The sequence below is a fragment of the Adiantum capillus-veneris genome, chromosome 5 (genome assembly GCF_014529385.1).
Source record: "Adiantum capillus-veneris isolate H3 chromosome 5, ASM1452938v2, whole genome shotgun sequence".
NCBI lineage: Eukaryota > Viridiplantae > Streptophyta > Polypodiopsida > Polypodiales > Pteridaceae > Adiantum > Adiantum capillus-veneris.
In genome coordinates, this window is record NC_140935.1 from 109,319,241 (window position 1) to 109,463,419 (window position 144,179).

The following is a 144,179-nucleotide window of genomic DNA, read 5'->3' on the forward strand; positions in this document are numbered from 1 at the left end:
CATAATTTCTAGCAATCCTAGTCACCGATTGGCTTCCTATATGGCTTGATCCTTCTTCACATCATACACTTCCTTTGACAGGAGGTGGAGCTCCACTACCTCCTCGGCATTCTTGAATCTACCTTGAAAAATGGAAACATGGTGTTCTTCAAGCTTGAACTATGAAATATACCCCTTCTTTGCTACCTTGATGGATATTTTTTCCAATCAGCAAGTTGTAAGCTCTTGGAGTCTTTGCTTCAAAGTATTCTTCTTTTGAGCTAGCCTTGGTGATGTCTGCATTATACCTGTAAGTTGTAAACATAATTTTTCTTGTTACGTACACTTCATAGTGGACATATCTTTGCAACTTCTCATGTGAAGCTTGGAATTGCCAATTTTTGTTCTGGTGCTTAAATACTATTTTTTATGTTAACATGATGTAACTCAAAAAATGTTTGTTATCATGTATGTGATAATGATGTGTGTGAACACACTTAGGATCATCATGGCATTTTTCCTTTACTAGGAGGTTTTTTTCCCTCGTGCATTACACATACACCCATCACTCTAAGATAACTTATCTTTCTATTGTGCACAAACCAATACACTCTCTATTGTGTTCCTTAAGCTTCTTCACCTTCTCCAAGCTTTGTGTGTTTCCATGCAACCCTAATTCCAACAATTGGTATAAAAGGAGGTCATGTCCTTCCGGGTATAGTTTTTAGCCTCGCAAGCACTCGCTTGCTCACTTTCTTTGATTTGGATGAGCTTTGATGAGTGTCAATAGGTCAAAAAAATCTTTGGGAAGGCTCGTCGAGCTTGGTGTGCTCAAAAGTTTGATTCAAGCTTATTTGGGCCTCCGTTCATATTGCACCACAGGTGCAATATGTTTATGATATTCATTGTGGATATACCAACTACCATACAAGGGGAGAACTCGTTATGGGTGTTTGTAGATCAACGGTCAATCAAGTTGGTTGATCACAACCATATAGATTATATGGATTCCACCACATTCTTGTCAGTAATTGTGAACCCATGTTTACTAGTCTTTTTTCTTGGGTAAACGGTTGGGGAGATAAAGCAATACATACTACCACTCATCTAGAGATGGATGGGCCGGTAAGTATGAATGTAGTGCTAAAGGATATTGTAAGAGCATACGTTAGCAAGAAGCGACACAACTGGTATACGATTACCTTTCTAGGCTAGAGTTTGTTTCTCATTATGCAAAGCAAGTTGCGACTAGTTTTAGTCCCTGCATGATATTTTCAGGTTGTCAACCTTGATCATCAGTTTTGATGAGGTTGCTCACTGATGGGAAATGACATCAAGTTGGAAAGTACTTTGTCATTGTTGTTGAGCTAGATAAGCATGCTACTTTTATGGAAAGTTGCAAAGAGGTATTCTTGCATGCTCCCGTACCTTCAAAAAGTTTGAAACCAGGTTATGCATTTAGACATATCTTAATTGTGGTGACTCATTTAAAGTACTCAAGTAGGTTATAAATAGAGTCTACACACTATCATATTTATCTAGTTTTGGATACAAGTGGTTACAAAGGGACAAAAATGTCAAAAATCAAGATGTTTCTCTTGGTTTCATTGAACCTCTTCTTGCACCATGTATCAGTAAAATTGACATTTGGCCCAAGAAAGGTTCTTCTCCAAGGGGGGATGAATGCCAGGCCAAGGGCCAAGAAAAGATGCGGTCAAGGGGTGCTATATTTAGATGGCTACGAGCCTATATATGGCATAGTTGGATGGAGAGTTGCATGGTCCAGTCCCCCGTGGTCTCATACTCTTGAGTTCCACTACAATGCGAGTCCTCTGCAATATGTCACCAAATTTGAAGCATTGTGTGAGCTCGAATGGTTGTTGAGGGCTCTCTGGGTGAATTTATATTTGCTCGTCTGTATGCCCTTCGACTTGCCATTGTTTGCTGAAGCTTTGTTTTTATCTCTGAAGATAAGAGTTTCTTTTGACAAGAATGACTAAAATCCATAGCTGTTGCCCCAATGCATTGAGGGATGATTTGGATAGCCATTTCCTTATTGTTGATGTAGAAGGAATATATACAAGAAGACAGTGATGAGTGTTTCTAGATTAGGGTCTGAAACTTGGATTACCAAAGGTAAAACACCGGGGGGGGGCTCCTTTGGTATACTCTCTTATTGGAATTGAGCAGTTGGACTTGAAGTACCTGTTCATGCAAGGTGAGTGCTTGGGAGAAACAAAGGAAGAGTGTCAAATGCGAGTGTCAATTATGGGACACCCTATATGCATATGAGAAAATTTTCAAACAAAAGCATGTAGTGTGAAAGATAGAGTTGAATGGTGTTTCAAGGAACAAGTGTAGCACGTGTGACATCAAATGATGTCACAATAGCTTCCACATTTCCAAGATGGAATTTTTATGTAGAAGCTTCTCCACTCATACCTCATGGTTCCCAGTGTGTGAGTGTCTTATGGACTTCCTCCTTCACTTTGCCAAACATAAAATATGTAGACTTTGATTCTCATACTCATCTATACCAGCATGAGCGACTCAACACAAATATGTACAACAGTTATAGCTTGAGTAGTACCTAGAATAGCTAAGATGCTTAGACCACAGAGAATATTACTCGAAGCTTTGGGACTAATGCCTCGCTCATTTAGTGTCTTAGGTGTCCTTTTATGCCATGCATGTTTTATGGAAACTTGGACGTACCTGTTCAAGACCAAAAACCCAATTCCATAAGTTCTTGGAGATTTAGGCCTCTTTCATTGTGCTGGTCTATGGATGCCACCATTTTGTCAAGTAGGTGGACATATGCTGGCTCCTCTTGTTTTGTTTGTCAAATGGCGATGCTACATTGTGAAACAGGTCCTACAATTGTAGTAGGGACTGATGGAGCCTGTGTTAAGTATGGAGCCTGATTTACCCTTGTAATTTTCTGTGGTAAAAGAGCACATTTGTAAGGCCCCCATTATGAGGAGAAGCCATCGTGCGTGAAGGAAAATCACTCATCGAAAACCAAAATTTTCACGGACAAGAATATTCTTTTTCGCCGGAATATTATGGCGGGACGGCGGCCGGAAAGTGGTCGGAAAACAATCGGTCGGTTGGCCGATGGCCGGTAGTCAATGGCCGATGGCCGGTGGTCGGAAGTCAATGGCCGGTGGCCGGTGGCCGAATTCAATGGCCGGTGGCCGAATTCAATGACCGGTGGCCGAATTCAAAAGCGGACTTGTCTTCTCAAGGGCGGCCACACATGGGCGGATTGGAGGGTCCGATTTGGACTTATTCGCACAAGGGCGGCTACACATGGTTGTCTCTCATAAGAGAGGGCAGCCCTTTTGGCCTATAAAAGGAGGCCATTTCTACACACATTTCATGGTGTGAAGTTGATGCAACAAGGTGAGTGTGAGGTGGTGAGAGTGAAGCAAGGCGGGAGCTCCATTAAGGGTATAATCCCTTTGTAAACTACTTCTTGTTTTGAAGTACTAAAGCCATTGAGTGGCTGCTTTCCCGTGGACGTAGCCCACATTGGGTGAACCACGTATATCGTGTGTACTCTCTCTCTCTCTCTACTCTATAATCTCGTGTATGTAAATCTGTCTCTCTCCATTAAATAATCCACTCAATTATCTATTTAGCTACGTCTTATTTCCTAACAACTGGTATCAGAGCAAGGTTTGCTTGTAGCTAAATTATCTCAAGGAAAGGATTCCTTGAATTGAGTGGGAGTTATGGCGGAGGAAGGGAAGCTCAAGATTGAGAAGTTCAACGGCAAAAACTACCAACATTGGAAGATGCAGATTGAAGACTATCTCTACCAGAAGGACCTCTATTTGCCACTAGGCGGTCTTGCGAAGAAGCCCGCAACAATGGCAGATGAAGCATGGATTTTCCTTGATCGAAAGGCACTGGGAACAATCCGGTTAAGCTTGGCGTCAACGGTGGCCTTCAATGTTTCGGAGATGAAGACCACGGAGGACTTGATGAAGTCACTTGACAACTTCTACGAGAAACCATCGGCATCCAATAAGGTATTTCTTATGAAGCGCTTGTTCAATCTAAAGATGGCAGAGAATGGTTCAGTTGCAGAACACCTAAATGACTTTGACACAAACATAAGTCAACTTCGGTCAGTGAAAATCAATTTCGATGACGAAGTGCGAGCTCTCCTTATACTATCATCTCTACCAGATAGTTGGGACAGCCTTGTGATGGCTGTAAGCAATTCTATCTCTGGCACAAATACTCTTAAGTTTGATGATGTTGTGGGTGTTCTCCTAAGTGAGGAAATGTGAAGGAGAAGCACAGGAGAATCATCAAGTGCTGCACTATCAGTGGAAACAAGAGGAAGGCTTAAGGAGAGGTTCAAAAACCAAAAGGGTCGTGATCGCTCAAGGCGGAGCAAGTCACACACAAAGCCAGTTCTTGAATGTTGGAACTGCGGCAAGAAGGGCCACGTCAAGAAGGATTGCTGGTCCAAGAAGAAGAAGGAGACAGAGTCTCAAGACAACAAGCCAACATCGGAGGCCAATGTGGCAGGTAAAGTAGAGCAAGATGCTCTAATTCTCTCATTAGACAATGTGTCTAATTCCTGGATAGTAGATTCTGGGGCTTCATTCCATGCGACACCACACAAGCAACATTTCCAAGACTACACCAAAGGTAATTTTGGGTATGTATACTTGGGAGATGATGAAGCTTGTGAGATTGTTGGCAAAGGTACAGTTTCTGTCAAAACTGCTAACGGAAATGAATGGAAGCTTAAAGATGTTAGGCATGTTCCTTCTCTTCGCAAAAATTTGATCTCTACAGGACAATTAGACGATGAAGGTCACAACATTGCATTCGGAAACAAACGGTGGAAGATCTCAAAGGGATCTTTGGTCGTTGCCAAGGGTGAAAAAGTCGGTACACTTTACTTGTGTACCGTTAACACGCAACCTTCAGCTTGTGCAGCAACTACAGAAGTTGACAGTGCGGTGTGGCACTACCGACTTGGGCATATGAGTGCCAAAGGAATGCAAATCCTTCAAACAAAGAAGCTTCTACCAGGTTTGAAAGAAGTGGACTTAGAGTTCTGTGAAGATTGTGTTTATGGTAAACAAAAGAGGGTAAAATTTCAAAAATCAAAAAATGAAAGAAAAAATAAAAAACTTGAGTTGGTTCATTCTGACGTTTGGGGTCCTGCAAGTACACCATCACTTGGTGGCTCATTGTACTATGTAACATTCATAGACGATGAGACTAGAAAAACATGGGTTTATGTCATGAAGAATAAATCCGATGTATTTTCCATATTTCAAAGGTGGAAAGCCTTTGTGGAGAATGAAACAGGTACCAAGGTTAAATGCCTCAGATCCGACAATGGAGGCGAATATTGCAGCCAAGCTTTTGAAAGCTTTTGTGCTAGCAATGGAATTCGGAGGCAAAGGACAACCCCAAGGACACCTCAACAAAATGGGATTTCGGAAAGGATGAACAGGACAATCATGGAACGAGCACGAAGCATGCGGCTACATGCAGGCCTACCGCTTGAGCTTTGGGCGGAAGCTGTAAGTACGTCTGTGTACTTAATCAATCGGTCACCCTCAACGGCATTGGATGGGGGAGTTCCAGAAGAGGCATGGACAGGTAAACCGGTGAATTATGCATTTCTCAAAGTGTTTGGGTGTGAGGCTTTCATGCACATAGATAGAAGCCTAAGATCAAAGTTAGATGCAAAGTCCAAAAAGTGTTTCTTCATTGGCTATGGAGAAGGAGACTTTGGGTATCGCCTATGGAATCCTGAAGATGGTAAAATCTTAAGGAGTAGGGATGTAATTTTTAACGAACAAAATATGTACAAAGATTACTTGGAAAGAAAACAAACAAAAGAAACAGGTGATGAGTACGTGGAGCTTGAGGACGGTGAAGACTCAAGGACTACAAACGGTGACAATGTACAACAACGTCAACCAAATGAGGAGCCTCAACCTATTCCCCGAAGATCTACAAGAGCAAGTAGACCTCCAGAAAGGTTTGTTCCTTCCTTCAACCATCTCTTGATCTCAGATTCTGGAGAGCCGGAATCATATGAAGAAGCTATGCAACATGAATCCAAAGAAGAATGGACGAAGAGCATGCAAGTGGAGATGGACTCACTACATCGCAACCAAACATGGGAGTTGGTTGAGTTGCCTAAAGGTAAGCGGGCACTTCAAAACAAATGGGTGTACAAGCTAAAGGAAGAAGAAGGTGGGAAGAAAAGGTACAAGTCTAGGCTTGTGGTAAAAGGTTTTTCTCAAAAGAAAGGTATTGACTTCAATGAAATATTTTCTCCTGTTGTAAAAATGAACTCAATTAGGCTTGTCTTAAGCCTTGTGGCTGCTCATGATCTAAATCTCGAGCAAATGGATGTAAATACGGCATTCCCTCACGGTGACTTGGAGGAGGAAATCTACATGCTTCAACCAAAGGGGTATGAAGTAAAAGGTAAGGAGAAAATGGTTTGCAGATTAAAGAAGATCTTGTATGGTTTAAAGCAAGCATCAAGACAATGGTACTTGAAGTTTGATCGATGGATGTTGGATCATGGATTCACAAGATGCAACTCGGATCACTGCGTCTACACGGAGAATTTGGGAGATGGGAAATTCATCATCCTAATGTTGTATGTTGATGACATGTTGATTGCAAGTGCTAACATGCAGGACATCAAAGACCTAAAAGAGGAGCTGTCCAAATCTTTTTCAATGAAAGATTTAGGTGCTGCAAAGAGGATACTTGGTATGAAAATATCAAGGGACAGGACGAAGAAGACAATAAATCTATCTCAAGAAGATTACATCGAGAAGGTACTAGAAAGGTTTGCAATGCAAAATGCAAAACCAGTTTCTACACCTTTGGCTGGTCATTTTAAACTAACGAAGGATATGTGTCCAAAGACACAAGAGGAGATAGCCTATATGTCTAAAGTTCCATATGCTGCAGCAGTAGGTTCTCTAATGTATGCTATGGTCTGGACAAGGCCAGACATTGCACATGCAGTGGGAGTTGTGAGTAGGTTCATGGACAACCCAGGTAAAGAGCATTGGCAAGCTGTGAAGTGGATACTTAGGTATCTAAAAGGGACAACAAGAAATGCTTTGTATTTTGGAGGAACTGATATTTTTCTAGAAGGGTATGCTGATGCAGATATGGCAGGTGACAAAGATACTCGAAGGAGCACTACTGGCTATGCGTTCACGGTTGGAGGCACAGCAGTAAGCTGGGCTTCAAAGCTGCAGAAAGTGGTTTCACTTTCTACCATGGAAGCAGAGTATGTAGCAATGACGGAGGCAAGCAAAGAAATTCTGTGGCTTCACAGATTCTTAGAAGAGCTTGGATTCAAACAAGACAATTGTGTCTTGTACAGTGATAGCCAAAGCGCTATCCATCTTGCGAAGAACTCAGCCTTTCATTCAAGGACAAAGCACATTGAGGTGAGATATCACTTCATACCCACTCTTTTGAAAGAGGGACAACTAAAGCTAGGAAAGGTGCATACAAGTGAAAATCATGCAGACATGTTTACAAAGGTGGTCAACAAGGAGAAGTTGAGCTTTTGCTCATCTTCAATCGGCATTTAAGGATAAGAAGCCAGAATGGAAAGCAGTCACATGTTTGGTTTGGAGATCAGTCTCCAAGTGGGAGATTGTTAAGTATGGAGCCTGATTTACCCTTGTAATTTTCTGTGGTAAAAGCGCACATTTGTAAGGCCCCCATTATGAGGAGAAGCCATCGTGCGTGAAGGAAAATCACTCACCGGAAACCAAAATTTTCACGGACAAGAATATTCTTTTTCGCCGGAATATTATGGCTGGACGGCGGCCGGAAAGTGGTCGGAAAACAATCGGTCGGTTGGCCGATGGCCGGTAGTCAATGGCCGATGGCCGGTGGTCGGAAGTCAATGGCCGGTGGCCGGTGGTCGGAAGTCAATGGCCAGTGGCCGGTGGCCGAATTCAATGATCGGTGGCCGAATTCAAAAGCGGACTTGTCTTCTCAAGGGCGGCCACACATGGGCGGATTGGAGGGTCCGATTTGGACTTATTCGCACAAGGGCGGCTACACATGGTTCTCTCTCATAAGAGAGGGCAGCCCTTTTGGCCTATAAAAGGAGGCCATTTCTACACACATTTCATAGTGTGAAGTTGATGCAACAAGGTGAGTGTGAGGCGTGGTGAGAGTGAAGCAAGGCGGGAGCTCCATTAAGGGTATAATCCCTTTGTAAACTACTTCTTGTTTTGAAGTACTAAAGCCATTGAGTGGCTGCTTTCCCGTGGACGTAGCCCACATTGGGTGAACCACGTATATCGTGTGTACTCTCTCTCTCTCTACTCTATAATCTTGTGTATGTAAATCTGTCTCTCTCCATTAAATAATCCACTCAATTATCTATTTAGCTACGTCTTATTTCCTAACAGCCTGCGCTTTGAGAAGCGGTTGTAGATGTGTGTAGGTTCTTTGTGATTGAGTTTCTACTAGGAAACTACGGAATCCACCTTTTCTTTGGTCCCCATGTGACCATCCTTTGCATTTGATCCATTTGCTTGATGACTTGATGGACACTAGGTTTTGTTATCTAGACCTCATGATTATTGTTTTAAAAGACTTTCGTTTGTAGTCGATGACAAAGTATCCATTTAGATGTGGTTGCACCCTCAACTGTGGCTGGCTTCTATTGGCTCTTCATGTGATGCTTTCTTTTGGGTCAAGTTGTGTGCTACATGACTGATTTTCCTTATTCCAGGTTGAACTAATACTTTTGGTAACCATATTCAAGTGTTACCTTTGTAGAACCCATGTACTTCAAGTAGCTTGACTTGAATCATCTATTGTTGCACCTATCTTTGTTGGGTAGCTTGGTTGAAGTATGACTTTAACACCCAGACTTGTCGCATTGCTTGCTTCTTTGAAGGTCTTCGTTTTTGCCTCTTGTGGTTGTTCTTTCCCCTAGTTGAGGTGTTCTTTTGTTGGGGTTCAAAACAACACATAAACCTCTCTCACACACATGCTCTCAAACAGAGAATAAACACTCACTCCATGGTCAGCTCAATAAAAGTCACAGTCAGATAACTTCAGAGTCAGAAAACATAACATAGAGAAAAGATCAAACAGATCAAAGAACACAATGGCTAAAGTTTCTCTCTTTCATTTCCATATTCAAAACTCATTCAAATACAAGTACCAAATGATGGTTATAACTATCCAAGCCAAAAATGTTCTTGGCATAAAATATCAGATTCAGCAAAATCCAACCTAGCAAAAATCCGACTCAACAAAATGACCCAACAATGTTCACCAAATAATCCGACTCAACAAAACCAGACTCAACATTTGATTCAACAGTATTTGTCACAGCATAATCTGACTCAGCAAAAATTTGACTCGGCAGAAATCTGATAGCAGAAATTCGACCTAGTAATATTCAGAGCTAGCAATATTGAGAGTCAGTAATATTCAGAGTTAGCAATATTGAGAGTCGTAATATTTAGAGTTAGCATTCCAACTTTAGACCCAACAATATTCAGACTCAACAATAATCTGATTGACCAAATATCACACTCAACAAAAATTAGAGTCAGCAAATGATCAGACTTAGCAAATATTTAACTCATCAGTATCTCAGTTAACACATGGCATGCTGGAATGGGGGAAATGGGAGCACACACAGTACACAAACTAGATGCCTCTCTATAGCCCAACAGATATCCAGCACCCCAGCCCTCCTCTTCTTTTTTTGGTCCTTGGCATGCATCCCTCTCCCCCTTCTGTCGATGGTATCTCCCATCCTATCACCCAAGTACACACAACACCCCCGGGCCTACTGCAGCAGCGATGCCACCTCTCTGCATGCCATGGCGCTCATTGTTTTTTTCTATTTTAATGTAGTCTTTAGTTCCAACTTTACCTTTTTTCCTTAAAAAATCAAGCTTGGCCTCGTATCACACCTTGAATTGCTCGATGAACTCCATGCATCTAATGAAAAACCTCCACATACTCGAACGCACTCTAAGAAGAGCGGAACTACTACAAGTGTTGGCACCTTCAAATCGCATCTGATTGAGTTGCTGCTAACCATTAGGCTTCATGCATCCACAGAGTTTCAAAATTGCATGAGTAGTGAAAGCATTCAACATAGTACATATCATAGCTCTCGCTGACGATTACACCCAACCAACCTTTGACACTTCTAGGTATCCGGCCCAGTAATTTGAGCTCGAAAACCACCTTCGGTCTACCAAAATCCACATTTTACATACATTGTCCGACAATGTCGGCCACAACTCGCATCAAGCAATTGTACAAGAATTGTATTGCCCACTTGCCATCTTCCATGTACATGCTTCGGGCTTTCTTTCAGGGTCAAGAGTGTTTGCCTGTACCATCATTGCCCAACCCCTTGTTGAGCATTCATGCTCAACCATAGCATTATTTTGGTAAAATAGGACCGTATAGAGAGAATGATATAACATAGAGCTATGGACTGCATAAAGAAAAATGATAGTGGCTATAGAAATAGGATAGAGATAGAGAGAAAATCATCTGTTGCTGTACCACCCTCTAGGGTCAAATGGAAACATTAGGAAAAATATGAACCCTCTAGGGGCCCTTTGGGATTAAGGTTAATTAGAGGCCAGCCAATGAGAAGAGGGTGGTGGACACACTCTATGCCCTCAAAAATGTAGGGGGACAAAGTAGTCTTACACTTTTTAAATGGGCTCTTACCTAGTGAGAAGGGGGGGGGGGGGGGCATATGGAACCTCCAACTTCCCTCCTTTTTGATCCGGTTTTGAAAAAATCCCAAAAATTTGAAATTTTTTAAAAATTTCAAAACTCAAATTTCATCTTCTGAAAACCCCCCTAAAACTATTTTATGGTCAAAAAAGCATTTTTTGATCTCAAAAAGTCAAAACGTGCATCCAAAAACCCTAAAATTCAAAATTTTTAAAAAACTTTTAAAAAATCTTTTTTTGCTATCCAGAGCTCCCCCAAAATTAGTTATTAGGCAAAAAGGAATTTTCTCTCTCTAGAACCCCTTTTCCAACCCCTCCTTGGTTGCAACCATCACACTCATCCTCTACTCCAACACTCTCTCTCTTTACACCATCTCCATTGCTGCAGCAAGGAAGCTCCTCTCTCCTCCCCTACCACCTTCCATTGCCACACCAAGCAAGGCTTATCCACCTTCTCCTCCCAGTGCCACACCAAGCAAGGGTTGTCCACCTTCTCCTCCCATTGCCACAAGGGTTGACCATTTTCTCATATCACTTTATCACACCTACATTGTAGCAACAAGCAAGGTTCTTCTCCTCCTCCTAGTTTGCTTTGCTCAACCATGGCCAACTCTACTTCACAAAGGCGACCAAAGGATGAGGTCACAGCACTTGCATGCCACAACACTAGAGGTGTAGATGATGAGTGGGTTCCACAAGAGTTCACCAAAGGTGCTTGGGTATACATGCAACCATCTGCTGTTGGCCCTCATCGTGTGCGGAATCGTGCAAACTTGGATCTTCATTGGAAAGGAAAGCTCCTTGGCTTCAAGAACCGCAAAGACAAGGGGACCATAGCCATTGTGCAACATGTTTTCTCAATGTCAACCATGCACTTGCAACAACAACCTCGATTTCCAACACATTGTAAGTACATGTTTTGAGAATACAAAGCTAGGTGTGAAATCACAGTGTAATGTTATTATGGATTCATACTTAACATTTGTCATGCATTTATAGTCATATTTCCATCCACGTTGGTGGAGGAGCAGCCACTACATAGTCTCTCCGGCACATTCAATGCTATACATGCGGATATTGGAGCAATAATGTTCCCGCATCTTTGCCCAACCAAACTGGTTCAATGAAGGATTTTCTTCTATTCTCACTCCTATATTGTCCCTACTTCTACACAAGCATTTGGAACGCTTGAACCCATCAAAGTAACTTCCTTATTAAGTATGGAGTGGCCGGTCCCAGATTTGTGGTCGGTAGCATCTTTCAAGCAAAAGATGATAATGGATGTCCAAAACTCTTTGAAATACTCTAAAGCTTCTAGGTCTGTGGGCTTGAGATGGTGTTTGTCTATTCATTGTTTTGTGCACATTTTTAAAGAGTTTGGATTTGTGGAGACTACGACAATGCTTGTATGTAAAGATGCGCATTACGAGGAATTAGGAAGGCTTTTAGAAGAGGACTGGGGTTTTGTGGAGGGCATGCACAACGGGGACCGGTACCGTTGTAAGGTTGGAGCTTCAGGTATTGGAATGCGCTATTTGAAATCCTGCACCTCCTTGTACATACGATTTCACTATGATCGTTGGATGTGCAAGCTTGGAGTGTGGACTCCCTTACAAAGTGTAGACGGCACTATTGCAAGCTTTGACATTGCAGTGAAGATGCCCAACGATGCTTTGGAGGCAGTCCAAGTGAACAAGAATTGGACTCTCAGTAATGTTCGAGAACATTTGGTTATTATGGGTTTTGAGGCCCTTCAACAAGCACAATTTCGTTTACAAGGCCACAAGGTGAGAATCCTTCCACCACATTTTCAATACATCATGGTTTGTCTATCATTAGATGCTTATTGTAATGAATGTCCGCAGATTGGGAAGAGAATGGAAGACAAATTGAAGGTCGAGGAGGACTGGGGGATAGATGGAACTATGCTATCGATCTTATAACTTTGTAACTCTTGCAATTTTCATATTGATCCCCGCTGTAATCAACATGATTTTCTTCGGCAAATCATGCCTTTGAATATAATTTTTTGCATTGGGATGAGAAATCATTTTTTGGTGAAAGTGCCTTTTTTTTTAATGTCTTAAAAAAATGGTACATTATAAAAGGGGGGCCACCTAACTCATTCACTATTTTCACTTTTGCAACTCCTGAGCTCCTCCACTCTCTATCCACACCCCAGGCTAAACATGGATGCTGCCACAGCCTCTGCATCTGTACCCACGTCCACCCCTTTGTCACGCTTCATCCTCTTCCTCGAGGACACCAAATACAAAGGGAAGTTGGACCTCCACACCTTTTTTACTCGTCTCCCTGACCTTGACGCCACAGTTGCCCTTCACATGGATGAATTTGAGGAGATTTCTGCGTTCATGGAGGAGCACATCATAAAATATTCTGTATCTATCCCTCCACATGCAGGGATCTGGGTGCCTTGCAATCTTTTGCGCTATATACACAAAGGTGATCGCCCATTCGCCAAGCGGTTGCAACGATTCCAAGAAATTGCAACCAATGCAGGCCATTACTTGGACGAGCAAGCCCCTGGGGTGTCAACGCTCAAGAAGCGCAAGTTGGGGGTGGAGTACCTTTCTTGGCTCGCAACATTTATCTTCTTGGAGAGCGAGGAGCCTGATTCGGAGGAGCTCCGCTTACCACACCTTCAAGTTGGGTCCTTTATCAAGGACACCAAGGAGCAGCAGGTTATCCCCATGAACCCTGCAGCAGAAGGAAAAGCACACCAGCTCGAGTACCCTAGGGGTCTTGAGGAAGTGGTTGAGAAATCCATAGTTGCGGCTGGCCCTAGTGACACTCCAGTGCCACTACCACTGACGGATGTGGCTATCCCAGAGGTAGAAATTAGCTGCTTCTCCTCAGTGTTAGTGGATAAGGAGGAGTTTGTGTTCTTGCATGATTTGGAAAAAGCATTTGGCCTGCGCATGGATGAATGCTTGAGCGTGCTATGCAACATCAGCAAATGTCCCTTAGACAATACGCCAGATGCCCTAGAAAGCAAGCTCTTGCTAGATGGGGACTCTATTGCTGACACTATTGCAGTTGTATGTGCGGAGGTCCTGGCAGCAGAGCAGTTGCACATGGCTGATGAAGATTTCCAAGCCACGCAAGCCAAGGTTGAGGCTGCTAGGATGCCTATGCCATTATGCAACCTCCCATCTGATGATCCAAAGCTTGTATCTGTGGTGCATGGGACCATTGACTTGGATGCAAAGGGCAACAGGGAGGAGGATGACAAGGAGCAGGAGGTAAACTGTATCCTAATTTTCATGTTACTATTTTATCCTTCGTTGTCTTTTTTCTCAACCTTCATCGGTTTATGACAGGATGTTGTGGAGGTTGATGATTTTGCTGCAAGGACGGGTGGCAAGCGGACGGGCTTTGGACCTCAAGCTTCCCTTGCGCATTACCTCGGAAAACTCCCCCCTGGCGATGTGGCCATTATCCATAATGAATTTACTCCCCAAGCCCATTTTATGACTTGGTCGTTAAAAGCTTTGAGCAAGTTTTTGTGTTTGAGTACCATTGCTCAAACTGCGCATCAAGTGTTCCTAGTGCGTAGATTCCTTGTATGCACAGCGTTTGGCACTGGCTTTCGTGGTAAAGTGCTTGCCCAGATAGGGATACATGCTTCCATTGGCTCAACTGACCCAAATGCCATAGCGCAGTCCCTCTTGACTAGGGAGTTGCCTTACACGCAAAATAGGCGCCAGGAAATGGTCAAAAAAATTTTGAACTCCTCAGATACATGATGTAAAATCACTGTGCTAGAAGGAATAAAAAATATTTGAAATTGTCTCTATATTGCAAATTCTTTTCAATATGATTTGTCAATCTTGAAAATTGTTTCAATTGGTGATATGAATTGTTTTTTGACTTTGTTATTTCAAGGTATGTAATTGCAGTCAATTTGAGTATAATTGTGATTTTTAAGTACCCTAGGGGGTTAGATTAGCCTATAAGGGGCAAAAAATGCCTGGCCACAAGGGCACGCAAATGGCCCATCCATCAGTTTTGGATGGGCCATTTGCGTGCCCTTGTGGCCAGGCATTTTTTTACCCCTTATAGGCCAATCTACCCCCTAGGGTACTTAAAAAGCACAAATTTATTGCAATGGATTGGTTTTGCATCATTCATTTAAATGCAACCTTTTTATGGCAATTCCAGTATATGTTCACACTCAAGGACACTAGAAAAGCTCAAATCAATTATGAAATGAAGTTTCCAGCAAACTATCACTTGCTTTAGTTCTACCTACTACATGTACCCTTGCACCAAAAAGTCAAATTACATTGGACACTTGGTTTCCAAATATGTTATTTGTTTTGATATCCTATAAGGAAAGGTTGTTTTAAGTACCCTTGGGGGTAGATAAGCTTACAAGGGGCAGAAAAAGGCCTGGCCACAAGGGCGTGCAAATGGCCCATCCATCAGTTTTGGATGGGCCATTTGCGCGCCCTTGTGGCCAGGCATTTTTTTGCCCCTTGGGTACTTAAAAAGCACAAATTTATTGCAATGGATTGGTTTTGCATCATTCATTTAAATGCAAACTTTTTATGGCAATTCCAGTATATGTTTACACTCAAGGACACTAGAAAAGCTCAAATCAATTATGAAATGAAGTTTCCAGCAAACTATCACTTGCTTTAGCTCTACCTACTACACCCTTGCACCAAAAAGTCAAATTACATTGGACACTTGGTTTCACAATATGTTATTAGTTTTGATATCCTATAAGGAATTCAAAGCTTGAAATGACCAAAAAAAGGTGTCCATAAGGATCCATATAAAATATTGATGCAAAACCAATAGGTTTAAGTAAATTTGGTTATTTTAAGTACCCTTGGGGGTAGATAAGCCTACAAGGGGCAGAAAAAGGCCTGGCCACAAGGGCGCGCAAATGGCCCATCCATCAGTTTTGGATGGGCCATTTGCACGCCCTTGTGGCCAGGCCTTTTTCTGCCCCTTGTAGGCTTATCTACCCCTAAGGTTACTTAAAATGCACAAATTTACTGAAATTGACTACAATTACATACAGAACTTAAAATTACAAAGATAATAGACAGAGTAGACACAACTGTTGATCATATTGTCATTGGAAAGTCAAATCATTACAAAGATAAGGGTGTGCAATACAAAAAGAGGGGTAACTTCGGCTAATGCTCAAAGTCTCGTCGCAATCGTCGTGCAAGCTGCATATCTTTTGGCTGTATTGTCACTCGCTTTGCATGAATGGCACATAGGTTGGTATCTTCCAACACTGAAATGATGTGGGCCTCTGCAGCTTCTTGAATAGCCTCTAGCGCTATTGCTTGCATTCTATATTGATTTCCATAGCTTTGAAGCACTTCCTTCACAGTGCGAGCAAAGGGGGCACGTTGAAATAAGAGCTCCGTCGTCTTCTGGTAGTGGCGGATTTCTGCAAATGTCCTTGCTATTTTTCGGCACCGCTGCGGTTGTCTTGGGGGCACTTGCACATTTGCTAGCGGGCGGCGTGAAGGCTTCTTGAAAAACTTAGACTTGCGTCTGTTTACATGCTTAGGGGCTGGTTCTACAGCCTCTTCTGATTCTTCCTCTTCCCTTGGTTGCCGATCTTGTCGTGTGGGGAGAGCTCCCTTGCCTTGAGGCAATGTCTTCCCCCCAACGGCCACCCGGTGTGTGCGCGGTATGTTTTCTCGTAGCCATGGTGGCTCACTCTCTGATTCGGTGTCTGTATTGACCACCCGAGTCCTGGATGGTCCTGCTTGTGATTGGGGGCGCGACGGCTGCTCCCTATCGGACTCTGATGTTTGCTGGCCCTCTGCTTCTCTCCAGCGCTGGGCACGTTGCTTCATTCTCTTTCTAGGTGTTATATCTTGAGGAGGTGGAGATTCAACAGTCCTTGATGACTCTCGTGCCCTACCACCATGCCCACTACTAGAAGAGTTCTTGGAACGGCCAAGTGTTCGTGGCCGTTTTCTTGTGCCTTTAAGCCATGAAGGCTTCTTACATCCTTGGAGGGTGTTTTTGTTGGCAGGCGGATGCTCTTTCGCGGTTTGTTTGGTGCGCGCCATTTCGTTGGTAAGAGCTCACCTGTTCTTAAGAAATGAGTGATTTATGAGAGCATGCAATATTTATAAGGGCCCATTTAAAAAGGGCCCTGTTCACACTAATTTTTTTAAAAGAAGTATTATTTTTTAAATAAAAATGTCACTAAGAGTTGGACCCTGCGTTCACGTTTAGTGACTCGCGCAGTATCCACTTTGATCCTTGTCGCACTCTGCATCGCCGCCATGCAGCATGCTTGGTGGGACCTTGCGACATTTGCCACTTGTTGCTATGCTCTTGACGACTCCATTTGTGCACTTCAATAGCAATCTTGGATTGTCGCGCACGCTCCATTGTGAGCTTACGAGAAAATGTTGTGCGAAAAAACCAGTTGAACATCTCCTCCAAATAATTGGATTGCACCATTCCACCACCATGTCGAGTATTTTTGAAGTACACTCCCCTTGCTCGATAATGGGACTTCTCCATGCCTTGAGTGCTAAAAATTTCAAGCGATCCATACTTGTGCATAAAAAATGCACCATGCGCAAACAAGATATGCTGTTCACATGAGCAAACGATCCACATTAGTAAATAAAAAAAATCCCTTGTAATGAATACACCATGAATGACTTACCATGTAATGTGTGATGTTATTTTCACCCCAAGAAAGGGTGAAGACCTTGGTAAAATCCGCCAAAGCTTCTTGAAATGATTGTCGTTGTTCTTCTGTTGTGCTGTTAAGGCTCATAAGCTTGACCATTTTATCAAAATGGGCCCAAACTTGCTTGCGCTTGTTTGCAAGCTCGCCATTTGAATCATTGTCAGTAGTAGCTTTGCATAACTCCTTCCAAAGCTCCCAAAGGTTACCTGCCTGCTGGTTGGAGCTGCTTTGAGCATCATATTGACTTGGCTTTCCTTGGGAATCTTTCTTCAAAAAGTGTCTAGCTTTTTGTCCACTCATTGACACTTGTTGAGCAATTTCATGGGCCTCCCCTGTGTTCTTTGCAGCAACTATAGACACATTTCCACCATGACAGCCAATGGAATTCAAGAGTACCTCCACTCTTTCGATCGCTTCCTGGGACTTTTACAACGGTTTCATTGTGAAAGCATAGTCAATGTGGAGCTTCAACAGCCTATCAAAAATACGCATGAATGCGTGTAATGTACAAAAATGTACATTCGATAGAGGAAATCGAAAGATTGGATTCCAAGTGTGGTCCTTTTGATCACGGTCTGGGGCATTGAGCATGGGACATCTCAGAATAGACGCTTCCCATTCTCTATCTTCATCTCCGACATCATGACAATCTAACCCTTGTTCTCCATGCCCTTGCCATGGAAGCATGTAACTCGCCTTTGCAGTGCTCTTATGTGATTTTTGTCCATTAGGTTTGTACCCTCAAGTGCAAAATGGACAAGGCATGAGAGAAGAAGCCCCTTGTTTGCAGCGGCCAAGCAAACACTTTATGGTCTTCAAATCCCCACCTAAGTGCCACTCCACATCATAACTACCAAAGCCCTCAATCTCCAACTTCTGACCTGCAATTTGGGAGTGTATTACTTCTGTGATCCATGGAGTTCTCTCAAAAATCCACGAAAGTACTCCATTGGTCTCTTTGGGCACCTCAATAGCACCCAACCACCAAATGTCTTTCTCTGATTGCACGCTAAAAGATAGGGTGGGATATGGATCGATTGAATCCCTTCGCTTGGTTTGCAGAAGGGCCTCGTTCATTAGAGTGACACTTAGACTCTCTAACCTTCGGCCTTTCACTATTTGACACTCATCGAGTTTCAGCACAAAAGAGACTTTTGTGCCAAGCACTACAAAATAAATAGTGCTAAGACCTTAAACTTCAGCTTCTATGAAAAGAATAATACCAAAGAAAAAAGTAAAGTGTGTCACCTTCTTCAGGTAACTCGTAAAATCTAAGCATGGCTTCTTGAAGCCTTCTAAGATCCACAAAAATATTGTTCCACATTGTGTAAGGAAAGCCCTTATTCGAAGGTCTTATGGATTGTTTCTTACCTTTTCCCCTTGTCTTTGTTGCGCACGAAGCATAAAGGGAAGTTGGCATTGTGTCCTCAATGTGTAGGTATGTCCCAATGCGGGAGAACACATCTTCATTTGTGGCCTTCTTTGTGAGCTTGACCTTGTGAGGAACGGGAAATAGGTTTTCCACAATGCCATGTTCTTTGAGGGCATCCTTTAGGAGTTGAAAAATAGCCTGATAGGCTTTGGTGCTGATTCCAGCCTCATCACAAGCTTGTTGAACGTCATCATCATTAACCACATTTCTTAATTTACGCATAAGGTCCTCGGTGACTGCATCCTTAATGTGCTTACCTCCAGGTGATTGTAAGATAGAAATAACGTCCTCAGTATTGAGACAACTAGTGAGAAGGTTGACTCGATTATCTTGGCTTGTTCCACCGCATGCCTCCTGGATGAAGTTTCTAGCAACAAATAAACATAAATGTTAGAAAATAGTGTGAAGTAAGAATGCAGCATGCAAGTAAAGACCAAATCACCTTGTGGCTGTAACTCGTCGTTTGCGTGCTCCTCCGGAATGTGCAAGAGTTTCAATGGATGAGTACGGGCGTTTGCGTTCCCTTGCACCAAGGGGTGTTTCTTTCAAGTATGTGATGGTGTTGGTAAGCTTCTGGATGTGGGACTCCTTCTTGCATTTGTTGTTCAAGACTTTTAACTACCCTCTCCGAAGAGGCAACACTCTCTTGTAATGCCGTCGTCTTGAGGTGAAGAGCTTGACATTCGTGCATCCACATATGCAAAGAAGCACCTGCACCCATACACAGCCGCTTGCAATAGCCTAACAAGCCTGCTTCTCCCCTCCCAAGAAATTGAAGAAATGTGGAAAGGCTATTAAACGGTGGATGGAAGCAGCTTATAGGATCGTAAGGGTACAAATGGCCATCCACCCAAATGTCAACATTGGTCTCACAAGCGGTGCGACGTCCCTGTGATGACCTTTGATCACCTTCACTAGTGGTCTTCGGTGCAAATGCCATGGGTAAGAGAATATGTATGCTTTTGGTGTGCGGAGTACGTGGTGGTGGAAGCAAACCATTTGTGATGTCCGTGAGCACCATGGAAGCTATTGCGTGAGGAAGCAAATGATGAAAAGATAGAGGGGGAAGGGTAGAGAGGCCGAGCAGGATGGGAGGAGAGAAGGAGGGAGGGAGGGGAGGGAGAGATTGGGGAGGAGGAGGAAGGTAGGGGCAGAGAGGGAGAGGAGAGGGAGAGGGAGAGAGGAGGGAGGAGGATGAGAGAACAAAATGTTTATTACTTTTTGGGGGAAAAGATTTTTGAAAAAATGGACTTTCTAAGCTTGTGGGTTAAAAATGGGTCAAAAAATGATTTTTGGATATGTATATATGTTGGGAGGGAGTTTTAAGTAAAATAAAAATAAATATAATTTTTTTAAAAAAAGAGTCAAATTTTGACTCTTTTTGACCCACGGAATTGCTGATGTGGACACACACCTATGCTTCCTTCACTTTAAAAAAGCTAGAGAGAGAAAGCAACCTTTTAGGTCCACATCCTACATTTGTCTAAAAAAAAGGCTAGAAAAGCCTACTCAAAACTACCTTCTTCAATGCCCTTGCCCCCTAAACCCCACACAACATTAGCCTTACTCCCTAAAAATTAGGATTCCTTACAAGGCCCATGCAAGGTTCATATTTCTCCTAATGAGATCACAACTTCCCCAATCATAGCGTAGGCTCCACCTGGATCAAAAACAAAATATTGACCATGGCCATCCACCTGTAAAGCATGCACATTGAAGCCTCTCTTTGCATGTCCAATCCCCAAAAAAAAGGCCACCTTGATAGCTCTTTATAGCAGGGAACTTTGTCACCCTGCATCCATAATCCTTCCATCCAACCATAAGCATACTTTCGAACACTTGAAGCACCAGTACCACAAGCCGCTATCATGTCATCTGCTACATAACCCTCCATAGTAGAGTCCACTTCGAAAGCCTCGCAAATGATACAAAGATACATGTAAAGCAGCCTCCAATAACACATGTATCCATAGCATTTCATAAAATAGAAAGACCCTATCATTTACCTCCACCTACTGCATAGCCAAGAAAACCTGTTCCCTTTGCAAACCTGTATCCAAACCCTCTGTAAATGGCTCCAAGACCACCTTTTCATACTCAAGAGTATGACCTGCTCGAGCTTCAACTGGTTCATCAAATACCTCATCTTCTGCAAGGTTGGTGGCACCTTCCTCTTTGCATGGAACCTCTCCCTTATAGGCTGCACCTGTATCAATTTCCATAGAGTCATCTTCCGGAGCTAGCTCTCGATGGCTACACACCAACTCCAAAACTTCAAAGTGCACCTCGACATGCCCATCGAGGCAAGGTTTCCCCACCCGCTTGCTAGCTTCTTCTTGTACAGCTTCGACCATTGCTTTGTCAATATCTTCAAACTGTTCCTGCGAGCTTTGATCCATAGCTTCATTTGATTCTTCATGCATACACTCTTCGGCTAGGACCGCATCCTTGCTAGCCGGGCTAACAAACTCTTGTACAAAAACACACCAAACTGGAGGTACAAATTGAAATGAATGATGAGAATGGCTTACCAATGGCAAAGCAGCTACCTTTTTGACGCTTGAACTCCGCTTTGGCTTCATGGCATGATGCAACTCTATTGTCGAGCTATATCCATAGTCTGCCGGCTTCAACAAACCCATCTCCAGCATCTTCTTTGCTTTCCTGGTCTTTGCCTTGGCTAAGAAAACCATTTGCCCATAGTCCTCTGCACCACCACACTCGACCTTCTCTTTGATTTGCGGATGCAAGCAAGCTAGAAACTGTTCTCGCTTGAAATGATCTCCATTTTGCACACATGTAACAGTAGCTAGTCTCTCCCAAATAGATTTAAATTTATCCAAAAAAAAAAGGAAAATCTTCACTTACATCTTGCTTTAGATTGCTCAATTGTTCACCCAAGTCCAATAGAGAAACCCGCTTCTAAAAAGCTTCAACAAACTGTTTGCAAATCTCGCTCAGCGACTAACGATCTGCAACCTTCAATCCTTCAAACCAGGCTTTGGCTCGTCCTTGGAGAGCCAATGGTAGGGCCTTCAATTTGGCTTCATGTCCACAAATTCTCAACTGCAACAGGTAGGTATATCTCTAGATCGAAAAACCAATCCGCAGCCTCTTCTTCTCCAGCAAGCACCAAGTCAATATCATGCATCATCTTCAGGCTTTAAAACTTCACCGAGGAGCAATCAGTAGATCCTCCATGGGGGCACCACTGATGCAATGGGGGAAATGGGAACACACACAATACACAAACTAGATGCCTCTCTATAGCCCATCAGACATCCAGCACCCCAAACCACTCGGATAGACTGACACACTTTGTATTTTATGTATGGATTTACTAGTAAGATCGTAATTTGCACAATTCACGACTACACCCGCCTAGCTATACGCACCTTAACAACACAAACTTTCCAATAGCTCAACACATAGCACATACCTCGATCAATATGACATAGCGGCAATCATTCCCTCCCATCTCTTGCTCTCTCTTGTAGTCACACATGCTCTCTCTCTCTCTCTCTCTCTCTCTCTCTCTCTCTCTCTCTTGTTACACACGAACTCCAAGGGTCCACACACAAGCCCCGAGCTTTGAGCACAAAGGATGATGCCAAGACACCATAGATGGAGTGGGAAAAAATATTAATGAGCTTTTGATTAGAGTTAGGATAGTCTTGAATGTGACATATACAAATATGATCGAGGTCGGCCCCTTTAAGCTTAAAAAGTAATCTCAAAAAAAACATGAAACCATAGATATCCGTCATTGATGTGGAGCTTGAATTCGAGTAACGCATGGTCGAGGTTGCCTTCTGCTTTGGAGCACCTATTGCCTCCCACTTGAAGCCTTTATTTCCAAATCCGAGAAAGAAACCCCTCCTATGGCAGTTACTTCAACAACCTCTCCAGCCCTCGGCCTTTCCTTGTTGCTTTCTGTAGCGCTACTCCCAACGTGATGGAGTCCTTTAACCTCCTCCTACTGATGCCGGCCCCGTGCACAACCGATCCTCTCTCGTTGATGGCTTCTGGCGGCCCCTCAGGTTGCCTTGGCTTCTCCCCTTTACTGTAGTGCTATCAATAAAGCCCCCTTTCTCAGCCCGTGCCCTGCTCGTTTATGTCTTTTGTTCAGCTCTTCAGGCCTAACTCAATCCCCCGATGCCCTCGAGTGGCCCTCCCTTGTATGGCCGGATCTCCTCCCTCTTGGTCACGCATCTGTCAACTACCTCCAGAAGGTTGATGGTCCCTTGTTCTTCTCTGACTTCAACCAGCCCGCCACCAGCCTATTCATGCCACTCATATGCAGTGCTCCCTCAAGCCCTCGATCATGGCCATCCTCGTGCAGCCCTCTTGAGCCACTCCTCATGTCCTCAAAACTCCTGTGGCGTTGCCCTGCAGGAGACACATCACCCTCCAACTCCTTCCATTTTTTGATGGGCTGCAGCCCTCGTCTTCTTTTTTTTGTCCTTGGCATGCATCCCTCTCCCCCTTCTGTCGATGGTATCTCCCATCCTATCGCCCAGGTGCAACACAACACCACTGGGCCTACTACAGTAGCGATGCCACCTCTCTGCATGCCATGGCGCTCATCATTTTTTCCTATTTTAATGTAGTCTTTAGTTCCAGCTTTACCTTTTTCCCTTAAAAAATCGAGCTTGGCCTCATATCACACCTTGAATTTCTCAGTGAACTCCATGCATCCAATGAAAAACCTCCACATACTCGAACGCACTCTAAGAAGAGCAGAACTGCTACAAGTGTTGGCACCTTCAAATCGCATCCGACTGAGTCGCTGCTAACCATTGGGCTTCATGCATCCACAGCGCTTCAAAATTGCATGAGTAGTGAAAGAATTCAACATAGTACATATTATAGCTCTTGTTGACGATTACACCCAACCAACCTTTGACACTTCTAGGTATCCCGCTGTCCTGTTGTGACACGTACATAGTAGGAACGCATGCTACAAGATCTATCTTGTATTTTTTTAGATACATAATTATATTTCCTATAGTGTACATATACATATTTAAGTATAATAATAAGCCTTCTATCTCATCCTATTATTTTTCTCAAGGGTAACATATCCTTACTTTACCATCAGAAAATACTATGGGAAAAGCATCAATAGCTCCGCCTCTTTAACTTGGGACAAAAATCATTGATTCTTTATTTCTACTATTTCATTATCATCTCACACCCTAGCTAGATCCTATATCTAGGGTAAACTCCAATATATATATATTCTATGTATTTTTTATACTTTTCTTATATTTCTTTTTAAATAGCTACTAGGAGAGAATCAAATCCTAGTGGGACGCTAGGTGGCATGATTTCAAAGATACACTTATTTTAATGCATTATTGTAAGCATGATTACAAAACTTTGTCAAGGAGCAATGTCATGCTTTCATATGGCATGAGGTGTCCTTTGGAATTAAATGAAAGTTTAGGCCAAGGAGACCACATGAAGACTTTTGCTGCCTTTTAAATGGACCTTATTTTGATGAATTTTTTACACAAGGTTCCAATTCGAATTGGAAAACGATTTTAAAATGAAAATCGTAGCTAATGAGCTGAATTTTTTGCCCATATTTTTACTTTTTTTTTTGGAGCCACGGTTGAGGAGATATGATCAAAATAATGGACCCCAGTCTGCCCACATCATGCAGGGACAACTCATTTCCAACTTTTCCAATCCCTGTTCACACTGGCTCCTCTCTTCTTGTGTAAACCCTTGTGGATTCCCTTCACCTATAAAAGGGGACCTCTTCTTCCTTGGAAAGAACTCAAGTATTCAAGCCATCGATGAGAGGAATTCTTGAGGGAGTGAGTAGTAATGCCTAATTGTACTTAGCCCCATTAACATAAGCCCAAGCCTACACTTTCTCCTAGAGGAAGACTAGCCATTCTTGTACGCTATCCTTGGAAGATCAACTCTAATCAAAGAAGGTGTTGTACTTGGCGTATCAATCAAAGTGGAGTGCTCCCCTCTTCTTCTCTCTCCATCAATAATGGTGCCGAAGGGTTTGTCAAGTAAGATGTGTTCTACATTGATGTGTTCTTGATTTCTTATTGTTTTCTTTTTCATGTCTAATCCGACATACATATATATATATATATATATATATATATATATATATATATATATATATATATATATATATATATATATATATATATATATATATATATATATATGTATCTAATCTCATATCCTTAACCAAATCTATCTATCTCACTCTTAGTAATTCATCGTCTCTACAAATTTTAGGTTCTTTTTGCTACAGGTACATCTCTCCCCGCAGTATCCTTATTGTCTACGGGCAAGAATAGGGCTTGGGAGGGAAAATTCTCATCTCTTCACTTCTCTCATATATACATTTCTCACATACTATCTTAGATGAATAACCCACATGATGATCATTTCTATCACTTTCACTCTGTACGATCTATTAGAATTAACGTATGGATTAGCCGTAAAATACACTTTCAACAACGTATAGTGTTTCTCTTCGGCCCTGAAAGGCTTAATGAAATACTTCTATCACCGGATCCCATCATACTACCTCTCATAGACTATAATTTTTATTTTGATGTAAGCGTAGTTATCTTGCTATGAACCAAGAGGATTTGTACACACAATTAATCCCAATCACTAGACAAAATATATATATTATGGTAAGCACAAAACTACAATTCCAAAGAACAATTCGTAGCCTATTTGGTCAACCAAGATTGAATGCCATTAACTCATCCATTAATCCTTTCATATTACACATGATACGATATGACCATAGCCTTGATGTTTTCATCTTTGTATTGTTTTGACATTCTCTTTTGCGTTCTTTCTTTGTGTGTGTGAGTGCAAGAGAGAAAGAGTGAGTCTTCTTTGATTGCACTTCTTTCCAAACCCTAGTCTTCATGGCATCTATGGTTTAACTCCTTCATATAGTTTTTGTTGAGTTCTCTCACAAACTCTCACAGCCATAAGCCAGGTGCTTTCCTGGCAAGACCGCAAATTTCTCGACATATTTTTGGTGAACCCGATGCGAATCTGCTAGGGTGAGAGTTTGTGGGTAACCATGGGTGATCATGTTGAGCAACAGGGTATGCATTTTGACCCAGCAACAATGCAAATGTTTCAAGCATTTGCAATGTTCATGCAATAACAACATGCTACTGAAAGAAGGGAGATTTCAGCAACGAAATCCATACAAGCGGTCGTCAACAGAATGGATCAGTTCAATGGCAAAGATGTAACCAAGTACTTACGCAAGTATGTGAAGGAGATGGAGATGCATCGCGTGTCAGAAGGTGAGATGATTCAAAGCTTTGAGCTAGTTGTTGCTCCAGAAATTAGGGAGCATGTTAGGGCAATTAAAGATGGGCATGGGAGAAATTGGAAAGAACTCAAAGTAGCTTTAAAGGAGGAATATTTCATGGAGGACTCGGAGAGAGTGACCAAAAGGAAATTCTTAGAATGGGTAGTCAAGCCAAAGCAAGGACTATCAATAACAGAGCTACTTAGGGAATTTGAGCGGCGCTATGCACAACTCCCTAGGACAGAAAGGGCCACACTAGATGCAGAGAAGACAGATCTTTTCTTACAAGCTGCAGGTAAAGAGTTTCAAGAAAATTTGGAGCTTCTTCTTGAAGATAAAGATGCTGAGCAAGGACTAAAGACCGACTGGAATGAGGTTGAAGGTGCCGTCTCACTGCTTGCCAAACGACAAAGAAGAAGGGACAAGATGGTAGTAAACACTACAAGTCCTTCCACCTCAACTTCTGACAAAATGGTAAAGCCTACTTTTATCGCTCCTAAGTTTGATGAGTCCATGCTAGATGAGCTTGTGAAGGGAATGCGTGACTTGAAGGTGAAGTTTGCAAAGCTTGAAGAAAAATTCCAACCATCAGGGCCACTTCCTAGGCAAAGACAACAGCCGAAAGAAGGGTTTGTTAATAGATGTATTTGGTGTGATAGTACAGACCATGTAAGAAGGGATTGTGATGATTTTAGTGATGCTTTGTCAAAAGATGTTGTCTTTTTTAAGGATGGTAAAATCCACTTAAGAGAGACAGGTCTACCCTTGAGAACTAACTTTGGGAAGGGGGGAATGCAAACCTTAGTTGAAGATATGGCAACCAAGCATGCCACCTCTTCAGTTGAGGCAACTACTTATGGAGTAAAAATTGAACATTTTTGTGATGAAGAGGTGAGTGACCATCATGGTCAAATTTGGCCAAATGTCATGCAATTAGCTAAAAAGGGAAAGCTTACAAAAGAGATTCTACATGAAGCAGGTGATTGCATACGTCTAGAAACAGGATGGAATGATCCAGTGGACTCATTGTCAGTGCATGCCTACATTACAAAATGCCAACAAGATGAGGCAATTGTAGAAGAGAAGCGCAGATGTGAGAATGCTGATGAAGGACTATCAAAAAGAGCTTCTAGAAGTGGGGGAAGAAGCGACTCAATGCCTTCTCAAACACCCTCAACACAAGGAGCATCTCCACCTGAAGTACTCATGGAGGAGTCTACAACAGGAAAGAAGAAAGAGCCAACGAAAGGTAAGACAAAAGGCCCAACTTATAAACTACAATCTGATATTGAGGTTGCTACAGATTTAAAGAAAGTCTTGGAGGAAAGGATCTTGAATAGCAAGATTGAGTTCACTCTGGGAGAAGTTCTTGGCATTGCAAAGTGTGAATTCCACGAGGAGATCATTGACATCATCAAGAGGAAGAGGAAAACCCTTGTTGAAGTTTCTCATCCACAGGTTGAAGGGGAAACCTCAAAGACACAAGGGATGCAATTGCAAAATAAGGAGAATGATGGAGCTGTGGTAGGATGCTACCAATCTAGTGGGAGAGTGAAGCAAGTGTATTTTTCAAATGATGATGAAGAAGTTGAAGATATTCCTAGGAGTTACTATTCACGAAGTCATTGGGCAAGGGCTACTACAGAAACTTTGGTCAAGGTAGGTGATCTTGAAGAGCCATTTGTTGCCTTGATTGACCATGGTTCAGAAATAAACATAATGTCAAAGAGTCTCTACAACAAGTGCAAATGGCCGATGGACACAGATCATGGCTGGATGGTAAAAGTGGCAAACAATTCATCCGGTGAATTGTATGCAGCATGTTCAGGTGTGAAGGTAACAATAGGTGATGTAAAGATTGACCAAAACTTCTTTGTACAGGATACATCTTCATATCATCTCATCCTTGGACAACCCTACATTGTGGGAGTTCGAATGGAAACAAAGGTAATGGACGATGGTTCAGCATATGCTAGAATACGTAGCAAAGATGGTAAACGAGCTGTCCAATTTCTCACAGTCTGTGTAAACCATGAAAGAAATCGTGACAACCTCAGAGAACATCCTCTACCAAAGGTAAGCAAAGAGTTTCATGATCATAGAGAAATGATGGGTTTTGGCCAAGTACCATTGTAAAGCGGGATTGCAGTGGTACAGAAAGAAAAAGGGTCTCGCTTGATCCAAAAATAGGTGAAACTTTCTCGATGAGCTCCTTGGTAACAAGGAATGGATCAGTATGTTTTACAAAACTTGAAGATTTGAAGAGATATGAGAGGCAATATGTGCATAATGTACAAATAGGCATGAAAAAGAGTGGGTTGCTAAAGCCTACTAAAAATGTTTTGGGTTTGTGTGAACAAGTTTCTTTTGTAGATACTATGGGTGAGCTTGATGCTATAATGAGGTCTAGTTTGCATCTTGAAAATGAAGTTGTGGAAGTTTGCTCTATGGAAATGTATCAAGTAATAGAAGCCTTTAAAGAAAGCCAAACAGTTGGCCCAGAAGTCCATGTTGAAACTAAATACAAGAGTGTAGCAAAGAAGGTGAAACCAGTGGCTTCACCCTTACCACCCAACAACAGGGAAAAGATTGAACAGGCTTCTTTACAACCAAGTTTGCGGAATCCTAAAAAGATCGGGCATACCTTCACAAAGGAGTCCTTTCAAGTGTTGCAGATTGGTTGCGAGGAGTTTCTAATACAGGAGGAGACAAAGTGCTTCAAAGAAATGCTTTCAAAGCATGGTAAGGCTTTTGCATTTGAGCCACATGAGATAGGATGTGTTGATCCTTATATTGTAGCTCCTATGGTAATTTTCACAATACCTCATGTGCCTTGGAATCTGCGGCCTATTCCGGTTCCAAAGGCTCATTTGCCAAATTTAGTAGAGCTACTGAATGAGAAAATCAAAATGGGAATCTTGGAGCCTTCTTGTGCTCCATACTCAAATAGGTGGTTCACAGTTCCAAAGAAGAATGGTTCTCTACGCTTCATCCAAGATATGCAACCAATGAACAAGGTGACAATTAGAAATGTAGGAACAGGTCCAATTGTGGATGAATTTGCAGAGGCGTTTGTAGGGAGGGCAATCTACTCAATGGGGGATCTCTACTCAAGGTATGATCAATTTCAGCTTGCAATCGAAAGCAGAGACTTGACAACCATGAGGACACCTTTGGGTTTGGTAAGGATGTGTACCTTGCCACAGGGAGAAACCAACTCGGTTGCACATATGATGAATGGGATGAATAAGGTCTTACGTGACTTTATTCCTCAAATCACAATGCCTTTCATTGATGATTTGCCTATCAAAGGATGTGAAGAAAGTGACAAAGATGAAGCTTTGGATCTCAAGGGATGTCGCAGGTTTGTGGTAAATCACATAAATGATTGTGATAAAATTTTGTCTAGGTTGGAAGAGGTGAATCTTACATTGTCAGGGAAAAAGTCTATGTTTGGTGTCAAAGAAGTGCTCATTGTTGGGCACATGTGCGGGCCATATGGTAGGAAACCTTGTCCATCAAAGGTAGATGCCATCCAAAGAATGAAAGAAACATGCACTAGCACCACTGAGGTTAGAAGGTTTTTGGGAGCATGTGTCTTCTATGTTATTTGGATTCCACATTATGCACATGTAGCTGATCCTCTTTATCAGCTACTTAGAAAGAATCAAAAGTTTAAATGGACAGAAGCACATGTAAAATCTATGAAAAAGCTAAAGGAGTTACTCCAATCAGCAACGACTTTGAGAAAGGTAGACTATGAGTGTCAAAGGCCAGTGATTGTGACAGTAGATACCAGTCCTACAGGGATTGGATGGGCATTAGGGCAAGATGACAAAGAAGGACACAGGTATGTGGTAAGATTTGGATCAAAGGTACTAAGTGCTCGCCAAAGAAACTATCCACAGATAAAGAGAGAGTTATGGGGTATGGTTACAGCCTTGAAAAGTGAGAAAGAGTACCTAATTGGTGCATGTGTGGTTGTAGAAACAGATTGTCTACCACTTCTTGGGATGATTACAAGCTTCTCAACACCAGACATTGCTATGTTGCGGTGGATTGCCTACATTAAGTCCTTAAATCCCGAGTTTAAGCACATTGCAGGTAAAGACAATACAGTGGCAGATATGCTATCAAGGGCAAGGTATGAAGATGAGTCACAAATGATTGTTGAGGGAGATGATGTAGGCACAAAATTCTATTCTATCTCTCATGTCAAAGGTAACAATGTCTGCATGACTAATTCACTTGAATTATTCTTGCAAGATTATTATGAAGGTGATTGGATTTCTATTGGAAGGTACTTGAGTACTCTAACAAAACAGGATGATTGGTCTGAACAAGAATTCAAGAGGATATGCAGGAAAGCATATGGGTACTTTTTAAGGGATGGTTACTTGTGGAAGCATCCTAAACAAAAGGGTGCTACACCACAATGGTTTATATGTAAAAAAGAGAATCAAGTAAAGCTCATGCAAGAGTTTCATGAGAGTCTATGGGCTGGACACAGGGGTGTGTGGGCAACCTTCTCCAAGTTGAAAGAAAAATATTGGTGGAAGGGTATGTATAAAGATGTATCTCAGTTTGTAGAGTCATGTGTAACTTGTCAAATGTATTCAAATGTTCGACATCGTGATGGATTGCACCCTACATATCCACTAGCCATGCACTATAAATGGGTTGTGGATCTAGTCAGGATGCCTTTAGGACTCTGGCAGATGAGATACTTGGTTCTTGCACGAGAGGACCTAACTAACCTGGTTGAAGGAAGAGCATTAAGAGCTAAGACCACAGAAGCTGTGTGCAAATTCCTTCTTGATGAGGTGATTTGCTGTTATGGTTGTGTGGAAAAAATCACTGCAGATCGAGGTGAACTGGATGCCGAAGAAGCAAGGGAGTTATTTTCTAGATTAGGGATCAAGCTTTCTCTTACTACAGCTTACAACCCTGAAGGCAATGGAAAGAGTGAAAGAGGGCATCCTCCTATCATCAAAGCTTTGGCCAAGGCTTGCGAAGGAAGAGTTGGTGAGTGGCCAAAATTGTTACCATATGCTTTATGGGCTGATCGTACAACACATAGCTCAGTAACTGGCTACATGCCTGCGGAGCTAATGCATGGTCAAAATCCAGTGATGCCGATTGAGGATACAATTCCCACATGGAATGTACTACCTTGGCAAGAGGGGCTTAGTAGGGAAGATCTCCTTGCACTGCGTATAAGGCAGCTAGAGAGAAGACCTAGAGACATTGAAGCTGCAAAAGAACGACTCAAAAATGCAAGGTTGAAAAACAAGGACTATTTTGATAAGCGACATCGACTCAGGAGCAAAGCAATTGACAAAGGTGACTGGGTTTTAGTGTATGATAGTAGCCTTGATAACCAACACACAGTCATGCGTAATTTCTCAAAAAGATGGTTTGGACCATATGTTGTAAAGCATGTGCATGAAAATGCTACTTACAGCTTGTCTGAACTAGATGGTACAGAAGTAAAGATTCCCATTGCAGGAAAAAGGATTAAAATGTTTAAGAGAAGAGGAGACAATGATCTAGAAGATATGGATGAGGAAGAAGAGAAAAACACAGGTGAAGATCAAAGTGAACATGAAGCTCTAGAATCATCCAGTGAAGAAGAAGACAACGAAGATGTACAAAAGGTCTAATCTTACAAAGAGACAATGTGGCACATACCGGAGGATGTGCAGGTTTAGAGGGGGTGGATGTCGTGCTGTGACACGTACATAGTGGGAACGCATGCTACAAGATCTATCTTGTATTTTTTTAGATACATAATAATATTTCCTATAGTGTACATATACATATTTAAGTATAATAATAAGCCTTCTATCTCATCCTATTATTTTTCTCAAGGGTAACATATCCTTACTTTACCATCAGAAAATACTATGGGAAAAGCATCAATAGCTCCGCCTCTTTAACTTGGGGCAAAAAGCATTGATTCTTTATTTCTACTATTTCATTACCATCTCACACCCTAGCTAGATCCTATATCTAGGGTAAACTCCAATATATATATATTCTATGTATTTTTTATACTTTTCTTATATTTCTTTTTAAATAGCTACTAGGAGAGAATCAAATCCTAGTGGGACACTAGGTGGCATGATTTCAAAGATACACTTATTTTAATGCATTATTGCAAGCATGATTACAAAACTTTGTCAAGGAGCAATGTCATGCTTTCATATGGCATGAGGTGTCCTTTGGAATTAAATGAAAGTCTAGGCTAAGGAGATCACATGAAGACTTTTGCTGCCATAAATGGATCCTATTTTGATGAATTTTTTACACAAGATTCCAATTCGAATTGGAAAACGATTTTAAAATGAAAGTCGTAGCTAATGAGCTGAATTTTTTGCCCATATTTTTACTTTTTTTTTTGGAGCCACGGTTGAGGAGATATGATCAAAATACTGGACCCCAGTCTGCCCACATCATGCAGGGACAGCTCATTTCCAACTTTTCCAATCCCTGTTCACACTGGCTCCTCTCTTCTTGTGTAAACCCTTGTGGGTTTCCTTCACCTATAAAAGGGGACCTCTTATTCCTTGGAAAGAACTCAAGCATTCAAGCCATTGATGAGAGGAATTCTTGAGGGAGTGAGTAGTAATGCCTAATTGTACTTAGCCCCATTAACATAAGCCCAAGCCTACACTTTCTCCTAGAGGAAGACTAGCCATTCTTGTACGCTATCCTTGGAAGATCAAATCTAATCAAAGAAGGTGTTGTACTTGGCATATCAATCACAGTGGAGTGCTCCCCTCTTCTTCTCTCTCCATCAATAATGGTGCCGAAGGGTTTGTCAAGTAAGATGTGTTCTTGATTTCTTATTGTTTTCTTTTTCATCTCTAATCCGACACACACACACACACACACACACACACATATATATATATATATATATATATATGTATCTAATCTCATATCCTTAACCAAATCTATCTCTCTCACTCTTAGTAATGCATCCTCTCTACAAATTTTAGGTTCTCTTTGCTACAGGTACATCTCTCCCCGCAGTATCCTTATTGTTTACGGGCAAGAATAGGGCTTGGGAGGGAAAATTCTCATCTCTTCACTTCTCTCATATATACATTTCTCACATACTATCCTAGATGAATAACCCACATGATGATCATTTCTATCTCTTTCACTCTGTACGATCTATTAGAATTAACGTATGGATTAGTCATAAAATACACTTTCAACAACGTATAGTGTTTCTCTTCGGCCCTGAAAGGCTTAATGAAATACTTCTATCACCGGATCCCATCATACTACCTCTCATAGACTATAATTTTTATTTTGATGTAAGCGTAGTTATCTTGCTATGAACCAAGAGGATTTGTACACACAATTAATCCCAATCACTAGACAAAATATATATATTATGGTAAGCACAAAACTACAATTCCAAAGAACAATTCGTAGCCTATTTGGTCAGCCAAGATTGAATGCCATTAACTCATCCATTAATCCTTTCATATTACCCATGATACGATATGACCATAGCCTTGATGTTTTCATCTTCGTATTGTTTTGACATTCTCTTTTGCGTTCTTTCTTTGTGTGTGTGAGTGCAAGAGAGAAAGAGTGAGTCTTCTTTGATTTCACTTCTTTCCAAACCCTAGTCTTCATGGCATCTATGGTTTAACTCCTTCATATAGTTTTTGTTGAGTTCTCTCACAAACTCTCACAGCCATAAGCCAGGTGCTTTCCTGGCAAGACCGCAAATTTCTCGACACCACTCAGTAATTGAGCTCAAAAACCACCTTCGGTCTGCCAAAATCCACATTTTACATACACTGTTTGACAATGTCGGCCACAACTCGCATCAAGCAATTGTACAAGAATTGTATTGCCCACCTGCCATCTTCCATGTACATGCTTCGGGCTTTCTCTCTCTGGGTCGACAGTGTTTGCCTGTACCAACGTCTTGGTGGTGGATTTTGTTGAAATCCAACTCGGATCCACACATGAATTGATCAAAGTCAAATGCCTTATCCTATTTTCCCAAAAATACCTAGTTGCCATATAGCATAAAGTATAGTGCCTGGAACCTAATCCAAGATATAAAAATACACCATCCAATACTATGACAAACTCAATGCTAACATCTTCATATGAAGCAACGTGTACTGCCTACTAGTACTTAAACCAAGGTACACAAAATACATCATAAAGAGAAACTAAACATTGCCCAAACATTCCCCAAAGGATTATATCACATGAGAGCTCATAGAAAATAAACTTATGAAACCAAAACTGAATAAGTATGTCCATTCTCCAAGAGAATGAAGTAAAAATTACGAGAATCAACCTCTGCAACCTCTGAAACATGAGAATGTGACTTTGAAAATCAAGTTTTTGCAATCTAGGCACCAAACCATGAATATCCTCTTTTATCTTCAAACCTCCTTGAATTTGAAAACATGCATATTCAGCCTTCAAAAACATGTGCATAAAGACATAATGCTTCCAACATCCAAATAAAAGATGATCCACATGATCCATAAATATTTGTTCTTCAAAATCAAGCAGTTTAGATAAATCTGAGACAAAACAACTTCTTCCATATGAAACAATCATTCCACTTAGCAAACTCTGTAATTTTGTCATGAAAAACATCCAAAATATCATATCTCTTTGATTTCCACTTGACTTTTGCAAAATTAGGGAAAAAACCCTCTTTGCTTGATCATCAATCTGCAAAATCTGATTTAAACAATATGAAATATGGATCACTGAGTCATCAAATGCAACACATTGCATCTGCAAAGTCTGATTTGCAACTTCTGCATTGAGAAAATTAGCAATATGCACTTTAAACATAGAAATCTGATCTCGAAAAACTCCAAAATTTTGAATATTCACAACTTTTGAGCTTGAGAATAAGCTCATACAGTTGGTGTGCATCTCCAACTGGTATGCATCTCCATAATCAACTTTAGCCACCAGTTTGAAGCAAATAACACTTCCAACAAATCAGATTTTACCTAATAATAGCCTAGAATTGGTTCAAGATTAAAAAACCTCTTTGCAATCATCAAGCAATGCTTCTTCAGCATTTGCAACATCATAGACACTGATATTTTGCTTCAAAATCCGATTTAGACTCCAAAAACCCACTTATTTCTTGATTTTGCAAATTTAAAAAACAATCAATCTGATCTTCCTTTGGTTCAATCTGAATTGATTCATATCTATAAAACAAAGTATTAGCATCTTCTTCACACAAGTTTTGCAGACCTACATTAGTTTACTCAAGTTCCCCCTAAAAAATATCATAAAAATCTGAGTTTGGGTGTAGAAAAAATAAATCAATAGACTCCCCCTCAATCTGATCACCATCAAGATGATTTTCAGCTGCAAGGAACTCCATAAACACTTCAGAAAATTTTAAATCAACGCCTTGCATCTCAACTTTCTCTTGTTTGCATTCACGAAAATATGCCTGATCTTCCATTTGAGAAGCTTCAAAATCAGCGAACATAAGTTCATTTGGCTTACTATTTTGACCTTGCATTGCAAAATAAAGAAAATTTTCAAAAAGAATGGATTTTTGAACATCAAGGTATTCCAACCTATTCCTGAATTTCAAGTTAAGTTGTTTTGCTTGCCAAAAATTAAGAATTCTTCTTTTTTGGATAAAAGTGTATTAGTTTTACACATATTCAATGTATCATTGAGGTTGTAAAATTGAAGAATCCTCTCTTTTGGGTACTTTCTTGATTTTGGTGTAGGGGTTTCTATGGGATTTTGGTGGTTTCTTTGGCTCACACCCATGTGCACTCCCTCTCCCTTAATCATGAAGACTATCATTGGATAACTCCAGTCCTCTTTGTCATCATCACTACTCTCATCAAACTGAAACTCCTCTTCAAGTTTCCTTGTCAAATGAAAACATACCTTTTGCAAACATATAATTCCCTTCTTGGTAGAACAAGATTTCAGTCTTCTACCCTTGTGTTCAAAAAGATACTCCAATGCATCTTCAAGTAGACATTCCAAATCATCTAACTTCTCCGTGGCTACATGAAACTTCCCCCTTGATGATGCTTTACGACAACGCTTGAAAGATTTGAAGACCTTTGTGCACAAATATGCCATACAAAAATACTTGCAAACATCTCTTTTTAGACAAACTTCAGACACCAACGGACAATCATCCTGAGCATGGTCATCTTTCAGACAAACATCACACTTTTTCTTCTTCTTCTTCGTACTCATTTCAAAAATTAGAAATCACATAACAAGTTAACCCTCATATTCAGTGCACCACACCAAACTAAGACTGCATGTAATCTTGCAATGGAGAGCATAGGATACAATACCTAGATCCACTCCCATCTTGACATGTAGTTGCTTCATCATGTTATACAGCTTCTAAAATCAAAAATTTAGGTAAAATTTGTGAAAAATTTGAAATAAATCTTACTTGAAACACTCCGAACTCCTCAAAGCTTCAAAGTTGGATCAATTTTGAGGTTCTAGCCTTCAAAAATACCACATTGAGCACTTCCACTTCCATTTAATATTCAGATACACTTCCACTTCAGAGTTCAAACAGATTCTTGTTTCAAATATCAGGTTGAATCTGATTTTTTTATTTCAATGGCAGAAACACATTCTAATTCATCAACTTCAACTTTTGATTCAGCAATGTCAAGATGAATATGCAGGTTCAGATTCAATAAATTGCATGTTCAGATTCAACAAATTGTAGGTTCAAAATTAGTATACTACATCTTTAGATTCAACAAATTGCAGGTTTTGATTCTCTCTTTGCTTCCAAGTAACCATATTGTCCACCACTTGCAATCTCTCATGTTGTTCATGGCCCTAAACTAGACCCACTCTTAATCCTCCATTATAGTCAATGCTACAATTCAGGGACAATCTCCTCATTCTCTAAATTGCTGAGAATTTGAATCTGCGAGTAAAATTGCACATTATTTCATGCCAAGGCTACTGTCAGCAAGAAGATGAATTCCAAAACAAGTTTGCTTTTCTGTTTGTTGGGAATACACCTACAAAGGGGAAAGAAAAAAGTTGTAAACACAATGGGATTGCCAAATGTGTTGGTTTGAAACAACACATAAACCTCTCTCACACACATGCTCTCAAACAGAGAATAAACACTCACTCCATGATTGGACTCACAAAAGACACAGTCAGATAACTTTAGAGTCAGCAAATTGAACATAGAGAAAATATCAAACAGAGTAAAGAACACCATGGCTAAAGCTTCTCTCTTTCATTCCCCTATTCAGAACTCGTCCAAATACAAGTACCAATTGATGGTTATAACTTTCCAAGCCAACAATGTTCTTGGCATAAAATATCAGACTCAGCAAAATCCGACCTAGTAAAAATCCGACCAAACAATGTTCAACAAATAACTAAACTAAAAAAAAAATGAGACTCAACATTTGATTCAACAATATTTGGATGAGCATAATCTGACTCAACAAAAATCTGACTCACCAAGAATCTGACTTTGTAATATTCAGAGTCAGCAATATTTAGAGTCAGTAATATTTAGAGTTAGCATTCCAACTTCAGAAACAACAATATTCAGACTCAACAATAATATAACTGACCAAATATCAGACTCAGCAACAATCAGAGTCAACAAATAATCAGACTTACCAAATATCTGATTCATCAATATCTCAGTTAGCATCTTCCATTATTGATGGCTCGACTTGCTCTTTATAGAACTGCTTTCTTGGGGTGAGTAGATCCAGGCTATTACCTTAGCCTTTTTGGCACAATTTTTTTTGTTTCCTTTGGAAGTAGTCTGGAGCAGTGATTGATGCATTTGATGCGACCCACCTCATGACCTATGGTTGTTGAAGTTGAACTTATGCTTGATGTATCCAAACTCAATCTTTGACTTTGATGTGTTTTTTGGATACCAACACTTGGTTGACTCTCTTTGGATTCTTTTGGAGTCTTTTTTGTGATGGAGACTTTGATTGATAAACATTTTGCTTCGGTTTTCATTGCATTGTTGATGGTGTGGCTCTTGATGTAGAGCCTATACAAGAAGTTTGATGGAGGCTCGTGGAAGTAAAGTTAACTTGTGAGATTGATCTGCTTCAGTGTTTGCTTTAGGTTTACCTTTTTTTTCTATAGTTAGACATTTCTTGTTTGCACATATGTACTTGAGGTTCTTCTAAGGCTTTTGGTGTTGTTGTTGAAGCTTTTTGTTGTTGTCAAAAGAAGATGTCCATCCAATTTTTTTTGAAGATCAAACTCTCTTTGAGGTGATGGGAATCGATTATGTGGAAGGTGTCCTTGAACTTCCCAATGCTCAACTTGAGTATGGCTTCTGTCACTCCAAGGCTAGGAGTTTTCATTTTTAGAACTTGTGTACACTATCTCCTCTAGCTTGGTGATTGGTAGCTTTCCCATCATTATCCATGTTCCAGAAGACATTAGATTCCTTGTCGCAAAAGGATCTATCACAACTGAACATGTGATTTTGAGTCTTGTTTCTCCACATGCTGAATTTGATCATTGTAGGAGACAATCATTTTTTTCCTTCTTCATGTACTTCTCTTGATCTTGATTTTGTCTCACCTTTTCTACTTTTATACTCATAAATTTCATTAGCTTCCTTCAACACTTTTATCATAAAAGAGGGAGTTATTTCATAGCCATGCTCATTGCAAAACTTTGTAGGAGTTATTTTGTTTATGCACAAATCTAGAGTATCTAGTATCTATTCCCAACCAAAAGGTTCAAACAATTCTTTAGGAAATGGCTCTTTGACATATTATTTATCTTCCATCGATCACTCTAGGATACCATCTTACTTTCTCAGGCTTACACATTTAGATGCTCCGCACATCCAAACATGCCCTTGTTTCATCAACCAAGTAGGCAATTGTGTTCCAAATTCCGTAGTTACATCAAATTCCGTAGTTACATCAAACCCTTGTACTAGGGTTTGATTTATGTCTTTGTAGCTATGGTCCTTTGTGGTGACCCTTGTTGTTACACCCTTATGTCTCAAGTAGAGATGGTCGTAGCCCAAATCTTGAGCCATTTTGAGTTGACGCGTGAATGGTCATCCCAAAGTAACCTCAAAGTTATTTCTTTTTTCAAAGTATACCACCTCAAAAGTGTGCTCGTACTCAATTCCACAAAAAGATACAATTATTTTTTCATGCATCCCCAAGGGTCTCTCTACAAATTCCTCTGCTAGTTACAACTTCATCCATGTTTTTCTGGGAGCTAGCTTGCCCCACTTATCCCAGAGTTCCTTTGTAGCAATGCCTACCTCTGCCCGACTATCAAGTATGGCTATCGATTTTACTCCCTTGTACTCAAGTGGTAAGGTGGAGTTTCCTTCTTCACATTCATAGTAGTCACCTACCTTATTCATTGGTACCTCTTTGCCTCTGGTTTCTTGGATTGAGTTGTACCCTTGTTCTCATCTGCGAATTTGTCATATGAAGGGATTTTCAATCCTATCTTTTCTAGGTTTTTGCTCATTTTCCCCCAAAGATGTGGTCTGATCTTCAGAAGTTCTGTGAGAGTAATGGTGCACCTTATAAGGGATGGCATCAATTTGTGCAGGCTCTTTGTGTCCATCATCTATGGAATTGGATTCCATTGAGATGGCACAATTATCACCTCATATTTTGTCTCGTGTTCCCCTACAAAAGAACGTAAATTACTCAACATCTCTGGTATACTCTCTGTGGATACTTTTGTCCCTACATCTCCCTACAATGATTGCATATCCTCAAGATAAATCTCATGGTTCATGTTGATCTCCAAGATGGGTACTGACTACAACGTTATTGTGATGTTTGTGCATACAAAGGGGGAAACTCAGAGATGATATCGCTTCTTGGGTGTTATCATCTTTCAGACAAATTGTTGGTAGTTGTTATTGTACTACCATGATTGATATGCATGTCATATGCTGAGGATGCACGCCAAATATGTTGCATTGGGCTATGCCCTAGTTGATATGCATGCCAAATAATGTGCACTTAAGAGTGCAACAAGTGCTTGAGGATCTATTGAGTGTGAGATTATGACAAATACAGCAAGGGAAAGTGGAGCTATAGGGGAAAAATTCCATGCTCAGCATTTCCTTGGTCATTATGTATGTCAAATGTAGTGACCTTCCAAAAGCACATAAAGTTCTTGATGAACTTTTAGTTCAAATGTCGTCTATTGGAACACATTGATTGTTGGGTATGCTCATTATGGATTGTGTCAATGAAGCTTTGTCCCCAAGATTCCCCTTGGTAAGAGAAGTATTATACTTTTGACATGCTCCATGGATCCTTATGAACATAAAGAACAATAGGGAACTAAGAAAACATGTATATATTATTTGTATTGAGCGTGGCTATAAAAACTTTGATGATAGGTCTGGAGAATGGTAAAAATTCAACTTTTTTGTACCTATTTATTTTGGCAAAACAAAAAATAGTGAGTGAGAAGAAATCATATGTTCTGATCACCAACCCATTGAAGTTAACTAGGGAATCTATCTCAAGTCCTACAAAAATCCCTAATCTTATTTTTATGCAACAAAACCTAAGAAATGACTGTTTTGATGAAAATGCACTAGTCCATCAACTTTGGAGGCTTGGTGTGACCAAAAGATGAGAAATTTTACAAGTTTCTTATTTTTTCCATGTGTAGTAGGCCTTGAACTATAACCTCATGAAAGGATTTTACAAAATGAGTGGATCTACTATGGTTTTGGAGGTTTTTTTCAAAACCTTATAAGGACACTTTTATGTCCTGTTAGGTTACCAACCTAGTGTTAACCAAATGCAAAGGGAAGGCCTTCTACAAAATTCATTCACCTATGCTTGCAACTTGAATGCAAGTGGCCACCACCCAAGGATGTTGCCCATAAGGGCTTTGGAAATGGATGGGCCACCCATGGGATGGCCACCCTTGAATAAATAAGGGCATATTGCGTGTGAAGAGGGGGGAAAATAGAGGGAGGGCAAGGCATAGTAGCGAGAAGGGCGTAGCAAAGGAGGAAAGTAACACTGCATTGGGCTATAGAGGGCTCAAGAGAAGCTTGCGGAGAAGTCGCCCATGAAGCAAAAAACCCTCAGTAGCACATTGAGCCCCTTTTTGGCCTTCCTCTTGCCAAGTTGTGAGCTGATCAAGAAGTCGCCTACCACATCATCACACCTAATTCACATGCCACATCAGCCACGACACAATGACTGATGGGCAAGAGAAAAAGAGGGGAGATAAGAAAGGAGTAGCGTTTGAAGTAAGGGAGGTACGAAAGAAAATGTGATGATGAGGTGAAACAAAGATGGATAACGAGAGCTTGATGGAAAGGAATATGGTGCTCTCCCTCTTGCAATGAAGCTCTCTCTCTCTCTCTCAACTCTCTCCCTCTCTCTCTCTCTCTCTCTCTCCAAGCATAAGGTAGAGAAGTAAGGGGTTCAAAGAAGGAGATAGAGAGGAATGAAGGGGAATTGTTGTATGGCTCTCTCTCAAGGTTGGGCACTTTGATATAAATTGTCTCTCCCTCCCAAGATCTCTCGAGCTCTCACCTTGTCACAAGGGCATATGAGGCAAGGAAGGAGCGAAGAGGACATATGGAAATCATAGAAAGGAATCTCTCTCTTCCGCTCACTCAACATTGGCAAGGGATAAGGCTCATTCAATCTCTCGACTAAGCTCAAGAAGGCTTTCCCTCTCTTGACCAAGCTGGAAGGGAGTCTTGCTATTATACCTTGGGGAAAGCAAAGTTGTTTCTCTCTCTTGCTTGAACTCAACCTAAAGCAAAGGAAAGTAGGAGGTAAAGGAGAAATTGGGCAAAGCATAAGAGCATCAATCTCTTTCTCTCGCTCTTACAAGCAGGGCATGGATTCAAGGGTATAAAGAGAATAGGCAGAAAAAGAGCAAGTTAAGATAAGCAATCAAAGCCAGAAGAAAGTGGAAATCTTGGTAATGGCTCTCTCCTTCTTGACCTCGGTATCATCAAGGATGGAATGAAGAAAGAAACCCATACTTTAAGCTCTAATTGTAGGCATACTCAAGGTAGAAGATCTCAAGTTGTAACTAGGGTTAATTGCACTTACTTGGGCAGAATTTTTGGAAGGATTAAGCTCACATAAGCTTGAGAACTACTCAAACAACGTCGTTAATGACAAATTGTAATAAAATTACATTTTGGTTAACCACTAGAAGCCTAAGGCTCTCAGTGTGTCAAATTTAAGTAATTTAAGTGTTATTTGAGTTGTTTGCTTGGTGTAGTGCATGTAGTCTATTGTTTTTTCCCACAGCGAGCAACCCGGTGCTGACTCGACTCACCTCACGAGCCCATTATCCCAGACAACACTGTCAAAGTGGATTTTGTGTGGAAACAAATGAACTCAAGGAAATGGAAGCTAAACTCCCTTCAATGTTGAGAAGTGCCAATTCCACAGGCTTCTTGGTGGCTTGTTTCTTAGAGGATGACCTTCTAATAAAGAATAGACTATATTACCCTAGATGTTGAGTGTGTTGAAATCCTCAAAGATTGGCAAAGACAGATCAATGATCGTATTATTCTTGCATGCTTGAGGTTTGAGTAACCATCAACATTCTATATATGTTTCTATAGATTATTCATGATTGCAAAGTGTTCTTTTGAATTTCTTTGCAGATTATGGATGCATGATTATAAGTAAGACATCCAACAAAAAATGGATGTGGTTGACCCAACCACATCTCACTATTTGAGAACTCATTGTGACATGAGGAACTGTCTATCCAATATAGATTTTGAAACTTGTGAATTTATCTTCTACCCCTACCTTGAGAGGTATGATCTACTCAACCCTAGGTCATTTTCATTTTCAAATTTTTATCTTGGATATTTTGACAATGTCCAATGGTCTTGACATAGCTCTCATGGAATCTTATAGCAATTGGTATCATTGATAAAACATGATGGACAAGGATATGATTATCTTAAGGAGATTAAGGTACACATTCAACAAAATTCTTGAATTAGTATCACTGCAAGATGAGAAAACCTTCAACATTCTCAACATACCTCCATCAAGAAAGGTAAAATAGCCTAAAATGTTGGTTGTGGAGATAACAAAGAATGATGTTTTGGAAGATCCCAAAGTTGACAAGGAGGAGCTGGAAACAAATGAACTGAAGGAAATTGAAGCTCAACTCCCTTGAATGCTGAGAGGTGTCAAATCCACAGGCTTCTTGGTGGCTTCTTTCTTAGAGGATGACCTTCTAATAAAGAACATACTATATTGGATGTTGAGTGTGTTGAAATCCTCAAAGATTGGCAAAGAGAGATCAATGACCGTATTATTCTTGCATCCTTGAGGTTTGCGTAACCATCAACATTCTATATGTGTTTTTGTAGATTATTCATGATTAAAAAATGTTCTGGTGAATTTCTTTGCGGATTATGGATGCATGACTATAAGTTAGATATCCAACAAAAAGTGGATGTGGTTGACCCAACCATCTCTTACTATTTGAGAACTCATTGTGACATAAGGAAATTGCTATCCAATATAAATTTTGAAACTTGTGAATTTCTCCTCTACCCCTACCTTGAGAGGTATGATCTACTGCAACCCTAGGTCATTTTCATTTTTCAGATTTTAATCTTGGAATATTTTGACAATGTCCAATGGTCTTGCCATAGCTCTCACTGGAGTCTTATAGAAATTAATATCACTGATAAAACATGATGGACAAGGATATGATTATTTTAAGGAGATTAAGGTACACATTCAACAAAATTCTTGAATCAGTACCTCTGCAAGATGAGAAAACCTTCAACATTATTAACATACCTCCATCAAGAAAGGTAAAATAGCTTGAAATGTTGGTTGAGGACATATTAACAAAGGATGATGTTTTGGAAGATCCCAAAGTTGACAGGGAGGAGCTGGAAACAAATGAACTCAAGGAAATTGAAGCTCAACTCACGTAAATGCTGAGAGGTGTCAATTCCACAGGCTTCTTGGTGGATTCTTTCTTAGAGGATGACCTTCTAATAAAGAACATGCTATATTACCCCGGATGTTGAGTGTGTTGAAATCCTCAAAGATTGGCAAAGAGAGATCAATGACCATATTATTCTTGCATCCTTGAGGTTTGCGTAGCCATCAACATTCTATATGTGTTTTTGTAGATTATTCATGATTACAAAGTGTTCTTTTGAATTTATTTGCAGATTATGGATGCATGACTATAAGTTAGATATCGAACAAAAAGTGGATGTGGTTGACCCAAATATCTCTCACTACTTGAGAACTCATTGTGACATAAGGAACTCTCTATCTAATATAGATTTTGAAACGTGTGAATTGCTCCTCTACCCCTACCTTCAAAGGTATGGTCTACTGCAACCCTAGGTGATTTTCATTTTAAAATTTTCATCTTGGAATATTTTGACAGTGTCCAATGGTCTTGCCATAGCTCTCACTAGAGTCTTATTGTTGGGGGAAATTGTAGCATAGCCTAATCAACCCAAGACCAAAAAAATTATCAATCCTAGGATCGGCAACCCGGCTAGGGCATGGAAGCATGAGCATCGAATGTATCGAATGAGAGGATTCAAGAGTATGTTGATCCAATGCAATAGAGGTTAGCCATGAATCAATAACTCTAATCACATCATCAACCAAGTATCTCCGACACACATTAAGCCCACCGAAGTCCGACTTACCCATAGACTAGAATATCAAATCACACTAATGACAAGCACACACTAATTGCATTGGTGTTGGCCTCTCTAATCATCACATGCCAATCAAGGCACTTCATAAAAAGCTAGACACACAAGGTGAATGGTGCTAGAGTTTCATAAAACCCATCCACACACAAGCAAACAGTAGGGCACATACACTAATTACAAGATTAAGACCCAACTTAATCAACCTAATTAGAGATGTTAAATATTGTAAATCGAATGCTCATAGAAGGATAGGAGTGGTTAATAAGTAGAGCTCTCAAAAGTGGATCCTCAAGAGTGGATACTCAAGAATGAAGCCTCCTTGCATAAAGGCTTCCTTATAAAGGCTTTCACCACAATCCCTTCTACTATGGGTTTAAGTTGGAGCTCTCTAGCTAGCATATACAGCTTAGGAATTCCCAATGATCCCAAGACCTTATACAAAGTGAGTAGGAAACATTGAGCACATCCATAGCATATCTCCCGCTTGATGTGCATATTTAGTGTAGCCTGTGTTAGCCACTGCTAACATTCCCCCCTTCCTAATTTGGCACACGTCCTTGTGTGCCGGTGAAGCAAAACATGGTGACATGGTAGAAAGCCAACATGGAAGAAATGTTGAGCTGCAAATCATAAGAACAAGTAATGAGCATCAAAGACCAACAAGGATAAATAAAACATGAAGTACAATGAACAATCATGCAAAGCAAATTTTTTTGCTTCTAAAAGATGGGTGAATCATAGTCAAAAACTAAACAACATAAAGCAAAAAAACATTCAAACTATCATGAAGATTAAACCACTTCAAATTTCAATTTTATGCATTAAACACAAGCAATCAATTATGACCCTAGGCTAATCCAAGGTCATAAAACTACTAGCCTAAAAACTATGTGACCAATCTGAATAAATAATTCAAGTATATCATATCTATGGGCTATAAAAAAGCTCCTAATCTATTAGTACATTCTCACAGCTTTTTGAAGCTCATGGAAGTTTTGTGTATGCTCATTCATTGAAAAAGTAAAGCACAATACAAGGCTACCACCCCAAGGCAAGTCTAGGTACGACTCTCGACTCCTTGAACCCTCAAGAAGGTGTTCCAAATGCCTACTAGCCTACCAAGGCGAAGGCTAACCCCTATCAGCCTAGGGCATCGGTTTAGGGCCTTGACCAAGCGAGCCAAGATGATTCCCGTCACCTGCCAAGTGCTAATATGACGTTAGGCCTCACAAGACAGAACATAACATAGATTTTTTTTTTTCATGTGTTTAGTAGCATTTTTGCTACTTTTTCTTGACACTTTTTTTCTTCATTCTTTCATTTTTTAAGCACTTTTTTATTTCTTCCATCATGAGAGTATTTATGGAAAATGGACTAAAGGATAAAGACTAATCATAGCCCTAGGTCATGTTAAAGAATCAATAGAGTATTAAGACTATCACTAAGAGTCTATGACTGATAAGCAATGAACCTACATTAACTTAAGTTCAAGGCCAATTACCTATAATTAGCACACATAAAACCTAATTTTTTGATGAGTTAATATTGACAAAGAAAAGTGTTGAAACTTTAGGATGCTTAACTTTTGAACATGAAAAAACCATAGCTTAGAAGCAAAATTTAGTAAATCCAACCATAGAGAATGAAGAGATGAACAAAAGAGCAAAATCATGGAAGAATTTCACCTATTCATGCTTTTGTGCATCCGTGAGAAAGCATCCACTCTTTTGTAGAGAGAATTTTCTTGAATCTTTTATTTACAATCCAAGCTTTTTGAAGCTAACTGTAAATACAAGCTACGAAATCCATTTATTGAAATCCAAAAGCACGCAAAAAAATTTTAATGAAAACCTAAAGCTAGGGTCTTCCATACCCGAATTTGCCAAAGGGAAAAAACCCAAGGGAAAAAAGTGTCTTTCGTTATGCACGTGATTCTCTTTGTAGCAAATTTATACATACATATCAAAACAAGAGAGAATGAGCTTCTACATAAGCAAATTATACAAATTTTACAATCTCTCATGCATGATTTAAAGTTGATTAGTTTCTAGCTCAATGAAATATGGAATCAAAAACAAGCCAATAGCTAGAAATAATGCAACTTTGATGAAATGAAGTGGCTCTTCAAAGCCAAATTTTACATTTTCAAAGCCCTCCAAAAAAGTTGGCTAACAACTAGCTCACATGAAATTTTACAATTTTAATGCAAGCTATGAGCTAGAGATGACTATGAATCTCAATGGAATGAAAGTAAATGGCTCTCAATAGCCAAATTTTGTACTTGAAATCTCTCAAAAAAGTTGGGTATGAGCTAGCATGTATACAACTTTTAGTCAAAAGAAGTGGAATGGCTCTAACTAGCCACATTTTGCAATATATTGCAATGATGACCCCTTCGTGGATCAATGAAAGTTTTTGTCGCCCACAACCGACTCAATCATTAGTGCTTTTACACATTTGGTCATTTAATATGAGCACTAAAAGAGTTCACAATCAATTACAAGCCTGAAATTTGTAATGCTATCTTATGGCTATCAAACAAGCTCAATGTTAGTGCTTGCAGTGGTTTTTGCATTCAAGTCGAGCACTAAAATGTATCAAGCAATGCCAAGCTCAAGAATAAAGCACCACTCGTCATCCAACAATACAACTCTCATACATGCATGCATATCACAAGGAATTTTCTATTTAGCATTAACATAATACTCAAACCAAGGCAATGAAGCTCATTTGTGCATTTCAAATAGAGCTTTCCATTTAGTGCATCACTGCATTTTTTCATTCAAAGTAAGCACTACATAGATTCATGATCAATCATAAGCATAGGAAGTCTAATGCAATGTACCCTTGGCATTGACACCCATAATCCAGTCATCATTTTAACAAAAATCCCCAAATTGTAACCCCTTTATGAGTGGTCAATTGACGCTAACCTACATAATCTCTAGGACAATCAACTCTGGCCAATGCTAGTCGAGATGATGGTGGATGTTATATAACCAAAAATTGCAGCTTTCCCTCGCTCAATCAATAAAGCTTGTCCTTGCTAGTCCTCTCTTTGAAATAGCTCAACAACTAGTGCATTAATGCATTTCATCACTGAAATCAAGCACTAAGAGAGATTCAAACTTTAAATGCATTTATACATAAAAAAGTTATCATTCAGGACACATCATTGGTCGTTCATGAAAATGGACCCTAACAACGACAAAAAATCTCCTTTTTTATTTTTGTTTTTGTTTTATATTGCAATCATTTGACGACTTGTCGAGTGAGAGAGAGGGAGTGTGTGGGTTTTGGGAACGGATGGCTTGCGAGCTGAAGGCAGTAGAGGCCCGGGGGCCTAGGATGGTAGCAAGAAGCGAGAGTCACTGGCTTGGGCTGAGAGTGGTTGAGGCCAGAGAGGGAGAGATTTTGCAACTAGGTTGCGGACTCAGCGAAGTAAAAACAGCCTGAGTATGCAAGCGGTTTCAGTGCATGTGTGTGTGTGTGTGTGTGTGTGCGTGTGTGTTGAGTCTTTATGAGAGAATCTTTGAAGGGCTGGCTGGCTGCAGCCAAAAATAGTGGCAGGTGTGGGGCTCGTGGCAACCGTAGCTGCTTGCGAGGGAGAGCATTCCACATGAGGGTCAAGGTGGGGAATGCACCGCTTAGAAGTGGGTTAGGCACTGTTCGGGAGAAATGTGTCTCAGCTTAATATTGTGTCGTTTTCAATTTTGAAAATGCCGGTTGAAGGCAAGGGGAAAAGGAGAAGTTCCGCCCCAAAATAGAGAAAATTAGTGTAAAAACCCAAAAATAAACCTAATTTTCTAAAATTTCCTCTTGGAAAATTTGAGAAAGGGAAATTTGTATGTTTGGAAAGATGATTTTTCCCGAAGACTGGGGTTAGGTAAGCGACAAAGGGCAAAGTCATTATCCACATACTGTACGTGCGTGAAAAAGTTGCCAACGCTAGTGAGCTGCAACAAACAGGGCGAACGTCGAGGATTCGAGAGCGCATGTGTTCGTGTGCGGGATCCAATCCAAGGTAGGCGTTCCATAATTGCCATAATTAGCTGCGAGTAGAGGGAACCTCAACGAGGAGGAAATGGGCCAAATGGTTATTCTCAAATCTCGAAAAGTCTGCAAGTGGGGTAATGCAAGTGTGCGTGTTGCACGAATGCAGGCCTGAAAAGCTACCATCCAGTTTGCATGTGTGTGTGTGTGTGTTTGTGAATAAAACCAAACCAAAACCTGCTAGTGCATTTTGTGTGTAGGAGTGAATTAGCATTTTTGTTTTTTTTCAAAAAAGAACCTCCCTCTTTAAGAGGTGTTTCCCCCGAAGAGCAAGGAGAAAAGGACGATGGACTACAAAAAAGCCTCTCTAGATTATGTGTGAGCTTATAACCTCTCATCAATCAACGTCCTTTTCTTTTGAAAAATGGTACAAAAACTTGTTTGAATGGTGGTTCAAGCTCATCTCACGAGTCATGAATCGATATTGATAAATCGATCATTGAATTTTCTTAGACAATGTACAATTCTTTCATTGGGAATACCTTTCTTAATCATTTGATCACTCAATTACAATTCACAAAGCTTACTCAAAAAGAAATAAGCTTGCATACGTGAAATTTGATGCCAACTTTTTATAATTTCGTAGTTCACTTAATCATGCTCCAATTTAGTGTGAAAATTGATCTCAATTTTTGAATATGGTAGAACAATCTCAAAACCATAACTTCATTTGAAATTGGATTGCACATCCTAAAGATTTAGGTCAATGAACCTAATCACATTACCATTCTCATTCATAGCACTTTAATATGATGATTTCTTGAGCATGCATATTGAGTTTCGAATTAATGTATGGAAAAAACCCTACTCAAAATTGAATCAATTTAAAGTATAAGGGAAGTGGTCAATTCATGCATGATTTCCTCACAATTGCAAATTCATCCCCATGTAATTATCATTGCACTCGAGTGCTCATCTCCTATGACGCGACACGGGAGAGCGAAATACATTGATAATGAACAAAGAATATATAGAGTACGCAGAGCAAACATATGGAAATAAAGAGTCTGTATGGATACAAAGTAATCATTACAAGAAGAGCATAGCTGGTTTCATAACCTCCCGACCACCCCCGAGCTATCTCAATCACACTCTCACTCTCAATCTTGTGCACAATCTCAATCTCAATCACACTCTCACTCTCACTCTCAATCTCAATCACAATCACACTCTCAATCTCATGATGGCAATAACCATCATAATCAGAATCGCAACACCAACATCACGACACCTTGTACATATCCTGTTTCACACATTGATTTCTGCATCTACAAAATAGCCAAAATAACATACTCGTGCAACCAAATCAACATGATAATCAAATTCAAAACATCATTTTGAACCATCATAAAAGAGTATAATCACTTCTTGATTGGATGAAACAAAAGAGATATTACATGTGTATATTTGTTTGTAAGCTAACTTGTTGCTGCTTGTAGGCTGCCATGGTGCTGCTGACAATTTGTTTCTGTCATAACTTTGTGATACAAAATCAGACTATAAGCTTCCAAGTACTCAAAACGACGGGAACAGATCTGGTCTACAAGGCTATGTAGACAAAATTGCGAAAAACGTTTTTCTTTGGCTGAAAACTCAACTTTTAGGTCGCGACTCTTAAAAACGCTATTTTTGGGTCTCCACTACTTTTTCAACTTATTTTAAACCTACCCATGCATTTTAAGATAAAACACATAAATATAAAATATTGATATTAATAAAAATCTCAATTTTAACTATATTTTCATTATAGTGTTCATAGACAGACTATCTGTTATTCATTAATCTTTACAAAATATGTCTTTAATGTATTATTAAAAAAGAAGATAATTTATTTTCTTTCTTAATATTTTAAACTTATTCATATAAGCTCTATCTAATAGACTATTCAACAATCTTTCAATCATGCTAAACGAAAGATATGGCCTACTACATTCTTTTCGACTTTAAGAACTTCAAAATTTAATCCTATTACATCTCTAATATCAAACTCATCCAAACCTAATTAGGATTGTCATTTTGGGTTTTTATGACAACACTCATTGGAGTGAGGTATTTGCAAGTGCACATGTCATTAAAATTTTCACCATTTCCAATCAAATTGGCACATGCATCACAATGGTAATGTAGATAAATCATTTTCAATTGGGTATCAATTGAATCATCCAAATTTAATCAATCACATACACACTAACTTTTTAGGTCTTTTAATCATTATGAGTAGTGATCAACACCAATCACTCATTCCAAATTGGATATCAAGCACCATTGCATACGCACACACATTAATGCATTTTTCTCATGTTCATCAAATTGATTCAACATTAGCATAGTAATGCACTAAAAATCTATACAATCGAGTACCAATTGACTGATCTATCTCAATTCTCAAACCACTTTTGTGACACACACATCAACTATTTGGCCAAATTAATCATCATAATTGATAAAAATTACCAATTATTCACACACATTGGATTGCATATGCCATTGATTGGCACACAAACCCAAATTTAGGCCTTTTTTTTTGTAATCAATCCATCAATTTCACATTTCAATGCTCAAAATTTTACACTCAATCAAGAATAATTAAATGCATGCATGCTCAATTTCTAAAAAATTAACACTATTTTGACACAATCAAGCAATGCACACACTCAAACAATAAGCACAAAAGTTCATATTTGGATCAATTGTAAATGCATTTAGGTTTACACCTAATGATTGCACACACTTTTCATGCACATTTCACAATCAAAAAATTATTTTGGGGCCCCAATTGACCATCAATCATTGAAAATCAAGTGGTCTTGGATGGGCACACACACACAAGTTTTGTCCAATTTTTTGGCATTTAAGCTTATCCAATGATTGAATTAGCATAGCATACACATCAATTATATGATTTCACACTCACAGATCATCAATTCCATCAATTTTTATGCACGCACACACTCAAGATTAGGTGCACACACACTTGAATTTTTTGGTAGTTTTCCCCCTCTTTGGTGTATTATACACACAATGATTTTTATGCACACACATGAATTCTTGATAAAAATTAAGAATTATCTTAACACAAAGTTACTTAGTCAAAATTTGACCATCAATTCCATTCCAAGTGAATCAAAATAGGTACAAAGTGTAGGTCAATTGATTTACACACCTAATTTTAGCAAATAATTAGCAGCATTGAACCACATTAATCAATCAAGAATTGACATGAGAAAGTGAATGCACTTACATCCTAATCACACTCCAAGCTATTCCTTTGCTCCAAGAGAAGACGCATCATTGCACACACAAGTGTGTGCACCATCAAATCAGCTCCAAAATTGACCATTGTTGGCAAAAAATCAAACACTCAAATCATCAAATTAGGCACAAATTGGCACAATTAACTTTATTAGAGTGATGATTCCACCTCTTACAAGGGGATTGAACATACATTATACTTCAAATGTTAGCAGTTAGGCTAGTAAAGTTAGTCCAAATTAGTAAACACTAGCATGAAATTAGTACAATTAGCATAAAAATGAAGTGAAATAAGCAAGGGGTAGTATGAAATTAGTGAAATTGGGGGTTTGGGGTATTCATAACTCAAAATTAGCATTAATTACTTGCACAACATCATCAAATCAAACCAAAATTGAGTTACACACACTCAAAATCGATGAAATGAGTAGTAAAATTACTATATTCTAAATATCCTATATTCACTAGCTTACGTTATCGATCCCCAACAACGGCACCAAATGTTGCGGTCAATCATAGCATAGCCTAATCAACCCAAGACCAACAAAATTATCAATCCTAGAATGGGAAACCCGGCTAGGGCATGGAAGCACGAGCATTGGATGTATCGAATGAGAGGATTCAAGAGTATGATGATCCAATGCAATAGAGGTTAGCCATGAATCACTAACTTTAATCACATCATTAGCCAAGCATTTCTTACACACATTAAGCCCATCGAAGTTTGACTTACCCATAGACAAGAATCTCAAAGCACACTAATGACAAGCACACACTAATTGCATTGGTGTTGCCTCTCCAATCACCACATGCCAATCAAGGCACTTCATCAAAAGCTACACACACAAGGTGAATGGTACTAGAGTTTCATAAAACCCATCCACACACAAGCAAAGAATAGGGAACATACACTAATTACAAGATTAAGAACCAACTTAATCAACTTAATTAGAGATGTTAAATATCACAAATCGAATGATCATAGAAGGATAGGAGTGGTTAATAAGTAAGAAATCATCATCACACACTCAAATCTAGAATAATGAGAAAGGTGAAACTACTTCATGACACAATGGAATAAAGAATTGGGACTAATGAGAAAGTAGAGTTTAGATTAAGAATAGATTCTCTAATTACAATGGATTAGCACTAGCCTCTTAATCATGGGCATTAAGCTCAAGGCTAGACCATCCATAGAGTGGACACGAGAGAGATAGATAGATAGATTCAATTATCGTCCTCGGAGGTCAGATATGACCCATGGGACCAAAATCAAAACATTACAAACTGCTTCTTCTAAGTGAGAGCAATCGATACATATCAGTTAGGGACTGAGGGTCCATCAAAAGAAAAAGAAAAGCCTAAGGGGATTCCTATGGGGTAGGGACCGGTTTAGGAGTTCGAAACTCTTGGATGATGGCCTTCCCTCCATGGTATATTGCCCACTTGCCTTTGGCTCGTGCTTCACGCACTTTTTTCAGCTCTTTACTTTTGTGCTTGACTTGTGTCGGGGTGAGTTCTTCGGCGATCCAAAACCCGGTGTCTCGAAGGAGACGTGATTGCTGGAGTAGTCGGAGCCGCTCCTCTTTGTCTTTGAACTCAAGAATAGCATGTCCACTAGGTGTGCGCTTGGTGTTGAACTTGTTGACGATACATTCTACTGCGTTGTAGTCGACATGGACCGGTGTAAGAGTTTCGTTGAGGAGATCAATTAACTTGCAAAAATCTTGATGGCACTCATCCCAAGCTTGGGGAAACCCTCCGATACGAAGCTTAAGGGCATTCTCTTCTTGAAGCTTGTTCCCGCATTTTTGTTTTCACACAGGTTTCCACTTTGGCGAGTGCGGTCGTGTGAACTTGAGTGACTTTTTCTTCGACTTCGTTCACCTTGTCTGTTGTGAGGCCGATCATGGAGTCAAATCGTGCCTCGAGCGTGCTAAGGCGCGCTTTGAGGTCGCGGTTTTCATCCATGACCATGTCGAGGGCAGCTTGTAATTGTGCGATGCGATCTGTTTTGCTCGGAGCCGCAAGGACATCGGCAAAACTACCTGGTACTCTTCCCTATGGTTTGGGGCTGTTGGTCGTCATCTTCTCCTTGGCTGGAGTTTTTGGTGGGAACATATTCTTCGAGGCCCAAAGTCTAACTTTGAGATCTCAGTCAGATTGACAGGCCGAACAGTTGGGTGAGGTTAGCTTGGGCTTGGATTGGGTGGGTATGCGGGTATGCTGCTGGCAAAGTGTTTCTGATGTGAGCCGAGCCCGAGGCCGTAGTAGGTCTCAAATGGGCTCGGCTCACATCAGAAGAGAGAGAGAGAGAGAGAGAGAGAGAGAGAGAGAGAGAGAGCTCTCAAAAGTGGATCCTCAAGAGTGAATACTCAAGAATGAAGCCTCCTTGCATAAAGGCTTTCACCACAATCCCTTCTACTATGTATTTAAGTTTGAGCCCTCTAGCTAGCATATACAACTTTGGAACTCGCAATGAACCTAAGACCTTATACAAAGTGAGTTGGAAACATAGTGCACATTCATAGCATATCTCCCGCTTGATGCGTATTCGGTGTAGCCTATGTTAGCCACTGCAAACACTTATAGCAATTGATATCATTTATAAAACATGTTTCATATTGAAATCTCTTGAGGGCCACCATGAAATGGCTAGGCTGAAAGTGTAAATGTCCCATACTTTACATTTCTTTTGTAACAATGCTTTTGATCTTTCTAAATATGGCTACCTCAAGGCTGATATAGACAATTGTGAACTTTCCTCCTATCACAAGGTTCATGGATGACATGCAAATCTGAAATGTGAAGGTATAGTTATTGTAAGTAGTTTGAGCTTAAAAAATTTTATTTATTTTTCCTCTTGTGTTTGTGTAGCCACCATTGCAAAGTGAGGCTTTCTCATGTGGATGGATAGTGATAACAAATGCAAAGTTGGTGGTTGACTACACCTACTACAACCCAAAAAAGACTATTAGGTTAAGCATTTTACAATAAGGAAATATATTGCTATTAGGTAAGCTAACACATTAATCTTTCTTTGCTATATCAATAGGAATTTCTACAATGACAATCATGTTTGGTGGGTAAGGGAAAAGTTGATTAGATATATGGTCAGTGCCCAAATAACACTACTCACAACGTCCAAGCCCCCAAAGGGCCAAACAATACAAGAGGTTATGTGCACTTGTGACGGCTGTAGCGATAAAAACACAATGGGTTTTTTTACCCCCCCGGCATCGCTAAAATCATCGCAACAACGGAGACGTTGGATAGGGGGAAGGGGACCCAGAACACAAACAATTTGCCTCTTTACAGCTCAGGGTAAACACAACATCCCAATCCACTAAGATTCACCTTCAAAAATCCTCTTTTCTGCTAACAGACCACCGCCTGTACACTTCTTGACTCGACCACACTGTATCAGATCAAGATCCACCACACATACACTGCATGACACATTTTGCAGCTTCCCACACACACCCAAAGCCTCTTTCTCTCTCTTTACTGCAAGACAATGCTGGTTCGATGGGGACACACTTTCCCACATACACAATCGACACCGCGAACACAAGCACAAGAGTAGCAGAACAGAGGGGGGAAAAGGGAAAACATATTAGAAAATGGACAATGACTGCTTTTACTGTATTCAAGATAACCAAGTACAAATAACCCCATTGGCACGACCTCGACGAGCATGAAAAACAAGGACTTCAATAACCCTCATTGATGCCATCACTATGGTGGAGTCTCTCTCCTCCCGCCTTCGTTGCAGCTGCACACCTGCACAGGCTCCATCGAGCTTCCATCTTCTGAAAGAAGAAGAAAAAATTCTTAAACTCGCCCCTTTCTTGACAGTCAAAGAAGAAGCCAAAAAAACCCCCTTTTTTCCCTCACCACTTCTTCGAAAAAACCCCTTCTCCCTTCTACCTCCCCCCCCCCCCCCCCCTTGCCCCCCCTCTCCTTCCTTTCTTCCTTTCCTCTTCCTCTTTCTTTCTTCCTTTCTCTCCTTTTACCTTTCCCTTCCTTCTTCTTTTCTCTCGTTCTTTCTTTCCCTTCTTCTTTTCTCTCTTTCTTTCTTTCCCTTCCTTCTCCTTTTCTCTCCTTCTTTCTTCTTCCTTTCTACATCGCCCTCTCCCTTTTTAACTCTTCTTCTCCCCCCTTTTTTTTTTCAAACCTTTCTTCCTTCCTTCTTTATATTCAAGGGGCAACGACGGTGCCGTGGTTGCTCCCTTTGAGTATCTCATTTTTTATTAGAAAGTTTAGGAAAGGGGCCCACGTATCCTTGTGTGAATGGACCCTTGCAATTGCCTGCCATGTCATCACTTTTCCCGTATTAGTGGTGCCACCCAAAATTAGCATAAGGAGGTTTGTTTTTATCGCATGTACGATCAATGCTCCAAACCTCAATGACTAGCACATATATTCCAAAGGAAAACTCACCGTGCCGGTCTTGAACTCCCGACATCCCGTCCACACTTTGACTATTCCAAGCCCACAAACTTAAACCCAATCATTGAACCGTCACTTTTGGATGGCTCCACATATAGTGCACATCTCTCCCAAAACCTTGGTGAGGATAATAAACTTACAGATGGAGCGCTCAGTGGGACGACCAAACCATGCCAAAACTTGCCCCCGACAAAATCTTCATCGGCCCCATAACTTGCACATCCGGATTTCGATTGATGATCTGCCACTTTCCATCAAATCCACATGCAATGCACCACCCCTGGGAACCTTGGAAAGGCTCCAAAACTTCTAGATGACACATTCTCCAATACGACCAAGCAGGCACATAATTGTCCCTTTGCAACTTTTAACATGGCCATAACTTTCCCATTCGAACTATGATCGGAAATCCAAAAAGTCCGGCATGCTCCACAACTCGAGCTTCACATGCCTATATGCTGATGTCAACTCTGATCATTTGTCCCCGTCTACCCTGCTCATCGGGGATCTACAAAGGATTCTAAATTAACTCTTTAATATCTTTCACACCAGGGCTTCGTTTGACGAGACGTTTGGATGAGCTCCTATTGCATCTTGGAGACCACATTCTAGAGCTCCAACTTAGCATCTTGGGAACTTTGATTTTCATCCCAATTAGCCCGCCTTAAAAGTCCCTCTGGCCTAAAACCCACCTTAAGCATACATTTCCACTTCCACTGTCTTGCACAAGTCTCCCCCACTGGCTTTAGCCCTTTATCATGCACCTGTCAGCATACACAATATTGCATAGCACATTTTCAAGCACAAACCAACTTTGGTTGCACCATCATTGCCCACCCCTTTGAACATTCATGTCAACCAAAAGCATATTTACAGAACTTGAAACCTGCAACACTCAATGGGAACTTATGCACAGTGATAGAAGATTCTCACTAAATATAGAGAATCGTTTTTTCAAAACAGTCAAAGTAATGACTCAAAAAATCATGGGGTCCATTTGGATCCATATGCGTAAAGGCAAGATAAATCACAATACACTAGTGGCTGCACAAGTTGTTGGAGATACTAACATTGAGAAGGTCTTGTCTTCCCAACTTGGATATTGTGACTTTGAGGCATTGCAAACATCATATGACTACAAGGAAAAATTGAAATCTTGGACCACCAACATTCTTTGTCACATTTTCTGTGGCTGAGAAACGTTGGTGTAGCCAAAGTTGGTGCAAGCTAGAAAATGATCTATGCCAGGCAAAGGTTGTAGGCAGGTGCAGTGTAGAAGGCTAGGCTAGGTACCAAGGTCCTAGGCAGCCAAAGGGTAGTGTAAATGTATGTCTCGAGTGATTTTTTAGGCCAAAAGAGCTAAAGGATAGGTCCAGATGGGATAGCAGATGAAGGTGCCCAAAGTGCTCAGTCAGTACTCTGCAATGTAGTGTTCAATGTTTTCTAAAAGCCGGTCCCGACAGCTTGTCAAACGGAGCCCCGATGCTCACAATATTGCAGTTCAAAAATAGAAGGTGTTGCAGATCCCTGGCAGGCACGACAGCTGGGGAAAAACTGCCTAGTCAGATGTCAGCAGCAGATAGATGCATAGAGCTCAAATTATGGAGCATGCATGTCTTCTGATTGCGGATCGGAGCTCTACAGAGCAAGTTATGACCATTAAAAGTTTTTTTGGGGGCTAGTTATGGGCCAAGTCCACTGCATTGGAGGATGTGCCATCTGGCATCTTTTTGGCTTCGCCAAGGTTCTAGAGGGTAGCATGCATCATGTGGAGTAAGTAAAAATTGACGACTCATGATTCTGAGCCCCAAGCAGCGAGCTACGGCCTAGGAAAGCCTTGAGCAGTTGGGAGTGAAGTGGGTGCATATGATTTTTTTGAGTTTTGGTCGCCTCGAATCGCGGACCCGAGAATGTTGGAATGTGGTGAGCACAAGGAAGTTTGAAGTTGAGACCTGGCTCCATCGGTCAGGCTTTACGACTCCAAAGTTCGATCACTGGGCAGAGAACTGGGAGGGTTAAAATTGACATTCAAATGGAATTTTTTTTAGGGCTTCTTTTGAGGTTTTGAGAGTTTGGAGGCTTGGTAGCCCATGAGTTCACACGTGGCCCGGCATTGGTCTCGTATGCGGATAAGGGAAGCAGTTGGGTGGGCTATATAGGCTACGAGTGCCCTCATATGGGGTATCAAAGAGAGAGAGGGAGAGCTCCCCGTCCATTGGCGATGGCGGGCATTTTGTTGTGCTGTGTTGGAGGTGCGCAGGTTGGTGCTCGTGCCGTTTTGGCCAGCATGGGGCGACGTACTCATTGTGGGGGGAGGTCAGTGTCCGATTGATGACATGGCCACCCAACGGGGGGCCCTTTCACACACGCGACCCTTGAAGGGTTTTTTTTGAAGGAAAGTCGGGAGGCAATAGCAACATCGCTAATGCCCCCCTCCCCGGTGCATGGAAAGGGGACAGTCCCGCAAGAGAGAGAGAGAGAGAGAGAGAGAGAGAGAGAGAGAGAGAGAGAGAGAGAGAGAGAGAGAGAGAGAGAGAGAGAGAGAGAGAGAGAGAGAGAGAGAGAGAGAGAGAGAGAGAGAGGAGGTCGCCATGTGTACAAGCAGTGGGCGGCCCCATTTCAAGGTCGGCCAAGCAAAGGCAATGAGAGAGGCCGGGTCCAAGAGGTGAAAAGGAGGGGTTAGAGAAGAAATGTCCGAGCAAAGAGAAAGAGAGAGAAGGCAGAAGAAGGGGTAGTGCAAAGATAGGCCTTCTAAAGGGTAAAACTAAAGAAAAAAGGAAAAAAATAAAAAGTGCCTAGGGGCAATAGGGACATCGCTAATGCCCCCCCTCAAGTGCAAGAGAGCAAAAGAGAGCAGATGCAAATGAGGGGGTTCCCTTCTTCCAAAAGATACCAAATTAGGATGTCAAATGGACCAATTGAAGTGTAGTTTCGAAAGTTGAAGACCGCCCACTATAAAAGTCATTTCTTAGTCAAATTAGGGGCTTTTTTTTGCCGTTTGAAGCTTGCAAGGTGGAGTTTTTGGCAGAGGACTGTGCTTGTCAAATCCCCTTGTAGTTTTCTCTTGAAAATGGCCATGGTGATGGCATTACAAGCTTTGTACATGCCTTTTGAATTGTAATCAAGCCATTGTTGCCTCATCTTGCTGTCGTTTCCCCTTCCCCCTTTCTCTTTCCCCTGCTTTTGTGTTGCCGCTCGGTGCCGGCATTGTGGATGTGTGTGCCCCCCACGAATTGACGGTGTTTTGTGTGAGAGAGTGAGCTTGAGCGGTTGTGTGCGTGTGTAAGGGTGGAGATAGACTATGGTAGTAGGTGTGCTTTTTATGGCGGATTTGTGGAGTTTGTAAGCAGTGTAAATTGAGCAGGTTGTGGTCTGCTAGGGTGTAGTGTGTTTTTGAAGGTGCATTGTGAGAGGATAGGGATGTTGTGGATGCCTTGAGCTATAGAGAGTCCCTTGTGTTTGTATCGGGCGTGCTCCCCCATTCCCCTTGTCCATTTTCTGGTGCCCCCACTGAGGAGCATGCTGATGCTCCTAGTTGATGTCGAAGTGGTGATTTTGGTGATGCCAAAGGTGCGGCCTTTGAAGAGAAGGTGCTGCTAGTGATGGCTTGTGTGGGATTTCCCATTTTCACTGGGGTTGAGGATGCAAAAACCTGGCTCCAAGACTATGGATTGTTCGTGTTGGAAAGTGGTCTATCAAGAGAATATGGTGCGGTACAAGTGTTCCCGCTCCTCATTCGTGGTAAAGCAAGGCTACGGTTTGATAGCCTTGGTGAAAAAGAAAAGGCACATTGTGAAGCCCTAGAGGTGGATTTTTGAAGTAGACATGTTGCGGATGTGCAACTGGATAAAATAAAGCCAAAGCTGGATGGGTTGAAGCAAATCCTGGAAGGTGATTTTCAAGCGTTTGAGTGGGAGTTCGAAGCCATTTGGGGGAAATTAATCAAGGAAAAAAATGCCAGTTTTTTGAAGTTGAGAAAATTCATGGATTGCCTGCATGAGGAAGTGCGTGATAAGGTGGAGATAGATGGACCCGTGTCGTATGAAGAGGCAGTAGCTCTAGAAAAAGGGTGAACCAAAAAGATATTGAAAAAGCGTGAAGCTAGGCAGGGTTTCTCGGGCACTGTGATGCCAAGACAATGTGATAGCGTGGTAGTCAAGCCACAAGTGGTACAAAGAGAAGTGCAAGTGCGAGCAGAACCAAGGGTTCTTTGGCTACAGAGAGACAAGGTAGTTCCTATACCAAAGATGCCGGCTAGAGCGGCTCCAATTGTGGAAGTTCAGGTGGTTCCATAATGGACAAAGGATGTGCTGCCAAGTTCAAGTATGATTGTAGAAGCTCTATTGGAATGTGGTAAAGACCAAAGGGTATGGTTTGCAAGACGAGGTCAAAGCAGTGAAGCTAGAGGAGTTTCTCAAGCTAGAAACAGAAGAGAAGATTGAGTCGAGTGACATTAGCTCTATGGATGCAGATACAGATTGGGAGATGGAGTTGTCTCAATCTAGGTACGATGAGTTCAATCTCTTGCATACAAGTGGAGATGCAGTAAATGTGTGCAAGGAGCAGCATGAAGTGTAAGCCGAGATGCCTAATGAAGACCAAGTGGAGTGGCCCAGGCCTCTACAAGTGATGATGTGCATGTAAATCTGATGTGTGGTACCATGCTGATGGCCATGTTGATGAAGGTAATTGTGGAATGTGCCATAGTGGTGGAACAGGTTCAAGGTCTTGCCTAAATAGAAAGGGAAACCTTGCCTATGGTGGTGGAGCTTGATGCATCCATAGAAGAGGTACTCAAAGAGCAGGTGATTGCAGCCGACAATAGCAAGTGGTGCTTATCGACCTTGAAGGGCCAGTAGATGAGGAAGAGCTTGATGATGCTGAAATTGAGTGCATGGCAGGTGAGAAGGGTGACGTGGAGTCAAAGATAAAGGTTCTTCCTATGCAGTCAATGCACCCTATGACAAGTGATGCGGATTCCAAGGTGGTGTCCAAGCTTTCCAAGGAGCTCTGTGAGTGGTGGATAAAAGGAATGGTGATAAAAGCGGTTGTGCAGTGGGCTGTTGAGTAGGTGTAGGATCTCCTAGATGAGGATCTAGATTTACATGGTTGGGAGGGTCGGTTAAGCATGTCAAGTATATCAGAAGTGTTGGTTGAATAGGATGGTGAGCACGATGTTGCTCTATTTGGTGTTCTTGAAGGAAGTAGGCCAATGAGTGCTTTGAGTGGTAGAGGTATGCTTCTGGCAATTTGGATATAAAGTTGGCTATGTGCCTTGGAGTGGCACTATGCAAGGGTGTTGCAGGTGGATGGAGGAAACCAATGCAAGGTGTTTGACCCTGGCAGTTGATGACAGGTAAACCAAGGGGTTGGGAAACCCACATGAGCAAAGATGGTGGGTAGCAAATGCCAGTTTTTGTACATATGCTAGGTGGTTTTGCGGTGTACAAAGAGTTTGTTTTGGGTGTGCAGTTATTTGGTTCAATAAGCCTGTGTGTGGTTGAGCATAAATGTTCAACAAGGGGGTGGGCAATGATGGTGTAGCCAAAGTTGGTCCAAGATGGAAAGTGATCTATGCCAAGCAAAGGTTGTAGGCAGGTGCAGTGCAGAAGGCTAGGGTAGGTACCAAGGTCCTTGGGAAGCCAAAGGGTAGTGGAAATGTATGTCTGAAGCTGCTTTTTAGGCCAAAATAACTAAAGGATAGGTCCAAATGGAATAGCAGAGGAAGGTGCCCGAAGTGCACAGTCATTGCTCTAGAATGTAGTGTTCAATTTGTTCTAAACGCTCGTCCCAACGGCTCGTCAAATGGAGCCACAATGCTCAAGATATTACAGTTCAAAGCTAGAAGGTGTTGCAGATCCCCGATGCGCAGGACAACTTGGGACAGATGGCTCAGGCAGATGTCAGTAGATAGATTCAAAGAGCTCAAATTATGGAGCATGCCTGTCTTCTCAGATTGCAGATCGGAGCTCTACAGAGCAAGTTATGACCATTAGAAGTTTTTCCCGAGACCAGTTATGGGCCAAGTCAATTGCATTGGAGGATGCACCATCTTGCATCTTTTTGGCTTCATCAAGGTTGTAGAGGGTAACATGCATCATGTGGAGTAAGCAAAAATTGACGGCTCATGATTCTGAGCCCCGAGCACCGGGCTACGGCCTGGGAAAGCTTGGAACAGTTGGGAGTGAAGTGGTTGCAGATGATTTTTTTGAGTTTTGGTCGCCTCAAATTGCCGGCTCGAGAATGTCAGAATGCGGTGAGCACAGCGAAGTTTGAAGTCAGGAACCGGCTCCATCGGTCGGGCTTTATGACTCCAAAGTCCGGTCATCGGGCAGAGAACTGGGGATGGTTAAAATTGGCATTCAAAGGGAATTTTTCATAAGGCTTCTTTTGAGGTTTTGAGAGTTTGGAGGCTTGGTAGCCCATGAGCTGACACGTGGACCTACAATGGTCCCATATGTGGAGAAGAGAAGGGAAGCAGATGGGTGGGCTATATAGAGCATGAGCACCCTCATATGAGGTATCGAAGAGAGAAAGGCAGAGCTCCCCGTCCGTTGGTGATGGCGGGCATTCTGAGGTGCTATGTGGGAGGTATGCAGGCCGGTGTTGGCGGCATTTTGATCGGCATGCGGTGGTGTCAATGGCACGCTCACTGTGGGGGGAAAGATCGGTGTCGACTGATGACGCAGTCGCTCGACTCGGGGGCCTTTCACACGCGTGACCCTTGAAGGGTTTTTTTTTAAGGCAAGGGGGGAGGCAATAGCAACATCGCTAATGCCCCCCTCCCCGAGGCATGGAAAGGGGACAGTCTCGCAAGAGAGAGAGAGAGAGAGAGAGAGAGAGAGAGAGAGAGAGAGAGAGAGAGAGAGAGAGAGAGAGAGAGAGAGAGAGAGAGAGAGAGAGAGAGAGAGAGAGAGAGAGAGAGAGAGAGAGAGAGCGAGGAGGTCGCCCAAGCAAAGGCAAAGGAGAGAGGCCGGGTCCAAGAAGTGAAAAGGAGGGGTTAGAGAAGAAATGTCCGAGCAAAGAGAAAGAGAGAGAAGGCAGAAGGAGGGGTAGTGCAAAGATAGGCCTTCTAAAGGGTAAAAATAAAGAAAAAAGGAAAAAAAAAGTGCCCAAGGGCAATAGCGACATCGTTAATGCCCCCCTCAAGTGCAAGAGAGCAAAAGAGAGCAGATGAAAATGAGGAAGTTCCTTTCTTCAAAAAGATACCAAATTAGGGTGCCAGATGGATCAATTGAAGTGTAGTTTCCAAAGTGGAAGACCCCCCACTATAAAAGTTTTTTTTTTGTCAAATTAGGGGATTTTTTGTACCTTTTGAAGCTTGCAAAGGTCGAGGTTTTGGCAGTGGAGTGTGCCTGTCAAATCCCTTTGTATCGTTCTCTTGAAAATGGCCATGGTGATGGCATTCCAAGATTTGTACATGCCTTTTGAAGTGTAATCAAGACACTGTTTCCCTGTCTTGCTATCGTTTCCCCTTCCCCCTTTATCTTTCTCTTGCTTTCGTGTTTCCCCTCGGTGATGGCATTGTGTATGTGTATGTCCCCTCGAACCGATGGTGTTTTGTGTGAGAGAGAGTGAGATTGAGCGACTGTGTGCATGTGTAAGGGTGGAGACAGACCATGGTAGTAGGTGTGCGTTGTGTGGTGGATTTGTGGAGTGTGTAAGTAGTGGAAATTGAGCAGGCGATGGTCTGATAGGGTGTAGTGTGTTTTTGACGGTGTTTTTCAAGAGGATAGGGGTGTTGTGGATACCCTGAGCTATAGAGAGGTCCTTGTGTTTATGTTGGGTGTGTTCCCCCATTCCCCCTCTCCAACGTTGGAAAACTTTGATTGGAGAACTTACTAAGCTCAACCCCATTATGTATGAAAACACACAAATAGAAGCATCATATATACGAGGTTTGGTACGAGCTGACCCTGTAACAATAGCCCTCTTTTACTTGAACTGGTTTAACGAGATGAAGAAATTTCTAGGCAAGGATATAGCCATATTGGAAAAATCAAAGATTAATTTTCCGTAACCGAGTTTCAGAGCCGATGTAGCCAACATGATCATGGGCTACTATGGATAGAAAATGCTCTTATTTATGGAAAACATCCCACCAAAGATGTTGTGGATTCATTGATAAGTGCTGGACGGATACGCCGCGACGGACGTCAGCACAGCGAGAACTCACCTAATAATTAATGTCAGCTAAGGACGAAGCTCGACCCGCAGGCGCGTGGAAGCAATCATAAGGTGTCAACCTACACTCGACCGACTCCTAAATAATTCCTACAGAGGTCTCTACCAATTGTCTAAGTCATAGCCTTCAAGAGTGCAAAAGAGGAAACTTCCCACAACTCTTGCTAGAGGGGAACACCCATCAAACACTCTCGAAACACCATAGAACTTGAAGGAGTCCCTACTAATACCTATAGGCCGCTCTTCCTAAGGTCTATGAACCAAAATCACGACCCAAAACACCCGGTGCAGAAACACCTAGGATGTCTGGCCGAAATCTGCAGGTCTTCGTTTCTGAAATCTGAAGTGCCTAATGTGTAGTTCTGCTCAATGTGAACGCATGGATATGCTGCAATGCGAAATCAGATAACGTATGCTCACCCAAACAACCGATGAAGCTCGTAGAAGGAGCTCCCAAAGCCGGACCGTACACGCGCAATGTTGGTATCGGCGCGTAGCTCTAGTCGGAGGCAACGCGCTACACTTCTTCGCACTCGATTCCGACCACCGTAGCACACGTAGCGTCAAGACGAAGCTCACTCTCTCTCTCGTACAAAGTACGCTCACTCGCAGACTTCAAACTTGTTTTTAAAATGACAAAAGTTTTTTTCCATTAAGGTCAAAAAGTGGTATATATACCTTACAACTTCTCAAACCCTAAAGTTCCACAATCAACCATCTACTCACTCTAACTATCAAAACTGGGATACAATCTGGAAACTTATGAAGTCCCAATATTTACAAGGTGAAAAATCGGGTTTTCCTCAATGAATGAATAATTACAAAAATAATAGTTTGCCGAGTAGTTAGATGCCGTGGGGTGTGTCCAGCTTCTAACATCCCCCCCCTCCTTGTTCATGTCGTCCCCGACATGGCCGTGATCAGCTGCTTCATCTTATCGTTTCCCGCATCTTTAGCAGTGATTCGTACCTTGCATGTAGGTTCAGCATTGTTGGGCCAAAGATATCCGTATGCATGGTGAAGAACCCCGTATAAAATGCTTCTTCAAAAGCGTGGAGGTGATAGGATGGTAAAAACATGATTCTTTGGTACAACGCATGTATCACCTCCTTGGAAGCCTGGCCTGACAGATCGTAAGCACATCTGTATGTATCTTGGAAGAAGAATATGCTGTCGGTCACCTGGCCTGGCTTGAAGGTCTCGAACACTGCTAGGATGGTTCTGCTGATTTTTCTCATCATAATGCATGTAAGGTCAGGTGAGCCAGTGAACAATTTTATGGCGCCCGTTAGGGTTTTCACCATGTATTGGACACTTATTCTCTCACCTGCCTTCACGCCCTGCAGCTTTGGGTAATTCAGCCAAGTGGGTTGGCTTCTTTGCAAGATTTCTTGTGCCTTCCACATCCTAACCCTTGGTAGAGGACAGAAGCTGAGGTTGTCTCTGATATGTTTAGGTGCCTCTACCAAGTGGATTAGGTGTTGTGGGTACTTGGTAAGCCAAGCCTTCCTCCACTTTGGCTAAGAATCTACTATGAGCTTAACTCCTTCTGGCCTCAAGGTGTCTGCGTATTAGAGAGGGACCGTTGGCTCTTCTCAGATTCGTCTGTTTATTGTTGCTGCCTCATATTTCAGCAATGGATATGGGAGAGAGGGCTGAAACCACTCACGCTTGAGATTGCTGGCGTTGATCTTCTGAATGGTCATAGATTTGAAGACCCTCTGCTCCCATTCCAAGGCTTCCTTTGTGCTTTCTCTTAGCTCTGCCTCTATTGCCTTACACAATTTTTCCTCCTCTTCTTGTGTTAGATCCTGTGGCTCTTGAGAGGATCCTTCTATGCTTTCCTCTGGCATGGGTGTGTCCACAGGATTTGCCACATTGTCGAGGTCGATGCCCTCATTGGCAGCTGGCCCTGAGCTTTCTGCTTCTACTTGTTGCCGGCCTTTCAACTCCTCAATTTTCCTGAGGAGTGTCTGCTTTTCTGCTTCGGCTTCTCCGCCCATAGTCACAAGGAGGTCATTAAGGTCAGCGTTTACTCTTTCCACCTTTCAACTCCTCAACTTTCCTGAGGAGTGTCTGCTTTTCTGCTTCGGCTTCTCCGCCCATAGTCACAAGGAGGTCATTAAGGTCAGCGTTTACTCTTTCCACCTCCTCAAGCTTTATCTTTATGCTCTCCAATTCTTCTTGTAGGGCTTTTTGGCTGTCCTCCATTCTTGTTTGCATTGCGATAGAACCTTCAGCCATGATTAACCTCTGCTTCTTCTTGAGAGTCAGCTCTTTCTGAAGTTCTTGCATTTGCTCTTCATATATTTGACTCTCAGAAATGATTTGAGTCCAGCCCGTAGCTCTAACTCTAGCAGGTGATGCTCGCAGCCTCTGGATGGTTTGATCTTTGAATTTTAATTGGTCCTTGAGCTCAAGAACTTCATCCAGGCTTGCTTCTTGTTCTGTCTCTGCCTTTTCCTTGGCATTCCTCATGGCCTCTACTTCTTTTGTTTCTTCTGCCAGCTATAGTGTTAGATTATACCATTCTCTTTCAGCATCTCGCAATGACTTGCTGAGCTGCAGACACTCCTCTTCAGCTGCATGTATTCTTTTTGCTGCTGCCTCATTTGCTTCTTCCTTTGCTTGGAAGTTTTGTAGAGCCGTTGCCAAGCTGGCCTGGAGGTCAGCTTCTCTCTCTTTTAGCCCTTGGCTTTGTACCTGCAAAGAATCCCTTTCCATCTTGGTCTTTTGTTCGATGGCCTTTAGAGTTATCATTTCTTCATCTGATGCCATAGATTGTGCTTGTATTCCAGCTAGCATTGTCATCACCACGTCCCAGTCATTAGAGGGTGGGTGTAGGTCTACCGTGTCAGTGGCAATTTCTTTTAGCTCCACTAGCCGGATGCCTGGCATATGTTCTTTATGCCCTGTCCTTGCCAAGTCGAATGCGACTGTGGCGGCTTCTTCCCTTGTATAGACTGTAGCTAGCAGGTCCAAAAATGCATAATAGGCCTCATCTAGTCCTTTTTTTTTAGACTTAGGCTTGGACTCTTCCTTTGGCTCAGGTTCTTGCCTTTGCTCTTGCTCCTCAGCTTGGTTTTCTTCTTGTTTGTCCTCAGCCTCCTTATCTTCTGGTGGAGGGCTGCTAGGCGGTGGTGATGGTTGCGGGCTTGGTTTAGGGATATCTGGTAAAGCTGTAGGTTTGCCTTTTAAGTCCCTGTCTGCTTTTGTTTTCCTTTCCCTTTCTTGGCTTTCTTGATCATCTAGCAATGTTTGCCTTATCTGATCCACTTCCTCCTCGGTGAAAGGGACATGAGGAATGTTTTCTGCTGCAGCATCAAGAATCTCGAAATTCTTGATATAATCCTCAAAGCGGTCCCTCTACACCCTTCTAGATGATCCGGACATAGGCTCGAGAGATGGCTTCCAGAGTTCGTTTAAAACACCCTTGAGGGCTCTTTTTGCTCGGAAACTCTCCATCAGCCTCTCGAGTCTTGCCGCTTTTTGTGACCTTGTCTCTTTGGCCGGCACTTGAGCACACTCCTTTTTTCCTTTCTTCTGCTCAAGTTGCTCCTCTGCAACTGGCTCTAGCCGTCTCTTCAACCTCGTAGCCACCCTTGGTGCTCTTTGTGGCTCATCTTCCTTGTCTTCTTTTACTCTTAGCCAATCATTCTACTATGGGGGATCAGGCCACCTTCCTTTAGCGTGTAGTGCTGCATAAACCACCTTGGTTATCATTTCTCCTGCCACTATGTAGGTTGGCGTTTTGTTGCCCATTTTTACCAAGCTGTCATGTATGTATGCCTCATAGTTGATTATCTTTGGGTTGCCTTTTGTCATTGCCCAAGTAAACATTGTGGCAATTGCACCTGGTGGTATCCGGTACTTCTGTGGCCTCTTCGTGCACATGTGGAAGTACTGGTTGTACAACTGGCACATAATTGCCACCTTTGGGTTGGCAATGTCTTCAAAGGTGTAATTTGCCTTTTTCTCTTTGTACACCTTGACTTCATCCCTTCTTTTTGTTACACTGTCTCCATGATTGGAGAGATGTAGTGCATGGGCTACAACCCGCTCCGTGATTATGATCTCTTTATCGAGTCTGCCTTGCAAATCTATCACCTTGGCCACTCCATCCTCTTTGATGCTTGTTACAAACTCCCATACTCTTTTGATGTCCACTCCTGCTGGTATTGCTTCGAAATAGTTATGGAGGTCAATTTTCTCCAAGTAGCCGGCCATTTTGCTTCGTACAAATTCATTGAGCTCTCTTGGCAGCATTGGTAGCTCTATTACATTGCCTTCATTGTCTTTGAACACTCCCTGGTAGATCTTTAGGTCGTTTGACTCTAACAGATCTTCTTGTATCCAGGTGCTGGTGGGCTTTAGTGTTCCCTCTGGAATGCAAAAGGTTCGACCTCGTCCAGATAATCTTTGATTGTCATTCTTTTCTTCTTTGCCGGTGACTTCGAGGCTGCCATAGATCCTTTTGCACTCAGTAATCCAAAGTTAGCGTTTTTTCCATATTAGCTGCGGAACTGAGTTTTACTTATCCAAATGACTTGAAAATTGAAATTATAGCTTAAAAGGAACTTGTGACATCCTACGCTAGGATGTCTTTTTCTTCAGAATTGGTTCATACTTGACATGCAGGTAGTGTAAGGCTCATGGAGCATGGCTATAGGGTTAGATTTGAATTTGGATATCAAAAAAATGGATTTTTGGGCTGATTTAGGCTTTAGGTCACAATTTGGGTTGAATGTCCATCATAGGTAGCAATTGATGTCCAAATGGGTTGAAAATTGGTATATGGGCTCATTGCACCATGGTATTGGCTCCTATGATGTCATTCCTTGCACGGAAGGCTAAATTTATGTTGAAGACATCCTACGCGTAGGATGTCTTTTTCTTCAGAATTACATGAAACTTGTTCTGTGGGTTGTCCTTGGCCTATGGAACATGGCCATGTTCTTGAATTTGAATTTGGACAAGATTTGATGCTTGTAGGGCTCTGTGAGGTGTTTTTGGGCTCAAAAAGTGTATCTTGAAGGTGTTGGGGGTCAAAAGTGATTAGAATGGCTTCAAACTTGACATAAGGGCTCTTGATGATGAGGTAATTAGATCTGGAATGACAAAACATCCCTTCCATGCCAAAAAGGTCCATTAGACATCCCACGCGTAGGATGTCTTTTTCATCATTTTGACTTCCTGACCACACAGATTGTTTGCTTATGTGTATGTGAATGTGTTGTGCAAGTTTCATGAGATTTGGACAAGATTTGGTAGGTCAATGGCCCATTATTGCCTCTATGCCCTAACTTTGCGTTTTTCCGTGCATATGAGGTCAAATCTGGTCCAAATGTGATGAAACTTGGTGTATGGTTTGTAAATGTCATTCAGAACATGTGCATGACAAAAATTGATGAGGTTTGTGCCAAAAAGTGCCCTTGAGACATCCTACGCGTAGGATGTCTCCTGGTGATTTTTCAGTGCTAGTGCTTCCCGTGCTTGCCCTTTGCCCCCCCTAAGTCCCTTTTGAGCCTAATTTCAACAAAAAAGTCAAATGGATAGAGTATAACTCCCTGTGTGGACTTCAAATCCTCCGACCCGTTTTTTGACTTTTGGAGTGCTTTTTGGTGATAAATTTTCTCGATGTTGGTCTCCATAGCTTCCCAATCCCTTGGGGATCCTTGCCGTATGGGATTTGTTGACTTTGGCTTCACCGGAGCTCCATTTGGCAATTTGTCGCTCTAGAAGCACCCGTGGTTGCGTTTTCTTACCTTTGATGATTTGTGGTGGTCTACCACCATAGGACTTGGTTGTTGATGGCCTAGGAAAGCTGCTCGTGAAGTTTGGTGGCAAACGGACTTGTGGTTTGGCCGCAAGTGCATTTTGACGCTTTGTGTGTCTAATGCCGTTTCTAAGGTTTAGTGCCGCTTCGGGTCACTTTTTGGTCATGCGGGTCATATGGACTTGTCGATCATGTCGAGATGCTCCTATCCATGAATTTTGGTAGCATTTGGTCGCCGTTTCGCCAATTTCCCATTTGGTGGCCTCTTGCGGGTTTCTGGGAATTAGGGTTTTTCCCGATGGTTTCCCACTGCCTTTGGCTATCCAGGACTGGTCTTCTAGACTAGGGTAAGCTTTCGATGAAGCCTTCTTGCTTTCGGATTAGCCGTTAGGCCGCTGTCTCTACTTGTAGGTCTCTACCGCTCGCTTTGTGTGTGACCTCTACGCTAGTTTTCGCGACATACTGACAAACATGCGCGAAGAGCTTAAGGTGGTGAGCCTACCTCTCATGTTCGGAGCTGGTCGGGTAGACGTGCGTGTCGTAGAAGCTACTGGAAGGTCGATCCGCTCTAGGTGGCAGAAGCTCTCTCCACAAAGTCAATAGTGAGAATGAGCTAAAAATGGAGTGAAAATTTCTTATAATGGAGGTCCCCGAACCACTTTTCATGAAATTTGGCATGTGCTCCTATCTTCTTGCGAGATGCGGTTTAGGCTCAAAAATTTCTTGATTTGGACTCCGTTTGCTCTATTTACCAGAAATTTGGCATTTCGGTCAAAACCTGGCCAAAACACGCTTTCCGCTCTAGTCTCATAATTGCACCCCCATTGTACCATTGGTTGTCCTTTAGTCACTGGTCATCCCCATATTTTTTGTTTTTCATTACGACTGTTTTTTCACCTGCTTTTTGTATTTTTGAAGTTTTTCTGCTGAAAATTAGCAAAATTAAAAGGAAAATAGCAAATCCAACCCAAAAAATCCCCAAAAATCATAATAGATCACAAACATCACCGACACACCTTATATACACTCACATGCAAATTTTATGGCCGGATTTCTCCGTTTTACCAATATTTTGCCTGCAAAATGGCTATTTCTACTTATATACACACACCTAGGGGCTTGATTTGGCGTTTGGCCCCCTATACCTGTAGCTTCATGCTGTATAAGGGCATATATACTTGGGTTACTCCAGAAAATTTCACAATCAAACAACAACCCTTAAAATAGTCGAAAATCATGCCCTTTTTTGCTGTTTCTGTTATTGGTTCCGCATTTGAGAATGCCTCCCCCCCTCCTAGTCGGAGTCCTCTCGGACGACAAGGTTTCGCCTCGGAGTATGTGCTGCGCATAGGTTGGAAAACTTGTGCTAATGCGTGGCCAATTAATGTGGCCCTATTTTATGCATACTCGGTCAATGCATGGAAAAATTAATGTTGTGCAAGAGAAGGGAATAAGCAAGATGCTTATTGGCATTCGCCGTCGAGGCTTCCTGCTTTCTTTGCAAGTAGCAGCTGTAACTCTACTGCTCTGTTTAATTGTATTTTTGGCAAGAGGCAATTGCTTTGCCGACACTGTTGATGGAGTCGTAGCTGTTTCTGAGGATAGAATTGGCTGTGATGTAATAGTTATGGGCCTTATGGCCTTGGCTTTCCATTGGTATTTTGCTGCTGCCGACTTTTGTAGATGGTTTTGCTCTTTCCTGTTTGCCACTGGTTTGTCTTTCATTTGCATCCACATATATCGGTTTCCTTTTTTGAAATGCCGCTCTCTGCCTTCCATTATTGCTTGTACGGCAGGTAGTTCCTTTTTCTTTTTCTTTGGTATCCAAATGTGAGTGACCTTTGGATTATTGTTAAGCATTTTCTTTGGTATCCACATCTGTTTTATTCCCTTGGTTTGGGGTTGAACTGTCTGCTTTGTTGGAATCCGTTTGTTACATTGTTGTTTTCCGCAATTGCATTTCTATCTTTCCGCATTTATACTTGTTTACCTTGTTTTGGTAGCCTAGATTTTTGCATTGTGGCCGGTGACTTCATCTGTCTGTAATCAGCATGGTTGGCTTTTATCTGGTTGTTGGTGTCGGGTTTCATGTTGTTCTTTGATGGAATTTGTGCTTTTGTCTTTGTTGCCAGTGATTGCATGGCTTGCAGTTGATCATGATGGTATTGCTGAGCAAAAGCTATCACCTATTTTTCGTGTTCGTGTTGAATTTTGACCGCCTTTGCTTTCCAATCTATCTGGACATTGTATGCTTTTTGCCAACGTTGCCCTAGCATCATTGGGTGTTGTGTGCTTTCATCTGTCACCACATAGAATTTGTGTGGGTAAATATATTGATGTAGTTGTACATGAAATATAGTCCATCCTAATGTTTTCAATGGATGTGATGTGCTACTTTCCAGCACTTGGGGAGTAGGATGAAGTTGATCTGTGACTTTGAGCTGTTGGTATAATCCGTAAGAGATCAAATTTTCTTGAGCACCCAAATCAAGAAAGGCTGTTGATTCAACTTGATTGTTGCCCACTTTGACTGTAATTATTGGCTCCACTGTTCCCTCCTCCAACTTCATCAGTCAAATGGCATTGATTCTCAATGGTGGTTTACTTTGTTGTTGTTGTCGTAGAAGCCGTCTTTTTGCAATGCGTTCTTGTGCTTCGGCTTGAGCTTCCTCCCGTACTCTCTCTTTTTCCTTCAGTCTTTGCTTTCCTTGATGAATTTGTTGGAGCATCTCCTGTGTGAGTGGTAGATGATACCTCCTCAGTCGACATCCACTAATCCAGTTTGGCATTTCTTCACCTGCTAATGTAGCAAGCTTGACAGCTCCACTTTGTGATAGATCACTAATCACAAATGGTCCCATCCCTCGCTTTTTAAGTTTCTTGGCATGTTGTTTTAAGGTATAAACAAGTACATAATCACCTCTTTTAAACTCTTTGGTACGCACATGCTTGTCAAAAAATTCCTTTTGTCTTCTCTTTTTAGCATAGATTGAAGCGACAACTCGCAAGCGGAGTTCATCTAGCTTTTCAAGATCATTAATCCTTGAAGAGAGTTCATGCCCTGTCCATTCCAAGCTTGTTGCTACTCGTAGATTCGGGATCAAAAACTCTATGTGTAGTATAGCATTTAGGCCAAACACCATGTTGTATGGTATTGTTCCTATTGATGTTTTGTAAGCTACCCTGTATGCCCATATTGTTGAGTGTAGTTGCTGATCCCAATCTGTTCTTGATTCTGACACTATTTTAGTGAGAACCGTGCATAGTGTTTTATTTGTGGTCTCAGCTTGCCCATTGGCCTCTGGATGGTATGGTGCTGATTTCCTATGTATGACCATGAATTCCTCTAGTAGATATTCAATGACTTCATTGAGAAAGTGTGTTCCACGATCACTGACAATTTCTATTGGTAATCCGTAACGTACAAAAACATTCTCATACAAAAATTGTGCCGTGGTGCGTGCATCAACTTTTTGTGTTGCTTTGGCTTCAACCCATTTTGTGAGATAGTCCGTAGCCACGATGATATATTGGGTATGGGTGCGATATGCAGGGGGTGATATAGGTCCCACAAAATTAATACCCCATTTTGCAAATGCCCTTGCCCCCATCATTGGCCTTAATGGCATCTCATCTCTTTTTATTGGTATCTTGGTGCGTTGACATGCATCACAATGCTTTACAAACTCGTCGGAATCCATGTGCAATGTAGGCCACCAAATTCCTACGGTTAAGACAATTTTTGTCGTCTTATCGCTTGAAAAATGGCCTCCACTTATTCCGCTATGTGCATGTTCTAGAATCAGCAGGTATTCACTTTCACTTGCACAGATTCTAAGTTGATTGTCCTTTCCCCGCTTATAGAGTTGATTCCCAATTAACTGAAAGTCACGAGCTTCCAGCTCTATAGCTTTTTCCCGTGCTCTTGTAATGTTCTCAGGGAATTTCCTAGTGGTTAAGAAGTCAATGACATATTGACTCCATGCAGGTGTTATGTTCACCTGAAACAAAGTTGCATGATCCACTGGTCGTTTGGCCCTACATACTGTACAATTGGTAACATAAGAATGTGTATCCGCATACATAGTTGGCCAATAAACCCCTAACTGTTTCAGTCTCCGGTGTGTTTTCACTATTGAACAATGAAATTCACAACCCTGGACATGTGCGTCTTCAAGGTAGCACTCGAATTCTTCCGGATTTATACATAATCGTAGGATTAGGTCAAATTCAAGATGATACAGCTGTCCTGCCATCAACTGGAAGTTTTTTTGTTTGTCGAATTGTTTGTTGTTTGGATCTGCATCCCATATTATCAAACTCATTTCCGAAGGAGAGAATGCTAACTATTTCCTGAGACCATTTGGGTACCATTTCAATGTTGAAAAGATAAGCATCTGGTATGTCATCATCTACTCCTTTAGGAGCTTCCTTGTTGTGTATTCTTGAAAGATGATCTGCTCGTAGATGGGTTTTACCCTTTTTGACCACCACTGTGAAGTCAAATTCTAGCAATATAATAAACCAGCGTACGATTCTCCCTGTATTGCAAGGTTTATTTACTAGGTACAAAAGATCTGTGAAGAACACAAATTTGTTTGCAAGCAAATAATGCCAAAATTTCTTTACAGCATAAATCATTCCTAACCCTTACCTCTCGGTGGTTGTGTAGTTTTTTTATGCACTGTTTAACTATCGGCTCGCATAGCAAACCGGAAAATCCATTGTCCCGTCTCCAGGTTGAGCTAGAATACTTCCAATTGCATATGCTGAAGCATCAATGTGCACATGGAATATCTTTTCCCAATCTGGTGCCTTTAGTACAGGTGCTGATATAAGGTTTTTCTTCAGCTTTTGGAATGAAATTTCACACTCCTCGGTCCACTCGAAATTGACTAGCAACCGATACAGAGGCTGTGCGATAACTACATACATGTATATGAATCTTTGATAATATCCGCAGTGCCCCATGAAGGATTGCACTTGTTTCGCATTAGTAGGCCTGGGCAGGTCTACAATGACTTTGACTTTGTCTAGGTCTGCGGTTATGCCGTTTCTTGAGACAATGTGTCCTAAGATTCGTCCTTGCTTAACCATAAATACACATTTTTCCGGGTTTAGACAGATTCTATATGTTCTGCACTTTTCAAAGACCTTTTGCAAATGGTCTATATGTTTTTCTCGCAGAAGAGAGTGTACACACAGGTCATCCATGTAAATTTCTAAGAATATTCTTAGGTATTCCTTGAATGCGTGAGTCATTAACCTCTGGAAAGTGGCTGGTGCATTAGTTAAGCCAAATGGCATAACTCAGTACGCATAAATCTCCCATTCTGTAGCAAAGGCTGTTTTGTGTTGATCTCCCCTTGCTATTGCCAGTTGGTTGTATCCCAAAAACCCATCCATAAAGGAATAAGCCCGTTTCCCAGCCACTCGCTCCAGTACATGTTCTGTGATTGGTAAGGGATAATTATCCCTTATGGTCGCTGCATTCACCTTCTTGAGGTTTACACACACCCGCAGTTTTCCATTCTTTTTGGGAACTACCACAATGGGTGACACCCAATCTGTATGTTCAATCTCATAGATGAATTCTGCTTCCATCAGTTTATCAATCTCTTCCTTGATTCGTTTAGAAAATGTGTCATTATATGTATAAGGACGTTGTTTACTAGGTTTTGCATCCGATTTCAAAGGAATTGTATGTTGGCATATCAATGGATCAACTCCTTTGAGGTCTTTATAGGACCAAGCGAACATATCTTTATACTTTGTGAGAAGTTGTGTTAGATGTGCTTCCTCCTCAGGCTCTAAATCGTTAGCTATATAGACCGGCTGAGGCTTTTCACCTGGTTTTGTGAGGTCTATTTTTTTTGCATTTTTAGGCCCATCGTAAGATTCTTGGTTGGTTCTCTCCCTGATTGGTGGTGTCATGATGATTTTTCTATCTTGGATAGTAAATTTCCGCTAGTGTGCTGGTACGTTCATGTTTCCCTTTTCTGACTCCCCTTTACCATCCCTATCTTCTTCAGTAGTCCATATCTCTCTCAAAGACCGTTTCAGTTCTTAGTATTTCTGTTTACGCTCCAGTTTGGTCCACTCTTGGTCTTTTGTTGTTTCTTTTTTTGATTTTTTAGATTTTTGTGATTTTGTTTCGGTTTTAGCTTTTCTTACCTGTTTTATTTCTTCTCGCGTTCTTTTACACAATCCTTTGTTTTTACAAGCATCAAATAGAGAGTTTTACCTTTTATCCTGGGCATCAGGTTCTCTCTCGCTTTCTTTCCTGCTCTTTTCCTTCTATAGCGTTCTTGGCGTCTAGGGTGTTGATTAGCAAAATCATAAAACTTTATATTCTCGGCTTCATTTCCACGCTCACTTGAGGTTTTTGAACACTCATTATCTGCATCATCATTTACTTCCAAATGTTCAGAGGAGTAGTAAAACTCTTCTTGTTCTGGAGGTTCTACCGTCTCTTTTTCTGGCACAATGCTTACCATGTAATAGGGTAGCACATCATAGCCATCCTTATCGCAAAATTTTGTTGTTGGACTGTCGGTAATGGTACAGACATCCAATGTTGCCAGTATGTGTTCCCACTCTAGAGGTTCCAAGGCATCTTCAGGGAAAGGTTCCGAAATATACTCCTTGTCCTCAATTGCTCTTTCTAAGACGCATTCCTCTTTTCTTAAGCTTCCACAATGTGAAGCTCCGCACATCCATAGCTCTTTTGGTTGCCCTAACCATGCTGGTAGTTCCGATCCTACTACTGTAGCCGAATCAAACTCTTCCATTGGTGTTTGGTTTACATCTTTGTAACTATGGTCTTTCAGGTGTATTTTAGTTGTCGTCTCGCCATGTTTGAGGTATATGTGGTCATAACCCCAATCTTGGACCATCTTCAGTTGTCGCATGAATGGTCGTCCCAAGATTATCTCATAATTGTTCTTTTTGTCGAAATCGACTATTGCAAATGTGGTGTGTTCATACTCGATCCCGCACGAAGTGACAATTACTTTTTCTAAGAGTCCTAGAGGCTTCTCCATGAACCCATCTTCCAACTGTTACCATATACATGTGGTAGTGATGTGTGTGAACACACTAGGACCGCCGAGGCATTTTTTCCCTCTTTAGGAGGTTTTTTCCCCCGTGCATTATATATACGCCCATCACTCTAGGGCTATCTATCTTTCCATTGCACACTAAGTAATACTCTCTCGATTGTGTGCCTTGAGCTTCCTTCGTCTTCTCCAAGATGTGTGTGTTTCTCTGCAACACTAATTCCAACAATTGGTATTAGAGTAGGTCACGTCCTCCCGGGCTTAGTGGCCAGCTGCTCCAGCACACGCCTGCTCACTTTCTCCGATTTCAATGAGCTTTGGCGAGCGTTCGCAGGTCGACAAAAATTTTGGGTAAGCTCGAAGAGCATGGTCTGCACAGAATTTTGATTTGGGCTCATTTCGGCCTCCGTTTCCACTACAGGCAGTACTGCACAGGCTATTTTGTCATTTTGTGCAGAATTTTTGTCAGTGCCGTTTTCTGCATAACAGGTTCCTTATAGTCTTCTACGGTTTGTGCTATATAGCACAGGTTGTTCCCGCTCCATTTCTCCTATTTTTGGGCAGTTTTCACATCAGGTGCAACATTTACCATGGCTGACAACAACAACACAGATGTGTTCAAGATGTTTACTATTGAGGACAGGTTGGATGGGGACAACTACCCTATGTGGGCTTATATGATGCAACATGTTCTTGTGTCAAAGGGTGTTTGTAACATTGTGCAGGGCATTGATGTACGTCCTGGTTTTGAGGATGCATTGATTGCGTTTTCTGTGAAGCGCACCATTGTTCCTCACATCCGTTCAACAAAATCTGCAAAACACGCTTGGGATATTTTAGCAGGTCTTTATGCAAGCCGCAAAGAGGCTAAAATTTCTTTCCTGCGTGAAGAGCTGGAGTCGAAGATTATGCATGAGGAAGATGATATGGATACTTTCCTTGCTAGTGTCAAGGATATCAAAGAGCATCTTATTTCTGCAGGTGAAGTCATTTCAGACAGTTCCCTTGTGCAGACTGTTCTTGATGCCTTACCAGATTCCTACCAGACTTTTGCTAGTACTTGGAGACTGATGACCCAAGGAAATCCAGAAGTTGTCAAGTTTGATGCATTATGCACATTGTTGTTGCAAGAGTCACTGTCCAGAAAAAACAGGACTAGACAGCGTGCAGTTAAACAGGCTTTTATTGCTTCTCAAAGAAAGGGTGGTAACAACAATGCAGCCACTTCTTATGGTTTTGCTGCGAGTGGCAAAAATTATGTTCCTAATGCTTCTACTGGCAGTACTTCATCTGGAAATTCTGGTGATAAGGGGAAAAACAAGATGCGTTGCCATTATTGTAAAGCCAATGATCACTTGATCAAGTCGTGTCCTAAGTTGAAGGCCAAAGAGGCTAAGAAGAAAGAGGGTGGTTCCACTGCAAATGCTGGTTCCACTACAAATGCAGCCATTGTTGAGTCTTCTGTGAAAGGAGACTGTGTTGCTAATGTTGATGCAAAATGGGGTTTTAGCGTAGAGTGCACTTACAATCCTGTTGTCCATGATGCATGCTTGTCAGTTGCTGTAGATTCACATGTGTGGTATTTCGACAGTGGTGCTACAAAGCACATTACCTCACATCGTGAATTGTTTACCTCTCTCGAGTCTGTCCCTCATGGGAATTCAGTCACTTGTGCCAACAACACCTCTTATCCAGTTCAGGGAGTTGGAAAGATTGTGCTCACTGCTGCTAATGGCAGTTCCTTCACACTTGTTGATGCACTTTATGTACCTGGGATCAAGAAGAATCTCTTGTCTGTATCCGCACTTGCTAGACTTGGACTTGTAGTCAAATTTGTGGATGACAGATGTACAGTTCATGATCTCAGTTTTGGTGATGAAATTGTTGCATCTGGGCTTTTGTGTCGTGGGCTGTATAAGCTCACTTTGTATGACAAGTGTGGACAAAATTTTGCAAATGTTGTTGCAGATTCAAGGGCTATTTCAGATACAAAACTTTGGCATGCACGTTTTGGTCATCTGAATTTTGCCAGTGATAGCCGTTTTTCGGCACTTTGTAATTGCCACAGTGAGTTACCTCACCCTACCAAAATCACCCAAACACTGTGGCTATCCCTACCATTTCACTGTATATAGGTGCGTGTGAGTTAGGGGACTTTTCCCATATCTCCTTACTGAAATAAAAAACCCTCAATTAGGTAGTCATTGGGCTAGTTGAGCCAAAAAAAAATAAAAAATATAAAAAATATAAGTATATTATGGCCCATGTGTATGTAAATATTTCTTTGTATATAGGGCCTAAATAAAAGATTTTTTCATAATTATTTTGGTATTTATTTAAATATTTCTACCTAGGTGTGTGTTATTTATGCTCTGTACATTGCCTCCCCATTACCACAATTTTTCTGACCATTTTTCATACTCTTTATTCCATATAGAAATATTTTCATGTAAGCTTCTCTTATATTTGGTGTAACTCCACCCCAACAGTGATTTTTCCCTTCCTACATCTATTTTGTTTTTTTTCAAAAAAACTAAAACACCAAAAATATTTATCTTTTTATGGTAGCCTCATAATGAGAGAGATTTCTTTTGACCCCTTTATATTTTTTCCACTTATATTATTTATATTTGACATGTACATATTTTTTAGACCCCTCAATATTTGATTTTCTTAGTTGTACTATTCACTTATATCATGATCTCAACAATATCTTCAATTATAGACCTACCAAATAAGGTCAAGGGTAGGTGGCATGCATACATGCACTATGGAGGGCTCACTCTTGGAGGTATTCAAAAGAATCATCCAAAGAAGGACCCCACAAGGACCTTGTGCAGTGGAAAAAAACGATTGGTTTTGCTAAATTTCTAAAGTTCACTTGCTCTCTGAATTTGAAAAGGTGATACAAACAAAAGTTGTAGCTCGTGGGCTGAACTTTTGCCTCAAATTTTTTCATATTTTTTTGAGCTACGAGCTGTGAGCTATGATTTTATTAGTGGACCTCAGTTTTCCCATGCTATGCAGCCACACTTTCTCTTCCACTTTATCATTTTCCTCTTTCACACACACTTCTCCACTCATCATCCCCACCTCTCTCACCACTCCTCTCTGCACCCTACTCACCTTCTCCTCAACCTTGAAGAATAAGAGAAACCATGGTGAACTCATACCTCCCACACACAATTCCATTCCAAAATTGACCACCTAGTCTCATTTTTCCTCCTCCAATTTACCCATATCTATAAAAAAAACCACAAAATTCAGCCTCTTCTCTTAAAAGAAAGCATCATGGTGGTTGATTACTCAGTTTCAATTACCTTGTCTCTCAAGGAAGGTCAAGAGTGGAGAAAAAATGTACCGTCAAAGCTAGTGGACCGTCAACAAGCGTCAAAATTGGCCCTACTCAAGACACTTGGAGCATCAACCTTGTAAGAAATCCACCTTTTCTTACCTCTTAAGAGTTTTTCTTCCTTATTTTTATCCTACATGGATATTCCCATTGTAAATATCCAATTCCATTTGTAAATTAATACTAACTCTACTAACACTAACCCACTATGAAAAGTCCTATCACCTCCATTTCTCTCCTCTCTCTTCCCCCACCAACTTCTTGATAATTCCAAGCAAAAGAAATTAGATAAATTGCTGAAAATCTAACCCAACCATGGTTAGAGGAGTAACCCTAGCCTTCAAAATTGCTATAAAAGGAGGGTGTAGCTAGCACAAAAGGGGGAGCCATAAGCAAGAGCACTATGCTATAGCTTGAGAAGCCAAGCTCAACCTCTCTAGAAGGAGCTCTTGAGTGGAAGCTCATTGTCTTATGCATGTGCATGTGTTGTAATAGGAGATTAGCAAGGGAACTCTATGCCATTGTAAGAGAGAGAGTGATCACTCAATTGAGAGTAGGAAATCTATCATTTCTCCTACTAGTGTAAGCTCAACATTTGCTAAATCAAGGAGGGTGGATTTGGACTAAGCTTGGATACTTTGTTCTTTTCCCACGTGAAGTAATGGACAACAATGATGTGTAAGTGTCTTGGTGTTTTTTTTTTTTTGTTAAGTTCTTGATAGCTTGTCTCTAGTGTTGTCATCATTTAGCCATAAATCCCACATACTGTAAGAGGGCGACAGGGTGGAGAGGACTCCCCTGGCCTTAAGACAGTGAGTGGGGTGGCTTTTCTTGTGATGTGTTGTGGTGTAATTTACTCAAGCTATGTTGAACAAATACCAATATCACTTTGATTGGTCATGACAGATATGTAAGAAGGTATAAGTGCAACAAACACCCCGTCCCCCTTCTCTCTCTTTCTTACATATATAATTGTGTTTGCTTGATCATTGCCGATACGTTTCAAAGCAGTCCGAGCACTATCTCTCTCTCTATCTCTCTCTCTCTCTCTCTCTCTCTCTCTCGTGTTTTAGTGTGTGAGAGTATTCCATTGGTGTTAGGGTTAGTGTAAATTCCTTGCTTGTTTGTGGGTTGCTCTAACGATTCTCCTCTTTTGCGTCCTAGTTTGCTCTTAAACTAGGTGGTGCCCCTTGTGTAGTTGGGATTTGGCTGTGGGTTTGTTGTTTTGGTTTGTGTTGTGTTGTGCCCCAGCCCCATTGAGCAGCACGGGAGCCTTGAAGGGTGTCTAGAGGTTGCTCTTCTTGTTGCCCGCCCCGGACCGCCTCAAATTGGTGCCCCCACTGAGGACGGCTTGTGTATTTTGTGTAGAATCAACCTTTAGCATAGTCAAGTAGTTTGCATGAATCACGAAAATTTGTATGATCCCTTCATTCCCATTGCAAGGCAAAAGGTACACATAATTGTTAGTACTAAGTTGCAATTTCAACGTGTCATTCGTAGAATTTTGGGTCCTCTTAGGTTGGCCGAGATAAACGCTTCAGTAAATCCTTTTATTTTGCCTCTCATTAGGTACGACCTTAGTTTGGATGTCTATATTTTTGTTTTGTTTTAAGCATTAGGTCCTGCATAGACCATGGATAATGGCCCAGGAATAGAGGTTTTCCCCTTCCCTTTCACTCCACACATTAGAATAAACATTGCAATTAGTAGGAAAATCCATTTTCAACAACGTATGGTGTTCATGTTTGGTGCCCAAAGAGTAGGAGAAATTCTCGCATCACCAAACCCTGTCATCCTACCTCTTATTGATTATCATAGGTCGTTTGATGTGAATATCTTTATTTTGTTGTAGAATAGATTGCAAGCTAGAAAACATTATTGTGTAAATCTTTTTAAGGAAGAAAAACAAAAACGGGTGTCACTTTGAAATCAATTCAATGGAAAGCCAACGCCAAATGTCTGGGTATCCTCTTTTCTTTGGAGAGCTTGGAGAGGATGCAGAATTATTTTTAGCGAATTTCAAGATGTCTTGCCGTATCAAGAGGATAATAACTCATCAAGAACGTGTAGAAATGTTTGAGGTGGTCCTTAGGAAAGATGCTAGCACTTGGTTTGACTCTTTGCCTGAGGAAGTTAAGGGGAATTACACAGAAGTTTTGAATCGTTTCAAGAAATACTTCTTTGATCCCCAAAACACTCAAAAATTATGGCAAGACATTGTTTCTCATAAGCAAAAAGACTTAGATGACTACTACTTGTACAAGCAAGAGTTTCTACGTCTTTGGGCTCTATGGATACGAAATGTTGCTAACCCTGGTGATGGTGCAGAATTTCTAAAGAAGGAGAGGTTCATAGCCGGACTCTTTCCTGACCTTAAGGTAAAAGTTGCATGTGCACCTGCTACCTTTGATGCAGCTGAAACTAGGGCTGCTGAGAAATATAGGAAACTCAAGTGCTTAAGGGGAGAGGTTCCAATAGAAGTTCTTAGACCCAAAGGTAAGTCACAAGCATCAACATCGAGGGAGCTTCCTGAGGTAACGGCGGAAGTAATTGAGAAGTTAAACGAATCTTTAAGCAGCCTGTCAATTCACCTTGCACAAGCTGTAGGTCCAAAGGGACAAGCAAAGAAGTCTGAAGAGCGAGATCCACGACCTAGGAGAGTCTTGCAATGTTGGAATTGCGGAGAGTCTGGACATGGGATGTATAATTGTCCTTGGCCCCGTGGGGAGCCAGGGATACCTAACTTGAATTACCCAGTGATGAATGCAGGTGAAGGAACTTGTCAACAACCAAGGCTTCTACAAAGACCAAATGGACCAAGACCACCTCCACAAGGGGTAGAAGGAGTTCCACCTTTGCCAGATCCAAATGTGCATGTGGTAGAGGTGACAAACTCAAATGAGGTTGACATGGAAGCAAATGGCATTAAGCGCGGCCGAGGAAAAGGTAAAGAGAAAGAGGGTGTCCCATCACAGAGTGACCATGGACAAGGCAAGAAGGCAAAGGAGACCAAGGAAGCTAAGAGGACTCGACGTCGTATCAATCTCCAAGACTTCCCTCTTGGACATGGTATGGCTCCATACAACCTGTTGGAAGACATGCGAGGTAAGGGTCCTGATATCTCATGGCCTCAGTTTCTTGCATTATGCCCACAAGTTAGGAGGGATTTAACAAAGGCAGTTAGCACTAGGAGAAAGGTAAAAGATAGTTTTCCTGTTGTAAAAATTGCACATGCTGAAATGAACGAGGATATTACACCTGTGCTAGATTGTTACATAAAAGGAAAATTGGTTAGGAAAGGTCTAGTGGATGGGGGTGCACAAATTTGCATTATGACAGAAGGGCTCATGCAAAGACTAGGCATGCACATCCATGAGACACCTGAAATCAAAGTGAAAATGGCAAACAATAGCAAGGCTAGGTGCGTAGGCATTTGTAAAAATGTTTTTGTGGAGGCCTTTGGCATTAAGAAGGCAGTGGATTTCTATGTCATGTCTACCAAGGGAAATGGTTACCCATTTATCCTAGGAAGACCATGGCTAATGAAAATGCGAGCTTTGCAGGATTGGGAGAGTGGGAAATTAATTTGCAGGAATGACAACCATAAGAAGGTTGTCTTTGACATGAAGGAGCAACGCCAAGAGGAGCTCCATGAAGAATCATCTCAAAGTGAGACGGAAGAAGGTTGGACCGATAGCACTTCAGAAGAAGAAATTAGCGGCAGCATTACTGAAGAGGAGTCTTCCATCGAAGTCATGGGGGTAAGGTTTAAGCCAAGCAACCAAGAGACCTCTTGTCAAGGCTTGGAGGAGGTAGGTCCTCAAGAGAACCAAAAGGTGGAAGATGAAGGAATGTTAGAAGGTATGTTGTCTACAACACTTACAAAGGATGAAAGAGAGGAGTTCAAATGTGTGCTAAGGAAGTTTCCTAGGCTTTTTGCTAAAGACTACACTGATGTGCGTGGAGTAGATGCTGTTCAACACAAAATTGAGTTGAAGCCAGAGGCCACACCTAAGGCTCAGAAGCTACGAAGGCTAGGAGTCATCAAGGAGCAGGCTTTACTCAAGGAGGTAAGAAAGCTTCTAGCAGCAGGGTTCATTTATCCAGTGGAGAATTTAGAGTGGGTCTCTCCTGTTGTTGTCACTCCTAAGAAGAACGGCAAGTGGAGGGTGTGTGTGGATTACCGTCCCCTCAATGAGGCAACAAAGAGAGATCACTTTCCCCTCCCATTTCAGGATGAGATACTAAATGAAGTAGCTGGTCATGAGAAGTACACTGTGTGTGATGGCTACTCGGGTTACTTTCAAATAGGTATCGCATTGGAGGATCAATTGAAAACAACCTTTATCACTCCTTGGGGTTGTTATGCTTTTAGAGTCATGCCATTTGGCCTGACAAATGCTCCTGCAACTTTCCAACGCTTCATGAACATGGTGTTTCAAGCTTTCTTTGGAAAGTCCATTAGGGTTTTTATTGATGATTTTTGCATTTATAGCTCAAAATCATTGCATCTACAAAGGGTAGAAGAAGGTTTAAAGAAGCTCTATGACATGGGAGGTCAACTCAACCACGACAAGTGTCACATATCTGAGGATGAAGTGATCTTTCTTGGTCACAAGGTTTCCTATAAAGGCATTGAGGTGGATCCTTCAAAGGCAAAGGCTCTTATTGAGCTCCCCTCACCCAAGAATCTCAAAGAGGTCATATCATTCATTCAAAAAGTGAAGTATATGTCACGCTTTATTCACTTAGCTTTGGAGTTGCTTCATCCTTTGCAAAAGTTGACACAACAAGTAGAATTCGCATGGTCTGATGAGCTTGAAGAGTACTTTTGTAACATTAAAGTCATTTTGTCAGAGCTACCAACACTCATGCCTCCTTGTTGGGAGTACACATTCTTTGTTAGCTCTAGTGCTGGGAAAGAAAAAATTGGTGCCGTGTTGCTACAACAAGATCCCCACAGTACAAGGATGCGACCCATCTACTTTGCTAGTAGGGTCATGAATGCTTTGGAGAGAGACTACACAGAAGCAAAACTCATGATTCTTTCTCTCATGTTTGCGGTGAGAAAGTTTAGATCCTACCTGATACCAAAACCTTTTGTAATTCTCACTGCAGAAAATTTGTTCCCTTGGGTGTCATCTCAAATGAATATTAGTACTAGGATCTCAAAGTGGATTATGGAGTTGCAAGAGTTTCAATACTCTTTCAAGATAGAAGATAGTGTGCGTGCACAATTGGCAGGGATTCTCACTTATAGGGTGCACGAAAAAGAGATTAAGGTGCCTGAAGTAAAGACCCTACCATTGCCACCACCAAAAAGTATTCCTAATGCTTTTACCTTGTTCTTTGATGGAGCTTTTCGTCGAGCCACAGGAAAAGCAGGGGGAGGGCTAGTGTTGCTCAACCCAAGTGGAGAGGTGGTCATGAAAGAGAAGGTCAATCTACCAGGTTCAACTAGCAACAATGAAGCAGAATACGACACTCTACTTCATGGTTTGAAGATGTGCATTGGCCAAGGGATACAACGTCTCATGGTAAAAGGAGATGCACTTCTCATTGTTAAACAGATTTTAGGCATTTGGGCATACAAGAATGAAAGCTTAAGGACAAAAGTTCATGCCATTCGTAGGCTATTTAATCAATTTGAGGAGGTGCAATTATATCATATTCCTAGGAAACAAAATGAAGATGCTGATTTACTTGCACAACAAGCCGTTGCATGTGAAAATAAAGAAGTGCAGGTCATCATGGTGGCGGCTGCTGTGAAGCAACCGAGGTACCAGGGATTGGAATCATTGGCTCCCATCATTGGCTACATTTTGGAGGGTGAGTTTCCACCAGACTTCACAAAAGCTCAGAAGAGGAGACTCATGAAGAAGGCAAGCGCATATCTCTTCCTAGAAGGCTCCCTCTATCAAAGAGGGAGGGATCAAGTATGCAGAAGAGTACCAACTATTGAGGAAATTCCAGCCATTCTAAAAGGTTTGCATGAAGAAGCATGTGGTGGTCATTTTGCCCAAGAATTAACTGTGAAGAAGATTTTTCTTGCGGGGTATGTTTGGCCAAGTCTTCATGTGGATGTCCAACATTGGTGTAAAAGTTGTCACAATTGTCAAGTAAATGGGAATAGAAGATTGGTTTATGGTCCAAGGCAAATCGTGCTTGCAAATGGACCCTTTGAAAAGTGGGGCATTGATGCTATGGGTCCTCTACCTAGGACAAAAAATGGTAAACTCTACATTCTAGTGGCTGTAGACTATATGACTAGGTGGGTGGAAGCACAAAGTGTGGCAAAGGTAAATGAGTGGACAGTGAGCAAATTCGTCTACACTCACATTTATTGTAGATTTGGCACACCTTTGGAGATTGTTTCTGATAATGGTCCAGGATTTAGAAAGGGATTGCTCACAGAAGTCTGTGAAGAACTTCACATTCTACATCGTCACAGTACACCCTACTATCCCCAATCAAATGGTTTGGTAGAAAAAGCTAATGGTGTCATTGCAGGCATCATTAGAAAGATGGTGAAAAACAAGACAAAGTTGTGGGATGACTTCTTGGATGGTGCCTTGTGGGTGTATCGAACCACATATAGAGAAGCCACGGAGTTCACACCATTTCACTTGGTCTATGGTCAAGAGGCTTTACAGCCAATTGAACTAAACATTCCAACAATGCGACTTCATGGAAAATCAGCACAAGATGATCAAGAAGCATGGATGGATCGACTTCTTACCTTAGCTGAGCTTGAGTGGAAAAGAGAAGCAGCATATGAGTGCTACAAGAGGAAAGCCACACAAGCGAAAGAAACGCACGACAAGAAACTGAAGGACAAAGGCATCAAGGAAGGAGAGCTTGTGCTAAGGTATGACAATGGACTTGACAATCGTTTTGATGCCAAGTTTGAAACTAGATGGCAAGGGCCATACATAGTCAAGAAGGCTTTCAATTCTAGTTACTATCAGCTTATGGACTTGAATGGTAAAGAGCACTCCAGGAAGGTAAACGGGTATCGCTTGAAGCCCTATTTGAGTCGCCTTCTACCAAAGGATCTACCAAAGATCTGTCCAAAGGCCGCTGTCTCATGTAAGTATTGTTACATGAAGCATGAGTGTAACTCGAGCCAAAATTCCGAGAGGCCAAACAATGAAGATCTTGTCAAGGACTCTGAAGCACTCTCTTTGGAAAAGATGCTCTATGATGGTACATGAATATACCATCATCCAGGGGGAGGGCTAATGATAGCCGTTTTTCGGCTCTTTGTAATTACCACAGTGAGTTACCTCACCCTACAAAAATCACCCAAACACTGTGGCTATCCCTACCATTTCACTGTACATAGGCGTGCGTGAGTCACGGGACTTTTCCCATATCTTCTTAAAAACCCTCAATTAGCTAGTCATTGGGCTAGTTGAGCCAAAAAATAAAAAAAAAATAAAAAAATATAAGTATATTATGGCCCATGCATATGTAAATATTTCTTTGTATATAGGGCCTAAATAAAAGATTTTTTCATAATTATTTTGGTATTTATTTAAATATTTCTACCTAGGTGTGTGTTATTTATGCTCTGTACATTGCCTCACCATTACCACAATTTTTTTTACCATTTTTCATACTCTTTATTCCATATAGAAATATTTTCATGTAAGCTTCTCTTATATTTGGTGTAACTCCACCCCAACAAAATCCAAAAAAACTAGTTTTATTTATGTGTATATTTTTTCACTATTGTGATTTTTCCCTTCCTACATCTATTTTGTTTTTTTTCTAAAAAATTAGAACACCAAAAATATTTATCTTTTTATGGTAGCCTCATAATGAGAGAGATTTCTTTTGACCCCTTTATATTTTTCCACTTATATTATTTATATTTGACATGTACATATTTTTTAGACCCCTCAATATTTGATTTTCTTAGTTGTACTATTCACTTATATCCTAATCTCAACAATATCTTCAATTATAGACCTACCAAATAAGGTCAAGGGTAGGTGGCATGCATACATGCACTATGGAGGGCTCACTCTTGGAGGTATTCAAAAGAATCATCCAAAGAAGGACCCCACAAGGACCTTGCAGTGGAAAAAAACGGTCGGTTTTGCTGAATTTTTAAAGTTCACTTGCTCTCCGAATTTGAAAAGGTGATACAACAAAAGTTGTAGCTCGTGGGCTGAACTTTTGCCTCCAATTTTTTCATATTTTTTTGAGCTACGAGCTATGAGCTATGATTTTTTTAGTGGACCTCAATTTTCCCATGCTATGCAGCCACACTCTCTCTTCCACTTTATCATTTTCCTCTTTCACACACACTTCTCCACTCATCATCCCCATCTCTCTCACCACTCCTCTCTGCACCCTACTCACCTTCTTCTCAACCTTGAAGAATAAGAGAAACCATGGTGAACTCATACCTCCCACACACAATTCCATTCCAAAATTGACCACCTAGTCTCATTTTTCCTTCTCCAAATTACCCATATCTATCAAAAAAACCACAAAAATTCAGCCTCTTCTCTTAAAAGACAGCATCATGGTGGTTGATTACTCAGCTTCAATTACCTTGTCTCTCAAGGAAGGTCAAGAGTGGAGAAAAAATGTACCGTCAAAGCTAGTGGACCGTCAACAAGCGTCAAAATTGGCCCTACTCAAGACACTTGGAGCATCAACCTTGTAAGAAATCCACCTTTTCTTACCTCTTAAGAGTTTTTCTTCCTTATTTGTATCCTACATGGATACTCCCATTGTAAATATCCAATTCCATTTGTAAATTAATACTAACTCTACTAACACTAACCCACTATGAAAAGTCCTATCACCTCCATTTCTCTCCTCTCTCTTTCCCCACCAACTTCTTGATAATTCCAAGCAAAAGAAATTAGATAAATTGCTGAAAATCTAACCCAACCATGGTTAGAGGAGTAACCCTAGCCTTCAAAATTGCTATAAAAGGAGGGTGTAGCTAGCACAAAAGGGGGGAGCCATAAGCAAGAGCACTATGCTATAGCTTGAGAAGCCAAGCTCAACCTCTCTAGAAGGAGCTCTTGAGTGGAAGCTCATTGTCTTATGCATGTGCATGTGTTGTAATAGGGGATTAGCAAGGGAACTCTATGCCATTGTAAGAGAGAGAGTGATCATTCAATTGAGAGTAGGAAATCTATCATTTCTCCTACTAGTGTAAGCCCAACATTTGCTGAATCAAGGAGGGTGGATTTGGACTAAGCTTGGATACTTTGTCTCCCTTCCAACGTGAAGTAATGGACAACAATGATGCGTAAGTGTCTTGGTGTTTTTTTGTTAAGTTCTTGATAGCTTGTCTCTGGTGTTGTCATCAATCTAGCCATAAATCCCACATACTGTAAGAGGGCGACAGGGTGGAGAGGACTCCCCTGGCCTTAAGACAGTGATTGGGGTGGCTTTTCTTGTGATGTGTTGTGGTGAAATTTACGCAAGCTATGTTGAACAAATACTAATCTCACTTTGATTTGTCATGACAGATTTGTAAGAAGGTATTAATGCAACAAGCACCCCCTCCCCCTTTCTCTCTCTTTCTTAAATATATAGTTGTGTTTGCTTGATCATTGCCGATACGTTTCAAAGCAGCCCGAGCACTATCTCTCTCTCTCTCTCTCTCTCTCTCTCTCTCTCTCTCTCTCTCACTCTCTCTCTCTCTCTCTCTCTCTCTCTCTCTCTCTCTCTCTCTCTCTCTCTCGTGTGTTTTAGGGTGTGAGAGTATTCCATTGGTGTTAGGGTTAGTGTAAATTCCTTGCTTGTTTGTGGGTTGCTCTAACGATTCTCCTCTTTTGCGTCCTAGTTCGCTCTTAAACTGGGTGGTGCCCTTTGTGTAGTTGGGATTTGGCTGTGGGTTTGTTGTTTTGGTTTGTGTTTTGTTGTGCCCCAGCCCCATTGAGCAGCACGGGAGCCTTGAAGGGTGTCTAGAGGCCACTCTTCTTGTTGCCCGCCCCGGACCGCCTCACTATGTAAGTTTGGACTTGAGGATTGCAAACCTATTGCCACTCCCATGGAAACGGGTTTGAAGTTGAGTCTACATGATGCTGGCGATCCTGCTGATGTCACTCTTTACCAAACTGCTGTTGGTTGCCTCATTTATGTATGCAACATGAGGCTGGATATTCAGCTTGCAGTCTCACAGGTCAGCAGATTTATGCATAGCCCAGGGTCTAAGCATTGGCAGGCTGTCAAGAGGATTTTCCGCTACCTTAGTGGCACTTTACATCTTGGCTTGTTTTATCCCAAGGGGGGATCATTGCCGCTAGACTTACATGCTTTTTCGGACTCAGATTGGGCTGGTTGTTTTGACACGCAAGTGTCCACAAGAGGTTTTTGTTTCATGCTTGGCAGTTCATGTATATCATGGTTGAGCAAGAAGCAACCTACTGTGGCCACTTCGAGTTTTGAGGCTGAGTACAGGGTAGTCTTCACAACTACGGTTGAGTGTGTATGGCTCAGACGCCTTATGGCTGATTTGGGTGTTGGACAGGACACTGCCAACACTATCTACAATGACAGTCAGAGCGCATTGGTAGTTGCGAGGAACCCAGTTTTTCATGCTCGCACAAAGCAAATTGTGGTGCATTACCACTATGTCAGGGAGAGGCTCTCAGCAGGCGAGATCAGCTTGGGTTATGTGCCAACACAGGACAACCTTGCAGATCTTTTCACAAAGGCATTGTCTCGTGAGAATTTTGAAGCTTTCCGCAAAGCTTTGGGCTTACTCCCCTTTGTGGACTGATCCTGTCCTCAGGGCATGGCACTTCCCTTTACTCATGTGCCAACTCTCGTTCACCGCATCACTCCAGGGGGGATTTATTACCATATACATGTGGTAGTGATGTGTGTGAACACACTAGGACTGCCGGGGCATTTTTTCCCTCTTTAGGAGGTTTTTTCCCGCATGCATTGTATATACGCCCATCACTCTAGGGCTATCTATCTTTCCATTGCACACTAAGTAATACACTCTCGATTGTGTGCCTTGAGCTTCCTTCGTCTTCTCCAAGCTGTGTGTGTTTCTCTGCAACCCTAATTCCAACACCAACTGCAGTTTCATTCTAGCAGCCCTCAGAGCTGGTTTTCCCCATTTTTTCTAGATTTCCTTGGTGGCGATAGCAACTCCCTCTCCACTGTCAAGAATATCTTTGGAAACTACTCCTTGGAATTCTACCGGTAGCGTCGTGTTTCCGTCTTCTCCCTTGCAATATTCTCCAACCTTATTTAATGGGACTGACCTAGTGTTTAGGTTAGGTCTGTCCAACTCCCTGATTCCTTCTTGGAGATTCAAGGTGGGGTCTCTCACTCCAAATTTTTCTAGGCATTTTCCTACTGTGGTCCACATGTTTGGCCTTAACCTTAGGAGTTCTGCTAACATGATTGTGCATGCCACCGGGGTGGATAACAACTCAATCAATCCTTGTGAATCCATCACCTTGTTAGAAGAAAGTCTTTGAGATGGGATTTCTCTCACTTCCAACTTAGCTTCATATTCTCCCAGGTAAGAGGGTAAAGTTCTCAAAGAGTCTGGTTAGCTGTGCTCCGAACTAATAGATCCTTGGTCTCCCCCTTGTGAATGTATCTCAAAGCTCATTTGTGATCTTGCCTCAAATTCTTCAATAGGAGGTAAGATCACATTCTTTTCTTTTCTAGTGCTATTCATGGGGTTACTCATCCTATTAGCCTCGTTGGCCTCGTGGATTTGCTTCCACAGATCATATAGACCGTTACCGTCCTTACCCATTTCTGCCAATATTTTAGGCTGGAACCTGTCACTTGCCCCATCAGTGGTATTTGGCACTATGATAGGCTTTCCTCTGGACTCATATTCATTAGTAAGTCTTTCCTTTGTTTCTTCATGTTTCTCTAATGTTGGTTGGATAGGGGTTGGTGCTGGTGCGTCATGACAATTTGCCGGTTTACCCAACGGGTCTTCCATCCATGATTGAGCCATCTCGATCATCTTTTTACACATATCTAACCTCTGTTTTTCTATTTCTGCATATGGATAAGTCATCCACCTTTGCTCTTGGGTTTGGTTCTTTTTAAGTCAAGCTTCATAATCTTTTAGCAGTGCATCCAGCTGCTCGTTTACCTTGTCTGCCAGTACAAATCCTCCTGATCATGTACTTTTGGGCTCTACTATTTCCTTGGGTGTTATGGCTGCTGTGGTGTGTGAGCTTAAGCTAGCTATATCCTCTAACCGCTCCAATCTGCTCTTTGTATGTTTCAACTCATCAGATAGGGCTGTTTGCTCTCGTTCTTTTCTGGCTTTCCTACGCGCCTTTCTAGCTTTCCAAGTGCTTCTTTGATTTTTTGTTTCTGAACTTTGGGCATCGGTTTTTGGTTCTTCTACTATGGGTTCGTTCGTCCTTCTTTGGGCTTGGGTTCGTGTTACCGCTTGAATAGGTATGATTGTTTCATTTTCCGATCCTCCACTAGAAGGTATTGTTTCTAACAGGTTCAAGGTGGTTTTTGCTCCTTTGCTCGGGTTTTTAGGGCAATCGGGAATCAAATGAGTAATTCAACATTCTGGGCAATACACATTGACTCTAATGATTTCATCATGAGGACAGTCTCTCAGCCAATGGTCTCCGCCACACTTGTAACAGGGTCCCTTGGGTTGTTGAGGTGCTCCTTGAGCCCCTCTTTGTTGGTAAGCCTGTCTTTGTCCACCCATGCCTCCATTGGCTATGAATAACAATGTTCGTTCATCTAAGCTATATCTTCCTTCTCCTGCAACCTGTGCAGCAGTTGGTGGTCCTTGATTCCCTATCATGCTCCATGGTTCTGGTGTCGAGGGTTCTTCCGGTGGATAATAGACAGGGTTTGCCACATATCCATTGGGATCTTCATAATATGTATGCATAGGCACCAAAGCCTTTTCTTCTGATTCAGTTACCGTTGGTGTGTATCTTATACCAACTGGTCGTAAACCTGGTAGGGGTGGTTGTTGCCCCAACACTGGTTGTGGTCTTTCTACACCTACAGGTCCTGGTAAGTTGCCTGCTTGATATCTGGGCATCGGTGGAACTTGAGGGGAAGCTACTGGAGCTTGGGGAGCGTAAGGTCTCTCTCTCACATATCCCTTGTTATAATAACATTCCTCGGTCCCATGGTTCGTCCATTTTTGTTCAATACCACACCACTTGGGCTGTTTAGCATGGGGTTTGGCATACAAGTTGATATTTTTTAGCACTTCATCTACGAGCTGCTCCTGGTTTACTGCTATTTTGCCTTTCAGTGTTGTCTTGGAAGGCTTGCTCCCACTTTGCTGTGAATATGAATCGTCATCAAGGTCCTTGAACTCCCATTCTTTGTAGACCGCACAATTGTCCACAAGGTACAGAGCCTCCTTGGTCAACTCATTCAACGTCGTGCTCCTCTTCATATGTAAGTCTTTCTAGAGATCTGCATTCCTTAGTCCTTGGATGAATATCAGCATAAGTCTGGACTGAGTTGGCAGTTCTTCAACAGGACAGAACTTAACATATCTTTTTAGTCTTAGGGCTACCTTCCGTACAGATTCTCCATCTTTTTGTTTGAATTTATGGATTTGTGAGACGGTATTATAATCTATTCCCCTTTGAGAGAATTCCTCAATAAACTCATCAAACACTTCCTCCATTGACTCAAAGTCTCTACGCTCCATAGAGTCAAACCAAGTTGCAGCATCATCCTCTAGGGTTAGTCCAAACCCTGCAAATTGGGTAGGAAAATCTAACACCTCTTCGGCTCTAATTACATGCACAAAGGCTGCTACATGATCTCTTGGGTCTGTGTTTCTTGTGTATTTCTTGTTTACCCATTTTTGCACTTGAGAAGGTCTAATTCTTTGATGGTCTACAAAACTCATCATTGGATCACCCCGTCCAAGTCGATACACCTCCTCAAGCCTTCTGTAATAGGTTGGTTCCCCTCCCAACGGTTCTACTTCCTCTGGGAGAATACGTTGGTATTCTCGCCCGTATCTATCAACAAAAACTATGCCCTTTCCCTCAGCAATTTCATAAGAGAATAAGTAAAGAACCTTGTCTTTGCTTAGTTCGTTTACGTATGGTTCTTTGCTGCAAAAGTGAGAGACAATACCCTCACTCTCATGTTTGTAGATTCCCACATTCTCGTTATAAATTGGAATCTTGGTTGTTTTCTTATCATACATAAAAATAGCTCCAGGCCGATCAATGTTTGGTGGCGGTTCTTGAGTTTTTGAAACCATTTTCCCTTTCACCACGTTATCTCCATATCTGTTATAATCTTCAGGGTTACTAACTATTAAATAGTGGTTCCCCTTTTCGTCTCGGAATCTATCTCCATCATCATACACTCGGATTATCTCCAATCTTTGTGTTGGCCTCTCTTCGATACAAATGCACTTGCGGCCTCGATAGTCAGAATAGACTAGGGCTCCTCTTGAGTTTGTTCCCTCTAAGAAGATCACCGTGAGCTTGGAATCATTCAAAGGATTTTGGGAGGTGCTTCCTCCTCGCATAGGTCCATCATAGGTGAAACCTCCTGGTTGTTGACTACCCATCATGAAGAAAGATTTATTTGACGAAGTGTCAGTATCACTACCTTCCTCAATAATCGGTGCTAGTGGATCTAGCCTTGCCTGAGTTACACTCTCTTCGGTGGACACTAAGCTACCTTGGTCAACTGCCACCTTCTGGTCTCTAACAATGTATCTTCCTGATTTTAAATTCATTAAACTTATCAATGCAATTTATCACAAATTCAACCACTCACCTGGCAATGGGTCAGTTTCTGCACAACTTCTTGCTTTGTTGCTGAATATACCTGTACACAAGAGTTTTAATTTCGGCAATTGAATCAAAGCATTTATCTTCTAGAGGTTATCTTAGTAATGATTGGTATAACTGGAGAGTTAATCTCAACCACTACTGTATTTTATACACTGCTGATGTTTTGGATTAGGTTTGCTAATCTGAAACAGTACTTCCCTCACATGTTGGTCAATTTACGCAAAAAAGTCTGAAGTTAGTCCTTGCTTCGTGAAATGGGCAAACAAGGTCCAAATTCACTTCTGAAAGAAGTTCTGGAACCCTTAAACCAAATGGAACCTCACTCTCTAGGACATGTCAAATTTTCTCTGCAGTATGCCCCAATAGACATTCTACGCGTAGGATGTCTCCTTCTGTGTTTTGCCTGGATTTTTGCACTGTTGTTTCCCTTTGTTGTGCTGAGCTTACAACTGCTTTTACTTTTTGATTTGGACACCTATTAGCTGGTAAATGAGTCAGAAATCTGTTCCGACGGCCTGTTGATGGTATTGATCAGTCTAATCAACTCCAAATTGGACCAAAATTGACTAGCAGGCTTGCCTATATAACACCTTACAATGCTCAAAGTCAAATTCTGGCTTCATTTTCTTGCATTAGACATCCTACGCGTAGAATGTCTTTTTCTTCAGAATGGCTTTAAACTCAAGGCTCAAGCTCCCCTTGAGTTGCTGATCACTTTGGTATACTCAGAATTTAGTTTGGAGTCCCAAATCACTCAGAAGACATCCTACGTGTAGGATGTCTTTTTGGCCTGTTTGACCCCAGATTTGTCCCACAGCTTCCCCTTGATGTCAGTATCCCAGTGGTATGCTTAGATTTTGATTTGGATGTCAAAAGTCCCAAACTTCAGCTGTTTTTTCTTTTTCAGTCAAAAGTGCTAAAGTCCACTTTGAACCCAATTTTCTTACCCAAGTGAGGTGAAACCCCTTTCAGTCACTCAATATATCATGCAAGATATACTCATGCAGCCATCTTATGGTTTTGGTCTCAAGTTAATGTTTTGGCACTATTTGGGTAGGATGTCTAGAAATTTCAGTCTATCTAGCGTTATCTTGTCAAGATATGGCCAAATTTCCACTTTCTAGTTGAAATTAGGGGAAACCCTACCTTCTGAACACACTGGTCAACTGAAAATCCCAAAATTCCTCCCAGATTGGCTTGTAGACATCCTACGCGTAGGATGTCTATTGGCTTAAAATTAAAGTCTTTTCTGACAGGAATGCTCCTGATGCTCTGTAGATCTATCAGAAACACTCACAGTAACTTTTGGACTTCAATTAGGCTTTCAACCTCACTTTTGCGTCTTTTACAAACTTGTAATGATTCTACCAAGCAAGTGTACATGCATGAAATGCTCTAGATCTGAATCATGATGTCCTACTTGCTCTACTCTTATCTATCATGAAGAAATGGTGATAATGGTGTTTTTGGTTGCTTTTTGGCCTCTCCGGACTCTCAAGCTCTCCTCTCATTGCTTCTACCACTCCAACTCCTACTCTAGAACTCGACTACTACCTAAAACTACCTAAGTCTACCCCCTCTACCTAAGTCGAAGGATCTAGGCCAGACACACGCTTCCTAAACTCCCTCTAAGACCTAGAGAGTCCTCCACCCTCTGATCCTATCTAAATGTAAAGCGAGACTCTTGGCAAGCCAAAAATCCCAATCCTCAAGGATTAGTCTCGGTCACCTACCTAAGGTTTTCGTCCCCAACAGCGGCGCCAATGTTGGACGGATATGCCGCGACGGACGTCAGCACAGCGAGAACTCACCTAACAAGTAATGTCAGCTAAGGACAAAGCTCGACTCGCAGGCGCGTGGAAGCAAGCATAAGGTGTCAACCTACACTCGACCGACTCCTAACTAATTCCTACAGAGGTCTCTACCAATTGTTTAAGTCACAGCCTTCAAGAGTGCAAAAGAGGAAACTTCCTACAACGCTTTCTAGAGCCGAACACCCATCAAACACTCTCTAAACACCATAGAACTTGAAGGAGACCCTACTAATACCTATAGGCTGCTCTCCCTAAGTTCTATGAACCAAAATCACGACCCAAAACACCCGGTGCAGAAACACGTAGGATGTCTGGCCGAAATCTGCAGGTCTTCGTTTCCGAAATCCGAAGTTCCTAATGTGTAGTTCTACTCAATGTGAACGCATCGATATGCTGCAATGCGAAATCAGATAATGTATGCTCACCCAAACAACCGATGAAGCTCGTAGAAGGAGCTCCCAAAGCCGGACAGTACGTGCGCAATGTTGGTATCGGCGCATAGCTCTAGTCGGAGGCAACACGTTGTACTTCTCCGCACTCGATTCCGACCACCGTAGCACACGTAGCGTCAAGATGAAGCTCACACTCTCTCTCTCTCTCTCATACACAGTACGCTCACTCACAGACTTCAATCTTGTTTTTAAAATGACAAAAGGTTTTTTCCATTAAGGTCAAAAAGTGGTATATATACCTTACAACTTCTCAAACCCTAAAGTTCCACAATCAACCATCTACTCAGTCTAACTATCAAAACTGGGATACAATCTGGAAACTTCTGTAAGTCTCAATATTTACAAGGTGAAAAATCGGGTTTTACTCAATGAATGAATAATTACAAAAATAATAGTATGCTGAGTAGTTAGATGCCATGGGGTGTTTCCATCTTCTAACAATAAGTACATAACAATTGATTCCATGCTTCTTCCTATAGATTTATAAGAAATTCAAACACACAAGCATAAGAAGTCTTGCTTCAGAAAACGCAAGGGATGTCGCTTTGACTTTCCTCGTTAACCGATGCCTTTGACTATGGTTTTAGAACCTTGTCGTTCTCAACATAACAATATCCAATACAAAAAAAAAAAAACACAAACAAATCAAAGATAACCTATCACTACTAGATTATAAAGAAAAAATTACATTCAAATAGTGGCTCCTATCTATGGACCTTTTATTTGAGGATTACGTCCAAGCTATAGCATCCACAATCTCATACCCAACACTTTTGTTGAAAAGAAATATTAAAGATATCTACACAAATAATTTCAATCCAACTATTTCAAAGCTTTGGGATGCGAATTCAGATATACAATACATTTTAAATGCACAGAGAGCAGCTCATATATGACAAAATTTGATAACACACTCATCAAAGCAATCAAAGAACAATTTGACTCTTGCATTCAAAACAATGCAACTACATTTGATAGACTTCGAAAAATAGGAAACACAATACTAAACACACAACAAATAAGCTCACAACAATCAATATAAATTGCACTTTCTCTGCCTCTCTGCAGTGCACCTTGAGAATTTATATTCATAAACACAAACCCTCCCCACGAGAGAAGAATGCTTCTCAAGCGAAAACACCTCTTGTAAAACATAGACCCGACTAGCACAGAAATATTTTACGAGACAAGCATAGAAAAATATTGTACATGTCCTTCCCAACTCAATGTCATATCATTGGCGAAATTTGTCTCCACATACACTACAACAAGCAGCACATATAAAAAACATACCAAACCAAAAATTATACGATATGTCAAATATAATGCCACAAAGAACCCACATAATTATTATAGGGAACAATGTCTTCTATTTCTACCATGGATAAATAATGAAACTCAACATCTCACAAATGGACTCACATGGAAAGATGTATACAATCAAAATAAACATATCACTGATACAAATGAATCTAAATACAACAAAACCACAACAATGAAAGACAACTTCAACACCAACTCATTAGGCACCAGTTCACCTTCGACATCTACGACACTATCTAGTATTTCCTTTCATGTTGACATCACACAAGACCTAAATATGCAACACCGTCAACTGCATACACTATACCAGCCATAAAAATAATGCTCCAACCAAACGATATGTATTACAAGAGCATTTTAGTGCTTAATGTCCAACAAAGACTAATATTCGATGATATTGTGGTGAAAAAACATATATTTCCCATAGAACCAATCCACATTTTCTTGATTGGAGGCACAGGCACAGGCAAAACTTTCACCCTTCTTTTGATTGTCTAAGGGCTTCTACGTTTCTATAACCATATATCACATTCCAACCTCTCAATTTTGTCATCGCTTCTGTTGCGGTTAGTTTCTTCCCAAACCTGTCAAAAATTGCCAACTTCACATGCTCCCATGTTTGCTTTTTGTCTTCCTCTAAACCTTCAAACCACTCCCGAGCTTCTCCTTTCAGTGCCAGAGGAAATACATGAAGCTTTGCTTCGTCATTCACAATGTGCATACCAAGTGTATGCCACTCAAAATCCGCAATACAATCCTTCACATCCTCCTTCCATGTGAACACTGGCCGACGATAAGCCATCTCTTCGTAGTGGCTTCTCCCTTGCGTGAGTAACTCCACAAAAGTTGAAGTCTTGCACCTCAACCAAACCACCACTGAGTCTTCAATGAAGCTCGAACTTCACAGCAAAACCGCTTCACCTGGGTGCACAACCGGCAAATTTCCGCTCCCCAGCAGGATCGCCAAAGGATGATGGAGCAAAAGATGTCGTGCGCACACTCACACACCCAAAAAACTCAACACAATACAAGGAAATTACTTAAATTCCTCACCTCACTCACCACCACTCAAAAGGTCTCTAAAAATTCTACCCAAAAGCTCAATTCAAACTCCAAACGCCTCGACCTACAAGCCCTTGCCTACCGATAGACACTACAAGGTGAGTCGAGGTGATCAACATTGGAAATCACGCTTGATGGTGACCAAAATATACAAGAAAAACCATCAAAAACCCAAAAACTCCAGCCACAAAATTCCACTCTCAAACCATTGCAAAGCCTTCACCAAACTCCACTTTGTTGGACTCTTTGGAGTAGCGCCAACCCTAATGGCACCGATACAGGGTCACATAGTCTTGCAGAAAGCCGCATCTTCTTCCCTCAATTCCTTGCACACACACATCCATGGAAACCTCAGAACTTCCATAGACTCTCCCAAGTGCAAAATTGAAGAGAGAAAGCTCTCATTCACTCCTCCATACACTCGAAAACAGGACGGGAACGCAACGGGACTGCACTAGACCACCTGTAGGAACCCTGCTTCCTTCCCCACACAAAGAGGTGAAAGTTCCAAAACTTGGCTTCCAAAATGCTCCTTCATCCCAAGCACTCACGGCAGCGTCCTGGATGTGGCACTTTGATGCCTTTTCACACCTTTTTTGGACTAGTTTTGGACCCCCGGCGGGCATTTTTCGCGGGAAAATCCCCAAACGGACTCCAAAATTCACCAAATTTTGTACTCTTGATCCTCAATACCCAAAGAACTTTTCCACATCCCCACATTTTATTTTTGACCACTTCTAGGATGGTGCACACATCACCGCAAATCAGGCACCGTAAATAGACAGTTACTACATGTTTCAAACTTCTCGAGCGGGATGAGAGTACCCATACTTGTCACTTGCATTATTTACATTCTAGAAAGCTCAAACACATTATCTAGAACCAAAATAATACACCTAGAACCATATCCAAGGCCTCGATACCCTATCCAGGCATGTATATATGCTCAACTGCCGACACACAAGCACGCATATTTACAATGTGCACACATTGCACATTTTTTCGAACTTGAAACCACTTTTCAAAGCTCCCAAATGCATGTATTTATATCTTTTTGTACATATGAACATGCATATAAATGCTACTTTGTACACACCAAAAGCGGTCTATCACCGCTCCGACATAGTCAAGCTTAGAAAAAGGTACCCCTTCTTGATAGTCAACCATTGGGGAATGTCTTAGTTAACGATGACAACTGGCCATACAATGTAAGTTGTTGACCTCTGACCAAATGGATTTAACCCATCCATAGCCAGGGCGAGACGCAAAATTTGATCATCCCTGGTTAAATCCGTCCATGTGTCCTTTATATGCTTCCAGGCCGTGCAATTTGTAGGAATCTGCAACACACCATCCGAAGATCTTTTATCCTTGTGGCATAATGCTAGGGTGGCCATAAAATTACATTCAAAGAAATATTTGATACGAGGCAGCAGAGGAAAGTGCCGCAAAACCTTTTGTGGAATTTTTTATCCGTGGAGATCTACTTGATACTCTCGGAATCACATTCCGTACACTTCTCCACGTCTATGTATTCCCCTCTAAAAAGAATGCAGTTGTTAGGACAAGCGTGAATAGAATTGTAATCCATCCCCAAGTTTTGTAAGATCTTTCTTGCTTCCTCTCTGTAATCTGGCATCACATTATCACCTGGCAATATGTGCTCTTTGAGAAATCTACATAGCGAAAACAATACAGTACACTTTGTAAGTAATATATTGGATCTGTATACATTTAGAGTTTTTTATTGAAGTAAACACATTGAAATAGATCATTTGAGAACTGCCGTGATGCTGGTGTCACTCCATCCAGACTTTGCATGCTTCTTGAGAAGAACCAGGAGCGCCTTCAATCTAGACACACGTGCTCCACCATGCAATGGTGTATCGGCTTCACTTTTCATGTCATCATAGATAAGCCTTTTTGAATCCATGATCATCTAGATCATTTCATCAATCTCGGGCTCAAACATAGCCTCGTTGGGAATGTGGTCTGCATGATTACCCTTCAAGCTGTCAGAGACTACATCTTGTGGCCTCATGTATGCAGCTTGACCAAAGCGCCTGCGAACGCGTCTATTGGGTTTCAAGATTGCTACTTGTTGGCCAGCGTCACAATCTGACGAGTTGTAATTGGAAACAAATCGATCTATAATAGAAAAGTCTTGGCACTTTCACCTCTCTGTGTGTGGGAGGAAGCAGTGGTCTAGTGCAGGCCCGTCGCGTTTGCGTCCTGTTTTTGAGTGTGTGGAGAAGTGAATGGGAGACTTCTCTCTTCAATTTTGCACTTGGGAGAGTCTATGGAAGTTGTGAGGTTTTCATGGATGTGTGTGTTCAAGGAATTAAGGAAAGAAGGTGCAGCTTTCTACAAGACTATGTGACCATGTATCGGTGCCATTAGGATCGGCACTACTCCAAAGAGTCCAACAGAGTGGAGTTTGGTGAAGACTTTGCAATGATTTGAGAGAGGCCTTTTGTGGCTGGAGTTTTTGAGTTTTTGATGGTTTTTCTTGTATATTTTGGTCACCATCAAGTGTGATTTCAAGTGTTGATCAACTCGACTCACCTTGTAATGTCTATGAGCAGGCAAGGGCTTGTAGGTCAAGGTGTTCGGAGTTTAAATGGAGCTTGTGGGTAGCATTTTTATTGAGCTCTTAAGTGGTGGTGTGTGTGGGTTGGAATTTAAGTAAATTCCCTGTGTGGTGTTGAGTTGTTTGGGTGTGTGAGTGTGTGCACGATGTCTTTTGCTTCATCATCCTTGGTAATCCTGTTGGGGAGCAAAAATTTGCCGGTTGTGCACCCAGGTGAAGCGGTTTTGCCGTGAAGTTCGAACATCATTGAAGAAAAGTGGTGGTTTGGTTGAGGCGCAAGACTTAAACTTTTGTGAATTACTCACGCAAGGGAGAAGCGACTTTGAAGTGATGGCATATAGTCGGCTAGTGTTCACAGGGAAGGAGGATGTGAAAGACTGGATTGCGGACTTTGAGTGGCATACGCTTGGTATGCATATTGTGAATGATGAATCAAAACTTCTATGTATTTCCTCTTGTAGTCAAAGGAGAAGCTCGAGAGTGGTTTTAAGGTTTAGAGGAAGACAAAAAGCAAACATGGGAGCAGGTGAAGCAGGCAATTTTTGACAAGTTTGGAAAGAAGCTAATTGCAACAGAAGCAAGGACAAAATTCAGAGGTTTGTAGCAAGATTTTCATGCTAACTTTAAAGAGTTTTTCCAACACTTCAAAGGACTTTGGGTGCAATTAGAGGCGATATCCCAAGTACCTCTAGGGGATTTATTTAAAGTGCGTCAGTTTATGGATTGTCTCCATCCAAGTGTAAGGAAGAAGGTCGATCAAGAGGAGCTTGCTACATTTGAAAGAGTTGTGGAAATTTCCAAGGCCAACAGCAAGAAGATCAAGAGAAGGTGGGAGAAAGGCATGACACATGTTGAGCCAGTTGTGGTGCAACCAATGGTCCCTGTGGCAGTGGATGATAGAGTGGAGCGAGTCGTTCAATGTCCGGATCTCGTTACGATGCGGGTTTTTCATGATCTTTCTGGTCAATTGCAAGAATTAAGACTTAACACAATGAATAGGAACCAAAGAGAAGATCGGCCAGTTGGGAGAGGTAGGGGAAGAAGGCTACAAGGCAGATGCTACAATTGTGATGAAGAGGATTACTACACCCCTGATTGACCTGAACCACCAAGAGAGAGAGGAGGGATATACCCCTTATATGGATGTGGTCAAGGAAGAATAGAAGAAAATCATCAAGAGTGGGCACTAGAAGCACCACTGCCACAACAACAACCACAATCGGTGCCTGCAAATGGAGAAGGTAGGGCTATTAACATCATTACCCTTGAGCATCAAGATGTGGATTTTTTGGCCAATAAGAGAGCTAGGAATGATATGGAGAAAGAGACAGAAGAAGAGAGGGAAATAGGAGCAAGGAAAGGAAAGGCTAAGGTAGAAGAAAACTAGAGAGTAGCAAGAGGCGACGAAGAAGGAAAATAGGTTCAAAGGACTACCTCCTTGGCCAAGGTGTTGAAGACTATGATATTGTCAACGACATACAAAATCAAAATGAAAATATATCTTTTGGTCAATTGGTGGCTTTCAACACTAAATTGAGGAGGCAGTGGACCAAGTGTGTGAGTATGCGGCTTCCTTCCAGAAAGGAAAAATCATCAAAGCATGATGCCATCTTTGAGGGTTGGTCACCCAGTGGATATGGTGCCAATAGTTGAAGCTATGCTGGGAAAGAAGACGGAAGTGCAAGCATATGTGGATGGTGGTGCCCAGGTGTGTCATGAACAAGGCTATCATGAAGGAAGCAAGCATCAAGATGTGAGTGAATGCTTTGATCCGTATGAGGATGGCCAACCACAAAAAGGCAAGGTGTCTTGGGATAGTGTGAAGATAAAAGTCTTGGGGATTGAATGCTTGGTTGATTTCTATGTGATGCAAGCGGGTGAGAATGCTTATCCGATTATTTTAGGGAGTCCATGGCTTATAACCCTTGGTGCTAAGCAAGATTAGGGCACGGGCTTGATCACCATCCCTGACGAATATAAAGGAAGGACCATTGTCTACAACATGAAGACACACAAGAGCTGTACACAGCCCCTATTGGAGATGCAAGATACAAATTCGACAGAAACCATGTCATACGATAGTGATGCTTCATCTACATCAGAAGAAGAAAGTGTAGAGGAAGGCTTGATGCAATTATGTCCTTATCTTTTTGGGGTAAGTGTCGAAAAGGAAGCATTGATGAATGATTTGAAGGTCAAGGAGGAGGAGGATAGTCTAAAAGCAATTGTAGATCCTGCCAAAGTGAACGCAACGAGCATGCTAGGAGAGGACTTGACAGAAAAAGAAAAGAAGGAGTATGAAGACATGTTTACAGAGTTTTGAAAGCTATTCACCACTGAATATACAAAGTTTCAAGGAGCTAAAGGGGTCAATCATAGAATCAATTGGAAAGAAGGTGCCAAGACAAAGGTTCAAAAGCTTAGGAGGTTGGGGGTCATTCATGAGAAGGTACTTCATGATGAGGTGACCAAGCTTTTGGAAGCAGATTTCATCTTTCAAGTGGAGGAGTCCGAATGGGTCTCTCCAATAGTTATTGTGCCAAAGAAGAATGGAAGATTTAGGATATGTGTTAATTTCAAACCTTTAAATGCTTCCACAAAAAGGAATCATTATCCACTACCCTTCCTAGATGAAATCCTCAATCAAGTTGTAGGTCATGAATGTTACTCAATCATGGATGGATTTTTTGGCCACTTTCAGATCTTGATAGCGATTGAAAATCGATTGAATACGACCTTCGTTACTCTTTGGGGTTGTTTTTGCTACAAAAGAAGGCCTTTTGGGCTAGTTAATGCATATTCTACCTTCCAAGGATGGATGAATAGAGTGTTTGGTCCCTACTTGGGTAAGTTCATTCGTGTTTTCATGGATGACATTGGGTGTTATAGCTCAAGGGTCACACATTTGGAGAAGCTGAGGTTGAAATTTGATAGGCTTCAACAAGAGGGTGGGCAACTCAACCCAAAGAAATGTAAGTTTTCTCATGCCAGAGTCCATTTGCTAGGACATTGTGCGCTCCTTGCCGCACTGTCGAGGCAAGGGACTTGCCAATACACCGTGTGCGAGCCACAAACGGCTCCAAGCACACAACAAGCCTAAACTAGCAAGCTCAAGGAAACAAAGGGTGTGTCACTCACCGCTCTACGCTTGCCTTCGTGGTGGATTCCTCGCCGCGATGAAGAAGAAGCTGCAGTCGTGCCGCGCTCAACCGCTTCGCCACCGTCGTGCCTTTGTAATGCTCGATCGCACACACACTCTCCCTCTCTCTCTCTCTCTCTCTCACACACACACACACACACACACAAGGAGGTGAAGAAGAAGAAGATGGATATGGAGCAAGAGCACTCTTCAATTGCACAAATGAGAGAATGAGTAAAAATTAGGTTTAGTTGGCTTTTGTAGGAGCTCACCCCATTCACACTTGGGCGCCCATGCTTAGCCAACTAATCCCTTGAATGTCCCCGTTAAAGTGCGCCTCTCATCGACGATCACTCTACCTTTCCCTATTGGTCTGACAAGCCCGGTACCTGACTCTACCAAATACATAATACGCGTCCGTCGTAGGTGATGGGGTGTCGGTGTGCCATGAGGGTTAACATGCCCCCCTTCCTGATGTAGATTCCGTCCTCGAAAGCTATTGAGTTGAAGCTGGTTCGTCGAGGTGGAAGAGCATTTGAGATGAATGTCCTTAGCCTTCTTCAGTCACTGCAAAATCAAACAACATTGGCACAGTAATTGCATTCTCTTAAAAAGCATATGCAGTTTTAGATAGAAAAATTGATTGGTAAAAGAATTTCAAACAATTTGGTAGCAATGAACATTAAATTGCAATGTAATCAAATGCATAAACAGATGTAAAGGTAAAAAATTAAACAAGTCTGGGGTCGCTAATATGACGGTCGAAAAGCACTAGAGATCGAATATTAATACCATGGGTAAGCTTCTTAATTTTCTGTGGTCAATTAAGTTGTTTAATCGCGAGAGCCAAGTATTCATGTTCGAGGGCTGACTAGAGGCTATATCTAGAAGACTTTGTAGTTAAGCTACCATAAAAGGAATTTCTCATGAAATCATCGCCTGACTGATTACTTTTTCTTTGACCCCCCAAGGTCTTTTCACAGTGATTCAATTATGATGTGTGTGCTTATTTTGTATGCCTTGGGTTTTTTGCTTTTCAAGGAAAAGCGCCCACACTGGGAACCTCTAGGGCTCTAGTACCATAGGCTATACATGTGAGTGAAGTACCAAATCAAGCTGAGATTTCTCTTCCAGCTTAAAATTTTACATTGTGGCACTTTGATTTTTGCTTATTCATTTTCAGCATTTAAATTTTGTAACTTTGGGGGGTCATATAACACTGTTACACTCCCCAGGCTCATCACATTAGTAAACTCCCTTTATAATACTTAAGCTAAAGGTCAATAGTGTTAAGCCCACTAGAAAGCCCTAGTACATTTCATACAATGCTGCCTAAATCGGATTAAGAACCTAAGTAACCATTGCTTATTAGGAAGGCATTCCCCATGGTATTAAGAGAAGATTTCTAATACCTAGCTTGGTCAAACTAGCTTAGTCGGACTGCTTGATTTTTACCCCTAAAAAAGTGATTATGACAAAACATTACATTGAATTAAATGTTTGATGGTAAGAAAATGCGTTGAATATTATGCTACCAATCACAATCAAAGCAGACAAACATGGATGCAAAAAGATAAGGGCAATGCTAATGGACAAGAAACACCTGTTTGTGTCGATGGTCGCGCTTGATTTGAAGTGTGAACGAGAGAAAGGTTCCATGAAGGTCCAAATCCTATCAATAGCAACACGCTCCTGTACACACTAGGAAACAAAAGGAATACCTCCAGGAGGCACATTAGTGGGAAAAGATAACTTCGCTAATCTCTCAACTCTAAAACAGAAACACTCCTATCGTACTAATCTTACCTTACCCTCCATCACTCAAGTGATGAGGATCGAAGGTGTTTTATGGCATAGGTTTCTGTTTCACTGTACCAGATGTGACATGTGTAGGTCTGAGTCAATGTTTTGACTTTAATGTGCATACTCGTTTGCTAATTGCTCTTGCTCTTTTTTTTTTTTTTTGTGATTATAAAGCTTTATATGTACATTCCCTAAGATCGGAGATTAAGAGGTCAGAGAGAAAGGTTGAGAGGGAAACAAATGAATAATGGATGTCAGCAAACACTCCCCCCTTCCTTGGGTAGATCATACCGTTTGAAATGAGCTTGTCACCCTTTGAAACCAATTGTTCCAGTTGGTAATAGGTGAGGATTTTTGCCAGTAGTTTTCTATTACCCTAGGTGCCTCGTCAAGTTGCAACGGTGGTAAGGTACTCTCCCAGGATCGAACTTGAAGTGGTTCATTAGGTGATTCTTGAACACTGGGAGGTGTGGATTCTTTTGTAGCTTCATGGAGGTCCACTACTATAGATGGAGGCTGTCTAGAAGCTTTTACCTCTATGGATGTATTACATGATGAGCTAGAATCTTCATGGGACTCCCCCCTTCCTGAGCTAGGTGGAACAAATCGTTCTTTCTTTGGTACCCAAACTAGCTCGGGAGCGGGTGTGTAGCATTCTGTGATTTTTTCCTTTCCACGATCATTGATTCGTTTTGGAGCTACGGGATTGGGCTCACTTGGGTCAGGTGATAGGTAAGAGCACAATCTACGTTTTGGCACCCAGATTTGATCATTTCCTTGATAGTAGCCTTGGGCTTCCAATAGTCGTTTAGGGATCCATCGCAACATTTTCTTACTTTTCTTGGAGCGAGTGGTACGTTTCTTACAAGGCTTCTATTTTTTAGCACTAGATATGGTCACTAAAGAAGCTTTAGGGACCCACTTGTATGTTTTCTTCGTTACATTAGGATGAGTCTTGTCGGAAGCGATATGCATTGCTTGTAGCATATTTAAGGGTATAGGCATTTCATCCCCCTCAGGTGTTACCCAGGTCGTCCCCCTATTTCCCCAAGTGTCTATGGTTGATGCTAGGTGGACCCAATCCACATTGTCCGACTCAGTCATCCCAGGTAGGATATCCATATAAGGAGAATCTTGGCCAATGTCTGTATCCTTCTTACAAGTGTAACAATATTGTAGTGGGGCCGAGTGAACTGTGGTGTCAGAGCGATGATCAATAATGGTTTTACTCCCTAAGGGGTGTACCTTACCAGTCACCAAATTCACTCTAAGGACAGAGTCTTGGAATTGCAAATAGACATGATTTTTAGACCAATCGTGAACCATTTGTGCTTCCCTCATGAATGGTCGTCCTAAAATCATTTCATATGACATAAGGTGTTTAGAGAAATCCATTACAATGAACGTATGTCGTACCTTGTGTCCTAGAACTTTGATCTTAAGATCCTTGAGCATCCCCATAGGTTTGGCTATGGTACCATTTGCCATCTTTACCACAATGTTAGTAACACTGAGGCGGGGTTTTCCCATGGATTCCCAACAATCTTTTGTAACGATGCTAACTCCCGCACCACCATCAAGAATTCCCTTTATAGTTAATCCCTTGGTAGTGATGGGTAGGGTCGCATTAGACTCGTCGCCTTCAAAATACTGCCCTAATTCGTTAATGGGTACCTCTATCACAGACTCGTGTCCATCTAAGTCAAGTGATTGCACATGATTTTCCTCATCAATCATAATCGAGTCAGGCCTATTTGGTTGCGCAAAATGCGGTAATCCCGTTCGTAGCTCTCCGTTAAGGAATTCTTGAAGTGCAAGGAATAACTCAGGATCTCCATACAACTTTGCTATGATCGTGGTTCGGACCTCAGAAGACATGAAGTCCACTAGTTTGGCAACATTCATTGGCGTTTTGCAGGGTGTAGGTCCTTGACTAGGAACTGGTGAGGATGGAGTCTCATATTCCTCAATGGGATCAGGTATTCCTTCGTTAAACATCCTTTCCAACAAGAAGGGTGTATGCTCACTTTCTGATGTCCCGTCCTCACTCCCTTCTTGGATGATACTAGATATGGCTAACGGTCTATGGTTCATGTGGGGTGGATGAACTTGCGTGGGAAACACTGTGTCATGAATTTTGATATGCATGGCTTCTGGCTCTAGTTTCCTTTGAGTCTCCTCCACTAAACCTCTTAGATGTTTCACCTGCTTAATCTCGTCTACTGGGTTTTGGTACGTCCCAATCTTCTTTTTACGATTCTTCCCTTTTTGCCCCTGCGGTTTATCTTGGGGGTCTTGGATTGGATTTGGAAACACTTGTGGTGTTTTCAGAGGCTCTTTATGATTTTCTCTTATTCGGTTTTCATTTGGTTCCATGTTACGGTTTTCTTTGTCGGTCTTTCTCTTTGTGGTATTGGTTCTAGTCTCCATTGTCTCGACTGAATCCGAATCATCCTCGAGGTCATTCATATACACGGGGTCATCTCCTGTTCCTATGTTTGTTTTGGAACTTGGCTTTGAATTTTCGTATTCTGCGACTTCTTCCTTCGTGTCTTCTTTTTCTTTGCTTGGATAATTGACGCGGTATCTCTCTCTTCGAGGATATGTCCTGGCCCTTGAAGCATGGACCGTGTAATCGCATAAGCGGGTGCGACGGGTGGTATTGGTGATGTCACACTAGCAATTTTGACCAAATTTAGGGGTGTGATTTTAGGCGCATTTGGGTTATTAGGGGCATTGGGCAATCAAGTGATCTATGCCACAACGATTACATGTGAGTATTGGCATTGCAGACGTGCTCCCTTGATTCATTTGCATCTGTGCAGCATTCTTCTGCAGCCTAATAGGGCACTCCGCTACTCGATGTGGTCCACCACACTCGTAGCATTGAAGAGGTGGCCTCCTAGCCTGGGTGTTGATATTTTGACCTCTGGATGCGAGAGCAACAGCTTGATAAACCGGCTTGACTTGCCCCCAACAATCTTCCATGTAGTATATAGGACACTCTTCCAATGTATCAAGTCCGTAGGCAATACTAGTGTCTATTTCCTCCTCACAGCCATCTGCATAAGCATTTGATGGCTCGCAACCCACTTGGTTCATAGGGGCAACTCTTGGATGCGGGGGCTGCGGTCCTAGCACAGGAGGTGGTAGCGGTGTAGCTTGTACAACATTTTGAGATCTAGGGACCATGTGTTGCGGTAGTTTCTCAACATGTGGAGCAGGCATCAATACAGGAGCTCGAGGCGCATCCGTCTAGGCTACAGGTGGTCTATTTGCCATCATACGTTTGATCATTAAACAATCCTTATCTTGGTGACCATACCTACCACATGCGTTGCAAGTTCCATTAAATGTTACTCTAAACGTAGGGCACTCACTAGTGCTATGTGGACCTAAGCAAATGGAACACCATTGTTGCTCCCTTCTTGGATACATGTGACTATTTTGAGGGGGTCGATTATCCTTAAGAGACTCTTGGATTGCCTTGGTGAGGTCTGTCAAGAATGTCTCAAATACCTTTGGCTCATTGGCAATGGGATTTGCAATCATGGGTTCATACTCAATGGCTTGTGAGCTAGTGGATCTCGTGTCGGTAGACACCCTCATGCCTGCTATCATCAAGTTGTCCTCTAATTGGATTGCATTGGTAGTGACATCTTCCCAGGTTGTGATACCTCTAATCACTAGTCCATTATAGATTCCTTCATTCCTCAACCCTTGAATGAATCGATCAAGCAGTTGGTTATTGTTGAAGCGCTCATTTACAGGGCAACGAGAGTTTAAGTGCTTTAGACGACTAATGAAGTCCCTTACTGACTCTCCTTCCTTACGTTCGGCCTTCTGTAGCTGAGATGCTACACCCCAAAGCACACCTTCTTGTATGTACTCCTTTAGAAACAACCTTCAAAGGGTAGGGTAGATTGTTTTCTCGTCCACCCTTAGGGTCCTATACCAATCTCCAGCCTTCCCACTTAATGTCAAGCTTAAGGCATTGCACTTATGTAGTTCGTTGCGTTCCCCTAAGGAATCACATACTTGTTCAAACACTTCAATGTGTTTCCTAGCATCTTCGTCCCCATTGAATTTTTGCGTGAGTTTGGCAATTTGTACTGCCTTACTTCTAGGCTCTCTATCAGATGCATGACGCATATTTTCTGCGATAGATCGACCTATGGTTTGAGCAAACGCTCCCAAGTCACCTATGTGAGGAGGTAGGGCCGGTAGAGGTACTCTTGGAATCATATGTGGGAGAGGAACGGGTGCCGGTCTTGGCATATGTATGGATGATGCAGGATATGGAACATAACCGGGCATAGGTCCACTCGGATAAGGGCTAGGGAGTGGCACTCGAGGAGCATAAGCAAGTGGTACTATTGGAGGTGTGGGAGCCATGTGTGCATAAGGGGCTAGAGGCACATATGGTCGAGGCCCCATATTAGGTACTACGACACTAGGTAGTGGCACTGCGCTAACCGTAGATGTCATCGGTACATTCTCTGTCAGGCTTATCCCTGGAGTGAGCACTATGTTTTCCTTGATAGAGGGTTGAGCCAAGTTAGGGAAGCTAAAGTTTTCGCTCGGAGGCTCAGATTGCATAGAGACCCCAGGTGAAATGACGTAAGATGGGTCCATGGGACTCATTAGAGGAGTCTCCATTTGTGATAGAGTAGGCTGTTGAGCCTTGCTCGTATCCAGAAATCTCATGGGGCCAGTTGAGAGTATATTTACCCCTCGGTTTTGCCTTTCTAATTGAATAATGCCATGGATAACATTACAGATCATTTTCTGTTGATCTTCGATGCTCGTGGCACTAGAGGTGGATTGTACAATCTCTATCCATCCTACATGGTAGGCGTGGCCAGAGTGTAGATCCGTCAACACCTCAGTGTGGAGGTCGTATGTCCAATGATCATTAATGAACAATCCTTCTAGAGTCGACGTGTTAATGGTTTCTTGTGAGGTAGAAGCAATGTTGCTCCCCGTGGTTTTACTTGTCACCAACGGTACTCTAGAGGGAACTTCTGAAGGAGGCAGCTCAACAGGGCCTTCTTGGTAAGAAGTTGGCAGGATATCCACATGGACACTCTTTGGGGGTGTGGGGTCCACGTGCGATGTGAAAGGAGAGTCCACTTCCCCACCCCCTTCGTGTGCTTCATTTGCATCAGGTTTCGAGCGAGTAGCTCTACCTAATGTTTCCATGAAACAGCTAAACATACTAGTACTAGGCTGTGGAGCTTCGGGAGGTGCATGGCCTTCTCTCTCAATGTTTTGGGTAGGGTATGCTTCCATGATTTCTGAGTCGGAGGAGGAATCACTAGCGGCTATTTTAGGGTCTTGGGTGGTGCTACCTTGTGTCCCCGCTGAGGGTCTAGAGCTTATCGTGGATGGGTAATGGGTGTCCGTATGAACAGAGGCACCCTCAATATGCTCGTGTTCTAGCACCCGCCCAGAGCGTAAGTGCATGTGCTTCTGATACCCTAAGGTGTCAAAAAGCTGCTCTAGGAGGCCTTGTGACTAGTTTTTAGCGTGTTTTTTGTTTTTTTGCTAGATTTTTTAGAGCGTGTCGTGGAATGGGCCGTGTGATAGCTCGAAACGAGCGTATCGGTCAGAGGGTCGTGCCGTACTTTACAGCCCTCCGTTTGGTCACTCTATGCCCTCGGAATCCCTAAAACTGTCAATTTCCAGTAGGGAACTAGGCCCAAACTAGAAAGTCTAAGGGTGCAAGTGGGAAGAGAAAGGAGGAGAGTGGAGGACTTGTCCCACATGCTCTCATTCTCTCTTGAGGGAGTAGGGTATATATATAAGAGTGAGTCTATCATATATCATAAGACTGAGGACTGAGGCTTGGGCTTGGGCTTGGGAAACCGATCCCGATCTATCTTTTATACAAACCAACCCGTCCGTTTTAAGAGTCACGTTTTTTATTTTCGAAAAATTTCGCCGCCCGCTCACTCGCGTTTTTAAATTGAAAATTGCAGAAATTGAAAACGCCGAGCTTGAAAATGCAGAAATTGAAAAAACGCAGACAATAACAGAAATTGAAACTTGGCAGAAAATGCAGAAAACGCAAAAAACAGAAATCTCCACACACTCCTTCCCTCCCTTTCCTATGATAGAAATTGCACCACAAGGAAGCGTAAAGTGCTAACCGAGCTTAGTGTAGGGCATATCCCCGGCAACGGCGACAAAAATGTGCGCTCCTTGCCGCACTGTCGAAGCAATGGACTTGCCAATACACCGTGTGCGAGCCACAAACGGCTCCAAGCACACAACAAGCCTAAACTAGCAAGCTCAAGGAAACAAAGGGTGTGTCACTCACCGCTCTACGCTCGCCTTCGTGGTGGATTCCTCGCCGCGATGAAGAAGAAGCTGCAGTCGTGCCGTGCTCAACCGCTTCGCCACCGTCGTGCCTTCGTAATGCTCGATCGCACACACACTCTCCCTCTCTCTCTCTCTCTCACACACACACACACACAAGGAGGTGAAGAAGAAGAAGATGGAGATGGAGCAAGAGCACTCTTCAATTGCACAAATGAGAGAATGAGTAAGAATTAGGTTTAGTTGGCTTTTGTAGGAGCTCACCCCATTCACACTTGGGCGCCCATGCTTAGCCAACTAATCCCTTGAATGTCCCAGTTAAAGTGCGCCTCTCATCGATGATCACTCTACCTTTCCCTATTGGTCCGACAAGCCCGGTACCTGACTCTACCAAATACATAATACGCGTCCGTCGTAGGTGATGGGGTGTCCGTGTGCCGTGAGGGTTAACAAACATGTGGTTTCCCAAAATGGAATAGAAGCCGATCCAAAGAAAGTTAAGTTTTTATTGCTTATGGATCCTCCTAGCAACACAAAGGATTTGGCATCATTTGTGCACAAGCTCAAGTACGTGTCACATTTTTTCTGGATGCTATGTCAGGATGTGTACCCTCTCCAAAAATTGAGTCAAAGAGTTCAAGGGTTTGAGTGGAATGAAGACATGCAACAGGCTTTTGATGGTATCAAGGAGGTATTGTGTGGTTTACCAACAATGAATCCTCTTGACTTGCAATCGATCTTCTATGTATCTATTAGTGTGGGTTCAACAGCTTTTGGGTCGGTTCTCTTATAAAAGTAGGGAAGGAACTTCAAGCCAGTTTATTTTGAGAGGAAGATGAAGAATGGTGATTTCTCCTACACACAAATGGAACAGTGGGTCTTTGCCTTGGTTCTTGCTTGTCGTAGGTTCAAACCCTATCTGTTGCCCCAAAAGTTCTATGTGCTCACCACATCAAATATTTTGCCGGATGTATTACAACATTTGAAGCCTAGCAAGCGCGTCTTAAAAGTGGACTTTGGAGCTTCAAGAGTATGAGTTTTAGTTTAAAGTGGATCATTTTGTTAAAGATCACTTGGCGGACATAGTGGTACATAAGGGAGGGTAGCTTCCATCTTACCCAAGGGTTGACAAGGATGATCATGAAGAGGATGTAGATATTACAGATGCGTATACAATGATTTTTGATGGTGCATACATGAAAATTCTTCAAAAGGCAAGTGGTGGGGTAGTCATGAAGAACCCAAAAGACGATGTAATCTTTTCTAGAGATTACGATCTTGATGAAGCTAAAAGTAAAAATGAGGCCGAGTATCTCACGCTTTTCCTTGGGTTGAAGCAGTGTGTTGAGTTTGGATTGAAGAGGGTCATTGCAGAAGGGGATGCGTTGCTAGTCATGAATCAGTTGCTTGGTTTGTGGAATGTTAAGAAAGATAATTTGAAGAAGTGATTCTAGGGCATCAAGAAGCTTTTGCATGAGTTTGAGAAGATACAATTAAAGCATGTTCCTCATGAGCATAATAAAGAAGCTCCTTTAAAGGTCAAGGAAGCCTTCTATGTAGGAAGGGAATCATTGCAAGATATAGAATTATTTCTTGGTAAAGGGAAATGTCCAGAGGGCATGTCAAAGGTTCGGCATAAGAGAATAGTTGCAAAAGCAATAAACTATACATTGGTAGGTGAGGATCTCATGCTTTATGACAAGGATATAATTTTGAGAAAGTGCCGTACAAAGAAGAAATAGGCTTGATTTTGGAGCACTTCCATGAAGAAACATGCCATCAAGGCAAGGATTAGGTTGTCTTTCGTATTTTGAGAGTTGGCTCTATGATGAGAGATTCTTATTTTTGGTACAAGTCATGCCATGAATGCCAAGTGTTTACAAATCGAAAGATTTTGGTTGAGCCTCAAAAAGCTATAATGTCTTTTGATGCATTTGCAAAATGGGGAGTGGATGTTGTAGGTGCCAAGGACCAAAAATGGCAAAAAGTATATCCTTGTGGCTGTGGACTATTTGACAAAATGGGTGGAGGCAAGAGAGGTAAAAGATGTTAGAGTGGGAAGAGTGGCCTCTTTTTTGTATGAACGGGTGTGTTGCAGGTTTGGAGCTCCTATGGTTATCGTTTTTTATTGTGGACCAGGGTTTAGGGGAAAACTTGTTGCTGATGTCATGGAGAAATTGAAAATTTAGCATAGGCATTCTTCTCCTTACTACCCACAATGCAATGGGATGTTTGAAAACTGCAATGGTCAAATTGTGAAGATGCTATCAAAGTATGCTAGAGAGCATCTTAAAGAGTGGGACTTGGACTTGGAAAAGTGTTTGCGGGCCTATAGAACTGCATATAGAGTATCGACACAGTTTATACCATATGATCTTGTTTATGGAAAGGAATCTCTTATGCACATACAGGTGCATTTGGATACCTTGAAGTTGTTGTGTAGAATGCAAGGTTCACATAATGACAAGCTACATGAAAGAATTCTTTCTCTAGAGTTGTTGCAAATGAATAGAGAGAAATCCAGTGACTATTATCTTCAACAAGCAAAGACAAGGATGGAGAAAATGAATAAGAGGCTGCCAGAGAAAGAGATCAAAGACGAAGATATGGCGATGAAGTATGATTCTCACTTGGATTTTACTTTTGAAAAGAAGCTGAGGGACAAATGGTTGGGTCCATACAGAGTGAAGCATGTATTTCCTAATGGCACATATGAGTTGGAAAAATTGACAGGGGAACATTTGTGCTATAGAATAAATGGTCATATATTGAAGAAATATTTTGCGAGGGATGTGGTTCCAGATGCAAATAGTCTGTTGATTGATCATACCTGCTCTACCTATATGGTGGGTAATGATGATAGACCGCTTTCGGCATGTACAAAGTAGGGTGTATATGCATGGTCATATGTACAAAAACATGTAGGTACATGCATTTGGGAGCTTTGCAAAGTGGTTTCAAGTTCTAAAAAAGATGCAACGTGTACACATTGTGAATAGTCAGGTTCGTGTGCCAGCAGTTCGGCACGTGTACATGCCTGGATAGGGTATTGAGGCCTTGGATATGGTTCTTGGTGGCCTCTTTTGGCTCTATAGAATGTTTTGTCTCTATAGAATGTGTTTGAGCTTTCTATAATGTAAATAATGCAAGCAACAACTCTGGGTACTCTCATCCCGCTTGAAAAGTTTGGGACATGCAGTAGCTGTCTATTTACGGTGCCTCATCTACTGTGATGCATGCACCACCCTAGAAGTAGTCAAATATGGAATGTGAGAATTTCAAAAAGTGCTTTGGGTATTGAGGATCAAGCGTACAAAATTTGGTGAATTTTGGAGTCCGTTTGGGTTTTTTCCCGTAAAAAATGCCCTCTGAGGGTCGAAATCGGAAAAAAAAAGTCAAAAATGACAAAAAATGGTGTGAAAAGGCTTCAATTTTCCACATCACTCACGGTGCCATGAGTGTTCTAGCTGAGGGAGTGTTTTTGAAGCATTTTCAAACCATTTTTGGCCAGTTTTGACGCCCTGCAAGAATTTTTCACAGGAAAAACCCCAAACAGACTCCAAAATTCACCAAATTGTGTACGCTTCATCCTTGATACCGAAAGCACTTTGCCACATCCCCACATTTCATTTTTGTCCACTTCTAGGGCGATGCACGCATCACTGCAGATCAAGCACCGTAAATAGACAATTAGAGCATGTCCCAAACTTTTCAAGTAGGATGAGAGTACCCACACTCATCGCTTGCATTATTCACATTCTAGAAAGGTCAAACACATTATCTAGAGCTGAAAGAGGGCATCAAGAACCATATTAAAGGCCCCAATACCCTATCCAAGCATGTACACGTGCTCGAGTGCTGGCACGCGAACTTGACTATTCACAATGTGTACATGTTGCATCTTTTTTAGAACTTGAAACCACTTCGCAAAGCTTCCAAATGCATGTATTTACATCTTTTTGTACATATGACCATGCATCTACACGCTACTTTGTACATGCGGAAAGCGGTCTAACAACGTCTATTTACAAAGATAGACATTGACGAAGCTCTTCACCGACCAATGCACTATTTTCTTGGACAACGCAGACAATATATTCGATCCACAAGGAGTTTCTTGTATTGGTCTGATAAATCATTTTAAGTTTTGAAGACGTTTAATATAACATTTCATTTCATATTTTCTCTCCTTTTCTCTATTTCTCTGTGTGTGTGTGTGTGTGTGTGTGTGTGTGTGTGTGTGTGCTTTCTCCCCCCCTCTCTCTCTTTGTTTTTTTTCTCTCTCTAGATCTCTCCATCTATCTCTCTCTTTCTCTCTCTCTCTATCTCTCTCTCTCTCTCTCCAAGTCAAGACACACACACCCTACATGCTCTTACTTCTTGAGTCCGGATCGCTTCCCATTGAGGTCTTGGGCATGCAAAGGGTTGTGGAGTACATGCGTAAGACACAACGTAGCCCTTTGCATCGACTTCCTAGAATCACATATGAAGCAAGTCAAAAGGTTCAAAAGACATGCAAGAGCAAAATACTAAGTTCGGGGTGGATGCTTGACATCAAGAAATGGTTTGGAAGATGGGATGCATGTCACTTGGTCAAGGATGCGTCGATCGACTCCCAAGTTAATGAGACCTTATTACAACGCCAATGTATCACGGCTTGGGAGAAATCCGGAGGTTCTCACTTTAGCCATTACACCACACACGTTGCCCCAAACTACAAATCTCTCTTCTTCTCGGAACGAGGTAACCAAACCCATCCCTACATCCTTGAGCCCATCCCGCTGAGTGCGATCCGCACCATTGCCTCCATTCGTCTTAGCTCCCATTCTCTACGCTGCGAGACAGGACATTGGGGCACTGGCGAGGAGTGTCATCGACTTTGCACCTTATGCCCTCGTCAAATGCGAGAGAGTGAGTACCACACACTACTTGAGTGCTCAGCTTTTGACCACATTAGGTCCTCTTTTCTCCATATATTCAGCCATGAGCTCTCCCTACAGACCTTCCTCTCCCAACCACGATGTGGACTCTCTATTGCGACGCTCATTTCAACCATTTTTGAGCATCGAGTCACTTATGACCTCCACTCACACCACGTGACATGTTCATTTGGTCCCATAGGTCATATTTGACCTCCAAGGACGATAATAGAACTATCTATCTATCTATCTATCTATCTATCTCTCTCTCTCTTTTCCTCTCTCAATTTGTATATGTATGCATTCTTTGTTTATTCATGTGTGTGTACATTCTTTGTTCTTGCTCTCTCTTTCTCTCTCTCTCTCTCTCTCTCTCTCTCTCTCTCTCTCTCTCATACACAATGTGTGTGTGAGTGTATTTGTGTGTGTGTGTGTGTGTGAGAGAGAGAGAGAGAGAGAAAGAGAAGGAGGGGAAGGGAACATGAGAGGGAGGAGAGGGAAGGAGCAAACCTAGATCTCCTTCCTCTCCTCATGTGTGCATGTGTGTGTGTGTGTGTGTGGGAGGGGGGGGGGGGGGGGGGGGGAGAAGAGAGAGAGAGAGAGAGAGAGAGAGAGTGGCGAGGGTATACATGTTTCGCTAAAGCGCCGAAACTCAAATATGAAATCTTAGTTTTTGGCGCTCTCGATTTATTTTTTTTCCATGTCGACGTCACTATGCACGTCGCTGTAAGCATCGTTATGCAACAAATGATATAGTGACGGGCATAACGACGCTCATAGTGATTCCATGGATTTTCACATTTGATCATTGTAGTGCTAGCATTGCTAATATGAAGAAACTATTATAGTGAAAGAATCCAAAAGAAGAGGCCAGGCACCAGAGAGGTCAAGGAGGATCCACTCAAAAGATCAAACACAGACAAGTCAAAGAAGGAAGAGGAGCCAAGTAAGGAAGACAAGACCAAAGAGGTTCCAAAGAAGGAAAATAAGCATGTTGCCCCCATAAAGAGCCCCCAAAAAGCCCAAACGCGTGCCAAAGAGGAGCAGAAGAAGCCCAAGGAGGAGCAAAAAGAAGCCCAAGGAGATAGAGCCTAGGGAGGAGCAAAAGAAGCCCAAGGAGACAGAGCCTAAGGAGGGAAACCATACAGAAGAAGATCCAAAAACACCTTCTTCCTAAGAAAAACAGAGGAATCTAGCACAAGAAAGAGTCCTAGGACTCCCAGAACCCCCAAAAGTGTTTTGTAAAGGAGAATTTTGTAAATAGCAAAGTAGTACATATTCTACTGACATACTATCTACTTGAGAACATTTTGTAAAGAGAAAACATTACATACTCATATTTTTTTGTAAAGAGACAACATTACAAATTCTCTCCTTTAGAGTATGATGTAAATTATATAACTTTCACTAGCTCCATTTCTTGTGTAGCTCCCAATCAAGTCTTTTAGTTTTTTCTACAATTGTGATAGCCCTTGCATTTGTCCTTACATGTTTTTCATAGTCCAACTGTGTTGATAGCAACATGTAAAGGTCCAATCATAATCCATGCCATCCTCCGACCCCACCCCAGAAGAGCCTATGAAATTTTCCAAACCATGGTGGGAGTTCTTTCAAGTACTTGAAGATAGTGAAAACAGGCTCAGGGTCTTCCTTCTCTTCATTATCTTCCTTATCATGGGCTTTTCTCTTCTCCTTCTTGCTCACAGGAAATGAGGAAGAGGAGCAAGAATCCTTACCCATATCTCCTGACCTATTGCTCACAGACCTAAACCGGGTTGTCCTATTTATAGTGTTGTGAAGACATACAATATTGATGACATTGACATCAAACAAGACATCTGAACAATAAAAAATAAATCAGATATAAAACAAGACATTTGAATAATAAATCAAAAAAGATAAGACATATGAATCAAAATGTCATTTTTCGTTGATATGGCAATGTACAAAATGTCAGTCTGCTACAAGACAAGACAACCAGCATTTGTACAGTTTGATACAACCATCATTAGTGCAAAATAGACTTTAGTAGGCTTAAGCTTGGAAGAAGATGTACTATTCCTTATGGAATTTCTTTGCATAAAACTTTCTTCTCAATCCTCCTCGGGACCTCCAATCCATATTGAAAAATAGGAAAAGTAAGAATAGATCACACATAAATTTCTCCATCAAAAAGAAATTATTTCCTACATACCTTCTTTCCAGCTACCTGACAAGAAAAGATTGAAGTTAAATCTATCTCCTCATTGTGTAAGCCCTATCTCACTTGGTACAATGAGCACTTGGTTCTTATCTTCAATGTTGCCAACTATTCATTGTGCATCCATACATCAATGTCCTAAATGGGGTTCTCATTTAAATCATCCATGTTTTGATCTAAAGGAACCAAGTCCCCCCCACATGATTCCATCGACTATAAAAAAATGAAATAATGAAATTTTGGGTATGGATCATGTATTTACAGATAATGGAGCCATATTGCACTTTGCAAAGGACCCCATTTACTATTTTTTTACTCCAACCCTCATCTACCAAATTCTAACACATCTTGACTTTCTAAGCACTTAACCGACATCATTGTTCTAGAGACTTTCACATCAAGATTTGCAAAGAAATCCACAAAGACAACAATGGGCGTAAACATTGAAACTCTGCTTAGCTTGCTTGTAATGTTGGCCTTTAAGCATTTTGGATCTCATAAAAGATTTTTCACCTATAGATTTTTCTTGTTATTGAGATTGGCTAGGCATTTGGTGAAAGTGCCCCAATCCGTCATAGATTTTGGTGGGACATAAAAATGATCATAAAACAATATTCCTTTTTTTCCCAAAGAACTATGTGTTCTCTCTTTGCAAATCTCTTCACCAATCAAGGCCCTCCCAAGGAATAAGACCAAATGGGTATCAACCATGACAATATCCTAAGTTACCAAAGAAGAGGCAATACAAAAGGAAAACATCAAATGCTGCTAAAGTCAACCACAACCTGCAAAGAAATACAAATCACACATGGACTACAAAGAATATTCCTATTGAACAAAGGTTCTACACGGGCTATATGAAGGTGTGGCTACTAGTTAACCAAAGACCAAATGCAATTACAATAAAGTTGCATGAAAATCTCAAGATCTCAAGAAGACCTAGTGCCAAACAAAGTCATCCAAGAGGCTACAAAGGTAATAAAGAGATTTGGACTCCTAAGTCTTCCATTGCTCCAAGTCAAAAGCCAAATGCTCACAATCAACAAAGGCCTTCAGCAACCTCTCAAAGACTCCTTTCATAAGGCCTAATAGGAGAATCAAATGAACAATGGAGTCTTCGGAATCAAAGAAGAACAACCCAACCAACACAGGTGTACATTCAAAGATGATGAAACAGGTATGGCAAAAGAAACCTTCAATGCCAACTTAGTCCTTCAATAATCCACTTTTTGAGATTTTAAGCCTACTTTTACATGAAGAAATGTTTTTAGTAAGCTAAAGAATGTGAACAACTAAGTCACTAGGGTGCAAAAAACACTCTTTGTCACAGTCAGAGTTGGGTTTTGAGCCACTAAATGAGCAAAGCATTAGTCCTAAAGCTTCAAGCCATATTAAACTCTATGCTAAGAGTTGTAGTTAAGATAGAAAATTTGAGCATATTGTTAACCCTCACGGCTCACGGACACCCCATCACCTACGACGGACGTGTATTATGTATTTGGTAGAGTCAGGTACCGGGCTTGTCGAACCAATAGGAAAAGGGTAAGAGTGATCGCCGATGAGAGGCGCACTCTAACTGGGACATTCAAGGGATTAGTTGGCTAAGCATGGGCGCCCAAGTGTGAATGGGGTGAGCTCATATAAAAGCCAACTAAACCCAATTTTTACTCATTCTCTCATTTGTGCAATAGAAGGGTGCTCTTGCTCCATCTCCATCTCCATCTCCTTCTTCTTCACCTCCTTGTGTGTGTGTGTGTGTGTGAGAGAGAGAGAGAGAGAGAGAGAGAGAGGGAGAGTGTGTGTGCGATCGAGCATTACAAAGGCACGACAGCGGCGAAGCGGTTGAGCGCGGCACGACTGCAGCTTCTTCTTCATCGCGGCGAGGAATCCACCATGAAGGCGAGCGTAGAGCTGTGAGTGACACACCCTTTGCTCTCTTGAGCTTGCTAGTTTAGGCTTGTTGTGTGCTTGGAGCCATTTGTGGCTCGCACACGGTGTATTGGCAAGTCCCTTGCTTCGACAGTGCGGCAAGGAGCGCACATTTTTGGCGCCGCTGCCGGGGATATGTCCTACACTAAGCTCGGTTAGCACTTTACGCTTTCTTGTGGTGCAATTTCTATCATAGGAAAGGCAGGGAATGAGTGTGTGTAGTTGTGTGGAGATTTCTGTTTTTTGCATTTTCTACGTTTTTTGGTTTGCACTGCACAGTTAGCATTTCTTGCGTTTTTGCATTTTCTGCATTTTCTGGTTCTGTCAAGTTTCAATTTCTGCATTTTCTGTGTTAAATTTTTTGTCAAGTTCCAATTTCTGTAATTTTCTGCATTTTCTGTGCTTTTTCAATTTTCTGCATTTCTTGCGTTTTTTCAATTTTTGCATTTCTGCATTTTCAATTTCTGCATTTTTTGCATCAAAGAAAAAAATAAAAATAATAAAATTTAAAAAAAAAATTAAAAAAATTCAGAAAATAAAAACGCGAGTGAGTGGGCGGTTAAATTTTCGAAAATAAAAAACGTGAGTTTTAAAACGGATGGGTTGGTTTGTATAAAAGATAGATCGGGATCGGTTGCCCAAGCCCAAGCCTCAGTCCTCAGTCTTATGATATATACTAGACTCACTCTTATATATATAGCCTACTCCCTCAAGAGAGAATGAGAGCATGTGGGACAAGTCCTCCACTCTCCTCCCTTCTCTTCCCACTTGCACCCTTAGACTTTCTAGTTTGGGCCTAGTTCCCTACTGGAAATTGACAGTTTTAGGGATTTCGAGAGCATAGAGTGACCAAACGGAGGGCTGTAAAGCACGGCACGACCCTCTGACCGAGACGCTTGTTTTGAGCTATCATACGCTCTATTCTATAGCCGGGTCAGAAAAAAAGGACCAAAAAGTCAAATTAAGGAAAGACCTGGGTTGCAAAACACCCAAAAATACTAGGTGAGCAGCCTTCACAGGCACTCATTGACACTTCTAGGGGATCAAGTCATATGAACCTACGCTCTGGACAAGTGTTAGAGCACGATCACATTGGTAGTGCCTCTGTTCATACGGACACCCATTACCCATCCACGATAGGCTCTAGACCCTCACCAGGGACACAAGGTAGCACCACCCAAGACCCTAAAATAGCCGCTAGTGATTCCTCCTCCAACTCAGAAATCATGGAAGCATACCCTACCCAAAACACTGAGAGAGAAGGCCATGCACCTCTCGAAGCTCCACAGCCTAGTACTAGTATGTTTAGCCGTTTCATGGAAACATTAGGTAGAGCTACTCGCTCGAAACCTGATGCAAATGAAGCACACGAAGGGGGTGGGGAAGTGGACTCTCCTTTCACATCGCACGTGGACCCCACACCCCCAAAGAGTGTCCATGTGGATATCCTGCCAACTTCTTACCAAGAAAGCCCTATTGAGCTGCCTCCTTCAGAAGTTCCCTCTAGAGTACCGTTGGTGACAAGTTAAACCACGGGGAGCAACATTGCTTCTACCTCACAAGAAACCGTTAACACGTCGACTCTAGAAGGATTGTTCATTAACGATCATTGGACATACGACCTCCACACTGAGGTGTTGACGGATCTACACTCTGGCCACGCCTACCATGTAGGATGGATAGAGACTGTACAATCCACCTCTAGTGCCACGAGCATCGAAGATCAACAAAAAATGATCTGTAATGTTATCCATGGCATTATTCAATCAGAAAGGCAAAACCGAGGGGTAAATATACTCTCAACCGGCCCCATGAGATTTCTGGATACGAGCAAGGCTCAACAGCCTACTCTATCACAAATGGAGACTCCTCTAATGAGCCCCATGGACCCATCTTACGCCATTTCACCTGGGGTCTCTATGCAATCTAAGACTCCGAGCGACAACTTTAGCTTCCCTAACTTGCCTCAACCCTCTATTAAGGAAAACCCAGTGCTCACTCCAGGGATAAGCCTGACAGAGAATGTACCGATGACATGTACGGTTAGCGCAGTGCCACTACCTAGTGTCGTAGTACCTAATATGGGGCCTCGACCGTATGTGCCTCTAGCCCCTTATGCACACATGGCCCCCACACCTCCAATTGTACCACTTGCTTATGCTCCTCGAGTGCCGCTCCCTAGCCCTTATCCGAGTGGACCTATGCCCGGTTATGTTCCATATCCTGCATCATCCACACATATGCCAAGACCGGTACCCGTCCCTCTCCCACATATGATTCCAAGAGTACCTCCACCGGCCCTGCATCCTCACATAGGTGACTTGGCAGCGTTTGCTCAAACCATAGGTCGATCTATCGCGGAAAATATGCGTCATGCATCTGATAGAGAGCCTAGAAGTAAGGCAGTACAAATTGCCAAACTCACGCAAAAATTCAATGGGGACGAAGATGCTAGAAAACACATTGAAGTGTTTGAACAAGTATGTGATTCCTTAGGGGAACGCAACGAACTACATAAGTGCAATGCCTTAAGCTTGACATTAAGTGGGAAGGCTGGAGATTGGTATAGAACCCTAAGGGTGGACGAGAAAACAATCTACCCTACCCTTCGAAGGTTGTTTCTAAAGGAGTACATACGAGAAGGTGTGCTTTGGGGTGTAGCATCTCAGCTACAAAAGGCCGAACGTAAGGAAGGAGAGTCAGTAAGGGACTTCATTAGTCGTCTAAAGCACTTAAACTCTCGCTGCCCTGTAAATGAGCACTTCAACAATAACCAACTGCTTGATCGATTCATTCGAGGGTTGAGGAATGAAGGAATCTATAATGGACTAGTGATTAGAGGTATCACAACCTGGGAAGATGTCACTGCCAATGCAATCCAATTAGAGGACAACTTGATGATAGCAGGCATGAGGGTGTCTACTGACACGAGATCCACTAGCTCACAAGCCATTGAGTATGAACTCATGACTGCAAAGCCCATTGCCACCAATGAGCCAAAGGTATTTGAGACATTCTTGACAGACCTCACCAAGGCAATCCAAGAGTCTCTTAAGGATAATCGACCCCCTCAAAATAGTCACATGTATCCAAGAAGGGAGCAACAATGGTGTTCCATTTGCTTAGGTCCACATAGCACTAGTGAGTGCCCTACGTTTAGAGTAAAATTTAATGGAACTTGCAACGCATGTGGTAGGTATGGTCACCAAGCTAAGGATTGTTTAATGATCAAACGTATGATGGCAAATAGACCACCTGTAGCCTGGACGGATGCACCTCGAGCTCCTGTATTGATGCCTGCTCCACCTCTTGAGCGACTACCGCAACGCATGGTCCCTAGATCTCAAAATGTTGTACAAGCTACACCGCTACCACCTCCTGTGCTAGGACCGCAGCCCCCGCATCCAAGAGTCGCTGCTATGAACCAAGTGCTTTGCGAGCCATCTAATGCTTATGCAGATGGCTGTGAGGAGGAAATAGACACTAGTATTGCCTACGGACTTGATACATTGGAAGAGTGTCCTATATACTACATGGAAGATTGTTGGGGGCAAGTCAAGCCGGTTTATCAAGCTGCTGCTCTCGCATTCAGAGGTCAAAATATCAACACCCAGGCTAGGAGGCCACCTCTTCAATGCTACGAGTGTGGTGGACCACATCGGGCAGTGGAGTGCCCTATTAGGCTACAAAAGAATGCTGCACAGATGCAAATGAATCAAGGGAGCACGTCTGCAATGCCAATACTCACATGTAATCGTTGTGGCATAGATCACTTGATTTCCCAATGCCCCTATAACCCAAATGCGCCTAAAATCACACCCCTAAATTTGGTCGAAATTGCTAGTGTGACATCGCCAATACCACCCGTCGCACCCGCTTATGCGATTACACGGTCCATGCTTCAAGGGCCAGGTCATATCCTCGAAGAGAGAGATACCGCGTCAGTTATCCAAGCAAAGAAAAAGAAGACACGAAGGACGAGGTCGCAGAATACGGGAAATTCAAAGCCAAGTTCCAAAGCAAACATAGGAACAGGAGATGACCCCGTGTATATGAATGACCTCGAGGATGATTCAGATTCAGTCGAGACAATGGAGACTAGAACCAATACCACAAAGGGAAAGACCGACAAAGAAAACCGTAACATGGAACCAAATGAAAACCGAATAAGAGAAAACCATAAAGAGCCTCTGAAAACACCACAAGTGTTTCCAAATCCAATCCAAGACCCCCAAGATAAACCGCAGGGGCAAAAAGGGAAGAATCGTAAAAAGAAGATTGGGACGTACCCAAACCCAGTAGACGAGATTGAGCAGGTGAAACATCTAAGAGGTTTAGTGGAGGAAACTCAAAGGAAACTAGAACCAGAACCCATGCATGTCAAAATTCATGACACAGTGTTTCCCACGCAAGTTCATCCACCCCACATGAACCATAGACCGTTATGAGGACGGGACATCAGAAAGTGAGCATACACCCTTCTTGTTGGAAAGGATGTTTAACGAAGGAATACCTGATCCCATTGAGGAATATGAGATTCCATCCTCACCAGTTCCTAGTCAAGGACCTACACCCTGCAAAATGCCAATGAATGTTGCCAAACTAGTGGACTTCATGTCTTCTGAGGTCCGAACCACGATCATAGCAAAGTTGTATGGAGATCCTGAGTTATTCCTTGCACTTCGAGCATTCCTTAACGGAGAGCTACGAACGGGATTACCGCAGTTTGCGCAACCAAATAGGCTTGACTCGATTATGATTGATGAGGAAAATCATGTGCAATCACTTGACTTAGATGGACACGAGTCTGTGATTGAGGTACCCATTAACGAATTAGGGTAGTATTTTGAAGGCGACGAGTCTAATGCGACCCTACCCATCACTACCAAGGGATTAACTATAAAGGGAATTCTTGATGGTGGTGCGGGAGTTAGCATCGTTACAAAAGATTGTTGGGAATCCATGGGAAAACCCGCCTCAGTGTTACTAACATTGTGGTAAAGATGGCAAATGGTACCATAGCCAAACCTATGGGGATGCTCAAGGATCTTAAGATCAAAGTTCTAGGACACAAGGTACGACATACGTTCATTGTAATGGATTTCTCTAAACACCTTATGTCATATGAAATGATTTTAGGACGACCATTCATGAGGGAAGCACAAATGGTTCATGATTGGTCTAAAAATCATGTCTATTTGCAATTCCAAGACTCTGTCCTTAGAGTGGATTTGGTGACTGGTAAGGTACACCCCTTAGGGAGTAAAACCATTATTGATCATCGCTCTGACACCACAGTTCACTCGGCCCCACTACAATATTGTTACACTTGTAAGAAGGATACAGACATTGGCCAAGATTCTCCTTATATGGATATCCTACCTGGGATGACTGAATCGACAATGTGATTGGGTCCACCTAGCATCAACCATAGACACTTGGGGAAATAGGGGGACGACCTGGGTAACACCTGAGGGGGATGAAATGCCTATACCCTTAAATATGCTACAAGCAATGCATATCGCTTCCGACAAGACTCATCCTAATGTACGAAGAAAACATACAAGTGGGTCCCTAAAGCTTCTTTAGTGACCATAGCTAGTGCTAAAAAACAGAAGCCTTGTAAGAAACGTACCACTCGCTCCAAGAAAAATAAGAAAATGTTGCGATGGATCCCTAAACGACTATTGGAAGCCCAAGGCTACTATCAAGGAAATGATCAAATCTGGGTGCCAAAACGTAGATTGTGCTCTTACCTATCACCTGACCCAAGTGAGCCCAATCCCGTAGCTCCAAAACGAATCAATGATCGTGGAAAGAAAAAAATCACAGAATGCTACACACCCGCTCCCGAGCTAGTTTGGGTACCAAAGAAAGAACGATTTGTTCCACCTAGCTCAGGAAGGGGGAGTCCCATGAAGCTTCTAGCTCCCATGTAATACATCCATAGAGGTAAAAGCTTCTACACAGCCTCCATCTATAGTAGTGGACCTCCATGAAGCTACAAAAGAATCCACACCTCCCAGTGTTCAAGAATCACCTGATGAACCACTTCAAGTTCGATCCTGGGAGAGTACCTTACCACCCTTGCAGCTTGACGAGGCACCTAGGGTAATAGAAAACTACTGGAAAAAATCCTCACCTATTACCAACTGGAACAATTGGTTTCGAAGGGTGACAAGCTCATTTTAAACGGTATGATCTACCCAAGGAAGGGGGGAGTGTTTGCTGACTGTCATCATTCATTTGTTTCCCTCTCAACCTTTCTCCCTGACCTCTATATCTCCCTATCTTAGGGAATGTACATATAAAGCTTTATACTCAAAAAAAAAAAAAGAGCAAGAGCAATTAGCAAACGAGTATGCGCAATAAAAGTCAAAACATTGACTCAGACCTACACATGTCACATCTGGTACAGTGAAACAGAAACCTATGCCATAAAACACCTTTGATCCTCATCACTTGAGTGATGGAGGGTAGGTAAGATTAGTACGATAGGAGTGTTTCTGTTTTAGAGTTGAGAGATTAGCGAAGTTCTCTTTTCCCACTAATGTGCCTCTTGGAGGTATTCCTTTTGTTTCCTAGTGTGTACAGGAGCGTGTTGCTATTGATAGGATTTGGACCTTCATGGAACCTTTCTCTCGTTCACACTTCAAATCAAGCGCGACCATCAACACAAACAGGTGTTTTTGTCCATTAGCATTGCCCTTATCTTTTGCATCTATGTTGTCTGCTTTGATTGTGATTGGTAGCATAATATTCAGCGCATTTGCTTACTATCAAACATTTAATTCAATGTAATGTTTTGTCATAATCACTTGTCTAGGTTTAAAAATCAAGCAGTCCGACTAAGCTAGTTTGACCAAGCTAGGTATTAGAAATCTTCTCTTAATACCATGGGGAATGCCTTCCTAATAAGCAATGGTTACTTAGGTTCTTAATCCGATTTAGGCAGCATTGTATGAAATGTACTAGGGCTTTCTAGTGGGCTTGACCCTATTGACCTTTAGCTTAAGTATTATAAAGGGAGTTTACTAATGTGATGAGCCTGGGGAGGGTAACAGTGTTATATGACCCCCCAAAGTTACAAAATTAAAATGCTGAAAATGAACAAACAAAAAATCAAAGTGCCACAATGTAAAATTTTAAGCTGGAAGAGAAATCTCAGCTTGATTTGGTACTTCACTCACATGTATCGCCTATGGTACTAGAGCCCTAGAGGTTCCCAGTGTGGGCGCTTTTCCTTGAAAAGCAAAAAACCCAAGGCATACAAAATAAGCACACACATCATAATTGAATCAATGTGAAAAGACTTTGGGGGTCAAAGAAAAAGTAATCAGTCAGGCGATGATTTCATGAGAAATTCCTTTTATGGTAGCTTAACTACAAGGTCTTCTAGATATAGCCTCTAGTCAGCCCTCGAACATGAATACTTGGCTCTCGCGATTAAACAACTTAATTGACCACAGATAATTAAGAAGCTTACCCATGGTATTAATATTCGATCTCTAGTGCCTTTCGACCGTCAAATTAGCGACCCCAGACTTGTTTAATTTTTTACCTTTACATCTGTTTATGCATTTGATTACATTGCAATTTAATGTTCATTGCTAACAAATTGTTTGAAATTCTTTTACCAATCAATTTGTCTACCTAAAACTGCATATGCTTTTTAAGAGAATGCAATTACTGTGCCAATGTTGTTTGATTTTGCAGTGACTGAAGAAGGCTAAGGACATTCATCTCAAATGCTCTTCCACCTCGACGAACCAGCTTCAACTCAATAGCTTCCGAGGACGGAATCTACATCAGGAAGGGGCATGTTAACCCTCACGGCTCACGGACACCCCATCACCTATGACGGACGTGTATTATGTATTTGGTAGAGTCAGGTACCGGGCTTGTCGGACCAATAGGAAAAGGGTAAGAGTGATCGCCGATGAGAGGCGCACTCTAACTGGGACATTCAAGGGATTAGTTGGCTAAGCATGGGCGCCCAAGTGTGAATGGGGTGAGCTTATAAAAGCCAACTAAACCTAATTTTTACTCATTCTCTCATTTGTGCAATAGAAGAGTGCTCTTGCTCCATCTCCATCTCCATCTCCTTCTTCTTCACCTCCTTGTGTGTGTGTGTGTGTGTGAGTGTGTGTGTGGTGTGTGTGTGTGTGTGTGTGAGAGAGAGAGAGAGAGAGAGAGAGAGAGAGGGAGAGTGTGTGTGCGATCGAGCATTACGAAGGCACGATGGCGGCGAAGCGGTTGAGCGCGGCATGACTGTAGCTTCTTCTTCATCGTGGCAAGGAATCCACCACGAAGGCGAGCGTAGAGCGGTGAGTGACACACCCTTTGCTCTCTTGAGCTTGCTAGTTTAGGCTTGTTGTGTGCTTGGAGCCATTTGTGGCTCGCACACGGTGTATTGGCAAGTCCCTTGTTTCGAAAGTGCGGCAAGGAGCGCACACATATCTAAGTCGCTCATGCTGGATGAGATGAGCATAAGAGTCAAAGTCTATGAACTTAATCATGGTGGAGTGACGTAGAGTCCAACACTCACACACAATGGACAATAAGAGGAGAGCTATCATAAAAACTAATATCTAACACTCCCAAATGGTTTTCTCATGCTAAACTGATCATTTAATATGGGGAAGTACCAGGGGAGTAAAAGCTAGAATATTGGTAAGGCTACCAGACCAATCTCTCTGAGGGATCCAAAGGAGGGAAAATAGGGATCCAAAGGGGGAAAACTTACAAAAGAGAATTGCGCTTCAAAGGAGCTTAAAAGACCTAAGGTTAGGCTCCATAAAAACTTCCATAGGCTAAGGTTCCAAAAATTAACTCTTTTATCCCATGGCCAAAGCAAGGGGAAAATTGGATGGTCATGGGAAGACTAAAAAGTCTTCTCACATCCCTAGGAAGGAGGGGGCAAGCCCTTATTGTAGGGGATGAGAGAGAAGGTAGAATTTTACTCTAACTCATTGCTACACACACCCACAACTCATGTGTCCAAGAAGAACTCCATCTCCTTCTCCAAGCATTGAGAAGTAGAGGCCTACACCAACAACTCTTGGCTATGGAATGAAAATCCAACCTAGAGCCAAGCTTCAATGGCATGCTCATCTCCTCTACCATGCTAATGACTAAGCTAAGCTATGCTATTAGAGTGATTATGTGAGGAGAATACTTCTTTCTCGTAAGATACCTCTTCTTCCTCTCAATCTATCCTCATTCTCTGCTAGCTCTCACCATTTTTGAAGGTGTGTGAGGTATTGGGACTGAGGCTAGGGACACTAGGTGTGTTTTTCAAGCATAATTTTGTGCTTGAAGCTTCCATCTTCATTGCACCAACACGTTTTATCAAGGAACACAAGAGTTGTATTGTACAAAAGTCTCCTTTGATGGGAGAAGCTATAATAGAAAAGCATTTATGGAGGGGGAACCGGCTCCATGTAAATCCGGTCCTCAATTGTTGTCCATTGTTCTATTTCTCTCTCTTTTCAAGTATTGTCAATGCCAAATTAGCTAGGTGTAAATTGCTAGGTTGCTTTCTCAAATTAAGTACTCTCTCTATGCTCACTAGGAACTTGTTCTTAATGAATTGCTCACTATGTTATCAATTTCCACTACACACAAAAGTTACTAGTGCATTAAATGTTACAAGAGCACATATCCTTGACAACGAAAACCATTCCTAAAGGGGTGAAAGCTTGTAAAGCGACGACATATGCTTTTATAGCTACATTTTCTTTCGGAATAATCCCTCAAAGATCTTTCTTGCACAACATGTTGTTGACCATGCATTTATGTGAATGCATATAGGATGTCCCATCATTGGAAATATGCATTGAACACTCTTTTTGCTTCCACATATACACCTTGCGTGGACGACAATAAGCAAACCAGTATTCCATCATGCTACTCTCATATTTGATGCCCTCTTATTTCCATATCCATCAGCAACAAATAATCCCTTCAGTACTTTGTCAATATTTTCCATGCTAATAGAGCATACAACTATTGAATTCATTATTTGTTTCTGTTTTCTGTTCTTTCTCCCTCAATGGTTGCAACATTGGCATTCCGTGAAGTACGTCGAACTCAAAGGTGAAAGCTCTTCGATTTGACATAGTTTCTCGCATCATTTTTGTGTTTTTAGTTGTGCTCTATTTTGTCTCATAACACGCAAATTAGCATTCTAGATCAACTTTTAAGCATAGGAGGGAATAGAGCAAAGCAGCAAACCTAATTTTTGTTGTTTTCTTTGGCGCAATTTTGTCAAGATGTCAAAATTGACATTTTTGAGCTTGATCTTGTCATATATGACCTGCTAAATTAATGTAGCAATTTTGGGTCCATTCGAACACTTCTAGCTATCTCAAAAGTGATGTGACAGACTAGCAACCATATTGACTAGTTTTCAATAAAATTGACGGCTGCTTGAGAAAGATAGGATAGAGAACACTTGGGCAAGGATTTTTTGAGAGATTAGCTATCTCTTGTAGCCTCCATACACTAGTTGGGTCAGCTCCATCCCGTAGATTAACTATTCATGTTTGTGGTTCTTGCTTTTCTAGCATCGATATGATGAGGCTTGGCAGACGACCGACAAGTGTGAGGATGCATTGCATAAGTGAATATTTGCTTCATGTACACATGTCACAAAACATACACAGATTTTATATGCATGTGCATACACACATGTGCGCTCTCTCTCTCTCTCTCTCTCTCTCTCTCACACACACACACACACACACACACACACACATACACATACACACACATCTAGGATGTATGTAGATCATTGTATTTGGAGGTATTTTGATAGAAATATTTTAGCCATGTTCATGCAACTTCTAATGTGGTGTACTTATCAAGAATTGTTTTTATTTATGATAATGTATTACAGTATAGAGTTGCAAATTGTGCTTATAAATTTGGGTGCACATATCTATTTATATCAATTGTATCTTCAAGGATATATCACATAAATGAAATTTTCTTGTGTGATACATTTTTAAAAGCATCCATATTTGCACATACTGACGGCCGGTTTTCGAAACCGTGACCGTGAGAACCATACCCCAAGAAGGGGAGAGCATATTACCAAAGAAAAACAGAAAAAAAAATTCTTTAACCATTCACCACCCCTCTAGGCTTAACCACTAGCGGGGTGCCACCAATTTGGCCACACCTCTCCATTATCGCCAGAAGACAGAGCCTCTCTCTCTCCTACTACTCAGCTCCGCCAACTCTCTCTCTCACTTACTCTGCCGCTGCATCACCTGGCCCAGTGGGCGCATAAGACGGGATACCACTGTCACACCCCTCTAGCAAGCCTCCACGCATTTTGTATATTCTCTCTCTCTCTCTCTCTCTCTCTCTCTCTCTCTCTCTCCTCCTCTCTCTCTCTCTCTCTCTCTCTCTCTCTCTCTCTCTCTCTCTCTCTCTCTCTCTCTCTCTCTCTCTCTCTCTCTCTCTCTCTCTCTCTCTCTCTCTGCTCGTCCATATCCCAGCCCTAGCGGGCTGCCATACTATACCCCTCCATCTTCCCTCTCGTCCACACTCCCTCGGCTTCACTCTCCTCTCCTCCCTATCCCCCCCCCCCCCCCCCCCCCCCCCCCCTTGTTTTCTTCCACCGACGGACCACCAGCTTACCACCCCCCCTATCTTCCCCTCCCATTATCTCTCACTCTCTTCCTTTGAGAGAGCACCCCTGCGGGAAAAAGGAAGGAATATCATATTCTCTCTCTCAATTCACTTCCCCTCTCTCAATAACCTCTTATCCACATCCTCCCCCCCCCCCCCCCCCCCTCCCCACTCACACACTCTCTCACTCCCTTCCCCACGGTGGGAACCCGCCATAAAAGATTCTCTCTCTCTCTCTCTCTCTCTCTCTCTCTCTCTCTCTCTCTCTCTCTCTCTCTCTCTCTCTCTCTCTCTCTCTCTCTCTCTCTCTCTCTCTCTCTCTACAATTCCTATACCCCCCCTCGTTCTCCCATTCGTTGACCATATGCCTTCCCCCCCCTTCTCGCCCTCTGTCGGCTACAGGCCATCCGGGCCTCGCGCTCGCCCACACACCCTTCGTGTGCTCTATGCATTACCACAGCCGCACACTAGCAATTCCTCTCTCCCCATTTGGGCCTCGCACTCACCCACACTCCCTCCCTTGCTCTCTGTGACTCCCATAGCGGCCCGAAAACCACGTCTCTCTCCTTCTCGCCTGTGTAGGCGCAAACCAGCAAGAACACACACTCTCTCTCTCTCTCTCTCTCACACACACACACACACTCACCTCACCCGGGCCTATCACCAACTCACCCCTGCCATCACAAGCTCCATCATCCTCTCTGTCTCTCCGTCGTGCTCGCCGTGAGCAACCCATACAGGTGCATTGGTAAATACACACACACGCGCACACACACACACACACACTTCACCCCCATTTCACTCACACACACACACAGCCCTCGCACACATTCTCCCTCTCTCACTCACGCCTCTGCGTCATCGATTCTCTGCAGTAAGAAACATAGAGAAAAAAGATAAAATTATATATATATATATATATCATCACTCTCGTTCCCACGCACATTGGCCGACACACATATACACACACACTCACGCTCATGCACTCACATATATACACGCACGCATATACGCACACTCACAGCTTAAAAAAAAACATTAAAAAAGAAACCAAACGACATCGACAGTGACGAAAGAAGGAAGACGACTAAATCTCGCGACACCGACACCATGACAAGCAAAGGTGCCGAAGACATGCCCCGGCCGACCCCGAAAGTGACGAATGTGCTATACCAACGCCAACTAGGCCACCATTAACGGCATTGCATCCACGACGCCCTCTTCAGTAAAAACCGTAGGTTGTCATCATTTTTTCCAGTTTCAACCAAACCTTGTAAAAATCCCAAATTTGTAAATTCTCATCTCTCTAGGTGATGGTCACAAAGGCCCACCTAGAGGTTTTCCTTATAATATTTCCCAAGACAAAGCAAGGGTGAACTACCCAGGGCCCACAGCCTTGCTTTGTCTCCCTTGATTAGATTACCCTAATCACATTAGATTATCCTAATCTAAAGTAGCCAACACCTATCAAAAGGCACTGAGAGGTCACTATCGGGGGGGGGGGGGGGGAGCTCATAAGAGGTCAACACTTGGTAGTATTTTGGTGGGAGGAATTGGCAACATTTGCATCACGAGAGAGGGGATTTAGTGTAATGATTTTCTTTGGGAATTTATACTATGTGACGAAGATATGTCTACATCTCGACTCCAATGGTCGATGCACACACACTCATGTTAGCAAAATTTTGTGTCAATGAGTCATCTCTAGAGAACACACCAAGTAGGCTCACTATCTTTCCCTCTATCTCTCTATCACCATGATTTGCCACCTCGCCGGAAATAAGGTTGCTGTAAATATTGCAAGAGAATAATTCTCCCTCACACCCCCAAGGGTTTTCATCACCTATCTATTCTCTCTCTCTCTCTCTCTCTCTCTCTCTCTCTCTCTCTCTCTCTCTCTCTCGTAACCCTAGCAAGACAGGCAAACTCCTCTCATTCTCCTCAGACTCCCCTTGGGCAAGGGGGCTGTCCTTGGGGAGGCATTAGGCCTCAGCCTAGCCCCCCCTCAACCCAGTTTCGCCTTAGTCACTACCCAACAACGCCGACTGTGGCTCATCTCCATCAACTGCACAGCCCGGCTTCATCGAATGCCCACTTGATTCATCAACTGCACCTTGTCTTCATTGACTGCTCACTTGCCTCATCAATTGTCCGATTGTACCTCAGTTTCATCGATTCTTCGTACTCGACCTTGACCCCGAGCCTAACTGTCAAGCATCTGTAGCCTCTGTACACCAGCTGGACTTTGGAAATCAAGTGGATTTTGGAAACCAATTAAGGGTTGTCTCACCCCACATTGCTCGACCCCGACATAGTTTCGGTCTATGCCCTGCGAGCTAACAAGCCATGCCAACAAGATCAGTTGGTTCTCTCTTTTTGGATTATTTTCTGGGCCAACAACGTGTCTGACAGAGAGGGTTTTCTTGAGGTTACTTCAACCTAAGTTTCAAGAGGGGTTTGCCCTTATTAGAAGGTCGGCTCTGCTTTTGAGAAGGGATTTTCCTTGTTTCAAGAAGGTTCTTGCCCTGTGACATTGGAAGGTCGGACTTTTCGACGCAAGCAACTCAACATTCATGAATACTCGGGCCTCGTCTCCAAGTAAGCTCAGTTTTTCCAAAGTCGTGGCAACACCTCCAAAGGTAGACAACATTACCCTCCTTCAAAGCAAAGTGGAAAGCCTCCATAAGGAGAATGAAGAGCTAAAACAAAAGCTTTCAGCTCTCAAAGCCCGGCTTTCCATAATAGAGAATCGCAAGGAGGAGTTGAAGCAGATGGAAATCAAATTCACAAAGGCCAATGAAGAAGGTAGAGACAACCATCACAAAGGAGGTCAAAACTCAAGTAGAAGAGGTAATCTCTCGCAGGGTCGAAGATTGTGTGACATCCACGCTGCGTGAACAGCAATGGCAGGAGGATATCTCCCTCAATGTTCACATTGGTGGTCTCCCAAGCAATTGGAGAGTGGAGGGGAACCTCAAGTTTCACGAGTCTTTTGCTCGCATCCAATCCGCAATCCCCATGGTACAGTGTGATCCAACAACAATCACTTCTCTTGCACACGAGCCTTGCACCAATCATGCAATCTACACTTTCAAAATCAAGGTGGATTGAATCAAATTTCCTGAGCAATCAAGGCTTCTCAAGGACACCAAAATGTGGTTTGCAGAAGACCTTACACCCACTCAACTCAGGCAAAAGAAGGCAGAACTACAAAAGATGTGAGAAGCGCGTACAATAGGGAAATGGGCAGTCTACCGAGGAGGTAAAGCCATTATTCAAGAGTTTCAAACTCCCAAACCGGCCCCCTCCTCACCCCCTTCTACATAGATTTTGTTCATCTTATCTTATCCTTTTTTTTTGGACCCTCAGTCCTTAACTGAGATGTATCCCACAATCCCCCCACATTTGTAATGTTTTGTCTTTGGTCCCATAGGTCATGTTTGACCTCCGTGGACGATAATACAATCTATCTCTCTCTCTCTCTCTCTCTCTCTCTCTCTCTCTCTCTCTCTCTCTCTCTCTCTCTCTCTCTCTCTCTCTCTCTCTCTCTCTCTCTCTCTCTCTCTCTCTCTCTCTCTCTCTCGCTCTGTGTAGAGTCCGTGATATTTCAAATCACCGTTGTCTGCGTCCTAGCCACTGAAAGCTAGGTGGTGCCCCCTGTTCGCTTCACTATGATCGGGTTGCGGCGTGCATCGGCTCCCGACGTTTTAGAGGCCTTCGAGGTTCGTGTCACGCTTTGTACTCGTCATTTGGTGCCCCCACTGAGGAGGGATTCTAAGAAACCTTTAGTTTACAATGCTGAAAGCAACGCACCTCATCAATCATGGATGAATGGCTGAAGGATTTCTCTAACTAGAGGACGGAAGAGGAGGAGACTAAGGAGGCACTAGCCACCTTCATTGAAGTAGTACTGCCAGGTTTTAGTGTCGTCAGTATTCAAGAGGTAAGATCCCCATCTCGTGTTGCTTGTTTTAACCACAAATTGAGAGCATCAGGTGGGAGGCCTATGAAGTGCTATCACTCTTGTCAACCAAAACACACTGTCAATGAGTGCCAGCAATGAAGGCAGCGAGAAGGGACTGAAATCGTCTACATCAACATTCACCGCGAGGAAGTCGTCCATGTCAAAGGAGGAAATAAAATGGTAAGGCCTTTCTTTCCTAAGGAAACTACAATCAAAGGTATAACCTCTACTCCAAAATGGCCTAAAGGGGCTGCTCGAGCCAAAGGTAAGGAGAGGCTAAGCCAGTCCGGAAACACATGACCCCAAAGGAAGAAGCATCTGGCCAAGCGAGTGCTTCAAGTTTGGAAAGCTGGGTTGTACCCAGTTTGCCAAAGAGAAGGTCATCCGAGGCTAAGCGGCGGAAGGTCACCTACCAATTTGAACGGCTCATGCGAGTAATGCTAGTCCATTTCGACAATCCTGAAGTAGAAGTGGTAAGAACGTTCCCATGCCCTAAGGAAGAGTGGTTCGGCTACTGCCCTTGCTGTTTTGGAAGACGGGTAGAGGGTCTCCCTCCTCTCCCCGTACAGCTCATCCTGAAGAAGCTCTCCACCAAGGGTGAAACCTAGTGGGCTGGAGACCAATTACAGCTGAATGGAGTGGAATTCATGCAACACGCCGACTACGGTAATTATCTGTAGTTGCTACTAGCTAAAAGGCTAGGAGTAGTTAGACGCGTCGCCATCACCCCATACGTGTTGAGCGATGAAGGAAAAGTAGAGCCTATGAAAGGCGACAACCTCCTGTGGATGTGTCGACTCATCAACACCGACACGGTAAGAGTATAAGTAAGTGCTCCACTCTTTGTGCAAGATGGAAAATGGGCCAACAATGTTCTCGTTTAGATTTTTGCAGCGTATGCATGTGAATATTTATGTAGATAGGAAGATCTTCTACCAACAGAAGATTGTGTATTTTTTCGGCGCTGCGGTGCTAGGAGAAATCCATAGCTCCCCAAACCCTATCATTCTCCCCATATTGGATTACCACCACTCCTTCAATGTTTCCATCTTTATCCTGTTTTAATCTATCCACCCAACTTTGTAAAAAGCCGCTATGATCCGCTACTGTCATTAATATAAAATAAAAAAGTTTATAATTTCTTGAGTCACTACCATGGCAAGTGTTTCTTTCCCCACGTTCAGTGGAATGAAGGGAGAAGACGTCACCACCAACTTTCTGGATGATTTTGACATCTCTTGTGTGGTTTCCAACAAGGATGACGACACCTCACGGCTACAAATTTTTCCTCTACTGATGAAAGTAGAGGCCAAGTCTTGGTACAATGCTTTGCCCCAGGCTACCAAAAATGCATGGGATGTGTTACGGGCTACCTTTGTGAAGAGGTTTGGTGGAGGCACAACCTCGGAGAAGCTATGGCAGCTACTGACGAAATTAAAGAAGGGAGGTCTACTAGAGTATGCCACCTACGAGTCCAAGTTTGTGGATTTTTGGGAGAGATGGGTTGCCTCACTGAAGGAAGGTGAAGGAGTGCCTAATTTCCTAAAGAAGGACCGTTTCATTGCTAGCTTGTGGGTCGCCGCTTAAGGAGCAGGTGAAGGGAAGGTTTCCTACAACATATGAGTTGACAGTAGAAGTAGCCCGCCTTAAGACAAGAAGCTGCACATGCAAGCAACAGTCAACAAGTCAGAGGAATCAAGCTCAGTCGGACTAACCCTAGTGACTGCAATAGCCATTCATAGAGCCCAACCATAAGATGCATCAGAAGAGCAGCAAGACCTACTGGGTCGCATCACTACCCAACTCGAGAGTTTATCCGTGCATCTGGTGCAGCAAGGGCATGCACCTGTCAGAAATCCAAAACAAGGAAGAGGGCAACGAAGGCAAAACCAAGAGTACCACTTCTATAATTGTGGGGAAGACGGCCATGGCATGTACTACTACCCACACCCAAGAAGGCAGAATTTCAATAAAGGAGAGAGACACAATCAGATCTCTCTGCCAAGGGCAAAACCACCACCACCCAGGCAACCGGGGCCGATTCCACCGGTCCAAATCCTTCGACCACCTATACAGCAACCACAACCACAATCTCTTATTCCACCGCTACCCCCAAAACCTGTTGTAAACATTGAGTGTTATTAGCTTGGAAGCTAAAGGGAAGGCAAAGGTACAAGAACTAGTTCGAGAGAAGCACAAAGGGAAAGCAAAAGTAGAAGAAGTGGATTCTATGGGAGTAAAGCATGCCAGGCATGAAGAAGGCTCTCCAAAAGAAGAGAAAATGAAAGGGAAAGGCAAGTCTAGCAAGCAAGCAGCTAAACTATGACGGAAGATAGACATCCTGGATTTCTCACTAGGTGAGTATGCTCAACCCTATGACTTAGTTCAGGATGTGTTGATGCAGGGATCGAAGATAAATTGGCCCCAAGTACTCCACCTTGCACCAAGGATGAGGAGGCAATGGACGAAGATGGTAAGTACAAGGAAATCAAGACCAAGGATAGTTGGGGCTATCTCTGGGAGGGATCTCGACGACATCCTACCAGCTATGTATGCCCACATCAAGGGGAAACGAATCTTAAACGTCTATATAGAGCACACAAATATGCGTCATGAGTGAAAAAATGATGCACCATCTAGGACTAGAGGTGAGTAGGCCGGCACCCTGCTGAACCAAAATGGAAAATGATGTAAGAGTGAAATGCGTAGGCATTGTGAATGCGATCAAAGTGAAGGCATTCAATACAGAAGTGGAGGTAGACATTTTTGTCATTCCACAGACAGGGGAGGGCTACCCTATCATTCTTCGCAGACCCTGGTTCATTGACACAATCTGAAGCACCCTTGACAAATCGAGAGGAACCATCAGGTATGTAATCCTTAGAGGATACAAGTAGGTTACATTCGATGCTCTCCAATGAGTTAATCTATAAAGAGAGATAGGAATATGTCTCCATGCTAACTAACTTCACTACACTGTTCATTGATGGCTATGATAAGATCACATGAATCACAGTAGTACAACACCGCATAAAACTCAAGGAAGGAAGTAAACCCGTAGTGCCAAAGCTCAGAAGACTTGGGGTAATCCAACAAGAGGCACTACTCAAAGAAGTGAGGAATTTGCTATAGGCAGGTTTCATCTACCCCATCAAAGACTCAGAATGGGTCTCTCCAGTAGTAGTCACACCAAAGAATAATGAAAAGTGGAGAGTCTGTGTGGACTATAAAACTCTCAATGCAGCCACAAAGAGGGATCACTTTCCCCTCCCATTCCAAGATGAAATTCTCAATGAAGTGGCAAGTCATGAGTGCTACACAGTATGTGATGGCTACTCAGGATACTTTCAGATTAGCATTGCGGAAGAAGACCAAAAAAAGACAACTTTCATAACACCTTGGGGATGCTTTGCTCACAGAGTGATGCCTTTTGTCCTCACCAGCACTCCAGCCACATTCCAGCGATATGTAACTTTTGTTTTCCAACCATATTTTGGAACATCAATACGGGTCTTCATAGATGATTTTTGCATCTAAAGTTCATGCTCCCTCCATTTGACATGATGTCCTGACCAAGCTGCAAACCTTGGGTGGCCAGCTCAATGTGGATAAGTCTCACATTGGTGAAAGCAAGTCACTCTCCTTGGCCATGTAATTTCAGCAAAAGGGATTGAGGCTGACCCTAGCAAGATTCAAGCTCAGGTATCTTTGTCATCACCCACCACAGCTAAGCAGTTGGTTTCTTTCCTTCAGAAGGTAAGATACTTAAGCAGGTTCATTCACTTGCTATCTCAAGTGGTTCTCCCTCTACAACAAGTCACCCAGAGGGATGTTTTCTCATGGAGTGAAGAAAATGAGCAGCAATTTACCGAGGTGAAGCAAATCCTAGCTACGCTTCCCACCATTTCACCCCCCAAGTGGGACGATCCATTCTATGTGAACCCCAGTGTAGGAAGTGATACACTCGGAGCCATACTAATGCAAAAGGACCCCCAAACTTCTTTCATGCGTCCTATTTACTTCTCTAGTCGTTTCATGACCCCATGAGAAAAGGGATTCACCGCAATAGAACACATGGTTCTTGCACTAATGTTTGCTACCACAAAGTTCCGCTCCTATCTACTGCCTAGACCCTTTGTAATTTTGACAATGGAGGAGGTTTTTCCGTATGTAATGCGACACACGGATGTCTCATCTAGGATCTCTAAATGGTTGGTTAGATTACAAGATTTTGACTACACCATGCAAGTAGAAAACTCTACCAGGGCTAGTTTAGCGGGTATTCTTACTCATCGCCACTATGAGAAGAAGATGAAGGTCAACACGGAATCAAAAGAAGAGACACCAATGGTAGAAATTCCTAATCTAGAAAGAGCTCACTCTATTTTCTTTGACGGAGCATACAAGAGACCAGTGGACCAGTGTGCAGCTGGCATAGTCATTTACACTGAGCAACAAAAAAGGGTATTCTCCATCGGGTAGCTATTACACTCTCACTCCAGCAACGAAGCAGAGTATGCAGCTTTAATTCTTGGGTTAGAACAATGTATTTTGCAGGGGATTCAATGCCTAAATGTGTTTGGCGATGCTTTGCTTATGATAAAGCTGATAAATGGCACTTGGGTTTGTAAAAATCAAGTTTTACTTGGTCAACTACGCCAAGTTAAGGATATTTTAAGGAAGTTTGAAGTAGTGCAACTATTTCATGTCCGCAGGACAGAAAATCAGGAGGCAGATTCTCTAGCCAAGGAAAGAATACAAGACGTTCCCATAGGAGCAATCAAACTAAAACTACCCCTTTTTCAAGGTAGTGATGCTATGCCTGATATCATTGTCTTTCTAGATACAGAAGAATGTCAGGAAGGGTACACTAAAGGTCAGAAACAGTGGCTGGTAAAGAAGGCTACAAGATACCGCCTTGTAAATGACCACTTGTATTGTAAGGGCAAGGATGAGATTCTCAGGCGAGTGCCAACCTCCAGTGAGATCACATAGGTAATTTCAAGTTGCCATGATGGTGTCTGTGGCGGTCATTTTGCTTTAGATATCACCAGTAGGAAAATTCTACAGGTAGGATATGTACATCATTGGTGTAAAACATGCAAGGCTTGTCAAGTGGCCAGTGATCGCACACTAACCTATAAGCCACAGACTCTTATCATCTCATATGGTCCATTTTAGAAATGGGGAATAGATG

The 144,179-nt window shown here is 42.1% G+C and overlaps 1 pseudogene; it reads left to right on the forward strand.

The window, feature by feature from the left end:
- Positions 1-44,064: 44,064 nt before the first annotated feature.
- On the forward strand, positions 44,065-120,426 carry LOC147457900 (uncharacterized; annotated as a pseudogene).
- The last annotated feature ends 23,753 nt before the right edge of the window (positions 120,427-144,179 follow it).